The 104,336-nt window shown below is 37.6% G+C and overlaps 2 protein-coding genes and 2 long non-coding RNA genes across 12 annotated transcripts; 1 reads left to right on the top strand and 3 right to left on the bottom strand.

The window, feature by feature from the left end:
• Positions 1-6,000: 6,000 nt before the first annotated feature.
• Positions 6,001-10,391, bottom strand: LOC116261591 (probable trehalose-phosphate phosphatase F). Its single transcript, XM_031640429.2, has 11 exons — positions 10,206-10,391; positions 8,339-8,786; positions 8,110-8,250; positions 7,955-8,026; positions 7,726-7,857; positions 7,336-7,392; positions 7,119-7,220; positions 6,954-7,031; positions 6,746-6,815; positions 6,457-6,620; positions 6,001-6,249 (listed from the first exon to the last, which is right to left on the bottom strand). Exons 2-11 carry the CDS (start codon positions 8,615-8,617, stop codon positions 6,196-6,198), a joined length of 1,149 nt encoding a protein of 382 aa, XP_031496289.1. The 5' UTR covers positions 8,618-8,786; positions 10,206-10,391; the 3' UTR covers positions 6,001-6,195.
• A 9,280-nt stretch (positions 10,392-19,671) lies between these two features.
• On the bottom strand, positions 19,672-49,808 carry LOC116260107 (uncharacterized). The gene is made up of 4 exons (XR_004174040.2): positions 49,336-49,808; positions 48,123-48,272; positions 47,937-48,007; positions 19,672-20,006 (listed from the first exon to the last, which is right to left on the bottom strand). It is a non-coding gene; the product is annotated as an uncharacterized LOC116260107 (long non-coding RNA).
• Positions 49,809-64,332: 14,524 nt separating this feature from the next.
• Positions 64,333-82,058, top strand: LOC116261335 (MADS-box transcription factor 23-like). Of its 6 annotated transcripts, none has more exons than XM_050079772.1 (8): positions 64,333-64,574; positions 64,741-64,955; positions 78,636-78,714; positions 80,410-80,471; positions 81,257-81,356; positions 81,446-81,487; positions 81,720-81,761; positions 81,903-82,058. In XM_050079772.1, the coding sequence occupies exons 2-8, from the start codon at positions 64,774-64,776 to the stop codon at positions 82,056-82,058; spliced, it is 663 nt and encodes a 220-aa protein (XP_049935729.1). In that variant the 5' UTR covers positions 64,333-64,574; positions 64,741-64,773. The 6 variants fall into 6 exon arrangements, with proteins under 6 accessions (XP_049935729.1, XP_031495913.2, XP_031495911.2 ...); XM_031640053.2 differs by having other exon boundaries at positions 64,686-64,955; XM_031640051.2 differs by having other exon boundaries at positions 64,661-64,955.
• LOC116261336 (uncharacterized) lies at positions 79,050-95,165 on the bottom strand. Of its 4 annotated transcripts, none has more exons than XR_004174276.2 (6): positions 95,056-95,165; positions 93,372-93,651; positions 81,820-82,083; positions 81,492-81,595; positions 80,401-81,370; positions 79,050-79,420 (listed from the first exon to the last, which is right to left on the bottom strand). It is a non-coding gene; the product is annotated as an uncharacterized LOC116261336 (long non-coding RNA). The 4 variants fall into 4 exon arrangements; XR_007574352.1 differs by having other exon boundaries at positions 79,050-80,454; positions 81,210-81,370; XR_004174274.2 differs by lacking the exon at positions 79,050-79,420 and having other exon boundaries at positions 80,928-81,370; positions 81,492-81,658.
• Between the last annotated feature and the right edge of the window lie 9,171 nt (positions 95,166-104,336).

Here is a 104,336-nt window from a genome sequence, read left to right as displayed (position 1 = left end):
CTATATCAGCTTTTGTGCGTCATAATCACGGTTTGACCCCAATTAATTCGAGATCTTATATAATTTCATGGTATTTGACAGTACAAGCACATTCGCTTGCCCCAAGTGAAAGGTTGAGGGAGACTCCTACTCGGCCCTGATTCATGCTAGAGCTACACACCTTTTACTGTTAGGAAGCCCTAGCTTCTGAATAAGCTCGTGCTGGTAAAACTTTCTTCATCCATGAATAAAAGTGAACATACGAGTTGCTTTACAGTGATTAATTCAAACTTTTAGGCATTTGTTTCTTTTTTTCAAATTTTGGTAATGGGTTCTTGGTGAGTGGCACTTGGCAAATGTGGAAAATCTAGAACCAACTTTATGCTTCGCAAAATGATGTGCGAATGCAAAAAATCGAAGGCACTTTATTCTATTGGCAAAATGGTAGGCATACTTTTTATTATGCTTTTCATAGGGACAGGACAAATGATTTTTGAGTTCTAAAGAAGCCCCCAGTTGCTTCAAATAGTTGACCAATAATGTATAGACTTGCTTCTCCCCAACAGCTTCTCGTGAGTCACCACATTCAATGTGCAGTGACTTTTCTGTTCTTGTTCATTTTGCTTTTACATCGTTGTTTATTCCTTTTTTCTTGAAACTGTGAGGCAGTTAGATTTCACACTTTATTATTTGATCGAGGGATATTAATTCATGTGCAATCTGCATCAGCGCTAGTATCCATAAAAGTTTAATTATTCCTTATGCTTTAGATGGTATTCTTTTCCCAGTTGATTTGAGCATTCAAAGTCAAATGATAACATCGATTTAAAATGGCTTAGAACATCTGTCCGTTGCTAATAGCAGCTGCCATTCTGGCGACCTATCCCACGGACAAGTCCACCTAACTCTAATAAATTAAACTAAGAATCTCAATCAAGTGTTGGCAAAAGCATAAGATGCCCAGTTTCCTTCCAGTGTGCCTCATATCTATGTGCGTCCCCGGAAAACTTTCAGGTCGCAATTTGCTCCTTTCTAGTCGAACTAAGCAGCTCATGGCTCAACTCGGCTCGGCTTGAGTCAATTCAAGCCTTTCTTTATAAATCGAACAAGTGGGCCTAAAACCTTCAACTTAAATAGAAGTTTAGACAGTTCAATGCTCGAGGTGCATCTCTATTAACTTATTGTAGTCAGACTCTGCCTATCGCATACATAGTCAGCTTGGTCTCTCAACTTGCCATAAGGTCAAAGTCCAAGCAGCGTGCATCGATAGACGGGCTAAGCTTGACCGCCTTCTGTTTGTTTTATTAAGCCTGCTTAACAATGGCTGAGAGATTTAGTGCAGTTCGGGGACGAACCCGGTTCAAAAAATTTTTGCTGGTGAAAGAAAAGAACCCGAGCTAGAATTGTCATCACTGCTTACGCAATGGACTTACGGAAGGATGGGTGCAACCCTTTTAAGCAAGTAATGGGACCGCTTTTGGGCAGCTTTAAAGTGTCCCAACTTTTGAATGAGTTACACGTATCGGACATGTATGTCCGTTACATGAAATCTTGTCTAGACATTGTTCCCTGAGCATAAATAGAAAGTTTTCCAGCTGTGTATGTTTATAAAAAAAAAATATGGACATAAAGAGAGAGAGAGAGAGAACCATGAACACTTAAAAAAGGAAAAAAAAGACTGGGTGGTGGCTAAAGGTGTCAGTGATGCATCTAATGCAAGAAAAAGCCTTTCTCATATATATATATATATATATATAAGAGACCGAATATTGAATATTTCATCACTTAGGACTTTTAGATTTGGTCTCAGTTGTTTATGTTGTAGAGAAATATGTTCTAGATTGTGGAACACTGTTCAAGATATGAAAAACCAAAGGGAGTATAACACATGGAAATGGTTCTATGGGAGCATGACGAGAACCACTTTACACATGTGACGATCCAAGACCCCAATTTTGTTGCTAGATAGACGTGAAACCATGGACACCGAAGTATAAACATAAGAGATCACGGGTTGGAATCCCAGATCGGTCACTTTTCCAAAAAGGCCGAAGATTTAATTCTTCCAAGTATTTCAGAATATGGCACCGCACTTGGGTATAACCCCTTTATGTGGGCAGCTCAACGCCTTTAGAGACACATTGTTGGTCTATGCTTCGAGATCCAAATGGGGTCTGATCTGGATCCATGGCTTTATTTAGCCTTTTATTTTGCTGTACTGGACCCAGCTTCTGGATCAAACTTTATCATGACTCCTAATGTGTTCAGTTGTCCTAGATCCGACCCATTTGCAACCCTAATCATGCGAGCGCGACGTCGGTTCCGAACAAATTTCAAACATCATCTTGGTTAACTTTTCTGCATTGTATAAGCAAAATAGTGCGCTTGCCAGCAATGACATTGCTGGCATGGTGCTGGCAATTGGTGCCATTGAGCCTCCTACTTCTTGTCATTTTCTTGTCATGGAGGGGAAAAAGAGTTATCTTTTAGGGCGTAGTTGACATGTAAAGGCTCTTTGCAGCAGGAAAAGCAATCAGAAGTTTGTTTGTTTCAAAGTATAGTACAACCTTTATAGATTATTTGCTTTTAATAATTTAGACTTGCCGACCATCTTCCAAGACCGGCATGATTTCAAGGTCTGCGAATGCATTGGATTTATTAAGCTACCTAAGATGAAGAAATATTTCTTAAGATGAATTCGAGGCCAGGGCCTTGAATGTTGAAAGTGAAGAACCTAGCCTCTTTAGGGGTTGATTGATTTGGCAATAGAAACAGTTTGTTACTGTTCCACGAACTTGATTCACGAAACACTGTATTATAGTATTCTTGAAACAGCATTACCAAATGGGCGCTGCATGAAATAAATCAAATTCTTCACCTATGGGACATATGACTGTCTTACAGGGAAACTATCTTTGGAAGGAGACTGCTTGATCGACTTTCAGTTATTACGCACTAAAATTGACAGTTATTGGTGTCTAAGAAGCTAAACTTCGGTTTCTTTCTCGCCTAGCAGCGTTGAGTTTACTTGAGCAGTTAGATCTCTAAAATAAAATAGTTTGTCCTGACAAAACTGGTTTGCTATGAGGCAGCCGGGCTTGGTCGTTGGCAGGCCATGGTCCAGTCAATACATGTGCCCATGGCAAGTTAATGAACCGGTCCCCCCCGGTCAAAAAAAGCCAAAAGTTAGCCCAGCCAGCTTGGCTTTTGCCTTTCTAGAAATTAAGAGATGGCCGCCTGACACTGTTAAAAGGTAACTTTGACTCTTCGGCCCTGTCCCTGTCAAAGTTCAACCGCTCATTTGGCATGGTTCCATGTACATTGTGGATTCGATATGACTGTTATCGTATTTAATTAATTGAACGTTGGGTGATCGAATGCGATTCATTTGTCTATGGATTTGACATCTTTCATCAGGTTGGGTGTGGGATAAGATTCACCCCGTTTGGATTCCCACTCTAGTAGGTCGCTTCTTCATCACCGCGGCCTACAAATGTGCTGATATTCAGGACGGATTACATCGAGAAGGTGGGATGCACCCACCACTTAACAAACAGGGACACGATCACCTGGTATTCTTACATTGGCAAGACAAACTGCGGCCAAGACCATAGATTTCTTGGTGTCCCATCATCAGCACAATGACAAGCACACGACGGACATATAAGTTAGATTGCAGTCCCTCGTGCGATCAGACAAGGTGACTAGATCTCAACTCATCACCTAACTCACGAAGTTCTTCATCTTAAATGTCTTCAACCGATCACCTACTAGATCAAGTGTCTTACGTGGTAAGATTGGTAAGGCATCACTTTTAGAGAGAGAGAGAGAGAGAGAGAGAGAGAGAGAGAGAGAAAGTAACAGACCCACTTAGCCTCCATAATGAGGCCCATAATCTCAAGCTCAACATTCTTTAATACCATCAAGATGCACCCTCCAAACTTCAAATTGAAGACGTAGCTATAACCTGGATTGTACTACCCATCACTTGGAGAGAGAGAGAGAGAGAGAGAGAGAGGGTCACAAGCAACAGCATTGCTAAAAACATAAGCATTCAGCTATGGCATCACGTTGACAGTTCCTTAAGATTTGCTCTGCCTCAGCAGAAGTTACACTTGTTAAGCTCATGGGTTTACAAGTTTAGGTTCCTTGCGCATAGTTAAAGATGCAAATGGTTTTGAGATTCAGTCTTCTTAGCTTTTACTAAACTTGGCCAATTTAATGTATTCAAATCCAAACCATTTACATGTCTACCAAAGAATGCCCACAGCATCAGTGTGGTAGGGGAAAGTGGTATCAATACCAAATTCAAGGCATATTCTTTGTGACAAGTAATTCAAGATTATGTTCGTGGTCTTGATCATGGTGATCTTAATGGATTATTGACAGGAGAGAGTGACATCAGTTTGGCTTGTAATGTGTATGCAGATTGCCAAGTAGAATTTCCAGTCAGTGGTGCAAGTGGGAGGAAGTTGGCCTGTATCTAGCTGAGCTAAATGTTGTGCAGAGGTGGTAAATCTTTTCAATAAGGTCATGGATGTGAAGTGTGGGCCATGCATATCATCTGACAGGGCCCACAAACTAGGTGGATGCTAACAAAGTTTTGGTTTCTGATAATTGAGAAATATTGGCGATTGACAATGGAGATTGATTCCAAATCACTCCAATGAAAACAAACCAAAATCTAGCTAGAAACCATATCTTGACTGTTTATATCCCCACTGAAGTCGGTATCGTTTTGTTATCTTTCCCTGTGGCCTGGTTAGGTGTAGATACATAAGAGGCTGGATCTGCTTGATTTGAGTACTTGATAAAAGTATTCACTTTACGTGGTGCCTCGGATGCTTGATGCCGACTGACAAGTGCGCTCCTGCGTTAGGCTGTAGTAAGGAATCGCCATCCCTCTTTTCCACTTTGCGCCAGAGGAAGACAGACCAGGTTTATGTGTATTTTGTTTTTCTTTTCTGGGAAGTCGCTGATATGTTGAACAACTCGCAAAATATTAATGGCAGTGCAAGAGCACGTGTTACATGAGGGTGGTAGGGAATGTCGCCAGGAGCGATTTTTAAATAGAATAATTCTTACAGAAACCAATCGAATCAAATCATAATTCATTTGGATTTGCATGCACTGTGGGAAGCGAATTTTATCTGAAGTAAAAGATAAAAAAGATCTAATATCAGAACAAAATCAGAACCATAAATGAAAAGAGGACAGAGACATCCTTCTCAGGTTGAATCGGCCAATTAAGCGCCCGTTTTCGATGAATAGAGAAAAATTTTCAATTGAGTGATTTAAGCACTCCTCTTGAATCAAGGAGTGCAGCGGGTTACTTTCCTGCAGATTCAATCAGTTTTAAGTTTGAGCAGCACTGATCAGCAGTATGAGGAATGGTGCAGGTGACATGAGGTAATGGAGGATCCACCGGCTTTGCTAAGCAGTGACTCTACATAACTGGATCTACTCCCTGCACAGAAAGCCTTAATGTGCCATTACAATTACAAGGAACGAGTTTACCTGTACCAGGGTCATTGTCTGCTTCATTGTGACTTGCTGTTAATTCAATAGATTAGATGCTAAAAGCAGTCATCATCTGCGAAGCCTAAGGTCAGGAAACCACTACAGATCAATGTGTACTGCTCATGTCAGATGGCACAATTTGTATGTATTAATGTACTGCTGTGGCACCCGTGTACTGGTGCACCTACGATCGCACAAATGGTTTTGTCCTGTGTAAACTTGTGACGTCAATAATATAGTCAGAAGGGTTCAAACATTTGTAAAGAAAACATGACGGTCTCATTTGTGATCTGAATCGTGGTAAGTGTCATACGTTAGCTTCCCCCTGGTCAGCTCAGATTACAAATTGTGTACTCTGCACTTCTGGAAAATCATCCTTTATTTGAAGAAGAATATCAGATTTGTGGGTCTGGATCTCATGAAATGAAATGAAAGCTACCAGTTACGTTAGAAGGGCTTCTGAGAGAGAGAGAACTACAGGATGCAATATTCAGAATTTTTCTTTATAAGTAAAAGCATCTGTATTTGTAGACTGATTACAAAATTGGGCTCACTTGCACCAAAATTTCAGAGGCCCAGAATGGTTACATAGTTGGGTTCGCTGCAGAGGAGTTCCATACTGCAGTCCCAATCGAGGAGACAAAATATTCCAGTCACCAAAAGAGAAAATTGAAAAGATGTTCCACTTCCAACTACTTAAGTTTCTCCGGACTTCTTCCACTTAATCAGGCATTCGATGAAATCCTTAACCTGAAAACGGTAGCAGTATTAACATCAGGACTATAATCAGGAGGATAAACAAAATGAAGACAACAGCCAAATTTGATGAATTACGGCACCCAGAAATGAGCTTGCCATATTTACAAAAGTTTGCTTTATGTATTTTACTAGCCAGAGTGGTTGAATGTTTTTGCACTTCACTCAGAGTTCCATGGAAAATGAACGTGCAAGGCATACCTCAGTTGGGTCTTTAAGCATGTAGAGGGCACTGGTTTCCTTTGGCGCTGCAGACACCAATATGCCAAAGCCATTATGCTTTTCTCTCAATACCCTGAAAGCATCTTCATCGGTTCGGTCATCCCCTATATATATGGGAAGCACATCAAAAGAGTTGGAGAGTCCTGCAAGGAGAAAATTTCAGTAACATTGGACTAGTATCCATTTCTCTCTGTCTCTCTCTCCTATCCCTTACGGGTAAATAAACAAAATAGTAACAATTCATGTTTACTGCATTTTAGTTGATTACCAAGTGAATCCATAAAAAAATCAACTGCCTTTCCCTTATTCCACTTTATTTTTGGTCGAACTTCCAATACCTGAAAAGTTCATGTTAAGGAGAAGAAAGTTAGAAATTGAAGCATCATCAAGAATTAACAAGATGTTGTACGCAAGAATATCAAGAGATGCACCAGAGAAAGAATCCAATATTTCCCAACTTGAATTCTAGCACTAACCTTGCGGCCATGAGTAACTTTCAGCCTAGGGTATCCTTGAAGAATGGACAACACACGCTGAGCAACCTCATACCAGTTCTGATCACAAAAAAACAACATATTTTATTTTGTGCACGAACAGACAGCAAAAAGGATTTAGATTATGATGGTCGCAATAGAACACACCTCCTCACTGACACGGCGATAATGGACAGAGACGCAGAATTTGTTATTTTCCACCTTTGCACCATCAATTCCCCTCATACTTTCCAACAGAGATCTGAAAACCTGTAAAAAAAGTTCAAGATTTCTCTGAGAAAAACACATAGCATGTCAAACTAAAAGAAACAGCATTGAGAAAGTTTTCAATTTGCAAATAAGTTGAACCTTTAGCCTGAGATACCTCATCAATCATTGGTAAAAATTCCTTGGCAGGCTGGAAAAGATTTTCATCCGTAGCCTGAATCAGTGAACAAATTGGAAATTGTTAAGACATAGAGGTGTCAAAATTATAGATATCAGCACTCTGTGCATGATTATATTCAACACATAGTTCTGACATTTATATGCAGTTGGGACAACCAAAACCTTTATTACTTTTATGTTAATGCTATGGCAGCAGCAAGTGAAGGACAATAGTTTCATAAAGGGCAAGGCTTAGACACAAACGCTTGTAATGTAGTAAATTCCATGAATCAACTGCAGTCGTATGCATATGATCACATTCTAATTCTATGAATAGACATAATACGCCAAAAAGGGAAATGACATTCTCAGAAACAAATCCACCAACCTGCCCATCTGTGGACGCATCACAATTTTGGGTGCAACTATCAGCTTTGGAAGCAGCAACAGTTGGTACCATTATGTCCATTCCATGGCTACCCGCATAGTAAAGTTCAGACAATCCAACAAATTCATAAACCTGGAAAATAAAATCTCAGAACTGCAACACATGCTAAATTTCCAAATCCTGTGACAACCTTATCATTTGAAGAGAACTTCCAAGTCTGTAAACAAACCTGATCACGCCGTCTACCCGTTATGATTGCAGTAGGGAAAAGCGATGCAGCTTCACGAATGACAGGGAGCATCTGCATTATAGGCAAATTTATAAATAAAAATACAATTTTAAAATTTCACAAACAGATACCAGTTATACAGTATTGGAACATACCCCATCTAATATGATGGCACAATCTGGATCATTTACAATGGGTGACAGGGTCCCGTCATAGTCCAGGAACAATACTATCCTTTTACCTTCTGCAGCACTTGTGATCATCTGAAAGGATCTAAGGGCTGATGGGCATGTAACCTGCGGGCAACTAAGGGCTTTATTTAGAGAAAGAAAAAAAAAATGAATAAGACAAAGAATCCAAGAATGTTGAATTGAAGAAACTTGCCTCCCATGGGCTAAATACTGAATCATGCTCGTCTCTGGCGAGGCCTCTACCAGGGGGTGAGGAAGCCTTCATCGCATCAAGCCACCCATTTGAATAGACATCTTCAAGGTTGCTAGGACGATTTTTCTTCCTGATTGGCAAATAATGACCCCCAGGAACGATGGATGGACAATTTTTAGTTGATGAACAAGGAACCAAATTACGTGAGCCTAACCTAGACTTTGTTAGAAGTGTAGTGTCTGCAAGCACCGAGGAAGCTTGGTTGGACTCTACATCCATTGCTACAAACTGGAATCTAGTTTTGATCAACAGTACTGCAGTCACAGCAACAATAAAATGGACTTTGCTCCTCCGCAGCAAATATTCTACAGCTTTATGGTCTTCAGCACAGCGTCAGTGTATCAAACTTCTCTCGGCTTCTTCGCCTCAATCAGCAATCTCTCAGACTCTGCATTTGCAGGTGCATAAAAATCAGTACTAAAACCAATAAGCACATTGGTATGATAGACAGTTTTTCTGCACTATGATTTCTGGTCAACTGAAATTTCAGAAAGGATGCTAGATATGGAAATTGTGAAGCTCACTCTTTCAAGTGCCATGGAAATTCTGTCCTTGCAATTATTGCAAGCAGACAAAGAAGGCAGTTCGTGAACCATGTTGTAACAGAGTTTTTGAACTTTCTAGCAGTACCACGTGAAAAAAGCAGAACATCATCAAAGAAGAGGCCATACTTCTACCAGAGAGAGCAATCAAACGCCATGTACACGATTGCAAATTGGGGGATGCATATGAAACGGAAACAAATGCAAAATGAAACGGACTTCATGCTTGCGAAGTGGGATAACAGACAAGGAAGAATTCAACGGCAGGATAGTAGGAGCGTAGGATAGGAATGCATACGACCCTGAACAGATGAATCAGATCTTGCGAATGAAGAAAAAAAAAAAATCAGACATCTGCAGTACCACCTTTTAATCATTTTTTGTTTTTCTTCTTTCGTGTAAGGGAAAAGAAAGAAGCTGCAATTCTATTTGCAAGATGAAGAGCTCAACTATCCAGAAAACAGCAAATTGAGAACAGAAGAGCAATGGGATGACCATTAACTTGTCACACTTCAAAACGAGAATTTAGTAACACTCCTGTCCAACATTCAGCCTGAGGACATGGAACAGAGCGAGCCAAGAGAGGTTTTTCATCAATGGCTTATGAGCCTTGGATCTTTCTTGAGCAACTTGGTCCCGTCACGTGCAGTTTCTCAATTAAGCATTGCTTTGATCGAAGCTCAAACAAAACCATCAACGTCATGAATTTGTCGGTGTTCCGGAACAAACAACCGAACAGTTGCACAAATCAGAAGCCCGAAAAGGAAAATCTTCAACCTCAATATCAGAAAATGGAAAAAGGAAAAGGAACAGAAATGAAAACCAGTCAAGAGAATCCAAAGAGGCCTCAAAAGGGTACGTAAAAACTGCTGCAGAAGGCATGTGCATCCCAAAGACACTAAGAATGCCAACAAAATTAACAAAAGGGAAAAGAGAGATTTTTTTAAATTTTTTCCTCAAAAAAACGAGAAGAAACAAGGACAAATCTGAAGAACCTCCTTCCTCGACTAGCACAGTCTGCCTCGACCAGAAACAAGAGAACCCAACGCACCACTGCCACCAAGAAATCCCAAAAACGCAACCAACATCAACAAAAACCAAAATGCAAGAAACGCAACCAAGAACGCAGCAGAGGCACAGAGTGCCTTTCCTCCAATATCTAACCAATCCTATATCAACCACAATGCCACAAGGCATCCCTCCATCGAGAGAGAGAGAGAGAGGAGGGAGAGAGAGAGAGAGAGACTTTTTCTTGTTCCTTTTACCTGTCTTTGCCAGATGCCTCTCTCTGCACTCCGAGGGAGTTTCAAGAACGTAAGACATAAACAGACAAGGAAAGAAGAACGGAGATGGGAAGGTGGGACGAGAGACGTTCAGGTATTTATAGGGACCATAAAACCCCCCCGCTAAGAAAACCCCACCCGACCACCACCACTCTTCCAACACAGCGCCACGCCACGAGATGCACGACTCTCTCTCCCCCCTCTCTTATTGACACCACTTCCAAATGGAATTGTTTATCTTTGGCAACGAGAGAAAGAGAGGGAGACCAGAGGCCTGACCGCAGGTAACGGAAGACACCGAGAGCCGTTACCTTCCTATAACCGCCACCTCTCCGCCTCCCCGCAGCGCCACGTCAGAGATCCCCGGTGGCCCCCGGAAAAGCGCCGCTGGCCCCCGCCCCCACCGGACGTGTTCCGCACGCCTTGAAGCGGGCTGTGCGGGCCCCACTTCCCGTCGAGTGTGGCGGGGATATTCCCCTTCCGTCCACCTAGGTTCCACGTCGGAGCGGGACCCACGGGATCCACCGCCACCGGCCCCCCGCCCTCCTCCTCCTTCCGCTCGATCGCAGCCGAGCCCGGCGTGGCGATGATGCGGCGGCTGACGTAAACGCGGCGGCGGGCCCCCTTCTTTCCCCTTGCTTACTTTTCTCCCTCTGTCTCGTCCGGCCTTTTCTTTCTTCCTTTTGGGAGACGACGACGATGACTTCTCCTCTTCCTGTTTCTCTCTTTTCTCTGTCCGTCACCGTTGAACATTTCATCAGATCTGACTCCATTTGGCGCTCCCCTTTGGTGGAACAGCAAGCAAATGCTCAGATTCAAGTGGGTAGTGTGATATGATCGAGATCTGTGCTTGGTTGGCTCTCCGATGCCATCTGCGCATCGATTCGTGTTCGTTACCGATAGTTAACGATCAACTGCGAGAATTCAACGTCAAGTCTTATTTTGTAACCGAACTAAAATCTCATTTCCGAGTATACGTGAGCTTCAGGACTTCGAAGTTTCAAGGATCCAAATCTGGTTTGGACTAAATACTAATCCCATAACTTTAGATTTTGACCGAATCAGATCCCATTTAATTACCAGATCTGATACCCAAAAAACCTTTCTACGTTTACGTTAGCGTATGATCTACTACAAGCTGCATTTGAATTAGTTTCTCCCCTTCTCTTTAGTTTCATCTTCCCTCCTCTGTTGCCTATTAGGTCCCCAGCTTTTCATAATAACTTTAAAAACTGCACTTAGTTTTCCGACTTTTACTGAACAAAGTCAAGACCTGGAGGATAAATCCTAAGGCCGTGTATGGATGCATGCCTAAAAAGGTGTTTGAAAACACCACCACATCTGGCTATTCACCCAAAATTATTTTTTGCCTGCCGGCCCAAGCATAAAAACGATATTTTTCAAAAGATGCAAAACAATCACTTCTATAAGATCAGATTTTTCGAAAAAATAATTTTTTCAATGTGTCATCAAACTTGGCCTCTAGAATAGAATCCGAACTCAGTAATTTCTCCTGAGAAATCACTTTTACCAAAACAAATACGTAAAATTTTCAACCTGACTATTTTTTTTAAACTGAAGCCTTGACTTGACAAACCCACGAAAGTGGGGCTTCCCCACCTTTTCTTTTTTCCTTCCTTCCTTTCAGCTTCCAGCATGACGCCATCAACCGAACTTTAATTCGTGGTAGGATGAATTTCAAGCGTGTTGAAACTTGTGATGGAAATTGTCACAAGATTGTTTGTAAATTAAAGACAACGCTGACATGAAGCACCGCCCCCATTAAGAGTGGTGGCAAGGAAATCTAAGCGTGTTGAAAGTTTGAGTAAGACAATCTCACGTTGTTGTCCAAAACTTGCTTAAGCCAGGTTTTGGCACGTAGTCATCTTTTCTTCTCCATGAGAAAAATAGAGCAAGGGAGAGGAAGTTAAAAAACTGAAGAAGGTTGGCACTTGGCAGCATCAAATGCTTCTTCAGTTGATGGTCATGGGCGACTCAGCCACCCTCCAGTCTTGCACGGGCGTCGAGGAACGCGTTCCGTCGCAATAGAACCCAACTTTTAGCTGCAAAAGTTGACCGGACGGCGCTGTTTCCACGCCGGCCTGAATGTGGTATTCGATTTTTTATTGTTTGAACGATAGAGGCACTGGTAATTAAGGGTCTATTTGATAGAACTATTCATAAATGTTTTATGAATCTGAAAGACAAATTCTTAAAACTTCCATATTTTTTAAAGATGTTTTGTGGATATGCTTCAATCTTTTAGTTATATTCTTAAGAGATCGCTTGATACTAATAATAAATTGTTACTGTGCAATAAAACTGCCTACAAATTGGGGTAGATCTATAAAATCTTATAACATAGGGTTCTACGAATCTTACCTTAAAATTTGGAGCAGAAACATTAGTCTAATAATAATATATTATGAGTGTCAAACAGCTATTATTATATGTAAACAGTAAATAACTGTAAGACATTTATGAAAAAATAAAGAAAAATTTTGGAGTTGGTGTAGGCAACTGTCCACACAAACCTATATGTAGCTCCACTACTGCTCCACTGTCGCATTAACAAACCAAAATTTAGGAATCAGCTTGACAAACTCAAGGCGGCCTAATCTATGGTGTCTCTGCTCTCGAACAAATTAAAAGATCGACGTCACCGCTCAGGAAAAAAAAAAAAGAAAAGGAAACACTGACGCCCATTAATGAATTTGGTGGGACGGTTTTTGAATCTCATAAGCTCATTAGGATGCCCTGAGTTCTAGGTAAACCCAGATGCCAGGAGTTCAAAACTTCTTTGCTATGAAGTTAAAATCTAGTTTGTCTTTTAATAGGTAGAGAAGACTCTATGGGCGTATTTAATTACCTTGAATCTTAAATCTAAGATTTTGGTTTTATGTAGGGCTGATTTTCAGTTCATAGTTTTGGCAAACTATAAATTTGAGTCATAAATTTAAGATCTTAAGTGTCAAGTACTCAATGAGAGAAGGGTCCGTATATGAATTTCAAAATGCAAAAATTACGAATTAATGATGTAGGATGCACCTTTCAAACAGAAGATGTCAAAATCAAAGATATGAATTCTTACAATCTAAGATCTCATATGACCGTAGGTCGTAAATCTATGGCAACCAAATATTCCTATGAATTTTACCAATTAGAAACCGGAGGCTGGTCCAAGTACAATTGACATTTAACAATTTAGCCTTCCAAAACTCAAAAGAGATGACCAACATGGTTAGGTCTACAAAAAACTATACCAAAAGTTGTCAAAATCATAAACATTCAAGCAATTGATCAAAAGTTAAGTTGATAGTTGACACAATTTTATTTCATCTGTACAAAGGAGTTAGTGAATCATGTGTTTCAATTGCTTGAGTACTTGGGAAATTTCTTAACTAAAATGTTGATCAAATTCTGCTGTCTCTATTTTTCAAGCTTTTGAAAGTTAGCTAGGGGTAGCCCGAGCTCGATTCAAAAGAACATATATAGCTCATTTTCCATCGTTAGGTTTGAAGAAATGCAATTTTTCCGAATTAACTAACTCATGCTTAGCATATTAATTCGGGTTTATTATGATCATACATTTATACTCAAAGTTCACTTCCTTTCGGTTATTTATCAGCTCTACACGTGGTGGCTTTTCTTTCAACTTTTTGACTTTTAGGTGTCAAAGATTCGGTTTATGAAATTTTAGGTTAATTTAAGCACATGGGGACAAAAGTGGCTATTGGTGTAAGTAATCTTGGTAAAGTTGACTAGTGAAATTAACAAGCACAAGTTGGTGTTAGGAGATCATAAAATAATGGAGGAGAGACAATTTTGGTTCAGTAGTTTGACTAGAGACAAAGCGAAAGTGCCACGAAACCACTCACCGGTAAACACAAATTTTAATATTTAACTACTACCCTAACTCAAGTTTTTTGTGTGACCATGAGGAGTACTTCAACTTATCGTTTGGTTAAAAGTCAAACCCTTGTTTTTGCCTAATTTTCTTATGGCATGCTTTTAATGTCATTGAATGACATCTTTATTATGCTTCAACTTATATATCAATGACTTCTTTTTGTAACACAGAGAGTTGAAATAATGCAAGCTCGAAAAGAAAAGTAGCTATCAACCAGTTCTTGTCATGTCCTTTGCGCCAACCTCCTTAAAAATGTCCTAACTTGGGCTTCATGCAATGTAAAATGAATAAGATGCATGTGAAGCATTTTCCTTTTTGTTTGACTGATGTAAAGTGCTTTAGAAGAACCTTTCAAATGGCAAAATGGTAATTCATGCAATCAAATCACAGCAAAACTTTCCCCACCGGAACTCATGGGTATATATATATATAGCACATCATGACAACTTTGTATTTTTAAAAATTAGTTAAAGAAAAGAAGAGAGTTAGATTAGTGAAAGCAAAAAAGTCTTGGCATATCATGTTTGAAGTTTGTTAGGCCAAGAAGAAATTGGACCTGAATGTGACACATTGTGACTACTCTTAGTTTTTCTTTTCTAGTTTTTTTTTTTTTATCTTCGTAAGCCACAATCAGTCTCTGTACAAATTGGTGGATCTTATGCTTCAGCCCGACAAGAAGCCAGGCTCAGGCTAGGCCAAAGCCCCATGACCGGATGCCTAGCAATCCAGGCCCAAGCCCAGCCAAAACCAGCTTGATTATACTTATATATATATATACATAAAAAATATAATATATAAATATAAATCGTTATAATAAAAATATATTTTAAAATGAAATAATATTTTAAATAATTTATCAGGAGATGCGATAATTAGTCTCATTTAACTCTTTTATTCTCTCACCCTCTAGGGCCAGGTTGTTCTTACTATGCATGTACTTTGTTATTTCCAAGTTAATTAAGAAGATCCTTTGCATTCGCTTTTTAGTGTAACAGCTCCTTGCTTTGCTTTCATTGCCAAGTACCAGACCTTCAAGAAAACAACTGCAGGGGGAAGGACCCCCATCCTTTTATTCACAAAAAAAAGATGTACAAGACAAAATGGAGGCTAAGAAGCCTTACTACAGTAAAAATCTATAAAAAAAATTGAGGGCCAGCCCTCAAAGAAACTGCCATTCTTTAAACAAAACCGATCTCTGCGTGTTTAAAGCAATTGGAACCCGTCCGTGGCAGGCAGCTTCTTACTGAACATGAATTGGAACCCTGTGCGAGCGGTTGCTCGTGTAGCGAAAAAAGAGGAATCTGCATAGGGCATGTGGAACAACTCCTGCGTAGCCTTATTGCTACAAAGACCGCAGGCACTGCGAGCTATTGAATTCAGTCATCTAATCTGCACCGTTCGATCCAACATGGTTGATAGTTAAGAGAAAAACCAAAATCATCATTCTCTCTCTCTCTCTCTCTCTCTTTTTCTATATATATATATATATATATATATATATATATATATATAAAATAGGTAGCTCCATATAAATGTAGTGACATAAACTTGAGTGTTGGACACTTCACCTTAGGATCAACAAGCTAGCATGGTGAACTGGTTATTAGTAATACTTTTAAGAACCCGACATAAACTTAATGAAGTGCAATTCTTGTAAAATTGGTAACATCTTCATGCCTCGAGGGGGCTTTGATTATTCTGGATTTGAAATCCATGGATCTGATAATGTGGTATGCTTTTGATGACAACCATTACTCCACAGTAAAATTGATTGTTCATTAAACTAAGGATCATATATCAGACTTAGATCCTTATTTCACTTTTTTGCATTGAGAAAATGTCAGATTTAAAATTGAGAGAGGGAGGGTCTGGTATGAAATCTACAGTTTTCAAATCTTAAAGATATCAAATCCAAGGTTTTCAAATGCCCCTTGAGTGTGCTGTTTATTACAATCAGCAAGATTAGTTTGGTAAATGTCGGCATTATAAGGTTTCCTTTGCAAGGATCACCACTTTATGCTCAAGAGGGAACCTCCCATCATACACTTCTATTTTTATTAGTGAATCCTCTCGCCAAACCTTCTTCAGCCGACCTACCACCCACCTAGAATTAATAAATATTTGCTCCTAAACACCTACCAAAGAAGACAAAGAAAAAAATCTGAGGAAGCTTCCTTGAACATGCAGTACTAAACTGCCGACTAAGCAATGACTAAGTACTCTCTCTCTCCCCCCCTTTTGTCTTTTTCTCTCTCTCTCACACACACACATGTGTGCATGCACACATACACAAAAATACAACCCTTTATACGTCTATATACAGATGCTTACACACCTAATAGAGACTAAAGACAATAGAAGCAACGATAGGTAGAGCAGGAAATTTGAACTGAAGTACTAAGGCCGAGAAAAGGATTCAACTAAACTGAGTAGGATCGGGTGTAATGATGAAGGAGACTCGGTCCTATATTCCTGTTAATCCCATGTATATTAATCCGTTTCAGATCCATATTCTAAATGTAGAAAATGTGATGCGTCTAGTATATATACTAGGAAATAGGAATGTTAATGGATGGCGTTTCTTACCAGATGGACCTTTTATTGTACTCGATTTATCGGGCGTTCACATATTCAGAAACAAATACGACAGAAGAAAAGTCTTTCATCTAATTCTGATCTGTAAATTCAATCCAAATCTGACTGTTATTTCACATCTGAATGGAAATCCGACTTCTAGATACACAACCAAATCTGAACCACAATGTGATAGGTTGATAACCAACGTTCCAAATGTAAGTTAGAGAATATAGGACATTTATTTAAAAGTGAATCTAAATCCATGTCTAAATCTGAATCGTTTCAGATATGTATTTAAAACCAAATTTAATTTTGGATTGGATGTCATTTCCTAAATAATCCATATCAAATTCAATTTGTTAATAGGATGTTATATTTTTTTTTCCATATCCAACTTAATTTTTTTTGAAGGAATTCAGTTGGATATCCAATCTGAATCCGATCCCTTAACATCCCTATACATAACTGTTATAGGATGTGGACCTAAGGCTTTCTAGTGATAGCTAAGTCTGATCATTACCGAGAGAGAGAGAGCCACCTTCGGGTAAGGGTGGGCTAATGCCCACCTAACCCAAAAGCTTCAATTATGTCTCCAAATTCAGGGTGGACAATTTGCTCGCCTTGAACTCAAATTGGAGGACGCAAGCGCTCATCCGAAACTCTATTTGGAGCACCTGACTTCCTCCCTCTTTCCACTTAAACCAATTTAATTACCACAGTTAAGAAGATCTTTTTTAATAGCAGTCGCTCTCTTCATGTCAAATTTCGAACTTAACTAAAAGCTAAGGAGATCTTCTCTTTAATAGCAGTCGCTCTCTTCATGTCAAATTTCAAACTAAAAAATAAAAGGCTTTTATAAGACTATGCACTGTGTGTGTCTTTACTTCTTAATCTCTTACGAATCTTTTACATGCTTGTTTCCTTATTAACTTAAATTTTGGGTTAGGCCATTGCGTTAAGCAAAGTGTGTTCAAGCCCCTCATCATCTATGCCTAGATCTGATGCAGAGCCCACAGAAAACTAATGGATACAGCCAAAGGTACACACGCCTGCTCATTGGACCCCCAGTAAAGTGTCGGCTTCCTGCATAAAAGGCTCCTTGGAATATCTCTAAATTGGCAAGGACAATGGAATAGGCCAATCTTCATGTCCTGTCCTCTTTCTTGATAGTGAAAGAGGAAGGCCAGTGCTGAACCCTGGCAAATTACCTCTTCATGGACTCCTAGAGGCACGCTTAGCTAGCTTTCTCTTATGTAATGTAAAGCATGATGCCCATGAAAGTTGAAGCATGACGCTGGTTCGACGCCACGGCCGCGACCGCGGCCGACTTCTTCGAGCCATGTCCATGTCACATAGGTAGCGGCCTCTTGCGAGTATTGGCCAACAGGTGAGATGTCATGTCAGGAAATGCCCCTCGCTGCAATCTCTACTTCCTTGCTGGTAGCTGGTCTCTAAAGAGTTGCACCAAGTGCTTTCATTGGCCTATTGGGGCAAAAACAGGAAAAAGAAGAAAAAAAAAAGAGAAACTCCAGTATGAAAAAAATTCTATGAATAATGAATCCACGTCAACATTTTTGACTTTCATAAAGTGTGAGAGAATAGGACACGCACATCTGACTCATTCTCTGGCAGGCTCCATTTTCTGACGTCGGCAGCTGACATAATGAGACAATGTGGGGCTCTTGAGAATCACTTTCGCACAATTGTAATAGAAAGCTTTTCACAATCACAAGAGCCATTTAGTAGTAGCAGCAATAATTGGTGAAGCCTTGTCAAATAAAGAAAGCAGCACCATATGAAGAAGGCCTTTCCAGGCTCAACAAGTCACAGAGGCGCATCTTGCAAAGGGCTGGCTTCAGTTTCTTGCCTGAGTCAGAAAAATGGTATTGACAGTTTCTGTTAGCCCGTCAACAGACATTGCCAGCTTCTACTAGTCAGTCATTGACAATGTCAACATTGAACAGCCAGTCCATGGATGCCATTGCCAGCCATCACATTGACAATTTCAATATTAAATTGTCAGTGGAATCCATGGATTCCATGTCACATTGTGTATATTGATTCTTTTGGTTGCGACATCGACGGTTGAACTGCTAATTTTTCACCAACTTAACGTGAAGGAACAAGAATTAATTAAATTGACAGTCAAATCAAACTGAAGTGAGGAAAGCAGGCAACATGCCTACAACTCATATTAAGCAGATCATACATCCAGAACATCCTGCTTTGGCTTGCGTCTAAATTTGATTTCTAATTTGGTGTCGTTGCTTGGTATCTTTACCTTTCCACCTGCATGATGACAAAGTATGAGATGTTGGTGCTTTGATGCTTGCTATAATTGTAATAACCCAGCCTGAAACTGAACCAGTCACTTGGTCTAGTGGACCTACCTAATTCTGTGCTCTACTTTAGTTCGAAGCGCAAACCGACCACAAACTAGGTCAAAAGTAGTCTCAATGCCCACAAGCTGTTGATATGTCAATTATTTGCTTAATACAGTACCTTCGGTCTCTCTGATGTTCTTCCATCCCTTCAAAAAACAGAAACTGAACAACTGGTGATGACACTTTGCAGAGATGATTAATTTGCAGATGTGAACTTAAATTTTGCTTTGCTGGAACTGAAATTCCAACTTTCATAGATTGATTACAAAGACAAGTCTGCTTTCACCAACTAGGTTTCTATATTTGGATGATCCGACTCGACTTTAGACATCCATTTAAGGGGGAACTTAAGTTGTGCCAGTGGTCCATTTTTTGTTCAGGCATTTTTACCAGAAAGCAAATGAAACAAGCTTCACGTTACTCATTGCCATCCATCTAATAATATTGTCTTGTAAAATGTGCCACATTTATCTCTTTTGTGTTTAAGGGATTAATGTGGAGAATATTTTCTCTACCCACGGAAGGCCATCGGGCTTAAAATGCATAAAACAGGTCCAGGTCCATCATATTTATAAGGGATCTCTACAACCATTTTCAAAGATTGCTTCAAAATAATAGGATCTGTTACAACAGAGATTTATCTTTATTTATTTATTTGACGACTATGGTATGGCATCTCTTGTTTAGAAACTGCCGTAATCTTCATCAGCAGCAATGACTGTGCCTTGACCAACGCTGCTGCATTGGAGTCATATCCATAATACATAACCTTCTTTCACTTTGTCCTTCAAGACATTGTAAAGAGTTGAAGCCAAAATGAATGCTGCATGTTCCTCATCTACATAACGATTTTGGTATCACAGGTTCATCCCATTACAAGTGGGTATGTTAACCAAAAGAGATGTACGATGCCTGTGAAAAGGAGAAGAAAATGAACCTCTCAGATGGTAGGAATTAACATGTAAACATGGATCATAAAGAAGGAAGAAACGTTAGCAACTGATTTAAGCATAGAAAACAAAGGAAGAATTTAAAAGGTGGGAGGGGACAGGGAAACGGTTAACTTCAAGCTAGTAGACCCATCTCCTAACTCGATCTTAGTGTGACAAGAAAGGGCTTAAGCTCAAGAGTTTGGATCAACAGTGACTCATGTTCAATCTTCTTTTAAGTTGCAGTAGTGCCATGTACTCGTAATGCTCGACCTTTTCAAAATAGGTTTTCGTTTGAAGCTCAAGCATATAAAAAACTGCTAGCGTGAACACATCTGTTGCATTATTAAAGCAGGGATAATCCTTAGACTGCTATTGCAATTTATTCTGAATTTCACTGATACTAACTGTTAAACTATTGCCATTTGACCACCTATTTCTGTTTGGTGTTTCACATGCATCCAGTAGACTTTGATTTTTGCTGGTAAAACAAACCGTCTTTATTTTCCATTTTTTAACTGTTCTATGATCAAGCTAGCTAATGCCTACCGTGCACAATTGGGTGACCTCAATGTTCTTACACGTTGACAACTTTCATTTATTGGTCCTTGATCCCAACTAAGTTTTATTTTCTTGGCAGCTAAGCTGAGAAATATAGTCCCACATTTTATAAATAAAACTACTTATTCGTATTCTGTGCAACAGACCTTCAAAACAGCCAAGCAGCTTGTCCTTTACGTAAAGTTACCCAAAGTTACGCCTGCAGACATTTCATTTTACTGGTAATACTTAACCAGGAGTTAGTTCGTTCTTCCAATGTCGACCATCACATTTGTCAACCACATTCGTCTGTCATTTGTTGCACTTGTGAACGGAAAGAGGCGGGTTTTAAATGGTTGAGCGTAGTACCTAAGTTGAATTAAGGGGTGTGGGAAGGGGAGGACTTTTGGGCTTCGTTCGGGTAGTGGGATGTAAACTTCTTGCTCACCCAAAATAAAATGAGACAGTAGAAACCTAGTAGAAACCTTACAGCGCCAGTTGGTAAATCCCTTAGCAGAGCTCGTTTGGTTGCCCAACAGAACACACAGTTCTTGGAACAGAGTGTCCCGTTGCAGACATTTTATGTGAAACTCTTAACGCCGATGCCACTCGACACCTTTTTTCTGGAACTCACACTTCAACAAGACGAAAAAATGTTCAACACAAATTAATCCACATAAACATATTTGAATCAACTGAAAAACGTCTGAAGCTCCCCACTTGGAGCTATATGCACCCACACGACCAGAGTTCCTCCCGAATCGACCAAGTCAAACGAATCATCTCGATTCGATGTCAATCAGACAATTCTGCCACTCATTTGCTCTCTCTCTCTCTCTCTCTCTCTCTCTCTCTCTCTCTCTCTCTTTTACGCAGACATTTTAATTAGATCTACAAGTGTTAGCTTTTCCTCTTACTATTCTTATCTGGTCGAAATTATAACTTCATTTTTATTATCTTGTCCTCATGCGCGTGCATTTGAAAAGAACACCACCAAAGATCCTCAGCATAAACAGCTACATGTAGGCGCAGTTCAGTCACTTACCAGTCTTAATAAAAATGAGAAAAACAGAAGACAGCGACTTATGCACTATATCTATATGAGCATAGATAGTGTACCATTAAAAGGAAAATCACCTGAATCTGATTGCATTGAAGGCTGTCAATGCCCTATTTTATATGGTTACAAAGATTAACTGTTTTCATGGTCACTCTTTATGCAAGCCAAAACTGAACTTCCGTCCTCAAGCTGTAACAATTTTTAGGGTATTACAAAGGCTAGGCATCAGGTCAGCTTGGCTTGGCCTGGCTCCGGGCTAGGGCAGACTAAGTAGAATAAATAAATAAATAAATAAATATATATATATATATATATATACATATAATATTAAAAAAGAAGTTATCAGACAGACTCAAGAGGCCCTGGTGCTTAATTTTAAAACTTGAGCCCGAGTGAAGCCAGCTACGGGATACCTGACCTAGTGCCTACCCGTCACTTTTAGTGCTGCTTCTAAATATATTACGGGTTGCATTGTTTCCTTCATTAATTTCAAAAAAAGAACATAGTGCCTCCGCATTTGTACAACCAAAGATATTCTTAGTATATACTGAGCAATGATTGTTAACGAGATGCATTTCATCCACGGGCAGAGATGGACTGTAAACTGCTCCAATGCCTTATTAAAGGGCTCTGGAAGAGACTAAATTGCATAGGCTAATACAACCCGATTGACAAGGTGATTCGCATTCGTCAATCATCGTAAAGATCTCTAGTTGTAGCAGAACAGACCATTATAAGGAAGTATGTGATCTTCATTGAGTTAGTTTTATTATAAGCCGTGAAAAGACCATGTTTACACAAACTTTGTATCATTGATAAATATTGAGTGTTATGGATTACATCTAAGATTATTTCTAGGGAAACTGGCCTTTTGCGTCCTGCAGCAAATATAATCAGCTCCAATCAAGGGGAGCAGATGTTCTTCTTTTTTTTTTTTTTTTTTTTTGGACTTTAACGTGGGCCAAATGATTTTTTATAAAAATATACATATATTTTTTTCTATAACAATTTGGGTGCGTCCAAGAATTAGCATCATCATTAACAACAAAGTTTGGAGATATGTTATAAAGTTAACTGCTGGTTACCGACCTTGAGCGAAACAGATTAAGTTTTTCAGTTCACAGGATAACCTTTGTGGGTTAACTTTAAGCAATTCAGGCATTATAATAATGGAAAATCCCTTCTGCTTCTTCTTAGCAATTCAAACATTACAATCATGGGTATAGACAAGCAACAACATGTTAGATGCAATGACCGGATTCTACCATAGCCACAAAAAATAAGCCAGCCGAAAAAAAGAAAAAAGAAGCGATTTTTTTGGGGAAAAGGCATCAAAATGAAAAACAACGCAAAAAAATGTGTTCATTCAATCTTTTTCATTTTTTACATTTTGTTTTCATGTAATTTTATATTCTTATATTTTTTCCATTTTCACATTTTTTTATAATTTACTTTACTACATTTTAGTAACGTAAGGGTGGTTTTCTTAAGACCAAAGAAGAAATGAAACCTTCTTTGCTTTGGAAAACATTTTAGTAACGTAAGGGTGGTTTTTTTAAGACCAAAGAAAAAAGAAGCCATTTCTAGAAATAAAGCTGTATTATAAAAAAAAAACCACGCTTAAAGTTCTAACAAAATGTCAAGGATTCTATTATAAGCTTATACAATACGAAAGACCAAGGTAAGCTAGCTCAAGCTCCCTACGTTGAGTTTTCAATTCTCTGCAACTGCAGATCTGCCAAGCCCCAAAAGCCGTATTCTCTAATAAAAGGTAAGGGGCCCTAATCCTCAGCAGGTTTACCGTCCAAGCCCCAGGAGCCATGCTACTTTAGTTTGGTTTCATTAAACCTATGCTTGCAGTCTGCCATTGTTAATTCGGTTTCACTATGGAATTGTTGTGAGTTGGATTTGATATTAAGCAATGTTTTAAAACCCCGTTACTCGGGTCTCGACTCGTTTGTTCTAGCCTCATAACTCAGCGGGTTAACTTGTTGACTCAGGTCAGTTTTCGTTACCTATTGTTTTAAAGAAAAACAATATATAGCTTGTCATTTAAATATAAAAAATTGTACAATGACTTAAATCCATGTATAATTCATACCTTCAAGTAATAACTAAGTTATATCATATGTTTGGATAACAAGAAATTGATAACAAGATCTATAATTGCATTTTTCAAAGAAAACTGTGTGAAATGAATCAATATATCAAAGAAAAACAAGTCAATAAAGATCAAGCACTAAGATCAACACATTCAACATTTACAACTACCAAATGGTTGCCAAATTCTACGTCCATGTTAATATCATATAAAACTAAAAATCCAAAAGTAAAAGTCCAATGTCCAAAAATTTGAAATAAATACACGGTATAAGAAGTTAAACCGAATTAGTTTTATCTTTTCATCTATAACATGTATGCATCTTAATCTGTATACTTGGTTTATTATATCTATACCAAATATCCAAATTGAGTTATATTTTTAAGCCTATGCATTTATGACATACAAATGAAGTCAAATTGTTTGCACAAGAAGCCCTTTCATCAACTAATATAGTTTAGAACTTTATACTACCTAAATTTGCGTTGGGCAGCCAGAATTAAAGCACTTGGGATCTCCAGTTATCTGCTTTGATTTCATTGTCTGTTGGTTTTATACCTAACACCAAAACCGCAAAAAGTGCAAACTAGAAGGAAAAAAAAGTTTCAAATTGACGATTTCTTCTCATTCTTCATTCCACTTTTTTGACAGCATCAATTCGCCATTCCAATTGCCTAATGAAATAAAACAATGTCTACAATATCTAAGATATGGGCTGCAGAGATAAGATAGCATAGACAACATAGGTTGACAGGGCTGTGAGGAACAATACTTGGTACAAGTTATATAAGAACCCTGAACTAACGGCAATTCTACTCCACTTTATTGTGCCCACAAGAAACAAAAGGCGTTCAAAACAGAAAAAAAATGTGAAGTGCTGGGTACCTAAGCAGACCTGTAACAGGGGTCTGGAAATGGAAAATTTTGACCAAGGTGCTTCACATGTATAAGCTTGAATGCAACTAATACATGTATTGGCACGCAGGCTCCAGAATATACTTTTGCATGTATCTAATCTGACAAAATAAATTTTAGTGCAAATATGATGCCGAGGAGGTCTGGTGTTATGGTTGCAAGTCAACATCTAGACTAGTGTATAAAGCATCAAGGAATTTCAACAAGCACAAAAGTTAAAAGTTATGCTTGTTTATAAATGCATTTCCTAAGCTTTTGTGCTCATAATTCCCTGAAGCAGCCAGTAACAGACCAAGTGGAGATGTCCTTTCAGATATATGGGTATGGAGGAAATTTGGCTGGAAACCCATTGAAGGATCTCCATATCCGAGGCATCATTTCCAATTGCAAGTTTCAAATTAAAGGATGGGTGTAATAATTAAAAATCTACAAGAAAGTAGAAAACTGAACATAAAATCACCAGTAAAAGAAAACAGTATTCATATTTATCTTTTTTCCTTTATTGTTTTTTATCCACTAAAATTACTCATAAGTTTCCAAGCAAGAACCTAGCTAGGAGATAAAAACTATATATATATATATATTAATCACTAAAGCCGATAAAGTATGATATATTCAAAATATTTGGTGGTCTAAGTTGCACATCAAGAAAGAAAGGACACAAAGAAGTGCAACCACAAAAGTGTTGACCCTCTTCAATAGCAGTGGGCATTGCCTTCATCTCAATTTTCGGTTTCCATTCCATTACTGTTGCTTCTCAAGAAAAAACAGAAAAGTAAGAGAACACAATGCTCATACTAGAAACCAAGGGGTCCGGCTTATTTTGTGAAAATCATGGTGAACATTAAAGACATATATTATAGAAGCAGGTAAAAACTTATTATTATATGAAATTGATCATTTCAAAATAAAATTTAATTTTTGAAATATGTGGTAGAAATTAAAAATTTGAAAACAAGCCACCTCTTCAGTGTTGAACATTTCACGCTCTTAAACTTGACTTCCCTGAGACGTGGACAACGGATCTAATTTTTTGAGTTTCATTCAGTGCACTCTTGGCATGATATGCAAACTGCTCGAACAAATCTCTAGTTTTCTCCAACTTTGTATGGTACCTACCTCAATCTCTTTTCTCTATCAATCTCAATCTTCTACCTTGATCTATGGAGCAGCATATACTCTTTTGTTTTCGACAAATAAGACTCGAAAAGCTTCTTCAAGGAATTTTGAAGGTTAGGTTTTTCCGATGGATAATTCATGACGTCTTCGGAATTATTTTTAACCCTTCATTTTTTCACTTCATCAACATCTCATCAACGACAAAGACTTCTTCACCACACAATTTGCATTTTCACCTCGACTGTATTCAGCCCCATTGTAGCAACTTCAGGTATATCTCCATCTGCTTGATATTAACTTTGATCTGACACCTTTCTCATAGATGAACAAATTCATATTCACTTCATCATATCTCCTTCTCGGGACCTATTCTCCTATTGCAAGTTTCATATTCTGATGCTAATAATAAGCAGACAAAGGAATCATAATATTGAAGTTTGCGACACATTGACATATCAAGTTCTTAGTTTGAATATCAACATCTATGCTTAATAAATCCATTTTCAATCACTTATTCAAATCATTCTAGAACCTCAACGGTATCTTTTCCGAGCAAATGTGCATAATCATGATTTCCACACTGTCATTGATTTTGGTTTATAAGACTTGCCTTATTTTATTGAGAATAGTATATTCTGGTTGTAGATCCGAATTAGTGGCCAGATTTGAAAATTGTTAGACTGAAATCATGTCGTTGGTGAAAATCATGTAAGACTGGACCAGTGGTCTTATATGATCCAAGAATTATTGAATTTGTGTATGATTGTAGATCAGGATCAACAGCCTTATCTAAGCTAGAAATTACTTTATTTAGCACTAGTTGTGGGTCTAGAGCAGTGGTCGTGTATGATTTAAGAAATTGTTGAATTCAAATCATGTCGTGGGTCTAGAATCTAGATCAGTAAACTTACCTGATCTAATTGTGCATCTGGATCAGTGGTCTTATCTGATAAAAAAAAGTTGCTGGATTTGGATATGATTGTGGGTCTACGCAATTGGACTTATCTAAGGGAGATGTTGTGATATCCCCTGAATATGGAACCTTTTGTCCAATCAAGGTTGGCCGATGCAATAAATCTAGCTGGCATGATATGCAAACTGCTCGATCAAATCTCTAGATTTCTCCAATTTCATAAGTCATTTACCTCGATCTCTTTTCTCTCTCAATCTCAATCTTCTACCTTGATCTAGGGAGGATCATGTACTCCTTTGTTTTCGACAAATGAGACTTGAATAGCTTCTTCAATCAATCTTGAAGGTTTGATTGTTCTGATGGATAATTGATGACGTCTTCCAATTTTTTTTTTAAACCTTCAATTTTTCACATCATCGACATCTCATCAACGACAAAGACTTCTTCACCACAAATTTTGCATTTTCACCTCGACTGTATTCACCATCATTGCAGCAACTTCACGTATATCTCCATCAGCCTTGATATTGACTTTGATCTACACCTTTATCTTACACCAACAGATTTATGTTCGCTTCATCATATCTCCTTCATCAAGCTTATTCTCCTATTGCAAGTTTCATATTCTGACGCTAATAATAATCAGGCAAAGGAATAATAATGTTGAAGTTTACGACACACTGGTATATCATGTCCTTAGCATGAATATCAACATCCACGCTTATCAAATCCATTTGCAACCACTTATTCAAATCATCCTAGAACCTCAACGGCCTCTTTTCCTAGCAAATGTACATAATCATGATTTCCACACTGTCACTTATTTTGGTTTATGAAATCCGCCTTATTTTGTTGAGAACAGTATATTCTCGTTGTAGATCTGAATTAGTGGCCATATACGATTTGAAAATTGTTGGACTAAAATCATGTTGTTGGTGTAGATCAATGGTCATCTCTGATTTGAAAATCGTTGCATTTGGATATGGACCAGTGGTCTTATTTGAACCAAGAATTGTTGAAATTACATATGATTGTAGATAAGGATCAGCGGTCTTATCTAAGCTAGAAATTGCTTTATTTATAACTAGTTGTGGGTCTAGATTAGTGGCCATGTATGATTGGAGAAATTGTTGAATTCAAATCATGTCGTGGGTCTAGAATCCAGATAAGTGGTCTTATCTGATCTAGAGATTATTGGATTTGAATATGGTTGAGGGACAGGATCAATGGTCTTATCTCGTCCGTATATTGTTCAACTACATGTAATTGTGCATTTCGATCAGTGGTCTTATTTGATAAAAGAAAGTTGTTGGATTTGGATATGTTTGTGGGTCTACGCTATCGGACATATCTAAGAGAAAGGTTGTGATATCCCCTGAGCATGCAACCCTTTCTCCAATCATGGTTGGCCGATGCAATAAATCTAGTTGGCATGATATGCAAACTGCCCGATCTAATCTCTAGTTTTCTCCAATTTTGTATGGCATATACGTGATACGTCAATCGCTTTTTTATCTCAATCTCAATCTTCTACGTTGATTTATGGAGGAGCATGTACTCCTTTGTTTTCGACAAATGAGACTTGAATAGCTTCTTCAACCAACATTGAAGGTTTGGTTTTTCGGATGGAGAATTGATGACGTCTTTAGATTTTTTTTCTAAACCTTCATTTTTTCACTTCATCGACATCTCATCAACAACAAAGACTTCTTCACCACAAAATTTGCATTTTAAACTCGACTATATTCACCACCATTGCAGCAACTTCACGTATATCACCATCTGTCTTGATATTGACTTTGATCTAGACCTTTCTTTTAGACCAACAAATTCATGTTCACTTCATCATATCTCCTTCATCGAGCCTATTCTCCTATTGCAAGTTTCATATTCTGATACTAATAATAATCAGACAAAATAATAATAATAATATTGAAGTTTACGACACAGTGGTATATCATGTCCTTAGTATGAATATCAACATCTATGCTTATCAAATCCATTTGCAATCATTTATTCAAATTATCCTAAAACCTCAACGGTCTCTTTTCCTAGCAAATGTGCATAATCATGACTTCCACACTGTCACTGATTTTGGTTTATGAGATCCACCTTAGTTTATTGAGAATAGTATATTCCCGTTGTGGATTTGAATTAGTGGTCATATATGATTTGAAAATTGTTGGACTGAAATCAAGTTGTTGGTCTAGATCAGTAGTCATCTCTGATATGAAAATCATTGCATTTGGATATGGGCCATGTAAGACTGGACCAGTTGTCTTATTTGTTCCAAGAATTGTTAAATTTGCGTAAGATTGTAGATCTGGATCAACGGCCCTATCTAAGCTAGAAATTGCTTTATTTAGAACTAGTTGTGAGTCTAGATCAACGGCCGTGTGTGATTTGAGAAATTGTTGAATTCAAATCACGTCGTGGGTCTAGAATCTAGATAAATGGTCTTATCTAATCTAAAGATTATTGGATTTGAATATGGATGAGGGACAGGATCGACATCCGTAGATTGTTCAACTACATGTAATTGTGCAATGTTATCACTGCCGTATCATATCGTGTATCGGTCGGGCCGACCTATACGCCGTATCGTAACGTATCGTAAATGTATCGTAACGTACCGTAAAATTAATTTTTTAATTTGTAAAAAATATTAAAAATTTATAAAAAATAGAAAAAAAAATCCGAAAAATTCTAAAAAAATCCGAAAAAACTAGTAAAAATCAGAAAAATTCAAGAAAAATGTATTTAAAGGAACGTTCATCATTCATCTATATGAAGTATGACCTGTGAGCTATGCATATGAACAAGACATTCCAAAATAAGAAATCAAACATTCAAAAAACAAAATAACATACTAAACAACCTAAGAGTATTCAATTACATCACAATTCATAAGTTCAGAAGTCAAAACTCAGAACATATTGACATAGTTTTCAAAACTCAAAACAAAAAGCATCGTCAATGGTGTTTAAATCGAGAAATCCCTCCTGATATGATTTGCTTACAATAATTGCACTTAACTCTTAATCTATCTTTGGGATTCACCCTTGTACACCACTGCCATGCAGGATCCGACATTATATCTTCACAAAACAAGTAAAAACATACAAATAAATGTAGGAAATAAGAGAAATGAACGATTCAACGGCAAAAATGAGTTATTTTTTACCTTCTTGGTGTTAAAAACCAAAAAACCCTCTTTCTCCAAGCTTCCCACCGTCCCAAGACTCCCCACAACGAGAGAGAGAGGAGCGTCGGTTTGAGAATAAGAAGCAAAAAGGGGCCCGACGGCCCCTTTTTAAATTTTACTCCCGTATCGTGCGATACGGGGGTGTATCGCACGTATCGTGCGATACGCCCACCGTATCGCACGATACGTACGATACGCGTACGATACGGACGCGTATCGTATTTAATAGGTGTAACGTATCGAAAACGTTGATACGGACGATACGTATCGTACGATACGCGTCCGTATCGTACGATACGGATAACATTGTAATTGTGCATCTGGATCAGTGGTCTTATCTGATAAAAAAGAAGTTGTTGGATTTGGATATGTTTGTGGGTCTACGCTATCGGACTTATCTAAGAGGGAGGGTGTGATATCCCCTAAACATGCAACCCTTTGTCCAATTATGGTTGGCCGACACAATAAATCTAGCTGACATGATATGCAAACTGCCCGATCAAATCTCAAGTTTTCTCCAATTTTGTATGGTATCTACCTCGTCTCTTTTCTCTTTCAATCTCAATCTTCTACCTTGATCTATGGAAGAACATGTAGTCTTTTGTTTTCGACAAATAAGACTTGAAATGCCTCTTCAAGGAATTTTGAAGGTTAGGTTTTTCCGATGGATAATTCATGACGTCTTCGGATTTTTTTTTTTTAACCCTTCATTTTTTCACTTCATTAACATCTCATCAACGACGAAGACTTCTTCGCCACAAAATTTGCATTTTCACCTCGACGTATTCACCACCATTGTAGCAACTTGAGGAATATCTCCATCTGCCTTGATATTGACTTTGATCTAACACCTTTCTCATAGATAAACGAATTCATGTTCATTTCATCATATCTCCTTCTCGGGGCCCATTCTCCTATTGCAAGTTTCATATTCTGATGCTAATAATAAGCAAACAAGCGAATAATAATATTGAAGTTTACGACACATTGGCATACGACACATTGGCATGTCATGTTCTTTGTTTGAATATCAACATTTATGCTTAATAAATCCATTTTCAATCACTTATTTATATCATCCTAAAACTTCAACGGTATCTTTTCCTAGCAAATGTGCACAATCATGATTTCCACACTATCACTTATTTTGGTTTATGAGATCCGCCTTATTTTGTAGAAAATAGTATATTATGGTTGTGGATTTGAATTAGTGGTCATATACGATTTGAAAATTGTTGGGCTGAAATCATGTCAGGGGTATAGATCAGTGGTAATCTCTGATCTGAAAATCGTTGCATTTGTATATGGGCCATGTAAGGCTGGACCAGTGGTCTGATTTGATCAAAGGAATTTGCGTATGATTATAAATCAGGATCAGCAGTCTTATCTAAGGTAGAAATTGCTTTATTTATAATTAGTTGTGGGTCTAGATCAATGGCCGTGTATGATTTGAGAAATTGCTGAATTCAAATCATGTCGTGGGTCTAGAATCTAGATCAGTGGTCTTATCTGATCTAAAGATTATTGAATTTGAATATGGTTGAGGGACAGGATCAACATCCGTAGATTATTCAACTATATGTAATTGTACATCTGGATCAGTGGTCTTATCTGATCAAAAGAAGTTGTTGGATTTGGATACGTTTGTGGGTCTTCGAACTTATCTAAGGAAGAGGTTGTGATATCCCGTGAATATGCAACCCTTTGTCCAATCCTGGTTGGCCGATACAATAAATCTAGCTAGCATGTATGCAAACTGTTCGATTAAATCTCTAGTTTTCTCCAATTTTGTATGGCATCTACCTCAATCTCTTTTCTCTCTCAATCTCAGTCTTCTACCTTGATCTATGAAGCAACATGTACTCTTTGTTTTCGACAAATGAGACTTGAATAGCTTGTTCAACCAATCTTGAAGGTTTGGCTTTTCTAATGGTAATTGATGACGTCTTCGGATTTTTTTTAAAACATTCTTTTTTTCACTTCATCGACATCTCATCAACGACAAAGACTTCTTCACCACAAAATTTGCATTTTCACCTCGACCGTATTCACCACCATTGCAGCAACTTCACGTATATCTCCATCTGCCTTGATATTGACTTTGATTTACACCTTTCTCTTAGACCAACAAATTCATGTTTACTTCATCATATCTCCTTCATCATATTTTGATGTTAATAATAAGCAGACAAGGGAATAATAATATTGAAGTTTACGACACACTGGTATATCATGTCTTTAGTATAAATATCAACATCTATGCTTATCAAATCCATTTGCAATCAACTATTCAAATCATCCTAGAACATCAACGGTCTCTTTTCCTAGCAAATGCGCATAATCATGATTTTTTCCACACTATCATTGATTTTGGTTTATAAGATCCGCCTTATTTTATTGAGAATAGTATATTCTCGTTGTGGATCTGAATTAGTGGCCATATACGATTTGAAAATTGTTGGACCGAAATCATGTCGTTGGTCTAGATCAGTGGTTATCTGTGATATGAAAATCGCTGCATTTGGATATGGGTCATGCAAGACTGGACCAGTGATCTTATCTGATCCAAGAATTGTTGAATTTGCATATGATCGTAGATAAGGCACAACGGTCTTATCGAAGCTAGAAATAGCTTTATTTAGAACTAGTTGTGGGTCTAGATCAGTGGTCGTGTATGATTTGAGGAATTGTTGAATTCAAATCATGTCGTGGGTCTTTAATCTAGATCAGTGGTCTTATCTGATCTAGAGATTATTGGATTTTAATCTAGATCAGTGGTCTTATTTCATCCGTAGATTGTTCAACTACATGTAATTGTGCATCTGGATCAGTGGTCTTATCTGATAAAAAAGAAGTTGTTGGATTTGGATATGTTTGTGGGTCTACGTTATCGGACTTATCTAAGAGGGAGGTTGTGATATCCCCTAAACATGCAACCCTTTGTCCAATTATGGTTGGCCGACACAATAAATCTAGCTGACATGATATGCAAATTGCCCGATCAAATCTCAAGTTTTCTCCAATTTTGTATGGTATCTACCTCGTCTCTTTTCTCTTTCAATCTCAATCTTCTACCTTGATCTATGGAAGAACATGTAGTCTTTTGTTTTCGACAAATAAGACTTGAAATGCCTCTTCAAGGAATTTTGAAGGTTAGGTTTTTCCGATTTATAATTCATGACGTCTTCGGATTTTTTTTTTTTTAACCCTTCATTTTTTCACTTCATTAACATCTCATCAACGACGAAGACTTCTTCGCCACAAAATTTGCATTTTCACCTCGACGTATTCACCACCATTGTAGCAACTTGAGGAATATCTCCATCTGCCTTGATATTAACTTTGATCTAACACCTTTCTCATAGATAAACGAATTCATGTTCATTTCATCATATCTCCTTCTCGAGGCCCATTCTCCTATTGCAAGTTTCATATTCTGATGCTAATAATAAGCAAACAAGCGAATAATAATATTGAAGTTTACGACACATTGGCATACGACACATTGGCATGTCATGTTCTTTGTTTGAATATCAACATTTATGCTTAATAAATCCATTTTCAATCACTTATTTATATCATCCTAAAACTTCAACGGTATCTTTTCCTAGCAAATGTGCACAATCATGATTTCCACACTATCACTTATTTTGGTTTATGAGATCCGCCTTATTTTGTAGAAAATAGTATATTATGGTTGTGGATATGAATTAGTGGTCATATACGATTTGAAAATTGTTGGGCTGAAATCATGTCAGGGGTATAGATCAGTGGTAATCTCTGATCTGAAAATCGTTGCATTTGTATATGGGCCATGTAAGGCTGGACCAGTGGTCTGATTTGATCAAAGGAATTTGCGTATGATTATAAATCAGGATCAGCAGTCTTATCTAAGGTAGAAATTGCTTTATTTATAATTAGTTGTGGGTCTAGATCAATGGCCGTGTATGATTTGAGAAATTGCTGAATTCAAATCATGTCGTGGGTCTAGAATCTAGATCAGTGGTCTTATCTGATCTAAAGATTATTGAATTTGAATATGGTTGAGGGACAGGATCGACATCCGTAGATTATTCAACTATATGTAATTGTACATCTGGATCAGTGGTCTTATCTGATCAAAAGAAGTTGTTGGATTTGGATACGTTTGTGGGTCTTCGAACTTATCTAAGGGAGAGGTTGTGATATCCCGTGAATATGCAACCCTTTGTCCAATCCTGGTTGGCCGATACAATAAATCTAGCTAGCATGTATGCAAACTGTTCGATTAAATCTCTAGTTTTCTCCAATTTTGTATGGCATCTACCTCAATCTCTTTTCTCTCTCAATCTCAGTCTTCTACCTTGATCTATGAAGCAACATGTACTCTTTGTTTTCGACAAATGAGACTTGAATAGCTTGTTCAACCAATCTTGAAGGTTTGGCTTTTCTAATGGTAATTGATGACGTCTTCGGATTTTTTTTAAAACATTCTTTTTTTCACTTCATCGACATCTCATCAACGACAAAGACTTCTTCACCACAAAATTTGCATTTTCACCTCGACCGTATTCACCACCATTGCAGCAACTTCACGTATATCTCCATCTGCCTTGATATTGACTTTGATTTACACCTTTCTCTTAGACCAACAAATTCATGTTTACTTCATCATATCTCCTTCATCATATTTTGATGTTAATAATAAGCAGACAAGGGAATAATAATATTGAAGTTTACGACACACTGGTATATCATGTCTTTAGTATAAATATCAACATCTATGCTTATCAAATCCATTTGCAATCAACTATTCAAATCATCCTAGAACATCAACGGTCTCTTTTCCTAGCAAATGCGCATAATCATGATTTTTTCCACACTATCACTGATTTTGGTTTATAAGATCCGCCTTATTTTATTGAGAATAGTACATTCTCGTTGTGGATCTGAATTAGTGGCCATATACGATTTGAAAATTGTTGGACCGAAATCATGTCGTTGGTCTAGATCAGTGGTTATCTGTGATATGAAAATCGCTGCATTTGGATATGGGTCATGCAAGACTGGACCAGTGATCTTATCTGATCCAAGAATTGTTGAATTTGCATATGATCGTAGATAAGGCACAACGGTCTTATCGAAGCTAGAAATAGCTTTATTTAGAACTAGTTGTGGGTCTAGATCAGTGGTCGTGTATGATTTGAGGAATTGTTGAATTCAAATCATGTCGTGGGTCTTTAATCTAGATCAGTGGTCTTATCTGATCTAGAGATTATTGGATTTTAATCTAGATCAGTGGTCTTATTTCATCCGTAGATTGTTCAACTACATGTAATTGTGCATCTGGATCAGTGGTCTTATCTGATAAAAAAGAAGTTGTTGGATTTGGATATGTTTGTGGGTCTACGTTATCGGACTTATCTAAGAGGGAGGTTGTGATATCCCCTAAACATGCAACCCTTTGTCCAATTATGGTTGGCCGACACAATAAATCTAGCTGACATGATATGCAAATTGCCCGATCAAATCTCAAGTTTTCTCCAATTTTGTATGGTATCTACCTCGTCTCTTTTCTCTTTCAATCTCAATCTTCTACCTTGATCTATGGAAGAACATGTAGTCTTTTGTTTTCGACAAATAAGACTTGAAATGCCTCTTCAAGGAATTTTGAAGGTTAGGTTTTTCCGATGGATAATTCATGACGTCTTCGGATTTTTTTTTTTTTAACCCTTCATTTTTTCACTTCATTAACATCTCATCAACGACGAAGACTTCTTCGCCACAAAATTTGCATTTTCACCTCGACGTATTCACCACCATTGTAGCAACTTGAGGAATATCTCCATCTGCCTTGATATTAACTTTGATCTAACACCTTTCTCATAGATAAACGAATTCATGTTCATTTCATCATATCTCCTTCTCGGGGCCCATTCTCCTATTGCAAGTTTCATATTCTGATGCTAATAATAAGCAAACAAGCGAATAATAATATTGAAGTTTACGACACATTGGGACACATTGGCATGTCATGTTCTTTGTTTGAATATCAACATTTATGCTTAATAAATCCATTTTCAATCACTTATTTATATCATCCTAAAACTTCAACGGTATCTTTTCCTAGCAAATGTGCACAATCATGATTTCCACACTATCACTTATTTTGGTTTATGAGATCCGCCTTATTTTGTAGAAAATAGTATATTATGGTTGTGGATATGAATTAGTGGTCATATACGATTTGAAAATTGTTGGGCTGAAATCATGTCAGGGGTATAGATCAGTGGTAATCTCTGATCTGAAAATCGTTGCATTTGTATATGGGCCATGTAAGGCTGGACCAGTGGTCTGATTTGATCAAAGGAATTTGCGTATGATTATAAATCAGGATCAGCAGTCTTATCTAAGGTAGAAATTGCTTTATTTATAATTAGTTGTGGGTCTAGATCAATGGCCGTGTATGATTTGAGAAATTGCTGAATTCAAATCATGTCGTGGGTCTAGAATCTAGATCAGTGGTCTTATCTGATCTAAAGATTATTGAATTTGAATATGGTTGAGGGACAGGATCGACATCCGTAGATTATTCAACTATATGTAATTGTACATCTGGATCAGTGGTCTTATCTGATCAAAAGAAGTTGTTGGATTTGGATACGTTTGTGGGTCTTCGAACTTATCTAAGGGAGAGGTTGTGATATCCCGTGAATATGCAACCCTTTGTCCAATCCTGGTTGGCCGATACAATAAATCTAGCTAGCATGTATGCAAACTGTTCGATTAAATCTCTAGTTTTCTCCAATTTTGTATGGCATCTACCTCAATCTCTTTTCTCTCTCAATCTCAGTCTTCTACCTTGATCTATGAAGCAACATGTACTCTTTGTTTTCGACAAATGAGACTTGAATAGCTTGTTCAACCAATCTTGAAGGTTTGGCTTTTCTAATGGTAATTGATGACGTCTTCGGATTTTTTTTAAAACATTCTTTTTTTCACTTCATCGACATCTCATCAACGACAAAGACTTCTTCACCACAAAATTTGCATTTTCACCTCGACCGTATTCACCACCATTGCAGCAACTTCACGTATATCTCCATCTGCCTTGATATTGACTTTGATTTACACCTTTCTCTTAGACCAACAAATTCATGTTTACTTCATCATATCTCCTTCATCATATTTTGATGTTAATAATAAGCAGACAAGGGAATAATAATATTGAAGTTTACGACACACTGGTATATCATGTCTTTAGTATAAATATCAACATCTATGCTTATCAAATCCATTTGCAATCAACTATTCAAATCATCCTAGAACATCAACGGTCTCTTTTCCTAGCAAATGCGCATAATCATGATTTTTTCCACACTATCACTGATTTTGGTTTATAAGATCCGCCTTATTTTATTGAGAATAGTACATTCTCGTTGTGGATCTGAATTAGTGGCCATATACGATTTGAAAATTGTTGGACCGAAATCATGTCGTTGGTCTAGATCAGTGGTTATCTGTGATATGAAAATCGCTGCATTTGGATATGGGTCATGCAAGACTGGACCAGTGATCTTATCTGATCCAAGAATTGTTGAATTTGCATATGATCGTAGATAAGGCACAACGGTCTTATCGAAGCTAGAAATAGCTTTATTTAGAACTAGTTGTGGGTCTAGATCAGTGGTCGTGTATGATTTGAGGAATTGTTGAATTCAAATCATGTCGTGGGTCTTTAATCTAGATCAGTGGTCTTATCTGATCTAGAGATTATTGGATTTTAATCTAGATCAGTGGTCTTATTTCATCCGTAGATTGTTCAACTACATGTAATTGTGCATCTGGATCAGTGGTCTTATCTGATAAAAAAGAAGTTGTTGGATTTGGATATGTTTGTGGGTCTACGTTATCGGACTTATCTAAGAGGGAGGTTGTGATATCCCCTAAACATGCAACCCTTTGTCCAATTATGGTTGGCCGACACAATAAATCTAGCTGACATGATATGCAAATTGCCCGATCAAATCTCAAGTTTTCTCCAATTTTGTATGGTATCTACCTCGTCTCTTTTCTCTTTCAATCTCAATCTTCTACCTTGATCTATGGAAGAACATGTAGTCTTTTGTTTTCGACAAATAAGACTTGAAATGCCTCTTCAAGGAATTTTGAAGGTTAGGTTTTTCCGATGGATAATTCATGACGTCTTCGGATTTTTTTTTTTTTAACCCTTCATTTTTTCACTTCATTAACATCTCATCAACGACGAAGACTTCTTCGCCACAAAATTTGCATTTTCACCTCGACGTATTCACCACCATTGTAGCAACTTGAGGAATATCTCCATCTGCCTTGATATTAACTTTGATCTAACACCTTTCTCATAGATAAACGAATTCATGTTCATTTCATCATATCTCCTTCTCGGGGCCCATTCTCCTATTGCAAGTTTCATATTCTGATGCTAATAATAAGCAAACAAGCGAATAATAATATTGAAGTTTACGACACATTGGGACACATTGGCATGTCATGTTCTTTGTTTGAATATCAACATTTATGCTTAATAAATCCATTTTCAATCACTTATTTATATCATCCTAAAACTTCAACGGTATCTTTTCCTAGCAAATGTGCACAATCATGATTTCCACACTATCACTTATTTTGGTTTATGAGATCCGCCTTATTTTGTAGAAAATAGTATATTATGGTTGTGGATATGAATTAGTGGTCATATACGATTTGAAAATTGTTGGGCTGAAATCATGTCAGGGGTATAGATCAGTGGTAATCTCTGATCTGAAAATCGTTGCATTTGTATATGGGCCATGTAAGGCTGGACCAGTGGTCTGATTTGATCAAAGGAATTTGCGTATGATTATAAATCAGGATCAGCAGTCTTATCTAAGGTAGAAATTGCTTTATTTATAATTAGTTGTGGGTCTAGATCAATGGCCGTGTATGATTTGAGAAATTGCTGAATTCAAATCATGTCGTGGGTCTAGAATCTAGATCAGTGGTCTTATCTGATCTAAAGATTATTGAATTTGAATATGGTTGAGGGACAGGATCGACATCCGTAGATTATTCAACTATATGTAATTGTACATCTGGATCAGTGGTCTTATCTGATCAAAAGAAGTTGTTGGATTTGGATACGTTTGTGGGTCTTCGAACTTATCTAAGGGAGAGGTTGTGATATCCCGTGAATATGCAACCCTTTGTCCAATCCTGGTTGGCCGATACAATAAATCTAGCTAGCATGTATGCAAACTGTTCGATTAAATCTCTAGTTTTCTCCAATTTTGTATGGCATCTACCTCAATCTCTTTTCTCTCTCAATCTCAGTCTTCTACCTTGATCTATGAAGCAACATGTACTCTTTGTTTTCGACAAATGAGACTTGAATAGCTTGTTCAACCAATCTTGAAGGTTTGGCTTTTCTAATGGTAATTGATGACGTCTTCGGATTTTTTTTAAAACATTCTTTTTTTCACTTCATCGACATCTCATCAACGACAAAGACTTCTTCACCACAAAATTTGCATTTTCACCTCGACCGTATTCACCACCATTGCAGCAACTTCACGTATATCTCCATCTGCCTTGATATTGACTTTGATTTACACCTTTCTCTTAGACCAACAAATTCATGTTTACTTCATCATATCTCCTTCATCATATTTTGATGTTAATAATAAGCAGACAAGGGAATAATAATATTGAAGTTTACGACACACTGGTATATCATGTCTTTAGTATAAATATCAACATCTATGCTTATCAAATCCATTTGCAATCAACTATTCAAATCATCCTAGAACATCAACGGTCTCTTTTCCTAGCAAATGCGCATAATCATGATTTTTTCCACACTATCACTGATTTTGGTTTATAAGATCCGCCTTATTTTATTGAGAATAGTACATTCTCGTTGTGGATCTGAATTAGTGGCCATATACGATTTGAAAATTGTTGGACCGAAATCATGTCGTTGGTCTAGATCAGTGGTTATCTGTGATATGAAAATCGCTGCATTTGGATATGGGTCATGCAAGACTGGACCAGTGATCTTATCTGATCCAAGAATTGTTGAATTTGCATATGATCGTAGATAAGGCACAACGGTCTTATCGAAGCTAGAAATAGCTTTATTTAGAACTAGTTGTGGGTCTAGATCAGTGGTCGTGTATGATTTGAGGAATTGTTGAATTCAAATCATGTCGTGGGTCTTTAATCTAGATCAGTGGTCTTATCTGATCTAGAGATTATTGGATTTTAATCTAGATCAGTGGTCTTATTTCATCCGTAGATTGTTCAACTACATGTAATTGTGCATCTGGATCAGTGGTCTTATCTGATAAAAAAGAAGTTGTTGGATTTGGATATGTTTGTGGGTCTACGTTATCGGACTTATCTAAGAGGGAGGTTGTGATATCCCCTAAACATGCAACCCTTTGTCCAATTATGGTTGGCCGACACAATAAATCTAGCTGACATGATATGCAAATTGCCCGATCAAATCTCAAGTTTTCTCCAATTTTGTATGGTATCTACCTCGTCTCTTTTCTCTTTCAATCTCAATCTTCTACCTTGATCTATGGAAGAACATGTAGTCTTTTGTTTTCGACAAATAAGACTTGAAATGCCTCTTCAAGGAATTTTGAAGGTTAGGTTTTTCCGATGGATAATTCATGACGTCTTCGGATTTTTTTTTTTTTAACCCTTCATTTTTTCACTTCATTAACATCTCATCAACGACGAAGACTTCTTCGCCACAAAATTTGCATTTTCACCTCGACGTATTCACCACCATTGTAGCAACTTGAGGAATATCTCCATCTGCCTTGATATTAACTTTGATCTAACACCTTTCTCATAGATAAACGAATTCATGTTCATTTCATCATATCTCCTTCTCGGGGCCCATTCTCCTATTGCAAGTTTCATATTCTGATGCTAATAATAAGCAAACAAGCGAATAATAATATTGAAGTTTACGACACATTGGGACACATTGGCATGTCATGTTCTTTGTTTGAATATCAACATTTATGCTTAATAAATCCATTTTCAATCACTTATTTATATCATCCTAAAACTTCAACGGTATCTTTTCCTAGCAAATGTGCACAATCATGATTTCCACACTATCACTTATTTTGGTTTATGAGATCCGCCTTATTTTGTAGAAAATAGTATATTATGGTTGTGGATATGAATTAGTGGTCATATACGATTTGAAAATTGTTGGGCTGAAATCATGTCAGGGGTATAGATCAGTGGTAATCTCTGATCTGAAAATCGTTGCATTTGTATATGGGCCATGTAAGGCTGGACCAGTGGTCTGATTTGATCAAAGGAATTTGCGTATGATTATAAATCAGGATCAGCAGTCTTATCTAAGGTAGAAATTGCTTTATTTATAATTAGTTGTGGGTCTAGATCAATGGCCGTGTATGATTTGAGAAATTGCTGAATTCAAATCATGTCGTGGGTCTAGAATCTAGATCAGTGGTCTTATCTGATCTAAAGATTATTGAATTTGAATATGGTTGAGGGACAGGATCGACATCCGTAGATTATTCAACTATATGTAATTGTACATCTGGATCAGTGGTCTTATCTGATCAAAAGAAGTTGTTGGATTTGGATACGTTTGTGGGTCTTCGAACTTATCTAAGGGAGAGGTTGTGATATCCCGTGAATATGCAACCCTTTGTCCAATCCTGGTTGGCCGATACAATAAATCTAGCTAGCATGTATGCAAACTGTTCGATTAAATCTCTAGTTTTCTCCAATTTTGTATGGCATCTACCTCAATCTCTTTTCTCTCTCAATCTCAGTCTTCTACCTTGATCTATGAAGCAACATGTACTCTTTGTTTTCGACAAATGAGACTTGAATAGCTTGTTCAACCAATCTTGAAGGTTTGGCTTTTCTAATGGTAATTGATGACGTCTTCGGATTTTTTTTAAAACATTCTTTTTTTCACTTCATCGACATCTCATCAACGACAAAGACTTCTTCACCACAAAATTTGCATTTTCACCTCGACCGTATTCACCACCATTGCAGCAACTTCACGTATATCTCCATCTGCCTTGATATTGACTTTGATTTACACCTTTCTCTTAGACCAACAAATTCATGTTTACTTCATCATATCTCCTTCATCATATTTTGATGTTAATAATAAGCAGACAAGGGAATAATAATATTGAAGTTTACGACACACTGGTATATCATGTCTTTAGTATAAATATCAACATCTATGCTTATCAAATCCATTTGCAATCAACTATTCAAATCATCCTAGAACATCAACGGTCTCTTTTCCTAGCAAATGCGCATAATCATGATTTTTTCCACACTATCACTGATTTTGGTTTATAAGATCCGCCTTATTTTATTGAGAATAGTACATTCTCGTTGTGGATCTGAATTAGTGGCCATATACGATTTGAAAATTGTTGGACCGAAATCATGTCGTTGGTCTAGATCAGTGGTTATCTGTGATATGAAAATCGCTGCATTTGGATATGGGTCATGCAAGACTGGACCAGTGATCTTATCTGATCCAAGAATTGTTGAATTTGCATATGATCGTAGATAAGGCACAACGGTCTTATCGAAGCTAGAAATAGCTTTATTTAGAACTAGTTGTGGGTCTAGATCAGTGGTCGTGTATGATTTGAGGAATTGTTGAATTCAAATCATGTCGTGGGTCTTTAATCTAGATCAGTGGTCTTATCTGATCTAGAGATTATTGGATTTTAATCTAGATCAGTGGTCTTATTTCATCCGTAGATTGTTCAACTACATGTAATTGTGCATCTGGATCAGTGGTCTTATCTGATAAAAAAGAAGTTGTTGGATTTGGATATGTTTGTGGGTCTACGTTATCGGACTTATCTAAGAGGGAGGTTGTGATATCCCCTAAACATGCAACCCTTTGTCCAATTATGGTTGGCCGACACAATAAATCTAGCTGACATGATATGCAAATTGCCCGATCAAATCTCAAGTTTTCTCCAATTTTGTATGGTATCTACCTCGTCTCTTTTCTCTTTCAATCTCAATCTTCTACCTTGATCTATGGAAGAACATGTAGTCTTTTGTTTTCGACAAATAAGACTTGAAATGCCTCTTCAAGGAATTTTGAAGGTTAGGTTTTTCCGATGGATAATTCATGACGTCTTCGGATTTTTTTTTTTTAACCCTTCATTTTTTCACTTCATTAACATCTCATCAACGACGAAGACTTCTTCGCCACAAAATTTGCATTTTCACCTCGACGTATTCACCACCATTGTAGCAACTTGAGGAATATCTCCATCTGCCTTGATATTAACTTTGATCTAACACCTTTCTCATAGATAAACGAATTCATGTTCATTTCATCATATCTCCTTCTCGGGGCCCATTCTCCTATTGCAAGTTTCATATTCTGATGCTAATAATAAGCAAACAAGCGAATAATAATATTGAAGTTTACGACACATTGGGACACATTGGCATGTCATGTTCTTTGTTTGAATATCAACATTTATGCTTAATAAATCCATTTTCAATCACTTATTTATATCATCCTAAAACTTCAACGGTATCTTTTCCTAGCAAATGTGCACAATCATGATTTCCACACTATCACTTATTTTGGTTTATGAGATCCGCCTTATTTTGTAGAAAATAGTATATTATGGTTGTGGATATGAATTAGTGGTCATATACGATTTGAAAATTGTTGGGCTGAAATCATGTCAGGGGTATAGATCAGTGGTAATCTCTGATCTGAAAATCGTTGCATTTGTATATGGGCCATGTAAGGCTGGACCAGTGGTCTGATTTGATCAAAGGAATTTGCGTATGATTATAAATCAGGATCAGCAGTCTTATCTAAGGTAGAAATTGCTTTATTTATAATTAGTTGTGGGTCTAGATCAATGGCCGTGTATGATTTGAGAAATTGCTGAATTCAAATCATGTCGTGGGTCTAGAATCTAGATCAGTGGTCTTATCTGATCTAAAGATTATTGAATTTGAATATGGTTGAGGGACAGGATCGACATCCGTAGATTATTCAACTATATGTAATTGTACATCTGGATCAGTGGTCTTATCTGATCAAAAGAAGTTGTTGGATTTGGATACGTTTGTGGGTCTTCGAACTTATCTAAGGGAGAGGTTGTGATATCCCGTGAATATGCAACCCTTTGTCCAATCCTGGTTGGCCGATACAATAAATCTAGCTAGCATGTATGCAAACTGTTCGATTAAATCTCTAGTTTTCTCCAATTTTGTATGGCATCTACCTCAATCTCTTTTCTCTCTCAATCTCAGTCTTCTACCTTGATCTATGAAGCAACATGTACTCTTTGTTTTCGACAAATGAGACTTGAATAGCTTGTTCAACCAATCTTGAAGGTTTGGCTTTTCTAATGGTAATTGATGACGTCTTCGGATTTTTTTTAAAACATTCTTTTTTTCACTTCATCGACATCTCATCAACGACAAAGACTTCTTCACCACAAAATTTGCATTTTCACCTCGACCGTATTCACCACCATTGCAGCAACTTCACGTATATCTCCATCTGCCTTGATATTGACTTTGATTTACACCTTTCTCTTAGACCAACAAATTCATGTTTACTTCATCATATCTCCTTCATCATATTTTGATGTTAATAATAAGCAGACAAGGGAATAATAATATTGAAGTTTACGACACACTGGTATATCATGTCTTTAGTATAAATATCAACATCTATGCTTATCAAATCCATTTGCAATCAACTATTCAAATCATCCTAGAACATCAACGGTCTCTTTTCCTAGCAAATGCGCATAATCATGATTTTTTCCACACTATCACTGATTTTGGTTTATAAGATCCGCCTTATTTTATTGAGAATAGTACATTCTCGTTGTGGATCTGAATTAGTGGCCATATACGATTTGAAAATTGTTGGACCGAAATCATGTCGTTGGTCTAGATCAGTGGTTATCTGTGATATGAAAATCGCTGCATTTGGATATGGGTCATGCAAGACTGGACCAGTGATCTTATCTGATCCAAGAATTGTTGAATTTGCATATGATCGTAGATAAGGCACAACGGTCTTATCGAAGCTAGAAATAGCTTTATTTAGAACTAGTTGTGGGTCTAGATCAGTGGTCGTGTATGATTTGAGGAATTGTTGAATTCAAATCATGTCGTGGGTCTTTAATCTAGATCAGTGGTCTTATCTGATCTAGAGATTATTGGATTTTAATCTAGATCAGTGGTCTTATTTCATCCGTAGATTGTTCAACTACATGTAATTGTGCATCTGGATCAGTGGTCTTATCTGATAAAAAAGAAGTTGTTGGATTTGGATATGTTTGTGGGTCTACGTTATCGGACTTATCTAAGAGGGAGGTTGTGATATCCCCTAAACATGCAACCCTTTGTCCAATTATGGTTGGCCGACACAATAAATCTAGCTGACATGATATGCAAATTGCCCGATCAAATCTCAAGTTTTCTCCAATTTTGTATGGTATCTACCTCGTCTCTTTTCTCTTTCAATCTCAATCTTCTACCTTGATCTATGGAAGAACATGTAGTCTTTTGTTTTCGACAAATAAGACTTGAAATGCCTCTTCAAGGAATTTTGAAGGTTAGGTTTTTCCGATGGATAATTCATGACGTCTTCGGATTTTTTTTTTTTTAACCCTTCATTTTTTCACTTCATTAACATCTCATCAACGACGAAGACTTCTTCGCCACAAAATTTGCATTTTCACCTCGACGTATTCACCACCATTGTAGCAACTTGAGGAATATCTCCATCTGCCTTGATATTAACTTTGATCTAACACCTTTCTCATAGATAAACGAATTCATGTTCATTTCATCATATCTCCTTCTCGGGGCCCATTCTCCTATTGCAAGTTTCATATTCTGATGCTAATAATAAGCAAACAAGCGAATAATAATATTGAAGTTTACGACACATTGGGACACATTGGCATGTCATGTTCTTTGTTTGAATATCAACATTTATGCTTAATAAATCCATTTTCAATCACTTATTTATATCATCCTAAAACTTCAACGGTATCTTTTCCTAGCAAATGTGCACAATCATGATTTCCACACTATCACTTATTTTGGTTTATGAGATCCGCCTTATTTTGTAGAAAATAGTATATTATGGTTGTGGATATGAATTAGTGGTCATATACGATTTGAAAATTGTTGGGCTGAAATCATGTCAGGGGTATAGATCAGTGGTAATCTCTGATCTGAAAATCGTTGCATTTGTATATGGGCCATGTAAGGCTGGACCAGTGGTCTGATTTGATCAAAGGAATTTGCGTATGATTATAAATCAGGATCAGCAGTCTTATCTAAGGTAGAAATTGCTTTATTTATAATTAGTTGTGGGTCTAGATCAATGGCCGTGTATGATTTGAGAAATTGCTGAATTCAAATCATGTCGTGGGTCTAGAATCTAGATCAGTGGTCTTATCTGATCTAAAGATTATTGAATTTGAATATGGTTGAGGGACAGGATCGACATCCGTAGATTATTCAACTATATGTAATTGTACATCTGGATCAGTGGTCTTATCTGATCAAAAGAAGTTGTTGGATTTGGATACGTTTGTGGGTCTTCGAACTTATCTAAGGGAGAGGTTGTGATATCCCGTGAATATGCAACCCTTTGTCCAATCCTGGTTGGCCGATACAATAAATCTAGCTAGCATGTATGCAAACTGTTCGATTAAATCTCTAGTTTTCTCCAATTTTGTATGGCATCTACCTCAATCTCTTTTCTCTCTCAATCTCAGTCTTCTACCTTGATCTATGAAGCAACATGTACTCTTTGTTTTCGACAAATGAGACTTGAATAGCTTGTTCAACCAATCTTGAAGGTTTGGCTTTTCTAATGGTAATTGATGACGTCTTCGGATTTTTTTTAAAACATTCTTTTTTTCACTTCATCGACATCTCATCAACGACAAAGACTTCTTCACCACAAAATTTGCATTTTCACCTCGACCGTATTCACCACCATTGCAGCAACTTCACGTATATCTCCATCTGCCTTGATATTGACTTGATCCAACACTTTTCTCTTATATCAACAAATTAACGTTTACTCCATCAATATTCTGGTTGTGGGTCTGAATTAGTGGCCATATCCGATTTGAAAATTGTAGGACTGAAATCATGTTGTTGGTCTAGATCAGTGGTCATCTCTGATCTAAAAATAGTTGCATTTGAATATAGCTCTAAGACTAGACCGGTGTTCAAAAAAAAAGTAGCACATGAAGCGAAAAAATTATGTAACAAATTGGGTTTAGGAAACATTAAAGTCAGCACTATTCTGAGTGTGTTAAAGAGAAGAGACGCAATAGTGCACCTTTCTTCTTGTATGTTAATGGATGTTTTTGACAATGAAAAGGGTTTAGACACAGGTGGTATATAAACCCACCACTGGAAACACATTGGATTGGATGACATCAAGGCACTGTACATCTGAAACAAACACACATGTAAACCATAAACTGCAAAGACACAACTATGAAGCAGAAATCATAACAATTAAAAGACAAAAGAATTGCCAAATTAAGTTTCTATACGAGAATAAATGTATATGGTACACATAAAGATCCTTTTTTCACCTATTATGCTTGTTCAATTTCTGTAGGCTAACATTTCTACCTTGTACCAATGACAACAATAATACTTGAGTAAGAGTTTGATTATAAACATTGGAATTTTGGCAATTTGAATATGCGTCATCAAAAAAATATAGACAAAATTCTGTCATACTGACTACCTAACAATCACCACATAATCTAGGCCTGTTACATTTATCTTAAAGAAAGTAATCTGAATTGACAACCAGAGATTTCACGACATCTTTCAAAAACAAGATTAGAGGGCCATTTTTACTCTCACTGGAGACAAGCTAGGATAAAAAAAAACCCATTTTAGATGGCAAAAATGTCATGCAAATGTGTGTGCGGGCATACAAGTATGTATATGTGTATAAGCAACTCAAGGGACAACAAAGGGTACCTCAAACATTGCGTTGATAGCAATCTTGTCAATTTTCTCACCGGAAGAACTTTCTAAATGCAAGTAGTCAGCTGCAATACAAAACGAAATAGTCATCAGAATAGAGGGGGGGGGGGGGAGAGAGAGAGAGAGAGAGAGAGAGATCAAATGAGCCTGAATAAAGCCACTCATTGAAAAAGAACAAACCAGTGCAAAAAAAACCATGATTTTGCTCACATAGACCACCAAGGTCATTTCCCTCCAAAACTGGTTTATCAAATCTACCACCGACCTTAGAGGATCCATTTTCTTCAAAAGCAAGCAGAACTTTGGCCCTTAGTACCATAGGATGGACCCCTGAAAACCATAAGGAATTATGTACATATTATAGCACAAGGCGTACTGCCATGAACAGTCAGTAAACACTAATAAGTTATGTCAAATTTTGTTGCATGATACATTCGAAACTCTATTACGAGTTTATTCATTAATTCCCATCTGAAACCAACTGAATCTTGGCAAGGAGAAAATGTTAAAGCAAGTGCTTTTCCAAAGTTCTATTGATCAGAATGATTCGCCCTTTGCAAGGTTACTTGAATGGTGTCATCTTGCAATTAATGTAGGAATGCATGATCAAGTACAAAAATTTGTTGGGGTCAAAGAGGCTTAGTTTGCTAATTTTCACAAGGCTGTCAAAGTTCATAACAGCCAGTTGGGTTACGTAACACTAAAGGATGAAGAAGCTAAATGTCCTCATATTGGCATTATGAGACCTGTTTTTCCCTTGGATGAAGGGTCTTAGGAAACCTTTCAACATACAACAAAAAATTTCAGCAACAATGAATCACTCAAGTTTCGAATATTGTTACAAACGTCATACATTTTCATGATCACTCAATAAGCTCCATAACATTCTTCCATTAAACCCATAGTCATAAAAGAGCACCTAACATTTTGGGGATATTCAAAATCACAGAGAATATTCAAGAGAAGATTCATGGTCATATGTACAAATAGGATAGCAATTTTTATTCTCTTTTCACTTAATGCAAACATAATTTAATCAAAATAAATTAAGAAACCTTATCAACCATTTTGAAGTGTTCCTTTCTCTTTCTATTTTTCTCCCGGATCGTAGAATCTGCACTTGCTCTTTCGTTCCTTATGATTAGTAAGAGAAACAGGATAGAGGAAACTGAAGGATCAATAAAAAGAATAATATCAAGAAGAAGAGGCACTCTTGTAGGCAAGTTCCGTGATGGGACGAGAGAATGACAGAAAACAGAGGCTAAAACCCTAAATTAATTTGCTTGAACAAAAATTTTCAGACCGATTCATAGCTTAGGAAAAGGGCGACGATAATGTATGTATAAGAAGAAGAAGAAGAAGAAGAAGAAGAAGAAGAAGAAGAAGAAGTTACCTTATCTTGCAGAATTGCTCCAGCAGTTCGACATCCTTGCCGCTGTAAGGAAGCTCGAACACAATGGAAGAAAGGGCATTGATGATTTGTGGGCAAAGACGAAGCCCACGAAACTTCTTCCCTTCTCCCCCTTCCCTATTACATAAATACTCGCTCGAAGGAAAAATGGAAAGAGCGTCGTGCCCTAAGAGCAACAGGATGGGCGATGGCGGTAGGATCACTCTTGAATACTCACGGTCACGGTGTGAAATTCCCTCGCTTTTTCCCTCCTGATTTTTCGGGATCGCCTTCTTGGTTGTTGCTTTTTGGCGGTTATCCCTTTTCTTGGATCGTGATGGATTGTTTTGGAAAGCCCTTCACTTATGTAACCGACCCTCTGATGTTAAATTTTTACAAAAGAACACAACCTTGACAACACAAGAGAGCTAAAACGAACACATGAAATTGAAATTGTGGGATGAAATTCATTTTGTTTGATAACTAAGGTTGATCCTTCTTTTCTCTTTTTGTTCTCGTCTTTCGTCGTTTTAAAATCAAAATATTGAAGATATGTTTAAATAGTCTTAAGATAACTGACCAAACAAGTGGGCATGTAAAAGACACATGGTTAGATATTAAATTACATAATTGTTTATGTCTATTGTCATAACAATCTCTATGTCTATGAGCAAGCGGTTCATCTCTATTACTTGGAACAATGTCAGAATGCTCGCATCGGCATCAGTGATGGCATTGGCAGTGCACTTTTCAACTTTGATGGTGCGCCCAAGATGCAGGATCATAATGCTCATGAAAGTTGAACTAGAGTTCTGCCTTTCTTCCAACCAGCTACGGTATGCCGCATTGTCATAACGATCAAATTATCACGTGTAAGCCCATTCTGTTGAAAAAACCATTGCTCTCAATTTATTTTATATGCATAAAACAATCAAGACGGAGATCATATAGCTGTTTATGTTTGTTCATAAAAAGCTAGAACATACGGAATCAACCAAAGCTTTGTAAAAAAGACAAACTACATATATGCAAGCTAATAGCACAACAACCAGGATGGAGGCCGGGGGGCGGCAGCCCCCCCTGCAGATTTTTTAAAAATAAAACATTTATATATAAAATTTAAATGTTTTAGTTTAGCCTGTATAAAAAATTTGAAAAATTCTATTTTTTCTCCTAAAAATTCTAGCTTCATTCCTAGTAACAACCAAGAACAGTTCATACTACCCAAGAAAAACTAGTAAAATCTGCAAATTAAAATGAGCAACAATTATTCTGGAAGAAGAAAAATTATACAATAAAAAGGCGGCAAAATAATAAATTAAGCAAACATCATATTCCTCTTGCAATTTGTTAAACTTGATTTCTCAATGATTGATAGTTAATCTTACCCTTAATTGAGAAGCACCCGTAAGAATTACTCTTATAATCAGATTTTAACTTAACTCGCTGTTCTTAATTCGTTCATCTCGATCAAAAGGTCGGCATTTTATGTTTGCTAACAAGATGCTTGAAGACTCATTTGTCATGCGATCCTGGCAATAAATTAAAGAGACATGGCTTTATTTTATTCATTTTTCTTCTTTCAGTCATAATCCCAACTTACAACTCGACCAATGAATCCACCGCCGGCTTGGAGTTTTATATTCTCACATGCATCTGCCCATGTACTCAATTTTTTCGAACCGGTTGTTGAGGCAAACTAAAATTTTCAATTGATTAGAATTACCTTTCTTTCAATAAAGTCAACTAGAAGAAATCAATCTACATCTAGAAACTCATTGTCTAATAGGTAGACAACTCTGGTAAGCTGTCTCTTGCACTAGTTCATGTAACACACTAAACTATGAATATCCCTAAAGATGCAATTGATAGAACTGGATTTATCATTTACAATAAAAGAACAGTGGATGTGCTGTTAATTGCTTCTAAATTACGGATGAACTTGAAATGATATGAGAGGGTGTGCTTTCTCCCTGTGAAAGAACATTTGCCGTCATTCTATCATGTTGTTGTAACAACTCAATCCACTCCTAGGCTTGGGCCCCTAGTTCGGAGGATCCCAATCCCCCTAGCAGTTTCAGCTCCAGCCTCAAAAAGGATAGAAACCAAGACAATCATCTCATTAATGACCTCCTTTATAAGTAAGCCCTTGAAGCTCCCTCACAATCTTCAATACGAGACTAAACTTATGAGGTGTTACAATTGTTCTCTTATATTTTTGTTGTTGCAATTTATCTATATATTGTGTTTTCCCTACACTCCTATATTACTGAAGGGATTCAAAAATTGAAACAATAGTGAGATATATTAGTTGTCATATGACATAGCTAGTCTGGATAAAAACATAACCAAAGGCTGTTGTGGGTTCAAAAATAGCATGTACACCACATTCAGTACTATATTTGCTAGCCTTGAGGGGTGTAGCATAGCTGGTTGGGCCGACGGACAGGTGAAAGCTCGATCGTTAGTTTGGTTCATGTGGACGCTAACTCCTCTATAAATGGTAACATGTACGACACTCGAGTTAAAGAATGTACCTTATGTCCACCGAGGTCCTTAGTAACCCATGACCCTCAGGACATGGGAAAAGGATTGGCTTTCCTCTCTCACAAATTAGACCGAGTGTTAATATATAATGCCACAAAAATAGGTAACTTTGTCAATAAGATGTGTGTCTTTTAAGTGAAGCAATGGAGCACCTGGTTTAGATCTCTCAGGTTTATCAATACACTCTCTCTTTTGATCCCTAAAACGCCACCTGATAGATGTCTCAGCAAGTTGTTGTGCATGGAGAAATATGTGTTTTACTGATCTAATGATGATTTATAGTTTATTACAGGTGAAACTACTTTGATGTTATTCTAACTTTACTGGATTCAGTACAACCTTAGATCTGGCCTGGATTTGGATCTAGTTTGTGAAGTTCAATTCAAACTCTGGATCACACATGATCGGACTTGTAGTCAATCCATCTGCCCAACAACCGAGCAATCCTATCAGCAATTCAACATTTTACGCAGTTGGTAGTTGTCGAAATCAAATGGTCTGTGGTAAACAAAGTAGAGTTCATATGATTCCGCAAATAAATTCCAAGACCAGGACATGATTTTCACTTGTTTGAACGCACTTTCATGGTTTTCAAACTTACACAAAATTCCGATTCAAACAATAAACTTTCTCCGATTCAAACAATAAACTTTCTGAATTTTTATGAATATCAAAGCGTAATTGAGTAATTAATTGTCGCCAAAGAACATGCCTAGTTTTAGTGGTTCAGCTTTTTGGCAGTGAATCAAACGCATCAAAAATATGCCACAAAACATAATATCTTGCTGTCAAACTATTAGGTGATTGAAGATGATATGAAGTCATTGCCACGTCTAAGAACTTCTCGCTCGACCAACATATGCGTCCATATTTTATTTTACTGCAATGTTATTTCGTGTATATGATCGTGGTTGCTTGATATTAGCAGAATAGCTTTCGGCCAGCTTTACATAATTCACACTTGGAATTTATTCGATCGCACCGTATCGGGACGACACTTTGCATTTCCTTAACATGATGATCGTACGAGCACAAACAAGATGAACGCGATCGATGCCCGTGTTTTGAGTTTTATCGTGACCCATGGGTAAAAAATCCTTCCCCACGACACAAAATACATATTTTTATTAGCAGATGTAAGTCGGGCCTCTTGAGGTCGGACTTTTGATAGAAAGTTACGTGTGCTGACAGTAAACGAGAGAAGGACATTTTAGTAATTTATTAAAAAAACATTCTTTCATAATTTTTTTACTTTTTTTTTCATTTTCAATTTTGTTTTTACATAAATTTAATTTTCTAATATGTAAATTAAGGGTATTTTAATCAAAGATTTAGATTGGATATATCCTTAATCATCTTTTCAGATATTTCACATGTTGTGATTCGAATTGATATTCAAATTTGAATAAAGAAAACTCATATCTGAATCTAAAATCCGATTTTACAATCCAAATTCAATCCAAATCTGATTCTTATATTTATATCTGAATCCAGAATTTTAAACTAGATTTTACTAATTTTCAAAATTTAATAGCATTAGGTACAAGATATTTGCCTAAAAATAAACTCGATCCGAATCTGAATCTGATTGGATGCCATTTAGTAAATCCGAATACTCGGATTTCTTAATCGAATATTAATTTTTTTTTCTATATTCGATTTTTTCAATGGGTTCGATTGGATATCCAATTCAATTAAAATATTATATTCACATCCCTACCCCTGCCCATACTCTCCTTTGTCCGGTTTAAGTAGGTGGCCACCGCCTTCTTCATTCTTTGCCAATTTAAGGAGGTGGTCATCGCCTTCTTCTTCAATCTTTGGAGCAGAGCAAGCATTCTCTTCCGGTTTCTCTGGCAGTTGAAGGAGGTGTCACCGCCTTCCTCTTTTTCCACTCTAGTTTCAGTTTGTTGGTCTGTTCCACATGCAACTGCTTGAGAATGGTTCCTAACTATTGCTGGTCACATGATACTTTCAAAACGGTGGCCTAGGTATAAAATTTAAAACTTTTAAGGGGTGTCAACATGTAAATGATAAAAATTGCTCAAAAATATCAATATAAATAGAGGTTTTTTGGGGTCTATATGGGGCAATTGCCCACACCTGCCTCCGCCGTTGCCTCTTCGACATTTTTACCTGCTTCCGCTCCTCCTTCTTCGACATTTCTTTTCCTTGATATAGGTAAGTGTTTTGTGCTTAAACCAGGGCCTCGCCTCTCACGGCACCTGCAATTCAGCCAACTGAAAGAGAATAGAAAGGAACTTTCCATGGGGAGCAAAGAATCTTTCATAAAGTAGTGTGCATGCATACGAATGTTACAATATTCCACTATTCAAGCACAGTCGATTCCCCTCATTTCTAGCATAAAGTTGTATCCACATGAAAAAAAGACGCTTTTGATAGTAAGAATGGGCTCATCGAAATGAAATGAAATAGTCTGGAAGAACGGATTTGATTGCTAGATCTGGCGATAACCAGTTTTGGTATGTTTTATAAGGAAATACATTTTCAAACTCAATACATTGTAATGGTAGTCGGCAGAATGAAAAAAAATGATAAAGTATGATTCAATAAGGGTGCATGAAATTTAAAGGTTTGCAAGAGTGAATGAGCTCCAATCATATCATATAATCTTTTTTTTAAAAGGAGTACCTACTGAACTTTCAGTTCCATGGTTTTCTTGCTACCAATGAACTTGAACCAAAGAATATGTATCTGTGTGTGTGTGTGTGCCTGCACGCGCACATGTGTGTGGCAGAAGCTAATTTTTATCGAGAGTTGCAATTTTTTATCTTTTGAAGTTCTATAATATTAACATTTGTACATCCACAAACGTGATTGAAGAGTTGGTACGTATGGAAATCTCATTTTCCTAATTGACTAGGCAAAAGAAGGAAAGTTCAATATTTGTACTGAGTTGTATGTGTATCCAAATGATTGTGACAAGTATTACAAGGTAGAGAGAGAGAGAGAGGGAGAGTCAAATCTGATTTTGTGAAGATCATGAACAGCACATGCATTCTTTGGAAACAGTTAATACACCAAGTACATGCTTATCTATGAGTATATATAATCTAGAAATATTGAATAGATCAAATTCATGCAGTTAACAATTCTATACGGCTTTTTTAACTATAAGTAATGATGCTTGCATATGTTCGGCATTGATGCAAGAGAAAAAAAAAAAACCTAATTTAAGTAAAATAATTAATCTCTCTCCCAATTGCGACACAACTTTTACATGTTGGGAGCAAGTTATTCCCGAATACATGAACTACGCGCTCTCGTACCCCATAGTTCCTAACTTTATATCAATATAATGGAAAAGCAACGGAAAGCAGATGACCCTCTATAAGGTTGAAAAATCTAGGTATATTTTTAGACTTCCCTAGAGAAGGTAACCATATATACCTGGGCATGGAGACATGGTCATATTCGATGCGACCTACGATAGTGCCTTTTCGCTTCTAAGGGAGATGTTTGGCAACAGTAAGAGTATATTACTGTTTCAAAAACGCACAATTCATGAGATACTATAATACATTGTCTCATGAATTTGTTCTAATATTTAAAATAGATGCATGAAACAATTATATATCATATACCCGAAGAAGTCACCACTTCATCCTTTAATATGCACTTTGAGTAGATGCACCAGTATTGTTATGAAAATCAGCCTCGATCGACCGATTTGAATCCAATAGTTGCCAAACTATGTCGGTTCATTGGTTGATATGCAAGAGTGCCACATGCCATGCACTGTTAATATTTTAAATTTTTTCTAAAAGTTTCTAAGGTTTTTCTTTCTTAATTTTTCCACTTTTACTTATTTTTGTAAAATATAGTAATGTATTTTTTTTCCTGTTCAGTACAGCTAATTTAACTGATTCTGAATCGACGAAGTCAGTAAATGGATATATCGATTGCTGGCCGGTTCGATTGAGAGTCGGACTTTTTATGACACTGAGGTTTGTCTACTTATTTTCTTAATACTTTTCTCTTATTTTGATAAGTAAACTAATGGCCGGACTTTCACCAACCCACCAGGGACGATAAGCGGGACATTACCGCCAAAAAATAAGAAAACATATAGTCATGCTTTCTTATCATTCATATGGTACTAGAATAGTAATCTTCAGATCTGTTACAAGCTAGTGCTTCAATTTTCTTGGTATGTGTCATATAGCAAGTTCTTAGACATTTTTTTCTTTTGGCTTATATTAGAGATTAATGATAATTTTTCATTAGACTAACATTTTGGCTTGCACTACCAACCAATTATAAGTATTGCTCAATATTGATATCTTCATGCTTGCAAGTTGATTATTCTTTTTTTATCCCTCCTTAATTTAAAGAGGGCGTGCTGTTAGAACCAATAACCAAATGAAAGAAAGACTAAACGTTAATTTACAGTAAAATCTGTTCATAAATTTGAGCGTGGATAGATAGTATTAATTATAAAAACAGATTTCTTGATATTGATGTCTTTATATAGTCAACAAAATTTATCAATGTGACCATGCCAGAGAGCCAGAGGCGGAACTAGGAAGTTTTGGTTGCAGAGGTCGAATTATAGTTTAAAAATTTTGTGAGGAAAACATATAATTTTAATTTTTTTTGTATATGGAATTGTATGATGAAATTGTATGACTTGCCTGCCCCTCCCTAAAGCAAACACATGGAATTGTATGATGAAATTCGTTTCATTTGATAGCCAAGGTGTATCCTTCTTTCTCCTTTGGTTCTCATCTTTTGCCACTTTAAAATCAAATTGCTGAAGACGTGTCTAAAAGGTTCTCGTTGAAATTTCCATTCCCCTTGTCACTTTCTTCCCAATGAAAAATTTTCACCTTTTAGCCCATATTGTGAATAAAGTAATCTTGCATTGATCATAATTTATTTTGTAAGCATATCATAGCAAGGCAGAGCAAATTGCTGATGTGACTTTCTATTTTTTGTCGCTTAGGGCTTCAACTAAATAAAGCCTAGTGAAACACCCCCCGACAAGAGCACCTTTAGGTATATGAATGCCTCTTGGGCAACCAAGAGCTGTTGATCCTACCAAGATGAAAAGAGAAAACTGCAACTTCTGATTAATTTATTGCATCAAAGATGACCACCATGTTTCTTGAAAGCAAAAAAGAAATGCTCCTACGATCAAAAGTCACAAGAACTCTGTCACTCGCTACAATGAACAAAAGAATAAATAAGTGAACACCGTCCTGTTTTCTGCAATTTGTTCATACTTGATTTCGCGATGATTGACACTTGTCCTTACCCTTAATTGGAAGGTTTAAGTCATGATTAAGCTTACTACATCTTAACTCGAGTCATTGGTCTTAGGTCATCTAAGTCCATCGCTAGCCAAGAAAATATGCTTAAAGAATCATTTAGCATGTGATCATGGCAATTAATTAAAGAGGGCATGATTGCATTTTTGTTTTCTCTTTTCCAAATACATCCATGAGTTACAAATCAACTAGTACATCCATCCCTTGGCTTATAGTTATATATACATGCTCGAATGCATCTGCAAATTAATTTGCTCTAGTATTTGAAATCAGTTATTGAGGTTAAAAATATTAATTACATATACAAGGCTCGATACCTGGTGTCTGCATGTCTTTTGCTTGGTGGAGGCCAAAAGATGAGCCAAAGAGTGTGTTGTGAATCTCAATGAGTTACTTGGTATTCATCGACGCGTGGAAAGGAAGCTGTCGATGAAAGCGCATTTGTACTGACGTTCAGGATGTGGTATCGGTAAATATTTGAAGCAGATTCATTAGACACTCACTCGATAGCATTGCTACCAAATGACCCCCAAATGACCAAGGTACAAAGAAACTTTTTCAAATAGCAAAAATACTACTCAGCCACTTGCGTGGGGTCGCTCGCTTTTTAAATGCATGGTTCATGAGCAGATGGGCCAATAACTTTTAATAATAGAGTTTCTACATAGGGCATCACCGTTTGCCCAGGCGGTGATGTTGGCTTGATGCGCCAGTTTAGCAATTTTCAAGAAAATAAAAAAAGTGGGCGACGACAGAAAATTTGAAAATACAGGCCCCAATTTCAGATTATCAGCAAAAGGAAAGCCCCTGAACGAAATTTTTCTCTTCCGAAAAACTTTGTTTCGAGTTGTTTAACGTCAGGGGAAAAGCCCTTGTCCCCGAGGCCACGCTCTCCATCAGTTTGGGTGGGAAAAGCCAGGAGGTTGCCGGTTTGACCGGTACGGTTTGGACGCCACAAACGACACGGGTCTAACGGGTCGGACAGAGTTCGGTTTGAAACCCGATCCAGCGATAATATATATATATATATATATATATATATATAAAGGTGAATACCAAACCACTGTGGTAAAGAGTAAAAACTAGCCCCATGGAAAATTTTTGTAATCTAACCTCATGGAGCTGATGAGAACATGTATTAAGTATTAAGTTAGTCATTTGTTTTGCTTTAGCTATGTTTTTTAATAATAAAAAATTTACAGCTCTTATACAATCAAATTTGTGATAGTAAAAAAATCAAATGTTTTACAAAAATAACTTGAAAGTGGTCTGGCCTTTGTTACTTACCCAAGTGATCTGGTATCCATCAATTACTCTTTTTATCCTTCGCTCAAGAACAGTAATTTGGTTTCTTTTCTTTGCCAACTTAATTAATTAATTATTCAAATCTGGACTTGGAATAAAATTGAACTGTTGGATTCTCTACTGATAGAAGGGACGGGAAGTACACCAGCAGTAGCACGAGCCTCTTCCTCGATTTCCTGATCATAGCTGCGCAAGTTCATGCGCGCACGTTGGCAGATGCATCCTATGCCTAGGTTGATGCATGTGGGTGGGGGAAGCTATAGTCTAACCCCAGCCCTTGATATGAGTTTGGATTTCAGAGACACTGATAATCACACACATGATTTATATTATAGGTTTTCTTTTCATATGTGAAGCAAGTAAAACTAGTCCTATAATGGAAATGGATTTTCAGGTTTTTTTTTTCCTCCGTTTGATTAATAATTTTTTTCTGAGGTTAGAGAAGATAGAAAGGAAAAAAGAAAAGAGGAAGCAAACGGAGGACAGAGAAAAGGTAGTCGAGAGGTAGCGTAGAAGAGATAAAAGAGGTTGAGAAAACCATCTCAAAACCCACATGGGTTCAAACCCTTATGTGCGCTTTCCACAGTGCTAAATTGGAGGCAGTGATGGAGCCAGAGAAATTTTTTGGTGGGGCACTGATTCATAGGTTTTCATACATGAAGGGGAACTTACATGTATAACAAAGTAAATATCAAACGATTTTAATGTAAAAAAGAAAGAAAATTGAGAAGCTAGTGTGGGCAACTATCCACACCAGCCTATATGTGGATCTGCCACTTATTGAAAGTCATGATATAAAACATGCTATGGCAAGTATACTTAACTACTTATTATGAACTTGACATTGTTGTCCACTATTTGATTAATTTGAGTTTAGGTTTTAGCAATGCTTTGGAACAAAATCACTTGTCTTCTTGAGAGGTAGTTCGGTAGAAAAAACATTTTGTAAGTGTCCCATGAATATACTCTAAATATTAAGGTAGGTTCATTGGATATTAAAACTATTACGAACCAGCTCCAATTGTTGGGGCATGTTCATGAAACATTGTCATTGCCCGATCCACCCCCTCACATTCTTTTGCAGAAAGAAAGTGTTTATTTACACAAGCAGGAGGCCAGAATGATTTCTGCCCATAATTGGTAAATTCCTAAGCTAGTAGAATCCACGCCTTATACGCACATTCAAGGCATTTCTAACAACTCTAATGGTTGTAATATCAAATTTAGGAATGGAACAACATTTTGGCAATAAACAAGCCACTGAGAAATTAGAGACCTGGCTGCATTCTGTCCTATAAATGATCTTTCATTGAGAACACAAGACTCTAATGCAAAAGATCCTTGAATTTCCAAGAGAGTTCAACTTGATGAGGGCATGCAATAGGGCTGTATCATGTAACAAGCAGCCATGATGAAACTTAAAACTAGATTTAGCCATTTAATAGCGCACCCAACCCACATGGTCCTTTTGGCAGCCAAACCACCGGAGTTAATTGCACAAAGCACTCGCAACTTTGAATGACATGAATTCCAGACAAAATGAGATTCACTCGGGTTTCATTGACCTATCCAATTTGCAAAAAGGATGATTGGCCCCTTGCTGTTGGTTCGACCATGGGAACTAACGTTTATAATAAAAGAATTAGGGAAGATGAGGGCTGAACAGCTTCGTGAACCAAGCAAGCAACCTGCCTATCGATTGTCATCGAGGTCAAGTTGCTTGCATTGGGTCTTGTCCGGTTGTTCTATCCTTTTAAGTTATAAATAGTAGCAGAGCAACATAGGGCTGCACAGGAGCTGAGTCGAGCTCGAACTCGAGTTGAGCTGCCTAACACAAGCTCGAGCTCGACTCGATTATACAAAGTTGAGCTCGAGCTCGACTCGATTAACTCGTTTACTGCATCTGCACCACAAAACTCTTCTTGCTCCTTCCTTTTAACTCGATTAACTCGTTTCTTGCATTGTGTGTTTTTCAACCATCTACTTCTCTGCATGTGAACATGAAAACCTATTTCTCGTTGTAATCAAGCACATAATCATACCCTTTATTCTATGAAATACATCACCAACGCAACATAGTTCAACAAAAAACTCGAAAAAACTCACAGAAGAAAAAGAACAACATGGAGAAGGAGCAGTGATTTTTGGGGGGTTTCATTTGGGCAAAACTCGGAAAAACTCACAGAAGGCAGCAGTAGTGATTTCTGACGGGTTTCATTTGGGCAAAATCAGTTGGGAAGAGAAGGAAGAAGAAGAAGAAGAAAGGAAAGCCGAAGGGGTACTTGGCGTGATGGCGGAGCAGGGGCTGCATCAAGAACGAGAGGGACGACAGATGAGACTAAGGCAGCAGCAGCAAGAGAAGTGGAAAGGCGACGGATGCGTCTGAGCAGTAGTGGCAGTCGGCGAGAGAAGGAGCAGCAGCGGAAGAGAGAGCTGTGGAAGACAGCAAGTACTTCAGGTCTGGTCGTCGGGTCGTCATGGTCACGGAAGACGGAGAGAGAGCAAAACAGGAAGAAGGAAGAGATGAAGACCGAAAGGGAAGAGGAAAAAAAAGGTATTGGCGTGATGGGGAGCAGGGGCTGCATCAGAACGAGAGGACGACAGATGAGAGAGAAGACAAAGAGAGAGAGCAAACAGGAAGAAGGAAGAGTGAAGACCGAATGGGAAGAGAAAAAAAAGTTTTTACCATAAACCGGTGAACTGGTTTCGAGAGCCGGTTTATCCAATTTAATTGATTTAATATAACGAGTCAAGTCAAGTTCTTGCAACTCGAACTTGACTCGTTTATTGATTCGAGTTTAACTTTCAGCTCGAACTCGACTCGTTTATAAATAGGCCGAGCTCGAGCCGAGCTTTTTCGAGCGAGTTCGAGTTGAGCTCGAGTTGGCTCGACTCGTTGTGCAGCCCTAGAGCCACATGTTGGCTGCTATGAGCAGGCTGCACCATCTCTACAAACTAAATTTCCTTATTTTCACATTAGTGCCATTAACCATTTTTCGTTTATATATAATGGTGCATCTTAGGAGTCATTTGGTAGTAAGAATACTTTGTGTTAGTTTTACATGAATCTATTCCGAAATTTTAGGTGGATTTGTGGAACACTTGTTCTAGTGTTTTATGAATCTACTCGAATTTTAGAATAGATTTATAGTACACTCATAGAGTGTTTCATCTCCTAAACAATCCCTTAAGACATGAGCTTTTGAAGTTTCTTTGCTCAAAATTTTGAACCTGCCACTAGCCCTAAAAGGGAAAAAAGAAACTAGATTAAGTTTTACATATTAACCTCTTAAACTACCAAGCCTATGCTGTCAAGAAAAGGCATTTGACATAAAAAAAAAAGAGAGTAAAACAGTCTTATTTTACATTTTAATACACCTCTACAGACAACAATTACAATTTCAAAGACTTCACATTCTGTTCTCTATTTGGCCAGATTGAATTCGGCAAGAATTAAATGAAAAGTATAGCTTTAATTTGAGGTGTGAATGATGAACCATGCCTGACCAACCATTTGAACAATTGGAGCACCCTTTTTGTTTATGATAGAAGTAATTTTTGGATTTGGTTTAAATTACTGAATGGGGGATATATAGAAGTCTACGAATCTGGCTTCCAACTGAACTAGGGTTCCCAGTGAATTATACATAACAGTTCAAGATTTGTATCCATTGAGAGTTGTGGAATTTGAACTTCATTGGCATAATTTTGAGGGTTGTATTGAACTTGAATTTGTGATTACGAACGACACACATGTTTAACAATGTTAACAAATTGTTACTGTCCTATGAACCGAACCAGGAATTAGGGTAGATTCATATTTTATATGAATGTTTTATGAATCTACCTCAATTTTTAAGCTACTTTTATGAGACAAGAACGGTTTGTCTATCTCCGAATGCCCATAGAAAGGTTCCATAGTCCCCTAAAAAAATCTATAGTCTGTACTTTTTCTAATCAATTTGCAACCTACAATATGTATTATCCAAAATGTCAATGGCAAATGACCGGCAAAAATTTTTAGTGCTCGTCAAGTAATACATTTGCACTTTGCTTATATATACATGGTTAATTTCGTCCTTAAATTAGCTAAAAGCAAAGCCAGTTGAACATCTTTCTCATATTATTTGTTGTACTTAAGAGTACTAATTAGGGTAGGGTTATCTGGGCAGGCATTTTTAATTAAATAGAACTAATGGCATGGTCATTCACATAAAGTATTACCACACCTAAAAGAGGTTGGTGCAGTGGGGAACACAAATTTTTGATTAAGCCATATAAACAAAGGGAGGGCATTGGGGTTGATACTCTTTAAAACAACTAATCCACTGAAAATCTTCCCAATATTTTTGCTTTTCAACTTTATCTAGTTAAGTCGAACCCGAGTTTTGTGGCGAGGCAAAACCCGGACCGAGTTGTTCAGCCTCAACTCGAGCTTTGTATCATAGCTGAAGCAACTATATCTTAACTTAATGAAGCATGAATCTCAAACCACCTGCCTCAACAATAATCCCTTTTTGCTTTTGCAGATTGGGAACCTAACTAGGTTAGAGAAACCTTTACCAATCCTATGTTTAATATACAAACCATTTGACAAGTCTTAAACTAAAATTATGTCTGACTTTAGATGAATGGTCAGACTAATAACAAGTTTTTTGTGATATTTTGTTGACCTTGTAAACATTTTAATTATTTCAAAACCTAAGAATCGTTACTCTATGTGTGTGTGTATTTGTGATGGGCGGTTGAGAGAAAACAGAGAACAAAAAAGGTGATGAATATTTTCATTATCAGTATTGCTTTACACATTTTTCTTCTTGTTTTTCTTCTTTCAACCATTCATTACAATGAATCATACGACTGCCATAAGTGATATAGGTGTATCTAGATAGCTAAAAATACAATTTTGGCTCTCATAAATGAGCTAGATGACTTTGGATAAATATACTTTCGATCCTTCAACCCGAGATGACCAAACCTTGTACACATCAGGAATATATGCTGTAAAGTTGAATCGTACATAGTTCCTACCAAATCAAGTATGTGGGCTGCTAAGTGATGCCAACAGGCCCAGTTTGTGAAAGGGAAAAGAAGAAATGAGAATATGAAAAGTTTTCTTCCTATACTTTTCAAGTTCATCACAAACGATTCCAATCGTTCCGCGATTGTCTGAATATTTCCAGAACGGGACATGGACAAACACTGGGTTTCGGCTCCACCACCCACTTCCCTTTCTTATTCTTCTCTCTTTTTCTTCCCACATGAGCTTGTTTTTTTTTCCCTCTATTCTAAGTTTTTAACTGAACATATTTCAGGGAAACCGGGAACCCTTGACCTACTTGAGATTCCTTGTGAGGAAAAGCGAGCTCGCGGACACACAGGCCGAAGCTTCAAAGTACTCACGAACGGCAAGTCCGAGATTTTTTTACCTCTCCTTTTCTTTGCCCTTTTACCGAATTTGGAAAACGGAAGTGAAACCCATTTTCTATAATAGCCAGAACCACCCATTGGCATCAAACTCTGAGCAACCTCCAGTCAGCTGCGGCCACGTGGCAAAGGTTATGCCTTCCCAGTAATCCGGACGCACATTTTCGGAGAGATTACTGTCCGTCCATCGGAGATGATGGAGGGCTAAGGCGGCTCACGTGGAATGGACGGCCATGATCGGGCTTTTGATTTCCGATCCATGCTCGGTGCGAGTATTTCAGTACCTTTCTCATCGACAACGGTTCGGTTTTCAATACAAAAGCCGTCCTACGGGGTCTTGTCAAAAGGGGACAAAAGCAGTTGTACTCGACTCGAGCACCGGATCCCATTTCGAGGCGCGAAAAGTGTTGGAAAGCTATTTGCCAGGTGCTGGGGAGCGGTTTTCTTGCGCCTCCGAAGTCGGAGAGACCGGGAGTGGTTTCCGGTTTCCTTGAGTGGTTTTCAGTGTTGAAAACCACTCGTCGCCCGTTTCCATAAAAGATGAGTCGCTCAGAAGTCCAGAACGAGGATTCGCAGACCTGAAAAAGAGAGAGAGAGAGAGAGAGAGAGGGAAAGAGAGTAAATAGGAGGAAGAAGATCGAGAAGAGTGGACTCAAGGAAAGGACGATCAAGGTGTGATATCAGAATCCGAGACTGAAGGCAGAAACTGGAATGCTTGTTCCTCTGATATTCTTTTCATTGTTGTTGACTGTTTTCAGTTTGATCTCTGGTTGTCACTTCCAGCGGATCACGTAACACGTCCTGCGTGAGGTGGTGATTGCTTTCTGTTTTTTCCCAGCAGGAGAGGATTTGAAGTTTTAGGGCTTCTGACATGGGAAGGGGGAAGATCGTGATCAGGAGGATCGACAATTCGACGAGTCGACAGGTGACGTTCTCGAAGCGGAGGAGTGGACTTCTAAAGAAAGCAAAGGAGCTAGCAATTCTTTGTGATGCCGATGTAGGCTTGATCATCTTCTCCAGCACCGGAAAGCTCTACGATTTTGCTAGCTCGAGGTGAGTGAGTGATTTCGTGATCGCTTTTCTCCCATCTTCCTTCGTGTCCCTTGCTTTCATTCTTATGCTTGATGCTGTTACTGATCGTCTAAATAGCTTGCTTGGAATTTGTGAAATTATGTGATTGTGATTCTTTGATCGTGCTTTTGCACTCAGTTTTTGATTTGTTCAATGCTTGAAGTTTGATCGGCATGTATGATGATTTCGAAATGCATTTTTTCTTGTTTTCCGAGTTTATTCCCTGATGACTTACGAGAGATTATCATTCCACTCTCTCTCTCTCTCTCTCTCATATAGACATGTTTCAGTTTGCAATTTATGATTGATGAATGTCTTACTGGAACATATTATAGTTTTGGCCTGGAGAGGAGGCGACGCAAGAACTATTAGAGAAATTGGGCTTCCCATTTTTTTTTTTTAATTCTTCTCTTCCTATCTTTCGCTTCTCACCTGCTGAGAGAGTGTCTGAGTTCTTTGGCTCTTTATTGATTGGAGGAAAACTTAGCTTTCAGTGATAGAAAAACCTTAGGTGCATTAGGAAAACTTAGCTTTCAGTTATAGAAAAACCTTAGGTGCACCTTTAGGCTCATGGACGAAGGGAATGGCCTGATTTACTGAGAGATAAGGATCTGAGTTCCTAGTGATCTCTTTCTAACAAGTAAATTACAGTCTGTCTGCAATATTTCTCTGTCTGAATAGTAAAATCAGCTAGTTGCGGAGCTGCTGAATAAAATGATACAGTTTATAATTAAACACTTCTTCTCACACTGATCAAAGAATTTCAATTGAGTAAAAAAAAAGCCGTTAAATGTAATAGTACCGAAAATGGGCGTTAGCTTTTCTGAACGCTATTGAGTGACTTCTAGTAAGTTTTAAGATGATTGGAAAATGGAGAGAAAAAATATGGGAGCGGAAGTAGAAGTAAAGCGAGGAAGGAGAAGCTAACACAAGGAGTTAAAAACATGCTACAAAAGTTTGCTAGCTAGTAACTTCGGAAGCTAGAGGAGAAAGCACATTGGAAGAATAAGAGAAGCACTTGGCTGAATGGAATATAAGTATCAAAACATTTGAAATAGCTGGATAAATTGGAAATCAGGTTGAAATGACTGTTAAAAAATGACAAATCTCTCACATCAGATTCGACCCACTTGCAACGATTTTCCTGACTATCATCTTCACGATCTAACCAATTAGCCTTAACCATTTTCCGCGTGACAAGATGTCACATCATCATCCATCATAGTGGCTACCAATGATTGCTAAGATTTGTCAAAACTCACAAAAGAAATCAAATAGAATTTTCCTTTCCACAATATTTTCTTATTATCTAGACTTTTAATGATAAACCGACGTGCCGGCCAATATATAGTTACTTAATTGCTAGTCCTTTTGCTGCAATCCATTCGGAAAAATGCAACTTCGAGATATAGAACATGCGACATATGTTAACTCTTATCTTGTCCTAATTTGGTTGTCCCTTAAGAGGTCTTTTAGCAAATAGAACTTCCTGAGTGTTATATGAAGTGACCTAAAGTAGATGCATGGACATCTAGTTCTATTGTTTCATAAAACTGCCCCAAACTTTAGGATAGATTCATGCAATATTTACAAAATATTCTGATTGCCAATCAACCTTCAAAAAGATGAAATGTATGAAACCATGCGACGAACTTTGCTCACTCATTTTGATCCCATCAGCTCTCCCTCATCAAAACTCATCCCGCCACAACACTCCACCACACCCCCCCTAAAAAAAAAAAAAATACTAATAGCTTGTTTGGATTTATATGCACGCAATCCGTGAAATGAAGAGCACATTGCTTTGGTAACTTACCATTGTTTGTTCTATATTAAAAGCTAGGAGACACTATAGTTTAGCAAAGAAATATTAGACAAAAGTACGCACGTAAAAGCCTCCAGGGTAACAACTAAGGATGACTCGTACTACCAAGAAGAAGGGGAAAAGAACTGCAATTCTTGTAACTTGTTTATAGTTTATTTTTCAATCAATGACACGTGTCCCTTAATTATCTAGTTACCAATATTTTTAACTTGGACCTTAGTATTATTGCCGTCTAAAGTCAAGGTTCCCCACTTCAATCGTGCGAAAGATTGCTTAAGAATCATTTTTATGACATGAGCAAGAAAAAGGAAGACCCGACCCTGCTTGTACTCAGGCTTTTCCTGCGCTTTTCGTCAATCAAAACTGTGATTCTTTTACTTCAGGCGTTCCTTTTCTTTAGAAGAAAAAAAACGGGTCAATAATACAACAGAAAGATACTTTTGGTAAAAAAAATGTTTATTTTGCTAATCAAGTGGTTGCTTCAGCAATTTGTTAGCATTAGGCAGAGTAGCAGAAAGATGAACTACCTTAAAGTGTAACCGAAAAGAACGCACCTAATTAACACTCGGGCAAATATGTAACAAGTTATTGCCCAACTTTTAAAAGTTAACCAATAGGCATTTAAACTTTTGAAAGAAATTTTCAAAGAGTTGCTTAAAAGAAAGCATTGATTTTTTGATATACAATAATAAAAATACCCCTTCACAAGAATAAAAATATCCTTCTTCATTCAAAGGATATGCGGGTAGTTTATCATATTATAGTTTCTTTTAGTAGGAGCGTCTGTAATAATTCCTTTCGAAGACTGGGTGCCTATTTGTTAACTTTCAAAAATTGAGCAGTGATTTCTTATGTACTCAAACATTAGGTGCCTATTGTAATTTTTTCATTTAACAATAAAGAGAAATGAAAGTATCAATTGCATTTATCCAATTTACCTATATATAGAGGGGCATTTAGTGGGTGGAAGGTGCCAATTTTGGGACAGGAATGGACAAACGTGTATATACAAAGTTTTGGACGTAGTTTTGAAGTTCTGCATACTTTGATTGTGCATAATTGATCTGCTATATGTCAAGAATCGAACATATTTACACCACTAGGCCTCCAGCTAGACCATAGGAAGCGAATTAACAAAGATCATAATTAATTAATCAAACAATGGCATATTTCTTTACCCTTTAGATATGCACATCGGTACTTTTTCATTATTGACCAGAAGCTGCATCCTGTCGGTTGTACAAAGGAACAAGCTCAACTCTTCAAGAATGCGATAGAAGATTTTTTTTATTTATTTATTACATTGGAAAAATGCAGTTGGATCAAGAGAACCGCCTACCAAGATTGTAAAACCATATGGCTAGTAGCACAAACTCAGGGCCTTTACATGCTTCACCCTAGGCATAGACGCCCATAAAGTTCGAGCTTCGCTTGTCCAGCTAGCTAATACAGCCTAGAAGCCAACCAATATTCGAACCTTCTTGGGCCTGTGCACAAGAGTGGCATTTTATTTCATCTTTGGGGCCAGCAACAACGCACGCTTCCCTTCTCTAAACTTCTCTTTCCCCAATTGTCATTCATCTTCCAGATTTGCACTGTTATCCCAAACGCCATTGCCCTCTGCTCTCTCCTGATCAGCTATGCTAGTACAGTACTTTCAAAAAAATTTCTTCGTCACTTCCACTTCACATGTTTCTTCCTATATAACTAACCACATGGGTATGGGTATGGGTATGAGTATAGGTTCATGTACAGGTATGGAGACATGGGTACAAGTATGACAACTTTAAAAAATATGAGTACGGGGTATAACAAGGCATATATATGTGTGTGTATATATAAAACACCTCAAAAAAAACTTTAAAAGAGAGCAACATTTAAATAAAAATATAATGTGAATGAAAATAATGCATGTTAATGAATAACTTGCGAAAACAAAATGCAAACCGAGCAAGAAATAAGTTAAATCAAGTAAAAGCAAGTAGTTTGGACAAACTTAGACTCAAAAGTATCCACATGTGTCCAAGTACCTGTTTTGTCATGTCACTAGAGGACCTTACTGAAGTACCCATGCGACTTAGCCGGAGTAGGCAAGCTGGCTAACTAGGTTTAGAAACCTTTCGGGCATGACCCTTGGAATACCTCCCTTGAAATTGAATCTCAACAAGCTCCGTATATGTCCTTACACTTGCCTCTTAACCATATACGCAACAATAACATGAGCGAACTAGTTCCATACTTTTACATAAACTGCATCAGCGAGTAATTACCATATCACCTAAACTATTTGGGTTAAGAGTCTTCTATGCAGGCATTGCGAAGTGGTAATTGCAATCTCCTCTTGACATCTCCTTTACTAAACTAAATCTGTGTCATCTCACGAATCCTTTAGGGTCACTTAAACTCATTTAATCCAGCTTTTGTTCTCAAGCCCCACTTCCACTCTACTATTGCCAACTATATATTGTTTTTCCTCAAACATGGGGTCAGAGTTGCCCAAGCATCTAACTAGAGTTATCAGATCCAACATGGTATGATGGACAGTTAAAGAGAAAAATAAGGAGAAAAAGATCATGGATATTTCCATAATTTTTCTATTTGTTTTTCTCTCAACCATTAATCTACTTCAATGGACAGTCTTGATAGAACATGTATATCAATTATAATACTGTGTGCTTTACTACGAAAGGTTTGCAGTTGCAGCTTAAATTATGGTTTTTGTTGTCAACGTCTCAAATTTCGTGCTTTTTTTGGTTGAACATGATGATCTTGAAAACCTTCATGTGCGTAGAAAGTTTTTATTGGTTTATGGGTGTGTTCGCAGTGCACACACATACAAATAGCTCGCTAATTCGTTCACTAAATGCTAAATTATGTTTTTGACAGCTCGCGAGCTGACTGAAGTAACTTGGTCATAGATTACCAACAACGTGTGCCCTTCACCAAATTGGGGTAAATTAAAAATGATGAGGATTATCTTTATTATTTTTTGTTAGTAAACTGAATAGGGTAGTGTTTTTATCCCACAAAACCTGTTCACAAGGGAAACTCTGGTAAATTTACATATTAGTGCTGAATTCAACAATTTATGTACCAGATTCCAAGAGACCCAATGTCATCGACAACAATTACTTGATGTACTTTACTTTGGAATGGGGTTCCATGCACTTGCTAGAATGGGCATCATTTGAAGCTGCAAAAATTGGTTATCGCAATTATATACTTGTATACTTTAAATTTGCAGCATTCCTACTTTCTTACATTGAATAATTTGCACAGAGTAAGACAAGAATGCTTGACTAAATGAATGCTGTCGTAACTTGATTTACCAATGAAACATACTACACAATTATTGCAAAAATCAATACCAAGTGAGATTGTGTGACACCCCAAGTATGTGAGGAGAAATATGAGAATAGTTTTATATCACAGATTCTCTTTTAGAAATCTGTAGGAGATTATGTACCCATCTGTCGTACTGTTAATGGTCCTAGCTCATAGTGTTCTTTAGTATCCGGTACAGCAGCCTCCTGAGATCTGCTATACTAGCACTAGGGTTAGTTTTGAACCGTGTTATTACAATTACTATCTCAAAAACTTAGGTCTTATATGCGCAAAAAAGATCATGTGCTAAGAAGGCTATAGATTATGCCACCCCAAGTATGAAAGGAAGGAGTAGAAGGGTATAGATTATAACAACCCAAGTATGGAAGGAAGTCTACATTTTAATTGCCATAACAGTAAGCCACAAGAGTTATGAGAAGCGATTGTGTTTGGATGACATCCTCAAAAACTCAATTTTCTGATAACTTAGTTTTATGAAAACTGTAAACCAGATTTTTGAAGCCAATTTAATTTGAAAGTTGTCGAAAAAAATAAACTGTTTACTTAAATCTGTTATGTACCAAGAATATAGTTTATGATATTTTGCTTCTTAGGCAATAGCCTTATTTGAATCTGTAACCAGCATATATATGTATATATATATATTGCTGAACTTATGAGGAATCATCCTGGTCAATGGATCACAGAAAAACAAGAAAAAAAGAGGTTGTTAACGAATGCTAAACGACTAAAATATCCTATCTCATTCTTATCATTGATTTTCTCTCAATCATCTATCTTACAGATGTACATGGTTTATATATATATATATATATATATATGTGTGTGTGTGTGTGTGTGTGTGTGTGTGTATGTATAAGAGATAGAGAGAACAAAGCCTTGGTTAGCACACAATTGCCCAATTATTTTATTGTTGATGCTCCTTCTAATATTGGGGTGAACTGGAGGATGCCATGAACCCAATATTGAGTCACGTCCAATATCATGGGACATGAGTTCGGCCATTTCCATAGCTAGGTCCTTCAAAAAAGCTGGCTGATTAAAAATGCAGGACGTACCAAATGATGATAGCGTGCTTGCGCTTGACGTTTTTATATGCATGAGAAAAGTTTCTTGTTCATGAATATTTCAGGCTGTTTGGCCTTTGTCAACTTGATACTTCAATGATAAAATCTCCGCTGCTGTGCTTTCTATCGCCACTGCAACCATGCTCGGAACATAGTCTAAATACAGTAGGCACGTAAGGTTGCAATGGGCAAAAAAATAAGATATAATTTTCGTTGGCAAACACAGGTTTCACAACATTCTCTTTATAGTGTATCGCACCTTCACGACACCACTTTTTGCGCTCTGAACTTTGCAATGGGGTGAAAAATATAGTTATTAACTTATTATGCATTGTTTGAAATTACATGTTTTGTCTATTTTTAAACATTAATTAACAAATGGCGTAATTAATGAATACCAAATCCATCTCATGCCTATAGGAACAAAAAACACTAAACAGGCTTGTGAACTGCTACCATCCATGCTCCGCAAACAAGCTAAGACTCCATCATGATTACATTTATTTATGCTTATGAACTAGCACAGCCAACGAACGAGTTCTAGCAGAAGGGGTCATTATACCTAACAACGCTGCATAATTTTGGTATTTCATATGGAGGTGTAAAAGGAGATCCTCTACGTAGGACAACTGAATAAAAGAAGATTATCTTTGCAAGAGGGCCTCTGGATTGCAATAGCAGACCAAAGCAACCTGGAGATACCATGTAATCTCAACTTTATTTCGAAAAACAGAAAGAACCACCCTCGGCAGGAGAGATGATGTCAAGTTCATCCTAATCAAAAGGATTGGTAGAGCGGAAGTTGACGCCAACCATATAAAATGCTTACAGTATTGATTAGTTTTAACCGTTTGTTTACCTAGTACTCAATTAAGATGTAGATGAACATTTTTGGATTATACATTTTCTTTAATGATTTTATAATTTATTAAGACTCGAACTTACATTCATTTTCATGAAAACACTCATATCTTATGATACATTTGTTGCACAACCTTGTGCCAAATTCCTTTTTTAATTTGCCGGCTGCTTGTTTCATGGGTTTAGTTTGAGATGGATCCTTCTCTAACAGCTGGACGTGTTCCAGCATTGAACAAACGCGGTAAAGAAGATTTAACCATTTGCAGCGAAAATTACACATGCAAAGACCAACCTTAGTTCTAACGTTGGCAGTTTCTATGAGAACGTTTTTTTATCATTTCGGTTATATCAATGCCAATTTTGCATCTCACCTTGTGAAGACTACTATAATTTGTCGTAGCACTTACTTTTCCCATATTCTATTCTATATATTTTTATTAGAATAACGTGAAAAATCTATGACAAAAATTCTGATGTTAAAATGGTTTAGATATGGTTTACCATAGAATTTCTTGATTCAGACTAATTTTTTTTAATTGTATTTAATAGTAATGCAACCTAGATCTGATAACTTTCTACCCTCTCTCCTTCCACTTAAAACAGTTTTTTTTTCCAACTCTTTTAAGTTCAACCAGTAGACCACACCAATTAAACATGGGCGCAAACGTTTATGTAGCCCGTGACATAACCTTTTAGGGGCCCTTACGGAGCTCTCGGCCTACCCCCTTTGAGAGCCCTTTGGTTACCATAACAGAGGGTACACGTGTCTACAAAAAAAAGAGGTAACCTTGTTCCTAGATACATTAGCAGTTAAAACAGTTTCAGGTACCGTTCCGCTTGGTGTCCGTTTGATTCCGTCTATAATACTTGGACAACGCATTCCAGAAATCCAGTTGAGTTGTCTTAATTAAGCTCCATTCGTGGTTATAAATTTGTTTTTTTTTTGTACTTCATAAAAGGAGATGGGAATTGACCTATCTAAGTTTTATATATATAACCCCTTACCATTGATGGAAAAATATCCACCTACTTTTGTCTGTTGATAAAATATTTACTACTTTAGGTTAGTCAAACATCGTGATATTATGTACACGCTAATCAACATTGAAATTTGTACCGAAATGATCATTTCATCATTTTAAGTTAGACAGGATATCATATGCATTATTAGTGGTATTTTAGTTTTTTTTTTTTTTTTTGTGAGCATGAAAAATGCATACTTGTCCAAAGTTAAGTTCCCATTATAGCCACTACGGGAAGATCACTCTAGTTTATGTTTTTTCAAGCATGGGTATCCGGGGGTCAAAAAAATTCAAACGGAAAACAGGGAATGTAGTTCACATCAACAATGCTCATTATTGCTCAACCATTAAAATTTATTTTTGATAAGATAAATTAATAAGCAACAATAACTTCTTCTGAATACCCTTGTGAAATTAATTTTAGCCCATTTCAAGGAAATATTTACACATGATCTATTGCCACGGCACGCTTGTCTAGGATCAGGTTATGACTCCTCTAAATTGGTTCAGCCTAAGCACTCGTTTGAAGCAACATTACAACCCTCTGCATAGAAACAATCCAAAATCCCTAGCAAATAAAGAAAGCAAAGGTCCACGCTAAAGGAAATGAAACAGAATCATTCTAAAATATATCAGGATGGTGACAACTTGTAGAATGCATACAGCCGTCAGACAAATTCCTGGTTATATAGATTTCATTTTATGCACCTTTAGTTCTAGAGGTGTAAAATATACAGATTATAAACCACTGTATCATAATGTTTAATATAGTGTTTCATGAATATCCCTAATCCCTAATATTAAAGACATTTACATGTTCTTAATCGTTTCTGTTCTTGCTGCCATGTGCTTATATGAAAAGGACACTTGATTTTCACAAATGGTTCGAAAAAAACTCAACAAAAGAAAGACAAAGGTTGCAGTTGGCAATTGAATTCCACTTTTACTTTTACTAAAGACTGTACCTGTCTCTGAAGGTCAAGATGATAATACTGAAAAATCTGAATCTTGGTCTCTAAAGATCAGAATGTTTCACCGACAACAGTAATAACATCAACAGCACGAGTTATAACCACCATATCAAGAAGACCTTGGCAAAGCAAGAGAACTTAGCAATGCAAGAAAATGCAAGTAGAACCTACCAAGGCCATCAAACCATTGACATGGACACGTAGAGTCTTGTACGGATTTGAATTTTAGAACTATGTAAGAGACTTGTTAGAGATTTGAATTTTAGACCTATGTACTTGAAATTTTAGTCTTGTGTATGAGGGATTTTAGATTCAAGTTCATAGGACACTCTAATTATTATTTCATTAAATTGATGTTTTATATGTGCCACCTGTTGCTTTTTTATGCGTCCTATATTTCATTATTTGTTCATATTGAAAATTTGTCACCTTTTTATGTTGCATCACATATCTAACTTTAGAACCGACTCATCCGAGTTGTGTTACAAACTATAACATTGCTGTCATCAATGACGACAAGGGGTTTTGTTGACAACTCACAGCTATACGTAAGTGTTATTATCTTGCTTGAGAGAAAAAAATATATACAGCCAAGGCCCCACGGTTGACAACTGTGCTCCAGTGGAACACATTCAACAGGAAAAGCTATTCAAATGCTTTTCATGTGGTCCTAGGAGTGCAAGTCTCCCTTCTCTCTTAATGCATCAGACAGGGACATGTAACATCATATGCATGTAGGCATGTCAACGGGCCTCCTGCTGGAGGAACACCTATGTTATCAAAACAAAAACAGTCCTACTTCCATACCAACCCTAAGTTGCATGGGAATAAGAAATGCAATAAAAAAATCATCATGCCATGTTGATCTGAATTATACAACTTGCAAGGCATGCGAGCAGCAACTACAGAATCAAGTTCATCTTATAAGCTATCCATGCTCCGTAGAGAAAACACAGCTATGGTTTCTCAGTAAGGCTGCACGAGTCAAGTAACTTGAGCTAACTTTGTATAAGCTCGTGTGGACTTGGAGCAAAGAATGGACCTCCTGCTTTCTATTGTAGTGTTTTCTTGATTATACGTCTTAAATAAAGAAACTTTCTTTAGTACTTAGTTTGGCTTGAGATTTAGCCCAAGCTGAGGTCAAGCTTCATAAAGGTTAGCCAAGCCAATTCCTAAACGGTTAACCCAAGCTTGACTCTAGTTCAAGCCATCCTATAACTTATAACTGGGTCCCAGCAGCACCCAGCAAAGTGTCAACATGTTTGCATCCTTACTACTAAGAAAAGATGAAAATTGTTACTTTTATGACCGTCTATTTTGTCCTTCTGCTGCGACTTCATCACGTCCTCATACATGTTCCACTATTTTGGTAATCTAGCTTTTTTCATTGTCTTTTCACTTGATTGGTAGAAGAATGAACAACACACACTAGCTAGTACTAAAAGATTGAACAGACCTGCAAATGCATTACCAATGTTGATCATAGGATTGTTTTGCAAAAACACACACATAATCAGGGCTATTCAAACGTATAAAGTGTTGGAATTATAACAACCAAGTTCAAAAAATATCCAAGCACCAGTGTCTAATCTTTACCTACTGTATAGTCAAAATTATAGTATGCACTCCGAAAAAGGGTAGAAACAAAGACACTCATTATCAAAGGATAGTATGTCATCCAATTGTCTCAATTTTAAGATATATGACCATTTTTGTGCAAAATCACATGCTTGACAGGTTACTCTCCACCTCCCTTATTGAACATGTGTCTTCACGACCCTAGGTCAGAGAGTTGAACATAACTCTGCTACTAACTATAATTGACAGCTGAAAACAGACCTACGCACTTCATGCAACGGATTCCAGCATGCTTCATAGCATGCTTCGAAAAGGACTAAAAACAAAGGCAATAGGTGATACAAGGCAAACCTTTGTATGATCATCCAAATATATCATCAATCCTATGCATACAAGACCATTCTCGTGTCAAACCTGATAGTTGACATGTTACAATAATTACCATGATCTATAGTCTAGAGTTCTTGCATGGTTTTCCATTCAGAAAAAAAGTGCTGCTACTCTATTCAACAGTTCTTCCACCCTTTTTGCCCTTCATTATGCTGTTCTTCTAATACTTTGTGATCCTTACACTTGCTCCAACACCTTAGGCCCAATTTGTTTCACCAACTTCGCCATGAAAATATACTGTTTTCCAGGAAATCAGTGGGTGAAACAAACATCAAAAGCCCCAGTTCCTTTGACGTCCACTATAAAGTACTCAACTTTCTCTGCAACCCCACTTTCCTGGCAAAATTTTCACCTATTTTTGCAGCACTAATCCTCTCCTCCTTCACAATGAAACAAACAAACTAGTAGCAAGCCTTTCACCTTTTGGCTGTTTCACATGAAGAAAATACATAGATATAAAAGAAGAAAACATTACAACTGATGCCCTTAATCGTTTTCTTTGTTCCCCTACGGTTCAGTTCTTACCCTTATAGTACTTCTCTTAGAGTAAATCTATTTATGCTTTTTTGTGAAGCATGACTTAGCAAGTGCAAAACTATCCATGTTTCACAAACAAAAAAAATGCATAAATAGATGACATAGAAAAGCATTACGAACAACATGATCCTCTCAACCTTTCTTCCTTTTTTTCTCCGTTCCATTTTTCCCTTTCCTACTCTATGCTTCTAGGTGCTTCTTTTCTATCCTCATACTTGTTTCAATAGCTCAAGCAGTATGTTTTGCCATTCAACATGTAGATCCACGCTTCTACCCACCCCCTCCCCCAACCCCAAGCCACTCCTTTTATCTAGATCGCCCTGTAACCAAATGATCCAAGAGACAATCTACTTTCCGACACTACAAACAGATTATCATAGATTCAGACAAGGTCATGGTGAAAAAACTTCAAGTGCTGCCATCCATATCCTATTTCCAGCTCTGAACTCAATAAAGTGGTGTTTCCTGATCTCAATTTTTCATCACCTCTGCTACTTCATTTGGTAATGCCTTAGTGGCACCATTCTACTGACTATAAAGGATCATCAATCATTCAATATGGCACTTGATAATAAGCTTAATCCTTTAACTTATTTGTTAAGGTAGTAACTACCTCAAAGGTTCAACAAAATATTGTCTCTTCACTAATTCCACTGCAGGAACTTCCAGGGTGAGATCCTGCCAATTCTCTAACAGCTAGAATAGATTCTTTATTCAAGATACCCACGGAGGCATCAATCTTGCTTTTGTCACACAGCCAACTATTGCTCAAGTAGTTTTGCGTCTTGACAGATAGGCAGCAACTCCTATGTTCACAAAATTCATTTGTGACTTCCATTTTGCCTCTTTGTATAGCATAACAAACATCCGTCCATAAACTGCTGCAGAAAGACAAATAAACAAGGCTACACCATATGTCACGGGCTGACTCCTTCAGTCAGTGCGGCACGGCAAGAACCTAAGAACACCATAAGTCTCTTTAAGAATGGCCACAGAACTTTGCAAGACAACTTATGACTTGGCCACATCACCTCTTTGTCGGATGAAAAAACAATATGCATTGATCCATATTAAAATTGGCTGAGTTTATTCATCAGCCAGGGTTGCACTGCTAGAGTATCTTGAATCAAACCTAGCTCCATTGGTTTGACTGCGGTTGGATAGACTGTGCTCGGCAGACCAAGCTTACCAAAGCTCAAACATAGCTTTCTAAATTGAGTGAAGCTGATTAAAAAAAAAAATCTCATTAAAACATATACTAAAAAACCATTAATGTATTTTGAAAAAGAAACAGGTCAGGTACAAGTTCCCGGCACACTAACAGTCAAATGACCAGAAGCAATTTGACTAGAAGCATGTAAAGCATATTCCATTTTTTCAAGCTAAATTGAACTTACAAGAATGGAATATACACACTCAATCTTTGACTTGTTCATTTAATTTTGTTTAAATATTTAAACCCCACTCACCTCTAATGGATGAGTCGCTTTGACTCGCACAGAACTTCGCATAACAAATCAGAGAAAAATACAGTTTAACTTCTCATATTTACACATACCGAAATATGTCAAGATGCTAACTGAAATTAATAAAATTTCTGAATACTTGTTACCAAAATTCAACACCGTGCACACATTCTTTATGAAAAATGCGGCCGCAGAATCAATTATGTAGGCATTAGATCAAATTTTCATGACTAAGATGATATTAGAACAATAAGCCAACAAAGTTATGTTGAACTCAACTTTAATGCATGGTATTAAATAAGTTCAATAAACAAGATGAAAAGTCACTTCTCCCTTTCAAAGATCAACTTTATGCAATACAAGTTTACCTTGCTAAAAGAATATGGTAGCATAATACACACAAAACGCGCACGCACACATGTACACATTATATTTTTTGCATCCACATTTATTATATTTCACAATATTTCTCTGAGTATACCAGTTTTATATCCTAGTATTTTGAAAACGACTTGAGATGCAGCCTATTGACATTTTTCTAGTAAAGAACTGTTAGCACGGGAAAAAAGTATAACACAGGATCTGCTTTATGATGACCAGCATGAAAGGAATTATTGACCGTTACAGTAAATCAAAAGCAGAAAATCATCAAGATTTGACTACTACAGCAGAAGCCATGGTATGTATCCAATTGTAATTCCTATATGAACTCACAACAGCAGAATCCATGGTATGTATCGACTAAATCTCTTATACCAATTCCTGTACACCATGCCCAAAAGTAGTCATTGTTTCCTATTGCAACAGGAGATCAACACTTAATGTGGAATAGACTGTGCATCAGTTATTTTGGAGTGCAACATGACTCGTAGATGGCCATGAACCAGGAATGCCAAACAGCCTTGCATGAAATTTTATTTTTAACGTGGATTATTGCCCTTTTATCTTAATCATTCCAGCCCATGTTTTATCTCCATGCTCATCCCTCAACATTTTCTGTCTTAAAGCCTAAATCAAAAGAGACAGAGGACATACATGATTAAAGAAAAGCTAATTGGAAAACTGCATGAATCACCATAAGCTACAATGCACAGCAGACTTCCAAAATGATGATTTCCATGTTTTTCTTATAGTATAAACTATAAACACAACCATTTCATTTGCACAATCAGGACAATTCTAATTGTACAAAAAAACAAAGAAACACAAATGGTCCACAATATAGACTTTTTGTCGAAACTGTTCTTTATTACTGCACACACATTATCTTGTTATGCAAAAATTTAAAGATGAAGAAATAATACTGTATCCATATACTTGACTGTCCAACCCATCTCTTATCCATTCCTCCACCTCCATTTGTCCTTTTCGCACATTTTTCACATCTGAAGGTGAGGTGCAGATCTATAAGAGCACATAGATATGTTGACTTTCAATGCCTAGGAAAATATGAATTTGGTGATGATTCATGTTAGCGTCCAGCTAACAAGGTTGGGTACAAGAGAGACAGCACACCAATAAGCCCCAAAACTCACCCACTCAAACCCTATTACCTGATTAAAGTCCCGTCCTCCCAGAGGAGCTATCTTCCCATTGTCGTAATAATCCCCAAATACACCGACTGACTCGCTTTTATAGTTCTTACCGCATCAGTCCCATGGACCTGACCCAACACCTAAGAGGCTAAGAACCGGTAGTTAACAATTTACATATTCAAAATGATAGGGATCCCCCCATACGCCCTTTGTCATGTTGTTCTTTAGGCCCTGAGGTAAGTGTAGTATGACAAAGGATGGTGAAGAATTCATCTACTTGCTAGAGCACACATCCTTTCCATTTCATGTACACCAAAATAGAGCAGGATGAGTTTCAACAATCTCCAACCAGTTCATTCAGGTAGCAGAATTACTTAAGGCAGGAGGCAAACAAATATCTAGTCATCTAGATGGCTTATGATCACATCAAACACTCAACAAGGTCCATGATCCAATTAAGCAAGGATAACAATAATATATGCAGTGAAATTCTCGACAACTAGCTTCCGTTATATCCTTCATGTGCCCATTACAAATTATCATATATATGCTAAATAAGTGTCCTTGATGTTGAGGAACTTTTAACCTAGGCAACTAGCCCCATAAGAGAGCATAACTTCAGACTACGGAATTTTTTAATGGCATCTCAACCAGAATTATTCATTTTCTTCATGAGGCAATATAAAATCATCTGAGATAACTCTGAAGACCTACCTCTTAAGATATACATCTTTTGATTTTTTTTCCAAATATTAAGCCAGTATGACTCGATGCAGCATTTCTATGATGAATCATCTTTGACATGGACTAACCATGTCGTTTGGACTTACATTCATTAGTTATGGCAGAGAGAAGCAGCAAGCTTGACGCAGCAACTGAGGAATCTGCAAGAAAAGCAAAGGTACTTTCCCACTCACCTTAAAATTAGCTTATCATAGATATTCAAATATTAATATCAGAGACACTATATTATATCTGCAATCTGTTGATCTAGTTTCTGGAAATTGTGTTCTCAGTAGTTAAGATTACTAGACTAGATGTAAGCTTCTACAACTGAAATGGAATCCTCTACATTGGATTTGTTTTTTTATTTGCAATGAAAGTACTTATGACACCATGGTAAATGAAATGTTTCGACAGATGAGCTGAAAAAGATGTTGCAGCTCTAAAGTACTACACCGACACTAATGTAGAAATAGGAGTGGCTTTGGTTGTAAAAGAAAACTAGCACAACCACTAGCAGACAGAAATAATGACCAAATTCAAAAAGGTTAGGTACCAAGACAATAGCAAACCAAGATTAAACTAGCAATTTCCACCAAACAATTTGAGAAAGGGGAAGAAAGCATGATGCATATAAAATGAAATAAACCTTTGAAGAATTAGTAAGGGCATTCCTTGTTATCACATCTAACAGTACAGACTGTACAACTACAAAAATAAACACTTAAGAAAACACATAATAAATTTAAACAATACACTGCTATGGAGCACTTTTTTTGCCCAAACCCATTTCAAAGTTCCTACGGCGTGGCCTAAAGTGAAGATTGGGGGGATAACTAATTTTATTAGAAACAGAAAGCAGAAAAAAAAAGGGGAAGCTGACTAACAGCACAATTACTTATCTGATTTAAGATACCTGCTGAGCACAAAATTTGACTCCCATGATATTTTCTCACATAGCAGGCAACTAAAGGGAGAAGAATTATCAGGCCTCAATGTCAAAGATCTACAAGATTTAGAAAACCAACTAGAAGTGAGCCTGCGAGAAGTTAGGAGGAGGAAGGTGTGTACTCCATTCTGCAAAGGGAAGACAAGTCAAATTGCCAATCAAAGCATTTTATAGCCTGATAATGTAATTTATGCATTTTGCAGGACCAACTGCTAACTGATGAAATTGAAGAGCTAAACCGCAAGGTACCTGAATTTTCTCACATCACACACACATCTAAGAAGATGTTTAACTGCAAACAACTTGAATCAAGACCTGTTCCCATCTCTTTCGCCCCCTCTCTGGCCAGCAGCCTGAATGTTGGATGGACAGAACTGAGAGGTGGTTGCTAAGCCACCTTAAGACAGGCCTAAGTGCTGTATGCACACACACACACACACACACATTCATGCTGCTAATAGCCACTACCAATTGCAGGGACAGCTCATGCACCAGGAGAACATGGAGCTGTACAAGAAGGTAAAAGATTCGTAGCTTAGAAAAGCAAGAGAAATTTTTACCGGCTAGAAGAACTTACACTTGGCTTTTGGTACATTGTCCGAAATTTCAACCTTCAAACGGCAAAAGAGTTAACTTCTTTTTTCACTCTATTAACACCAGGTCTATGGACAAAGGTCAGCAGATGAGACACGGCGGAGTGCCTTGAACAGTGGCTTTAACTTTGGTGATGATCTGCACCTGCCCATCCAACTTCAGCTAAGCCAACCTCAACCACAACAATATGAAGCTTCATCCAAGGTTACAACACTAAGGTAAATGCTTCAGTTCAGAGTTTAGTAGCCTGGAAGAGAAAGAAAACTTCTGATTGATATAATGAACTCTAAAAACCTTGAGACAGATTGCAGTTGCATTAAATGAAGTGAATGACTGCAGAAAGCTGGCTGCTTATCTCTCATCAAAAGATTTTCAAGCCTTGTCCACAAACAGCACCCAGAAAATAAAACAGGAAGATCATCTGCGACTTTCAAGATGACTGGAACAATAAAGAGGAAAACATCTCTCGCTCATGTATCTAAAGAGGAAAACATCTCTCGCTCATGTAAGATACATAGAAGCTGTCATAGACTGTTGTGTATTTTGGAACGGTGTATCTTGGAATCTCCAGAACTCTTAGAGATAAAGATTGTGAGTTAAACATATTGTCCAAAACAGTGAAACAAACATAATTTGACCCATATAAGATGTCTATAACTGAACCAAATTATAGAATTGATGCTCTTGCAAACATCTTTTCACAACAATCACTGACAAAATTCTCACCTAATATCAACTAGTTAAAAATTTAAATGCTCCATTAGTGGACAATAGTATTTGATTCGTCAAATACATCATTATCGTATATTGTTTCAGACGTAAGGTGCAACCCAACCCCTGTTTCCCAAGTACATAATTGGTCTCCTACTTTTTTTTTCATTTTTCTGTCTATTTTATCTACTAAACAAACCAAATAATATAATAAAAATTGACTCTTGACAGTGATATATGTTGTATATGTATATCATATATGTGAAAAAATATATAGAATACAAAATGGAAAGAGGACTAGGGGGAAATAAAAAAATAAGGAAGATCACCAGATGACATATAAATAATGACTCATAAATCAAGTTTGGTTTCGAAGATTATATAAATTCATAAATATATAATTCTAGATAGGATTGGAGTTCTCAAAACAGAAATGTGTATTGAGGGCAAGTAAACCCTTCCCTTCAGAATCGCTGGTATATTATCTTCAGTTTTTTACATGTGATAAAGCACCAACACCATGCCTTTTCGAACTACATCAGCAGATATGTAATACTAACAGTGCTGAGATATAATTGGGAAACTTGGTCTGAATATGTCACAACCACAGTTAAGGATTGAAAGCATGGATAACAAATATAACTAGCATATGAATAAACTGATTCCTCTAAAAATAATTTTCTTAAGTGAGTCATATCAAGATACTTTCCGTTTAATCCTGTACTGTCAACACCAAAGGTCTAGCCATGAAACAATGACCTCATAATAACTAACTATAAAAATCCTTGACAGTTTTTCCCGTCTTCCTTTGTAAACCAACAGATCTCCAAAGTTGTGTGCATCTTGTCATATATAAATGCATGTGTAACACATGTTTTATTAGTAGAGAAGATGGTTTAAAAACTAAAATATAAACACATTAACCTATAAGAAAAAAAAAAAGTAAATCTCAAGATCCTAGTATACCAAAATAACTATGTTAATCGTAACTGAAAATGATTGGCACTGGACAGCGAGGTCAAAAAGCATAATACGACAATCTAACAGATGAGAAAGATCCATCAAAGTAAGCTCTACACATCTGGTTATGCAACCATAAAGCAGCACACTGGAAACCCATCAAATAACTGATTATACCACTACACCAGCATCTGGGACATAGGTCACAAAATGAACAAACAAAAAGGTAAATGGAGGATATACATCTCCATGATCCTTTTACAAAGAGAGGCGCAACCAAGTAGTATAAAGTGAATCATGAAGGAAATAGAGAGGAAACAATAACATCTCATCATACAGCTCCTGTACAGCATACTGCCCAAAATATGAAACTAAAACACTTGATCTTAGACAAAAGGCTAAGAAAGGTATAAAAAACATACGAAACTAAAACACATGAAATAACAGATGCTGCAGCAATAAATAAACTTGTACCTTCACAATTTGCCATGGGAAAAGAAGAAAGCCAGAGAAAAAGAGAGAGAGAGAGAGAGAGGGGACTATGAGAACACTTAAAAAATTATACAGAGACAAACAAGCTGTCACAGAATACTAGACTGACATCTATATACCCTCATAGAAATCATACTGGAATCCTAATATAAATGGACCTTAACCCAGGACCTGGAGATGCATTCATGCAACAGCGAAAACATCCATGAATAACATCCAACTCGGATAGCCTCAGCAAACAATTAAGCCTGAATAGAGAACTACTAAACAAAATAAACAAGATGCAGAACAAGATAAGAGGAGTTTACTATCTCTTGGAAAAAGTTCAAGCACATGGCATGTAACTGTCTAGGGTTCACCAATATGACGTTCAACTGCTAGAAGTCTAGACGCACTAAGCACCACCCACCCCCGACACTAATTGTTAAAATTTTAACAATAAAACCAAAACATTTCTCAATAAAAACTATAATTATCAAACCATAATAGAACAATAAAAATGCACAATAATGAAAACGGCCAAACGCATTAAACATTTCATAACATGACAATAAACATGACTAAAGTTTAGAGTACAGGAAATCTTCCAATTCCAATTTCTAAAATTAAATCTTAATGGAAACATAAAATTTATAATCCATTTATAATTTTATATATATGTACATATACATAAATCAGCCAGTTGCTGGACATTTTTGGATGACAAATTATTCAAAAGGATGCTAAAAACACCATGCAACAGAAGCACCAGCAACAATTTATGGTATAACAACAGTTCATAATGTTTTTAGCGGCGATTTAGGGTGCATTTAGCCACAGCTTTTAAATTTTTAACCATCCAGCATATTTTGCCTATGTGTTATATTCTATATATATATATATATATTGAAAGCAGTCGGCTACCTCCGGTCCTCCACGCAAATGTCGCCGCAAATGCATATTTTGCAACAGTTCTCAGTGACACAATTTTTTTGAAAAAAAAAAGACCATCCAGCCACAGAGGTAGATGGATGTATAGGCTGCCAAAAATAAAAAGCCTAGGATATTCTAACATTGAGACAAGCATCCTAAGGTAATTTTCAAGTGACAGATCGCTAAGAACAAGTAGCCTATGTGACCAACCAAGCCACGGAGACTATGCAAACTCAAGAGCAGCTCGCTGAGCCTTTGACAAATAGGATCATTACACTTCTTTTCTTCATACGGCAAATGTATGACAGCCTACATGTCATAATACACTCATTGAAGACACAGACCAAAGGAAATAAGTGAAAGAAAGAATATACAATTTAAACAAACACATAAAGTCACGACCCCAAACACCATATGCAAACACGAATGATTTTTTATCTGGCTAAAGCCTATACCGTTGATAACAATTGATAGTACAGAAAACTCTATTCAACGGGTCTAAACCTCAAGTCTACCTCATATTAAGGATGATAGGCAAATCAAGCTATCCACCAACAAATTCTCCAATGTCAACCAAAGGTCAATCTCTCTTCCAACAATGATCAGGAGAGGTTTTACATTTACCATATCCATCCTTCTTCAAAAGAGTATCATGTTAACTAAGCCAATATATCAAACCGTTTATCAAAAGAAAGCCCAGATATCCACCTAGTTACAGCCTAGCTTCTAGAGAACAGTCTAGGTGAGGGCACCCAATACCCCAGTCAACATATTTTTATCTTAGGACATTCACATGGATAGACATTTGCCATTCACTTTAACTGCCTATGTAACTTTTTCTTGTAATCCCACCTTTCAGCTAAGCCTCTTAGGAAACTGGGCCCAATTGTTAACCAGCACTGTTGACTTCCGAGGTGGCAAACTCTTTATCGAACAATAATGGCTGAAATCATTACACTCTCAAGCACCAAAAACACCACTAGAGCACTTACATATACACTACTCTTTTAAATCCGAAAAATGTGAGAGGCTTCTCGGTTTCAAGGTGGAAAATCTTGTTATTTAACTTTCCTCTTATCATTAAAAAGTTAACATCCCATCTAAATAAAACCAGGAAACCATCTCGAGAGACTGTAGAAAATCAAATAAGGGAAAATGCTTTTATTTATACTCAAGGAATAAAAATTGATGTATAAATTCACTTTCTCTCTCTTGGACATTGTTTACTTTACTATTCCCCAAAGAACAACCCAAATTAAAAAAATCATAATCATCCTTCCCCCCAAATTACCTAGCCTACTATTAATCTTCTTTGAAAAACTATCATGTCATCTCCATCAGGTCATCAATCATCCTTTTTACTTCAAAGTTCCAAACTTTCCCCATTTCCAAAGACTAACAAGTACTATCTTCCAATGGCACCTTAACAACATTCCTTGCCAAGTCATAGACAATAACCAAAAGAAGCAGAAAGCTCAAAAATCTAAGAAATAGAGACACTGATGATTCTTTATATATCACAAGGAAAACATCTTTAGAATGATAACATAAAGTTGAGAGGATGGTGAGTCATCACTAGCACATGAAACTGTCCCAGAACAAAGTGATGCTGTAACACATCCAATGCTTGGACACTGAGTGTCCCAACTCCCAAGTGTCATTTAGGATCTTCATGTTTCACAAAGATCTCAATAGTGGTCAAAAATTAGACAAAATGTTTTACCATGACATTCATTTGTCATTTTAAATGTTATGCATTACAAAAAACATGTTGAGTTCAGACCACTAAATTCACAATTTCTTTATTGCTAAAAAACCAATTAGTTTGTCTATATCTAGTTGTACGAGAACTATGTACAAAGATCTAGAACTTTTAGTCAAAACTAACACAGATAATAAAATGATCACGGCATCCAGATGAAGCAAAATTAATGAATTTTCACATTAATTCTAAATGAGTAAGGATGTTGATATTTTTATTGAGAACCTGTAACTGAGTTCCCACTTTGATATTTAATTATTTTACAGGTCAAAACTAATGACTTGACTTCTTCACAGAGCCATGACAGTAAAATGTTTTGGAAAACAAATTGTTGTCATGCTTGCCAGACAAGGTTCAACTAGATTCACGCTTGTGGAGAAGAGGCATGACATTCTGGTTTCCTTTATGTGCAATTCCTGAAAATTTTATTTAATTCTTTATTCACATCCCACAGCTCTTGAATAAATACAGGCTATAAGACATCTTGTATATTTATACAATAGTCTGGTGCAAAATAAAGTGGTGTTGAACCTCCTTTTCTTTCAATCTTTTGTGTTTTCTACCAAGTTAAGATTTATGCATGAAATTTTTATCCATTATTATATGATTACAAACATAAGTTGTGGTTATTGATTAAATGTTTGATTTAGCTGAGATAGTTACTATACGTTTAAGACAGCACAAGTTGTATCACAAATGTTTATATGATTGAGTATCCAGATAATTGAAATAAGGTGACTTACAAGTTCTGCTTTAAAACTTAAGATTTTGAGGCTGCTATGGAGGATGAAAAATGTTCAACACATTCAAAAGAAAATGAAAACTTAGCATATTGCATAACAAGTGTTAGTAACTTTCATAAGACGTGTTAGCTTTATTGGAATCTTGCATAAAAAAGGAGGGCCTCTAAGAAAAGAGAGAGGGGATATATATATATATATATATATATATATATATATATATATATATATATATATAGAGAGAGAGAGAGAGAGTTGCGCTCCCTCTTTCCTTGTGTTCTCCATTTTTCCCCGTTTCCCCTTCATATGAAAGAGCTAGAAACACCACAACATCAAGACTTTGAGAAATGCCGGGCAGCCGGACCTAGAAACCTTGAGCCTTACAACAAATCTAGGCATCCAAGCACCATGATCTGCAGCATTTTTAAGTGTGAACCAAAGTTAACTATGGGCAAGCTAAGATCAACTACACTAGCTGCTCTAAACATATGTTGAACTAAGACATTACATCTAGTATTAGTCGTATATGAAGTTCTAACCAAGCGTCCACCACACAAAAGGGTGTGTTCCTTAACAGGAATGAATTGAAAAACATCCCATATGTGGGAGAACTTGAGAATAATGCTCTATTGAAGAATTTGAGAAATTCTGAGAGACCAACGTACTTATGTGTTATGCTACTAAGTACCCAGTCCATAGTCTTTTTGGTTGCAAATAGAAGTTGGCTAAACAACGAGGTTGGGGTTTCATGATATTTAATGCTTAGGTGTATGGCTGTTATATAGTGGTATCCACTGTATCAGACACAACCTTATTGTATGTGCAATTCAAGCCAAAATGGACCAATGCCCAGTTCACTTATTCCCAAACCCAGTAACTAGCTTTGGTTGGACAATCCAAACAGGCTATAATCTACCATAAGTCAATCTTAAAACAATATATAAAAGTTACTTAAAATTAAAATAAATGAGAAACTAATAACAAGACATAGAAAATAACTAGATAAAATGATAAAGATATTGTTTTAATGATGATAAATAATTTAGTTTATGTTTAAAGCTTAATCATTACGATATTAACATCAAAAAAGAGAAAAATTGAAAAAATGTGATAAAAATGAGTTAAATTAACTTTCATTTCCCAAGAAAAGCATTTTTTTCAATTTTTTTGTTTTTTCTTTTTTAACATTAATATCACTCTTTTTTAAAAAAAAAACAATATTTATGAAGATGATGCACATTGATCCTTTTTGGTACTATAGATGTAAAGTTATTACCACATTCTAAATACTATGACCAACCCCTTTTTAAGGAGTTACACGTCATGATCTTTGGACCCAAAGTCCAAGTCTAAACGTGGCTGGTTACCACCCATAACAAACCACGACATGCCTTGTAATCAATTTCAGTTCAACACCAAAGGCTACAACTAAGTCACATGGATACGCCAAAAGAGCAGCTGCACCTGCATCGAAGCAATGCTGGTGCCGGTGTGGGTGCAGATGCAATGTGTAGCTCTAGTGCAACAATTGATACAGACAAAACACGTCCGATGTGGTCTACACTAGAACAAAAACATCCAGGTTTCATCTAAATTGCATTAACAAGTCTCTTGCAGTCAAACTGCATTGAGGACAATTTGTCCTCATCTTTTTCAAAAAAAAAAACAGAAAAGGGTTTAATTTGGATCCAGAACCCACTCCATCGAACCCTTCTCACTCCCCCTCCCCTACAATGCTGCCCGTGTGCATTTCCCTATTTTGACATCTATCTTCCATGACTGGCGACAGGCACTCCACTTCGACATGTACATGGGACAACAGCTTCTCTCCCATTCATTTGGTATTGTTTCGCAACATGCCTTTCTTTTCTCCAGGCCAGGTACGGACCTCAGTAAGGGCCCACATCCGTCACGACCCTTAGCCTGCATCATTTAGCAAACACCGCTAGTAGAGCCTCAAGAGGAGGCTAACCAAGCAGCAGCGCCAGCCAAGAGCAGGCTGGCTAGCTCACTCATGCCTGGCAGCCCTCAACCAACTTGGCAGCACCATAAGGTGGAATTCGGGCCAAACCCAAGCAAGTGCAATTTGCTCCATCCAACTTGAGCTGAATCCGATCCAGGCAAGCCTCAAATCCAACCAAGCATCCAGCCATCAGGGGCGCCTTCCACCTTGCACACTCTGAAGCCTCTTTCCACATGCTAGCCATACACAACACACATTTGACATTCACCTGCCACACGCCGTCTCCTACTTGGCATGCCACTTCAACAGCCGGACCCATCATCTCCACTCCCAGCATACCACTTGGAAGTGAAGCATACTCCATATCAGCACTCGCAGGCACCCAACCAGTGGCAACCCATTGGGCAAGCTCCAAATATGGCAGGCGCCATATTTTTAGCTGCCCACCCTACTCAGCCAAGGAGAGGATTGGATCTAGCTAAAAATGTGTCACCCACTGCATTTGCACCAATTATGGTGTGTGAAGGTAATCTGCCACCGCATGCTTTGGTCCCCTATCGCAACTCTGCTATGGCCGCATCATCGCCCATGCGCCACCATCGCCCCTTGCTCTGTCGACATCCTACCCATGTGAAGGTAATCTGCCACCGCATGCTTTGGTCCCCTATCGCAACTTTGTTCTGGCCGCATAGCTCCCGACACATGAGGAACCTTCTAGGCCCTCATGCAACTTGGCCTACCTTGCGCCTGTTGCGTACTGCCGCACTACCCCTCGGCCACACGCTCATTCATCCCAGCCTATCTCAACCACAGAAGGCCTTTGGCAGCCCAAAGCACAAGCCACGTACCTTCACCCCTCGCCCTCAGCTGACCCCCAACCACACTTAGCCGCCGACCTTGCCTTTGCAGCCCACTCGTCCCAGCCTTGCTAGTCGAGCCCTCCGCGGTCTGTGGCCGATCATCCCCCTAGGGAATTATTAGCACCTTAACTGATGCTTCATCTCGTCCTCTCGTCTACTGTCATGGTAAAAGTTTGGGTTAGGGATTTTAGATCAATTATGGATTCAGGCTTGGACTTAGGTATTGAATATGAGAAATTGATACAAAATGGTCTACATAATTCAATGAAGTCTTGTATCTCTAGGAAGCCCCTCTAGGTATCATCAGTAGATTCTCACGTTGCTAGAAGATCTTCAAAGGCTGACCACGCAATTAACCATTCTATTTCCCATTGTCCACCCTTCCTGGTTCTTTGAATGCTCAAGTGTTTGTAGGGAAAATAGTAGGATGGTCCTCCAATATTGTTGCTGCAGCAGCTTTCTCTTCAATGGGTGGTTGGGAACAATGTTTCATTCGACCTGGAGACATGGAAGACGAGATGTACACTGCTCAGCTACAACTCATAGGAGACAGGTCCAGTTCCTTGTTTTATTTTGTAGGGGCCAACGTAGTATGGAGCTAGATTGTTGAAACCCTTTTGAAGACAAAGACCCTAGGTTGAGGCAACATAAAAAGGTTTCAAGGTAGTGATTCACGGCCTTCATTTGCCCATCCATTTGCAAACGGTAAGCGGTGCTCATTTGCAGCATCGTCCCCTAAAATCTGAAATACTATTCCCAAATGCACTTAAGAATAAAAGATCTTTATCGTAGGTAATACTTCGCGGCGAACCATGGAGTTTCCTTGTGTGCTACCATGGAGTTTCCTTGTGTGCTCCTGAAAGGTTGCTATGCTGCTACCGTTTTAGCATGTACAGGTGAGAGAGCGCCACAAAGTGCACATATTTAAACAATTGATCAACCATCACGAGTATGACTGATTTTCCCCAAGAGACAAGGAGGTTGTTGGCGATGTTCATAGTAACGTCTTCCCAGATTATCTCAGGAATAAATAAAGGCTGCAATGGCTCTACTGGATGCATAGTCTCATACTTATTGAGTTGGCATGTCACACAATTCCAAACAACTCTCTCACAGCCTTGTTCATTCTCGGCCAATAAAAAGTGGAACACAGGCGCTAGTAAGTTTCTTCGACTCCCTCATGACCGACTAATGGTGTAATGTGGTAGTGTTGCAGTCGAGTCGTTAGTATGGAAGTCTCCAAAGGGATGTAGATGTAGCCTTCATGGTACAGGCAAGGGTCCTTCCATACATACCCATAGCACCTTTGGGAAATAGTGCTCAGCCCCTCCCTAATTTTGCGCACTGAATTGGCCTCTCAATGATTTAGCCTTATTTGGTCCCATGAGTCTACTTGCACCATGGACAACACCAGCAAGAATTGTCTTGCTACTCCATAGGTCAGGATAGACCATCAGCTGCTGCATTGTGTTTCCCCTTGCGAAACTGTATCTCAAATTCAAAACCCATTAGCCTTAGAGCTCATTTCTGCAACAATGGTGAAAGGGACTGCTGTTGCAAGCATTACTTTAAACTATGTTGATCTGTTAGAACAGCAAATTTGTGCCCTATTAGATGATGTCTCCATTTCAAAACAGCCAACACAATAGCTGTAACTTCTCACGCATATGACGATTTGCTGCCAAATGCGATTCTCATGGCCTTGCTTAAGAAGGCGATTGTTGTGGTTTTGGCTCAACACAGCCCTGAGACTGACATCTCAAGCGTTTGACTCCACCATGCAATGAAGATGAAAGTTCAGAACCTATATTACTAAAATTGTGGAGATTGCGTGCTTCAAGCGCAGAAAGCATCCTCAGCTTGCAGCCCCCAAGTGAACTACCTCTTCTTTGTCAACACAGTGAGAGGTGTAGCGATGATTCCATTCCCCTACCAATTTTGAAGTAATACCCTGCAAGTCCCAAAAACGGGCACAACTCTCTTACTGTTCACAGGCTCTTCCAATCTCTCATCCTAACCGCAATCTTCCCCTCATCCTAACCGCAATCTTCCCTTCTAAAACATGTCCTCTGCCCATCACATGTCCAAGATATGACAACTTAGTGATGCCAAAGAGGCACTCAGAAAGCTTGGCATACAGTTGATTGTTCTGCAGCACTGTCAAGACCTCTTAGAGATGCAAAAATGATCTTGCTCATTGTCGTTGTAGATTCAAATGTCATCTATGAATATTAAGACAAATCTACATAAAAATTATCTGAAGAGGTTGTTCATTAGGGCCTAAAACGTCAAGGTGCATTGGTCAGCCCAAATGACATGACTGTGAACTCAGTGTCGATCATGCATGTGGAATGCAGACTTGGGCACTTCAACTGCCGCCACTTGGATTTGATGGTATCCCGAGCATAAGTCTAGCTTCGAAAAGCAGTTAGCTTCATGCAATTCATCCAATGGGCCAATATATCTTCAATAATAGGAATTTGGTATCTGCCTTAAAGTTGTGTTTGATAGCTACAGATCTTAAATCCAAGGTTGTATAAAAAGGTGTGTCTTGAGAGATCCTCAGTTTAAACTTTAAACAAACTCTGGACCTCAATAGCATGGATTTAACCTATGTCACATAGATACGGGTACGGGTGCCGGTGCCGATGCGGGTACGGACCATTTTTAAAAAACTTGGGTGCGGGGGTACGGCCGTACACTCACATGCACATACATATACATATATATGTCAAAAAATTTCAAACAGAATAACATATTTGCACATATATATATATCAAAAAATTACAAACAGAATAACATATTCATATAAAGCCAAAGAGGCGGAGATGGATTATCCTTCTCTACTGTAATGGTATTAACACTACTACTACTACTTGCTACATTTCCACTTCCACTTATAGGCATCGTTTCTTTTCCTTTATCAGTCATTACAACTTATATGAAAAGCAGCTAGCAAGAAATCAACACATTTCAGAAAACAAGACACGAGTTGTATTCAAAAACTAAGAGCAAATTTATTGGTCAACTGAGGCCGAAGAAAATCACGTGTGTACAGAAGTAGAAGCACACAAACAAAAGAACAAGAAACAAGAGACGAACAAAAAAGAGGGAACAAAAAAAACAAGCAAATACCGTCGCCGTTCGCCACCTGTCGTCGCCAGAGAACATCTGCCTGTTGTTGCCGGTGAGTAAAGATGAAGAAGAAACGGCAGGCGAACGAAAAATAAGAAAAAACAAGCAAATACCGTCGCCAAAGATCGTTCGCCGTAGCCGCCTACCGTTGCCGGTCACCGTGTGTGGTCGCCGGCCGCCGTGCGTGGTCGCCGGTCGCCGTGCATGAGTGAAGACGAAGAAGAAAGCAGACGAACGAAATTTTGGGCTTAAGGGTTTCAAACCTGTCCTTCTACTTTCCCTAGAAGGTAGAAGTGCATCAGTACTTCCTCATGAAGGCATGACATTCAAACCTGTCCCTCTACTTTCCCTATGTTAATACTTAATAGGAAGGAACATCGTATACAAACCAGGAGAGAACAAAACTATATTCATCCCTTCACCCCTCTTTTCCACCATGGCCACTAAGCAAAAACTAAAAGCACAAAAGACATGCACACAAATATAAACAGGCAAAGTAAGTCATGTAAGCAGAAAACTCATCGGAAGCACTTTGTCAAGACTAGCAACATCAATTACGAAGAGCAAAAAATGGTTTGATTATGGATTGTATCAACTACGAAGACCAACCAAGAGATCTTCGGCAGGCACCAGATTCCAAGGCAAAACCTAGATGGAAATAGATTATTCATTGTAAATGGTCCAAACATCAAACCAGTCAGTGAAAGCACAGATGGATAAATCTCTAGAAGGTGCTAGGTTCCAAAGGAAATATGTGATCAGAAACTAAAACAAATCGAATAGTGGACCAAAGAGTATCAAAATAAATACTAAAAGAAAGCTAATGTGGACAATTGCCCCGGAATATGCACACGCAAATTTTCATCAATGTTAAACTTCAAGGAGTTGTAACAACAAAGTATTCCTACCAGGCGAAAAAGTGACACATTAATAAACCTCCAAGGAAAGTAAATTAAGCCCCAAAGAACTGCCCGATTTCTAAGCTGCTGAACATTTTAGATACACATCCACAACAGCTCAAGCCTCGAGGAATTCCGAGTCACGGCAACTGGAAAAGCAGCACCGTTTGCGGAACGTGTAAACTGGCTTTAAAGCAATAGAAGACGGCCATTCAAAGTACATGCCTCACGTGCACCAATGACAAAAGGAACGGGCATAGTTCATATGAAACTGGGACGGCGACGATATCAAAGTCACATTTCTGGGTAATAACGAAGCCAGATGCACTTTCCTTCGCCCATTGCATTTCCAAAAATGAAAAGGACAGACAAGAAACGACTTAGCATTATCAAGGAAACAGTCGAGGTCAGCAACCTAACCATAAACCGCGATCTCTAAACAAGGAAGAGACAGAATGAAACCAATCCGCTTTCACTAGCTTCAAAATCCCGTCCGATAACAGATTATCGTTAACGCATCAAGCAAAAACACGAAATCTGACCAGGAACAACCGAAAACACTATCCAGGAAGGCGTGGCGCTAGCAAAACCCCCATTTTTCGCGAAAATAATTCCGAAACCACGCGAACAAATGCAATAAATCCACAGCGGTAATAATTCCAGATAACGAAAGAATGCAAGAAAGCATCGTCGGAGACACCGTCGCCCGATAAATACGAACACTGACAAACAAAGGCAAAATCCTATCGTTCTCATGAATGAGAAAGAAAGCAAAGGAGACTAACCGGAATCTCTGCTCCGATCAGGAAAGGTCGCGAAGGGACGAGCACCGCGTCGGAGGGGACCGTGAGGCAGACCGCATGAGCCAGGAGCGAGCAAAGAGAAAAATATCTTGAATTCTTGATTGGGACTTTCCGGAACGTCCTTTTATCGTGGCGAAAGCAGAAACGGTCCCGCCACGGCCACGTCAGCCTCGCGCTTTCTTTCACGTGTGGCGGGAAACAAAAACGCTCTGCCTCTCAGCTCGGCTCGGCGATGGATAGGCTCACAATGGTTCCTAATGGATCGGATCCCGAAGAACAAATTTCAACGAATTTGAACCGAGTAGATAAAAGTTAACGAGGTGTCTGATTTAAATCCAATCCACTCCACGCATGCAAAGTAACTGGATAAAAGAAAATTTAATTACATAAATGATGCTTTTATATAGCTTCAACAGACATAGTGCAAACCAGATGGTAAGAAAGATGGCTCACATTCAACGGGTTCAATGTTCAAATCTAATGGCCACTATTACATTTCAATGTGTATTACTTTATATTTTTATATTGTAAATGATGACAAGCATAATACGAGAGTTTTAAATCAAGTCAAAACCTTATACACCTGGCTTTTATGCCATCACGGTTTCCCGGTTTCCCTTTAATTTATGAAACCTGGGTGCACCATTTTTGACCTCGCACCCTTGTCGATGCAATGAGGGTGCGGGTGCAGGTGTGGGTGTGTACTCAAATGGGTCAAACAATAGTCTAATGCAGCTGACCGCATCTGGCCAAAATCCTCTTGACTCGCACCTAATGTTGTGCATTTACATTCTCAAATATCGATTTTGCAAGCCTACTTTCCTGAAATTTTGATTTATTAGCTTAAAATTTACAAATTCACTATTGAACAGTTGGAAACTCACCCAATCTTGTTGCACTTGAATCGATATTTATAAAGCTTAAATTATTGCCTAAATCCTTCACGGTAACCTTCAGCGCAAATGCTGTCACATCATAACGATTAGAAAAGAACAAAATCAATGCAATCATAAGTTTTTTATATTAATAAAAGACTTGCTCCATGTTTTGTGCATTAATAAAGTTTTACACATTTCTTCTATTTTTTTTTACATCAATGAAGTTCAAAAGATTATTAAAAGAATAAGTTTCTTGAACTAAAACTGGTGGTTCAACCTTCGTTTTCAAATCCTTAAAAGGCATGGATGGTTGAAGGATTTCAACTCTTTCATATATATATATATATATATATATATGATTTATAAAAATAAAAATACGTTGATTATCATACTATGAAGCTAAAAGCAGGATGAACCATTGATTTACCATAAGTCGTAATTATTTACGTTTGACTTTTTTTTTATTTGATAAGTTTTTAATTTTTAACAATTCAGTAATATTAGTCATCTGATATATTTTGTTCGTAATCTTAGTACATAAAAAATTATATGGCGTTTTCAAGGACAGTCACGTGCAAGAAAGCCGAACCAACGAGGCTCGACTGCGAGCGGAGCCTCTTTGGAGTTTGGACTGAATTGCATTTCTTTAATCATGCTAGTTTCCGCTCTGGCTGTTAATTCTTCCGTTTACTCTGTTATTGGGACGGGCCACGTAGTCGACTCCAGCACCACACATTGGTCTGCGTTATTCTCCGGGACCGAGAAATCGCTGCCTTGATAACCCCAGAGGACAGCCCGAATTCCCGAGGTGCCCTTGGATCTCTGAAGATCGTGTTCTCCAATGGTACAACAACGTAAAAAGTCGAGAAAGTCGCGATCTTGATGATACTTTGGGACTGCTGCTGGCGTACAGACAAAGGCAGTAGGTCCGTTTTTCCTCGTGTGATTGACTGATTTGTTTTACTCGATCCAGGATCTCTACAAAATTGATCTTTAGTCTCGATTCATGTGGTTTTTCTGATGCTAGTGATACTCTCAGTTTGCCATGATCACAATCATATAGTAGTGATAAAATAAATCCCTGTTGCCTAAAAATTATTAGCAGAATCTTTTGGTTGTTCGTTTTATTTCAACGGTGTTTTCTTGATTGGAGGTGGGAGGTTCATTGTTACAGCCTCGAACAGAGGCAATGGCCTCCCTTGTGCCCATCACCCCCATGTTGTATGTAGAGGGTGCGTCGAAACTAGGTGAAAGGTGATAAGTGCACATTGAGTTGTGATAGCAATCACAAGAATTGAACCTTAAACCTCTTAAAAATGGACTGTATTGGCCAGTGCAACCCATTAGTATCTATTTCAACGAGAACTAATTTTAAAGCTAACTTTAGTGAAAACGATGTCAATGCAGCACTCACAACGACACAACAAACTCATTGAACCAAACCAGAGCATGGAGAGCTTACCATTCCACATCTTGACATGTGGCGTCATCACCCCAGCTGACTTGGCTCATGCGCTTAGTCCCTTGAAATGGGCATTAGCAAAGCCGCCAAGACAGGGGCAAAGCCAAGATTTTTTTTAGGGGTAGGCCAAACAGTCTAACCTTGGAACCGGGTAGGGCCGAACTGAACCCGAAACTAAAAAATACATTGCACAACTATTTTTTTTTAATTTTTTAAATGATTTTTTTTTTCAAATAATTGGGGTAGGGCCATGGCCTAGGTGGCCCACCCCCTCCTTCCGCCCCTGCAGCAAGACAATAACAATAGCCCTGACCAACCACCACATTTATCTGGCGGCCATTTGGAAGGGCAAGTCATTGCCTTTGGACCAACTTGACCGCCGCAGTAATGCTCAGCTTGAAATGCCAACATGTCCAACAACTTGGTTATAAGATTCGAGCCAGAAAGCAAGTGGGTAATTGCTCACACAAGTTCAGAAAGGCTATTGACACCTTGAAACATTTTTTTTTATTTGTATGTCATGTTTATTAAAAAATTAAAATTTATTACTAATGCCTCTTAACAGGCTCCACCCCCAGAGTCAGCCCACCATGCGGTAATACGTAGGAACAACATGCCACGCTTGAGCGCTGGGTCTCGATTTGAATATAAATTAGGTCCAACTAGATCCAAAACCACAGATCGAATCCAAGATCGATGTAAAAGTTCAGATATAGAACATATAGTGTTGGCTTTAGAGCTACCGCCAATAGTAATAATAAGAACTTGATTCTTGATTAGCCTGATTTATTGACCAGCAACCTTTCCTTTTTGCAAAAGAAGGAGGTTTATGTGTGGTTAACGATTAAAATGATTCCATACGAAGGCCTAGTTTGAGGCACATAACCAAGGAATAGATGCGAAGTGGCTACAGATCACCAAGTAGGTGAAACCCACACCCACCGGAATGCGTAACGTATGGGTATCATTTTTTTTCCTTACCAGTCTCACTAGTGGGAAGTTCGGGACATTGACATATAAAGTTCGGCGCATTTATATATTTTATGGCACTTGTGTCGCTTTTAGAAATTTAAATCAAGTTACAAGTGTTTGTACAATTGGCACATGCACTCCTCAAGATTCCAATCGAATAGGGAGTTTATGATTCAATGTAGCATATACACATTTTGTTGTCTTTTAGTTTCGTACTTTCTTCTTTTGTCATTTTCTTATTTTTCTTGTTTCTCGTTACCAAGGAAAATCCAAAGACCTAGGTCAAGAATAAAACCCAAACCCATTTATTTTGTTCAAAATCTATTTTAAATACAATATAAAAATCTTAATTTATTTATAAAGACTTTTTTAATGTAAAATATATATTATTGATAATAAAAAAATTAAAAATATACAATATATTTTTAATAATAAAATATATATTATTGATAATTAAAAAATTTAATCGGGCCTATTCGAACTCCGGTCGAGCCAATCCGAGCCAGCCCATCGGGCCGAGCCTAAGCCCATACCGGGCCGAGTACCAGGCCGCGGCCCCCGCTGGCGGCCTGGCCTGGCCGGGCGCCCCACCTTCCCCTAAGAGAAAGGGGGGACGAACCAATTTGCTCGTGCACCTTTTACTAATTATTTCAAGAACTGGTCCTGGTGAAGACAAGAACTCATAAAGGTTAAAACAAGTAACACATATTATGAGAAGATGGAAGTTGGTTGGTTCCCTTGTGGCACCACACGAGTGTCGCAAAGAAAAGGGACAGTGGAAGTTATTATTGTGGTAGGCACGTGATCTGGAATTACATAAAGCGTTATAATTGGCGCTTACCATAAGGGCTTAATTTGTTTATATAAAAGTCTCTTATAATATGTGAGATGGGTCCAACAGATTCTCCGTATTGGTGAAGATCGGCGACCGAGTACGCTTAATCCGGTACTTTGCCACCCACTTGTCCTATAAGAGAGGAATTAATTGAATTATCAATGAAAAGGATCAGGATGATGATTGCTTCAGTGGATAGAGATGTACCTGCAACTATTTGGTAATTTCCATTTGAGAGAGAAAAGAGAGAGAGAGAGAGAGCTGAAAAGAACTTTATTAAACAAAACCATCCAAGAGAGTTGGATGCGATAATACAATAAAATGCAACACTGAAAATTACAGAAGTGAAAGTAGTGAAGTCGTGGAAGCGGGTTTACGACATGGCTTATTGACAGCCAAGATATTCCAGTGAATAACATGAAGCAGACTGTGAAAGTTATATGCAACAGCAACACCACGGAAAAAAAACATCATTCATTCAGAGTAGTCCAAATGTGCCGCCAAAAGAACCAAAAGATGAACAGCGGAGTCCGCCAAAGGAAGAGAGAACTCTGGTGCAGGGAACATGTATGTGGCCGCATACGTTGTCCACTAATTAATTTTGATACTAACAGATGCAGACGTGATCTGTGAAGGGCAAGAAGAGTCGAAAGACAAGAAACCTACGAATCAAGGGCCCCGTTTTTGCGTAAAAGGAAGCGACGATCGTATTGTTGCAATTAGGAAGCGATGATATTCATTTCCAGGAAGATACTATGAGTGATTTACACCCCATGAAAAGCATCTCCTGCAATATTGACTGTTTTGAAGATATTGACCGATCAAAACAATGTTTTTAAGTTTTCGCCACTTGTTTCCAAAAAGATTTCATATGTTTAGGCATTGTCATGTCCAAAATAATGCCAATGATCAGATTTTTACAGAAAAAAAAAACAAATATGTTCATATTTTCTCCTGCCAGAAAGTTCTCCTTAAAGTGATGTTTGTGGATATAAGAAGATGGTTGTCTGGAAATCATATGCTGAAGAGCAGGAAGCATAAAATTTTTTCAACTGGTCTCCCCGTATTAGAAGCACAACCCGTTATCGCCGATATTGCAGGAGGAGACATTCTTTTCCTGCAGCAGAGGACAAGAACTACAGGTGTCACGACTGACCAGCTGTCTAGACCTCTTAATCACCGTAGGTTTTCATTGACTATGGTGATCTCTCCACTGACATCAAAGAATCTTTAAGTTCTTCACTCGTATCAAAATGGTGGAGTTGAAGATGCCAGTCCCATTGGAAAACAAAGGGACGAGAGTTTGTCGGCAAACTGTTCGAGAACTCCTTAGTTATTATTGTCAAATCTATGAATTTCCTCTGTGTCTTCTTTAAATGCAAGAGATTGTACGTCATGAGTTCTGAAATGGTTTTGTCTCTTCAACTTGATGACAACCTTGGTTTGGCAATTACTGCTAACGAGTGGAGCTCACATGGCAAGTTTGCCGAGTTGCAGTACCTTCCTTAGAAAAGAAGAAGAAAAGGAAAACAGCCATGGCAAGTTGCGTTTAGTTCTGGCATGCACTGAGAGTGAAGAAAATGCGCGCGACGAGGATGGTTATTCTATTGGAAGACAACCACCGTTCCTAACTCCCAAGAAAGCAGCATCTTCCTTCGACAACTTGCTGTGGGCATCTAGGATTTATCTGTGCCACCATTTACCAGTTCTTCGATTGATGTTCTCAAAGTGAGTCGTGCATGCAGCAGAAAAAACTAATAGGAGCCACCCACTTTCTCCAAGCCTTCAGAGTTGTAGTAACACTTGTATAAGGCACCACTTCTGTATATGTATATATGATTTCAAGAGGCACCAACATGGACATCTTCATTTACTTACTGCAAAGGGATTAAATGCATGTTGAATTCAAGATATTGAGTTGAGAAAAATGCATGATAAAAGGAAGTTTTGAGATATGGGGAAAATGGGATTGAGGATTTCCAGTTGACAAATGAGAACTTATGTAAAAAGGCGTTCAGTCTGCGACCAATTGGTAGAAGTAATGAGACCTCACGATCCGAAAAGTGCAGTAAGCTTATGGGCAAGAACAAGTGGCAAGATTTAAAATTGTCAACGACGTGCACCAAGATTCTAAGCCACATGGCAAGTGGATGCGAAAAGTAAAAAGCACTAATAGGCTATGACATTCTAGAGATTTCTGATTTCTAAATGTTATAAGATAAAGAATCAAGAAAGGGCTGGATCATGTGGTAGGACGATCGACAACTAATGAATGTTATCAAGTTGATGCTGCACGAGCAGTTGGAATTGGAAGAGTGCATGTTTCTTGTCTGCCAAGTTGAAGCTTGGTACGCTTTCATCTGCAAGGGTACTAAGAGCTTTATTTTTTCATAAAAGCAGGCCTTTTCTACAAAAATTGTAGATTTTAATAATCTGTAAAGTATGTTGAAAATGGTATATTATTCAATCTAATTAAGTCATGAATATAAATGGACTTGGAGTTATTTCAACCTCAACTAGTTTTATCTTAATGAAAGAATGAGATAGAAAGCCTAGATTACACAAATTAAGCAATAAACTCACGAAAGCAAGCTCGACTTAGATCAGAATCAGATGATTAAAGCTGCTAAAAAGAGAATGAGTACTTAAAAGCGTCTGGTTTCAGACCTGCCACTTTCCTTTAAGGTGCTCCTCCGAACAATCAAACAACTTCCAAGGGCCTTTTTGTTCCTTTTCTGAATTGTTGGTGATCAACTCGGAGCACCAGGTAGATAGTTAGGCTTTATGAGCAGCAGCAAAAGAAAGTTCAGGCAACAATATATATATATATATATATATATATATATATATATATATATATATATATATATATATACTTACCCTTATTTATTTGGATTGTCCAAAACAAAGCTGGATTCAAGTTAGCTCAGTTGACTGTGACCCTAAGCACTTTGCCCTGCAGAAGAATCAGGAGATACTGGAAATTGAGTACTCATGGTGGTTTTCCCTCGCCACTGCTTATCAAGCTTAATCAAGAATGTTGGTCCCTAATTCGTTAATTTTCATATACAAAACAAATTTGATTACAGTTGACCCAAATACTGCATCAAAATCTAAGAAGAAGAACTGCTCAGGAAACACGTGCATCAACAGTCTGACTAATACAGTTGAAATTAGTTGTGTTAGATCAAGTATGATTAGGACTTTAATTTCAATGGCAGCAGCTTACGCTTTTTTGTCCTATGTGACCATTGCCGCATGGATGTCAATGGATTGAGTTGCCCAACATTAACGAAGCAAATATTTGAAGATGTTAATGTGAAAAAAAAAAAAAAAACATTGAAACTCGCACCAGTACATATGGCTCCGCCTATGGGCTCAATTCAGGCTGAGTCTGGGGGTCTGAGAACCACAAGGAAACATGTTTATTACATGGCATCTTAAGCTACCCTAAAATGTCAAATTTGGCTTGAGAAGATGAGATCCAAGTCGAAGCCGGCCGATTAATCATGAGACGTCATTAGTTGGACTTCCAAATGCACGAGGTCCAAGCCAAACCTGACACGCCCGGCAACGTTGCTGGAAGGATCACAGCAGGCGGATGATCAAGTTTCCAGGCATTAATGGCAGCAGCAAACGCGCCAGGCGAGGCACCAGGCTTCCATGGAAGTTCTCCCCATGCATGTGATCCACGATAAAGAAGTACGGTTATCTACGTCCCCATTGGAGGGTTCGGCATATGAAACCAAAGGAAGAACACGAACACTTCGTATGAACAAAATTGCAAAGGTCCAGGCACCTTCTTGCAATGAATCTTGTGAACGAGTTCCTTGGGATCTTCAAAGAACAAAGAGTTAGAAAATGGTGCGCCCTGGTGCGGTTTAGGTGATCGATAGGCTAAACTGACGTAATCACCCCCCAACAACGGTATCTTTTGATAACCTGATGAGAAACTATGTGTCTCGTTTCCAGTTGTGGCTTCTCTAAGATAGTTAAAAAAAATATTTGGGGAAAAAAGTTATTTCATATTTCTAAAAACTGTCACTGGACCTATATAAAAATTAAAAAAAATATATATTTTGGCCTTGTTAATAGTTACTATAGTTTGGCTTACTTGATGAAAAATTTCTTGCTCTACCCTTGTTTGGATGCATATACAAAGCAGTCAATAGGTCAGTTATAACTCGCGTCCTACCCAGGTCCACCCTTGTTTGGATGCATATACAAGGAAGTCAATAGGTCAGTTATAACTCGCGTCCTACCCAGGTCCTTAAACCCCTGAGGGCAAGAGAAAAGAAGAGTTTCAGTTTTTTAGAGTATCCCCTTATGATCAAGGTCTCCATGCCCCCATCTTATATCCAATCAAGAAACCGAATCTTAAACCCAGTTCATATGGTTTATTCATAATCAAACTTTAAAGTAAAAGTCCATTTACATACAGGCGGAGTCTTGATAGATATTTAGCAGATCTATATCTCAATCGGTTCACGTTTTGCTGGGGTTGGGTTAAAACGAGTCGGGTTCATGGATGATCCAAATATCGTTTGGGTTTGCATTGTTTTTCCTTTTAATATCCAGAACCAAATACTTGGGTTTGGGGCCGAGTACTGTAAATCATGATCCAACTGCTTGTTAACAGCTAGCCAACCGTGGATTGGAAAACAACTAGGAAGGTCCCCGGCCTCAGCCTGAGTAATGAGACACTGGGCTCAAATAATTCAGACACTCGACATGAATAAAACCCCCTCAATAACATTATGTTACTGTCATATGCATCAAACTCAAAAATAAGTTAGATTCATTGAACACTTTAGAAAATGTTTCATGAATTTATTCTATTTTTCGAAATAGATACGTGAAACAACAACAATATATTACTGTTTCCAAACAACCCCTTAAGGTAACATTTGATTTGTAAACTAGATTAAGTTTCATATTTCATTTGGTTAAATTCACCATGTCAAACATTCTAGAATTGCGCAGATCTAGTTTAGATTCAAATGCATTAGAATATGCAGCACCTGAACATGAGAACGGAACATGTTAGAATTGGAGTTAGATCTGTAATCCTGTTTATTCCTTTGATATGATTTGGTTAAGTACAATAGTTCACTCT

This window comes from Nymphaea colorata, chromosome 9, assembly GCF_008831285.2.
Source record: "Nymphaea colorata isolate Beijing-Zhang1983 chromosome 9, ASM883128v2, whole genome shotgun sequence".
NCBI lineage: Eukaryota > Viridiplantae > Streptophyta > Magnoliopsida > Nymphaeales > Nymphaeaceae > Nymphaea > Nymphaea colorata.
The sequence above is the reverse complement of the archived record's forward strand: the minus strand, read 5'-3'. Positions and strand labels throughout refer to the sequence as shown.

What these genes read in the sequence shown, in the direction of transcription:
- LOC116261591 (XM_031640429.2), bottom strand. Translation starts at nt 8,617, where the DNA reads ATGGATGTAGAGTCCAACCAAGCTTCCTCGGTGCTTGCAGACACTACA. An exon ending in CGGGTAGACGGCGTGATCAG is followed by an intron (nt 7,858 to 7,954) that starts GTTTGTTTACAG and finishes TTTATTTTCCAG; the next exon opens with GTTTATGAATTTGTTGGATT. An exon ending in ATCGCCGTGTCAGTGAGGAG is followed by an intron (nt 7,032 to 7,118) that starts GTGTGTTCTATT and finishes TTTTGTGATCAG; the next exon opens with AACTGGTATGAGGTTGCTCA.
- LOC116261335 (XM_050079772.1), top strand. Translation starts at nt 64,774, where the DNA reads ATGGGAAGGGGGAAGATCGTGATCAGGAGGATCGACAATTCGACGAGT. An exon ending in CTACTACAGCAGAAGCCATG is followed by an intron (nt 78,715 to 80,409) that starts GTATGTATCCAA and finishes TACATTCATTAG; the next exon opens with TTATGGCAGAGAGAAGCAGC. An exon ending in TTGAAGAGCTAAACCGCAAG is followed by an intron (nt 81,488 to 81,719) that starts GTACCTGAATTT and finishes TACCAATTGCAG; the next exon opens with GGACAGCTCATGCACCAGGA.